The sequence below is a fragment of the Puma concolor genome, chromosome D1 (genome assembly GCF_028749965.1).
Source record: "Puma concolor isolate L17-30 chromosome D1, mPumCon1.1.hap2, whole genome shotgun sequence".
Classification (NCBI taxonomy): Eukaryota; Metazoa; Chordata; class Mammalia; order Carnivora; family Felidae; genus Puma; species Puma concolor.
In genome coordinates this window covers 110,576,249-110,693,744 of record NC_141676.1, presented here as the reverse complement: position 1 = coordinate 110,693,744, position 117,496 = coordinate 110,576,249, and the positions used below count along the sequence as shown (strand labels likewise).

The 117,496-nt window shown below is 42.1% G+C and overlaps 1 protein-coding gene and 1 long non-coding RNA gene across 15 annotated transcripts; both read right to left on the bottom strand.

Moving 5' to 3' along the window:
- Positions 1–10,457: 10,457 nt before the first annotated feature.
- On the bottom strand, positions 10,458–29,657 carry LOC147576991 (uncharacterized). The gene is made up of 3 exons (XR_015241377.1): positions 28,549–29,657; positions 15,793–15,917; positions 10,458–13,142 (listed from the first exon to the last, which is right to left on the bottom strand). It is a non-coding gene; the product is annotated as an uncharacterized LOC147576991 (long non-coding RNA).
- A 6,965-nt stretch (positions 29,658–36,622) lies between these two features.
- Positions 36,623–111,959, bottom strand: ALKBH8 (alkB homolog 8, tRNA methyltransferase). Of its 14 annotated transcripts, none has more exons than XM_086679228.1 (13): positions 111,912–111,959; positions 93,393–93,561; positions 91,450–91,585; positions 88,476–88,713; positions 85,528–85,659; positions 84,775–84,870; positions 83,349–83,453; positions 82,176–82,246; positions 60,076–60,182; positions 49,992–50,143; positions 47,440–47,696; positions 38,375–38,524; positions 36,623–37,254 (listed from the first exon to the last, which is right to left on the bottom strand). In XM_086679228.1, the coding sequence occupies exons 3-13, from the start codon at positions 91,576–91,578 to the stop codon at positions 36,697–36,699; spliced, it is 1,995 nt and encodes a 664-aa protein (XP_086535354.1). In that variant the 5' UTR covers positions 91,579–91,585; positions 93,393–93,561; positions 111,912–111,959; the 3' UTR covers positions 36,623–36,696. The 14 variants fall into 14 exon arrangements, with proteins under 14 accessions (XP_086535354.1, XP_086535350.1, XP_086535353.1 ...); XM_086679224.1 differs by lacking the exon at positions 111,912–111,959 and adding an exon at positions 98,375–98,436; XM_086679227.1 differs by lacking the exon at positions 111,912–111,959 and adding an exon at positions 98,297–98,400.
- Positions 111,960–117,496: the final 5,537 nt, after the last annotated feature.

The following is a 117,496-nucleotide window of genomic DNA, read 5'->3' as shown; positions in this document are numbered from 1 at the left end:
TGTTGGAACCTGAGTGGGATACCTAGCACAGGATGTCAGGGCTCGAGTGGGGTGAGGAAGGGAACCTTGATGGCATGCCAGGAAGGGAACCTTGATGGCAACAAATACTCATTATATCTTGGATACTTGCACAAAGATGTTAATATACTAGCTTTATCCCTGTTGTAGAATGGAGTTTCAAATATGGAAATGAAGGGGTGCCTGGGTGGCTCAGTCAGTTGAGCCACCAGTTCTTGATTTCAACTCAGGTCATGGCACCAGGATTGTGGGATTGAGCCCTGGGTGGGGCCCCGGGGTTGAGCACGAAACCTGCTTTGGGTTCTCTCTCTCTCTCTCCCTTTGCCCCTCTCCCCCACTCACACTCTCTCTGTCTCAAATTTTAAAAATACAATAAAACCTTGGATTTTGAGTAACGTGTTCTGCAAGATGAGCAAACACTGCTCATCAATTTTAACGTGACAAACTAGCAGTGTCTTGGAATACGAATAGTATGTGATGCCAAATGTCACATGATCACAACTGAGCCAATGGTTTTCTCTCTCTCTCTCTCTCTCTCTCTTGCTCTCTCGCTCTCTCGCTCTCTGCAGGAATGGGCAATCATCTCCCATGCTCAATTGCTCGGTCTCAGGCCACAGTGTTTGTCAGAAATCAGTGATTTTTTCCAGAACGTTGGAAGGTGTCCACATGGGCACTATTGTATTTTTTGTCACTTCAAAGCACCTATGGGGGTGCCTGGGTGGCTCAGTCAACTAAGCGTCCGACTTGGGCTCAGGTCATGTCATGATCTCACAGTTCGTGGGTTCCAGCCCCACGTTGAACTCTGTGCTGACAGCTCAGAGCCTGGAGCCTGCTTCAGATTCTGTGTCTCCCTCTCTCTGCCCCTCCCTCACTCATGCTCGCTCTCTCTCGCTCTCTCTCTCTCTCTCTCAAAAATAACCATTTTAAAGAAAAAATTTTTAAGTAAAAAGAAAAGCACCTATGGACAGTCCTTCGCTTTTCCATACAAGAGTAAGCTTAGGAATGCATTGCTTCATTCTAGGTTATTGGTTCCTTGTTAAAGTTTCACTGAAAGAAAAAGATTCCATTGAGCCAATAGATAGCAGTGATTCCGTCGGTGATAGTGAAAGTCATCCTACACTCTCTTGTCTCCCTCACACCAGCCACGAGATTTCCAAAGGCAAGTTCAGATTAATTTATTTGTTTTTCTTTATATTTTCCATTTTCTTTATTTTTTGTATTATATTACAATATTGTAATCATTTTTATATGGATATTTTTGGGTTGTGGAACAAATCATCTGAGTTTTCATTATTTCTTATGGGGAAATTCGCTTTAATATACAAGAGCTTTGGATTACAAGCATGTTTCGAGAACGAGTTAGGCTCACAAACCAAGGTTTTACTGTGTATGGAAATGAAGCAAACTCTAATGGACACTGTGGTGTTGAATTGGATTTGGAGGTATCTGTAAGCATTCGTGTTGTTAGTATTTATAGGTAGATATAGAAATACAAACATTTCTGTGTATCTATATCACCTGTCTTCCCAGCTCTGTCCATTAAGAGGACCTAGAAACAGCAATCCCCCAATGTTAATGATCGTATCTAATGCCCAGATCTTCACTTTGACCATTTTGAGGTTTACCTGAGCCCTGTGCTCCTGGACACAGCTGTTGTTTTAGAGGTCAGGAGTAGGAATCCACCTACCCATTTGTGTGCCAGGAAATGGCTTGCTGTAAAGAACCATCCTTCCCATGTGATTTAGATGAGACTTGCTCATGACATCCTTATTTACAAATAAGACTACAACTTCTCTCCAAATTCTCTTTTTAAAAAATAATAAATGATTAGCTGGACTGTTTGTTCCCACTCACCGATCTGCACAATCTACCCGCTAAGCTGACTTGACCAAACTTGAGTCAGGCTTCTCCCCTCTCCATAGGTCCTTGGACCCTTGTTTGTTTTGTGCCATTGCTTTGACTTTTCTCTTTGGATTCCTTTCGACTCTTCCTTGACTCTCATCTATAACTATCACTTCCAAAAACTTTTATTCCCTTCATTTCTGTTTGATTTTTTTTTCCACTTTTCTTCTTCCTCTGCTTTCCTTATACTTTCCAGGTACCTCTTTCTGAAATGTTTTCTTTGATTTCTGATTTTCTCCAAAGTTCTCTGAGCATTCTTTTTATAGCTTCTGTTTTTCTTTAATTTCCTACAGCTTTGTTTAAAACAACAAATTACTATTTTCTTCTGTCTTATAGCTCTATTTCTCCAATATATCATTCTCTGTGAATATGATAATCCCATCATTCTATTTTTTCCCCTTTACAATATCTTATCTGGGAGATGGGTTATCTAGGAATTTTAGAAGGAGGATGTGTGGGGCCAGGATTACTTATTTCACGGCCTTTTATTACTGTTTCCATCACATGAAAAATGTAGTTTCTACATCTTCACCAGCTTTCCCTCAGGTTTTTATATTTCCATTCTCTGACACCTCTTACAGTCTTATCCGACCCTTCTGTCTCCTTTACCAGAAGCGTTCTTGCCCTGATCAGTGTGTTCTATTATCAGAAGCTTCTCCTACATCTTGGCTCTATGTTTTCTGGGTGTTTCTGAGAGCCTTGAGCACCCAGGCCACCTCAGCTCAGCTCTTACTTCAGCCTCTGTCTGCTCACTTACAGATGGGAGTATGTAAAGCCCTTCCTAGGTTAAACTATTCCTTCATTCGGCGTTGGATGCCCTCATGTTGAAGTGAGCACTTGTTGCTGATCTCCGGGTCATGGTTCTTGGGACACTCAGAAGTGCCCTCTATCCCTCCTCCCTTTGCTCCCATACACCTGTGCTTCCTCGTAGCTCTTGAAGTTGTAGATGATTTGGCCTAACCCAAATTCTCCATTGTTGGGATATTTTCTTGCCTATTTGGGTTGAAGTGTTGCTTTCCTAGTTGTTGTCTATATTCGTGTTCGGAGATTTCAAGGGATTCAAAAACTATGACACCTCTGCTGAGATTCCACAATCTTTTTTTTTTTTTCAGTTTATGCTCTCTTGTTGGGTTGTACCTTTTATTAACACATAATGTCTCTTGTTGATAGTGCCTCAAGAGCCCACATGTCTATCAACTGATAAATGGATAAAGAAGATATGATATATATGCACAACGGAACATCAGCCATCAAAAGGAATGAAATCTTCCCATGTGCAATGATGTGGATGGAGCTAGAGTATATTATGCTAAGCAAAATAAGTCAGAGAAGGCAAATACCGTATGATTTCACTCATAAGTGGAACTTAAGAAACAAAACAAATGAACATAAGGGAAGGGAAGGGGAAATAATATAAAAACAGAGAGGGAAACAAACCACAAGAGACTCAATGATAGCGAACAAACTGACAGTTGATGGAGGGAGGAGGGTGGGGGATGGGCTGGATAGGGGATGGGCATTAAGGAGTGCACCTGTTGGGATGGGCACTGGGTGTTGTATGTAAGTGATGAATCACTAAATTCTACTCCTGAAACCGATACAACACTATACGTTAACTTGAATTTAAATAAAATCTTGAAAAAAAAACACATAATGTCTCTAATTACTCTATTTAATTGCTCTGTTTAAAGCATATTTAATGTTCCTCACCTTGAATGGATATTAGTATTACCACTGCTAGCTTTGTTTCTGTGTACTTTCCTGGTATAGCTTCCTTGCCTATATCTTTATTTTTTCAACACTTGGGGGGTGGGCAGGCCATGTCTTATAGACATATTTCTTGTATTCTATATGTAACTGGATGTTGATTTTTTTAAACCCTGTCTTTTGGGAGAAATGAGTTCACTCAAATTTGGTGTAATGACTGATAAACCAGATATTGGCCTTCCTTGTTTTATGCTTCTCTTAAATTTTATTTTGTTCTATTTATTTTATTGTTTCTTTTTTCACCTGTTAATTACTTTCACTGCGTTGGGCAAGGTTTCCCTCATTGATTTGATAATCCTTGGTATGTATTCTAGCTCTCTTAACAGTTATCTCACTGCTCTCACATGATATAATTAAACATTTATATCATTATTATGTAAAAATAATATCTATTTGTACATCCTCATCTGGATCATCTATTAGCCCAACCCTCTCATTTCCATTGAAATCAAAATGCCTTCTGGACATCCTTTCCCTGTCATCTCTAAACACACCTCCACACACATGCTTGAGTTTTCTAAATCTTAACAAGTTATTTGTAGGATGTTTTTGTGTTTCCCTTATATTATACCTCTTTGGCTTCAAAAACTTCTTTCTCAGCATTTATAAACTTCATTATCACCAATATGGATTAATTTAATACTGCAAGTTTCCTTGCTTACCAATGTTTCCTTCTCTTTCCAAATATGTTTTGTTATTATACAAAACTGCAATGATATATTTTCCACTGTAAGGAATATTGATATAAATTCTCCTGCTATGTCCCTCCCCGCTAGGAAGCACATTGCTGACAAGGCATTTTTGCCAACAAACAAACAAACAAACAAACCCGTGAATTCAATCCAACTTCTAGATCTAACTAGTTTATTGAAAACACAGGAGCTAGAGAAACAGGCTCAGTGACATTACACAGAAGTGATCCCACCCACCAAGTCCAGAATTTTACTAGACAAGTTATACATCCTAGAGGCCATATGGCAAGCTACATATCTCTTCCTGATTCTTTTTCACAGCAGCATAGTATCCAATTATAGGAATTTATTCATCCACTTACGGCCTGTTTTCCCCCATCAAAAATAAATTCTATTAGAGCAGAGATTTTAGTCTGCTCTTTTTTCAGTGCCCACAACAATGCCTACTGTAAATACACATTGTATTTTCTTATTGTTTCTGTCAGGAGAATTTCAAGGCATGTGGTTGCTCTGCTGGAGGAACCCCTAGGTGATAATGACTGTAGGTGGTGGGGAGGGGAGAGGGATGATCTGAGGTCAGCGTTGAGGTTTCTGAAAAGGCTTCCCATAGGCAACAATCCTAAACTGAATCTTGACACACCTTTAAGAACAGAGGACAGGGCATGGGGGGAGAGGGTGACTTCAGGGCAGAGAGCACAATGTAATGAAATGTACAGAAGCACAAGAGAAATGACACCTTGGCAGGGGGAGGGAGGTGAACTGCGGACTCAAAGGTAACAAAGTAGCTAGGGGCCAATTAGAATGATCCTTTTTTCTAATGTAGCCACTTTGGGAGAATGCTGCCTCTTTGAATAGCACACGGATGCTTGATTGTACTCCTGGGCTTCTTGAAAAATCTACAGAAGGTCTTCTCAAACCTGGATATGAAAGGAGTTTCCATCGCCTTGAGAAATATGCCTCAGTTATGAGATTAGCTCCCGCCTGGGGCCTCCTTCTTTGTCTTCTTTACATCTCCAAGAAATAGGTCTTTGCACGGGAGGTCCAGCAGTGTGCTTAGCTGGGCTGGTTCACCTAAAGGTGAGGCCTGCCACCTGCCCAATGCAGACATTATTGGGTCCCGATCCACACTAAACACAGCCAGTGCTCAAGGGACGACAGAGATGGAAATCTGGTCTCTGAGTGACAGACGGAGATGCGCAGGGCGTGGGAGCTGCGGTGCCCCTATCCCTTCTCTCCCTCTGCGCCTCCCACCCCCGCGCACGAGTTCAGGCTTTTGCACCTGCTGTTGCCTCTTCCGGGGACTCATGTAACTGGCAACTTTTTGTCATTGATGTCTCAGATCCAATGTCCCTTCCTCGAGGAAGCCTTCCCTGACCACACTCGGATTCCCCTGTCCTGACACTGCTCCCCGGTTACTCCATCACACCCTCTGTTTTATTTCCAACATAGCTCTTGTCTCCACCTGTAAATGTCTCCACTTATTTTGGGAGGTTTTGTTTGAGATTTTTTTTTTTTTCTTTTTGCCAATTTGTTTCCTGCTGTCTCTCCAGCATCTAGCAAAGTGTGACAGGGCAGCTCAGCAAATTCAGGGAAGGGATGAATTTATATTTTAAAAAAGTGTATTACTATTGCAGTTTAAGAAAAAAACTCTTTGCAAACCTCATTTATTTGGAATTTGTATTAATTCTTGCAGGAAAATCAAAAGCTATCAGTTCATACAGAGTCTCTCAAAAACATCTTTCTACAAGTTGGCTAACCTGCTAGATAAGAGAACTTGTTTGAAAAATCCTTCACCTAACTGTATGGGGTGGTTTCTTTGTAGGGGTGAAATTCTCCCACCCTTGGGTAAGGCAGGCACAGTCAAAATTATCCATCAAAACCTTCAAATTGCCCATGAAATACAGCCACCTCATCTCATGAAAACAACCGTAAACAATAATATACACGTATTTGTGTGTGTCAGATTCAGGTTTCTACAACTTCTCCAATACTCTGCAGGTCTTGAAAGTTGAAACTTACCTTGTGAGTAGTCTGACCATATGTCCCAGTTTTCCTGGTGAAGTTATTAATAGCTTCTGACTTTTGGAAGTGTCCCAGTTTGGATGATATATCATATGGCCACTCTACCGTGAAGATCTTACTCCTGCCTATCTTCAGAAGAAGGTAGAGTTGAAGGAAAGGGCAAGTCTTCTAACAATATGCTGCAGTCGATCACACAGATTTAAAAGTCCCTGTCCTCCAGCCATGACTGTAATAATTTAAAGGAATTAGTTGGGTGTTAAATGCTCAGGTTCCGAAGCCAGTGTTCTGGGTTAGATACGAACCCTGCCACTGACTAGCTGTGTCAGTTTATATCACCTGTGAAATGGGAATAACGGTCACGTATACCTCACAGAACTTCAGCGAGAATTAGACGGGTTGAAACGTACAATAAGTTAAACCTTAGAACAGTATGACAAGGGGCATCTGGGTGACTCAGTTGGCTGAGGTCCGACTTTGGCTCAGGTCATGATCCCACGGGTAGTGAGTTTGAGCCCTGCCTGTGTCAGGCTCTGTGCTGTCAGCACTGAGCCCGCTTCGGATCTTCTGTCTCCCTCTCTCTCTCTGCACCTCCCCCACTCAGGCTCTCTCAAAGTAAACAAAAAAGAAAAAAAAAAAGAAAAAAAGAACAATGTGTCAAAACTGCAGCTCAGAGCATGTCAGCAATAATCTTTTCAGACTTCATCCTATCCTTGTCTATTACCTGACGCCACACTAAACCATTCTTTTCTCTCTAATCTTTACCGCATGGGTGCCGGCTAGATTTATCGCATGCACATTTTCGAGTCATACAGGAAACGAAGAGAACCATTTCTCAGTGAGTCCACCCTGCCAGTACTTGTCCAGAACTGGCAGATCACTGTTCGCCTGGTTGGGCACCAGACAAAGCGCTAGCTTCTACTTAGAGACCATGTGGTCCAAAATCACTTCACCTCACCTGGCCCTCGTTAGTTAAATGCTGATGTGTTTCATTTTACTTCATTGATTCTCAATTAATAATTGATTTTTAAGGTGAGAGATGTCACCATGATGAACTCGTTCACTATTGTCTGATGTCTCAGTAGAATTGCTTTGAAAGTATTCAAACACATCTGTCTGATGCGTTCTGACTACCATGAACCCCAGAGGTCTGCGACCTGACAAGTTCATTTCCACCCAGTGGAAAACTAAAGTCTAAATCAGCAGGATACTGGGAGTGCTTCATGTACTAGGGAGTTAGGTAGTTACTTTTTGACCCAGCATTTGGTGTTCTTGGGGGTGAATCAGGGACAATGGGTGTTTTGCATTCATCTCCCCACTCGCTGTGGTCTATCTGCATGACTAGTCTGCAGTTTCTGGTTTTCCTCTACTGGGGTAAAACTGGAGCTGGATTATAGGACTGGAGCCTGGTTCTGCACCTCAGCACAGCCCGAGGGGGCTCTAGGATCTCCCTTACCTGCCAGCCTCTTTCCTGGGGCTTGACCCTGTTTTTGTTATCTCACACTATTTTGCAAGGATCCCCGACCTGTAGGATTCTGATCTCTCTACCAGATAACTAAGATTCCCCACAGTCTTCCTGTTGGCCCAGCCCTCTTGGATATTGACCCTTGCTCTAGACAGAGCAGAACTGGTTATAGTTCCTTATTCTTAGTGATTTAAGAATGTTGTTTCTCCATGGAGGTCACCATATCTTCTGCCCCTGTTACAGTTTCTCCTAATCCCTGCTACTATTCACTTGTGCCCCCCACTCGATGGAAACACTGGTGTACTGTGTGACTAGGGGTCAGGATACCGATCCCACCCATATCAGTGGGCTTTGGACTTTCACTGTTTTGTCACATGAGGTTTTCATGGGTTTGGGACCTGGGTTGGCTGAGCCTACAGTCAGCAGATTTTTAGTCCTGTAAGCAACAAAGGCGGGGAATAACAAAATATTAATTTCTATTTCCCATGCATAAAGTTCATTGTGTTTTAAATACCAATCAACACTTCATTATCCACAGTAATAGAAGGGAGGAATGACATATTTCTGTAGAGCACTGTCCTAAATAGCATATGCTTTGGAGCTTCATTATTCTCCCCAACGGCAGATGTACTTTGCTAGTTATCTTGCGTTTGTAATTTTATTGAAATGAGTCTGCTTTCCCTGAGCACTGAGCCTTAAAATCATAGGAGAAGACATCACAAAAGCTTTTTCCAGTGGCAGAGGCCAGACTTGGCTTAGATATTTAGATGAGATGCTTACTATAGGAAAATCCCATACATCTGTGAAGAGTCCGTTATGAGCACTTGAGACATCACGTAACAAGAGCATATGGTGGAATCAGGGGCGTAGGTGGGGTGTAATTTAGAATGAGGCATTGAATATGTGGACAGTTATGCCAATGGAATACTCATGGAATAACACAGGCAGAAAAAAGAGAGAGAACACATTTATCAGCAACGACCTGTTGCGATGTGGACATGTTCAAGCACTATGCTTGTTTACCTCACACTGAAAATAATTTTATAATAAAATAGGTAGTCAAGATGTTGAGAGAGGGCAGGGGAAAAAAAGAAAGAGAAAAAGAGGAGGGGGAAGGAGAGAGGAAAAGCTCCCACTTGCTAAGTGTATCACCAAGAATTGTGCTAAGCAATTTATGTGTATTAGCTCTGTGAGTCCTTGCCACGACCCTGTGAGGAAGGTACCATCACTGTCCTCATTTCACAGGTGGGCAATGCAGAGAGGTTATGTTGCATAAGAGCCCAAGACAATCTGATTTCGACAGCAGTATTATTCCCTACTTTCCACCACCTTTCACAGTAGAAAGGGCAGTGATGTTAAGTATAACTTGAACAGAACATCAAAGAAGAGGAAACATTTCTTGTAGTGATTGAGATTTTTTTAATCTTGGACAAAAGATGGCGATGGTTTGAGTGCTAAACGGAAACTAGGGGTAGGTCGTGGAGATATATTTATATTTTTGTTTTCTTGATATCCACATTTGTTTATCTGCTTTTATTTCCCATACACTACTTTTGAATTTTTTTTAATGTTTACTTATTTTTGAGACAGAGAGAGACAGAGAGTGAGAGAGAGAGAACATGAGTAGGGGAGGGGCAGAGAAAGGGGGAGACACAGAATCTGAAGCAAGTTCCAGGTTCTGGGCACAGCCCAGACCCCTACACAGGGCTCGAACTCACGAACCGTATGATCATGACCTGAGCCAAAGTCGGACGCTTAACCAGCTGAGCCATACAATACTTTTTAAAGCTAGGTGCTTTAATCTTTTTTTCTTCCAAGATTTTATTTAAATTGAAGTTAGGTAACATATAGTATAGTATTGGATTCAGAAGTAGAATTGAGTGATTCATCACTTACATATAACACCCAGTGCTCATCCCAACAAGTGCCCTCCTTAAGGCTGATCATTCATTTAGCCCATCCTCCACCCACCTCCCCTCCACCAACTCCCAGTTTGTTCTCTATAGTTAAGAGTCTCTTATGGTTTGCCTCCCTGTGTTTTTTTATCTTATTTTATTTTTCGTTCCCTTCTCCTATGTTAATCTGTTTTATTTTTAAATTCCACATGAGTGAAATCATATGGTATTGTCTTTCTCCGACTGACTTATTTCACTTAGCACTAATACATTCCATCTAGCACCATCCATGTCATTGGAAATGGCAAGATTTAATTCTTTTTGATGCCCAAGTAATATTCCATTGTGTGTGTGTGTGTGCGTGTGCGTGTGTGTGCATACCACATCTTCTTTATCCAGTTCTACCTCCATTTTAGTTCAATCTGCATTATGTACAACAGTAGGTCAATGCAGATTATGTTTTATATAAATGCCCTGCTTCAGCAGAGGTGAACTGAGGGCACCTGGGTGGCTCAGTTGGTTGAGCATCCAACTCTTGGTTTCAGCTCAGGTCATGATCTCATGGTTCACGGGTTCGAGCCCTGCGTTGGGCTCTGCACTGACAGTGAGAAACCTGCTCGGGATTCTCTCTCTCTACCCGCCCCCCCCCCCCGCCACTGCCCCACTCAAGCTATCACTGTCTCTCTCAAAATAAAATAAACTTAAAAAAAAAAAACAGAGGGGAACTACATCTGAGGAAAACCACACGATAGAAAGGGAAGAGTCTTTGGGAACCTAGAAGAAGAAAAAGCTAAGAACACATATCAGCTATTGTTCAAGAGGAAAAAGATAACACTTTGACATGCCAATCACCAGAGTGATGTGACCTGTCAACGTTTTGTCAATTCTTATCATGGCTGTAATATTATCTGTGCTGTGATTCCCAGGCCATCACGAGGCACACATCTAGGAGCCACCGTGTCCATGTTATTCTAGGGATTCCACAAGCCTCATTTTAAGACTAACTCTACCTCCTAGGAACGTCAATTCTGACAAGGGAGTGTCTGGAAATACAAGTAAGAACATCTAACAAATGTTTTTGGTTGAAGTTTAGGTTCTAGAAAGAAAAGTCTTCCATTAGACAGGAACAAGAGGGGACTTGATCAGCCTCTTATGACCTTGGGTACTGAGACTCAGTCTGCTCCTCCTGATCAACCCTGGCCTTCTGGTCAAAACTGAGTTTCAGGATCTGCAAGCCTGAGGCCAAAACCCAGACAGTGATGATCACCAGCCCATCTGCCACGTCACGCAGACGGCCCTGTCTGGAAGGCAGCAAGTCTCATTGCTTTGTAACTGCAGCAACTTTTATAATTCCCCATGTTGTACTGGTTTATATTAACTGAGCACCATTAGTGAACAGGTGCAAGGCATCTCGTAAAGTGAACACAGTCATTCCCCAGTGAGTTCATAATCTAAAGAGGCGACTGTCCAAGGACAGGACGCCAGGAGAAACACAAGAGTCACACGCTAGGAGGCCCTGGTGTAGGAGCTCGAGCTCCACTTCTCTATAGCTTCTCCTCCTTTCCTCCAGCTCTAGCTTCCTTTTCATCATGACTCACCTTCTTGAAGGGAAGTCCCAAGGTCTGCATTGTTTTCCTTTTACCTAATTTCTTACAGAACGATTTCCTATAGGCCCCCCCAAACCCGCCCAATTCATGGTGCCAGTGTATCTTCACAAAATAAATGCAACGCATTTAATAAGAATAACCGAACCCACTATTGAGGGATTCTGCATCCGATGTGCTAGGGTACCACACATGTTCCCTTCCAAATGCCCTCACTGCATGGGGTGGCTGTGCTGCAGACCAGCATTCAGATTGCAGTCAATACCCAAGCACTTTCATGAAGAAGCGTCTCTGCAGAAGATAGCATTTACCAAAGCAGGGGTGGGGCAGGGCAGGGGGATATACAACACGGCACGGGGTAGGGTAAGGATGCCTTTTAAAATATTTTCCTTCAAGACGGACTTCCAAAGAAGTACTCCTGGGATCGTGACATCCGGCTCTACTGTAGATTTTCACCGAAGGTTGAAATTTCCTTGACCAGTGCTGTCCAGCAGGACTTTCGGTGATGATATAAATGTTCTATATCTTCACTCTCGAATGTATAGTAGCCACCACTAGCCACATGTGGCTACTGAGCACTTGAAACGTGACCAGTCCAAGTGAGGAACTGAATTTTAAGTTTTATTTCGTTTTAATTAATGTTAATAACCATGTGTAGTTAGTGGCTACCATAATGGACAACGCGACTCCAGAAGAAAGAAATGGTTAAGCCATTGTCTGTGCCAGAGAACTATTGAAAAGTCCTCTCCCTGCTTCCACAGCACTCAGCATTGGAGAATTATGACAGTGTGACTCATGGTGATCGGGACCAGGGGATGACGATTTGTAATTTCTTTCTGTCATTCAGTAAACTGTAGGAGATCAACAGCCGCCAAAGGCCTACATATGTTTATGACTCATGGATGTTACCTCATAAGCAAAACTTGACCTACATAAAACAGGCATTTGTCTTTCTCTGATTGACCTATTTCACTTAGCATAATACTCTCCAGCTCCATCCCTGTGGTTGCACATGGCAAGATTGCATTCTTTTTTACGGCTGAGTAATATTCCATTATGTAGGTGTGTGTGTGTGTATATATATATATATATATATATATATATCCAACATCTTCCTTATCCATACATCAGTTGATGGACACTTGCATTGCTTCCATGATTTGCCTTTTGTAGATAATGTTGCTATAAACACCAGGGTGCATCTGTCCCTCTGAATTAGTGTTCCTGTGTTCTTTGGGTAAATACCCAGTATTGCGATTCTTGGATCATAGGGTGGTTCTATTTTTAACTCTTTTGAGACACCTCCACTGTTTTCCAGAGTGACTGCACACATTTGCATTCCCAGAAACAGGAGGGCAATGACATTGTAATCTTTGGGGTCATCTTCTCCACCTGTCCAAAGGAGGAGGAGGAGGTGGTGGGAGGGAGGGAGGCAGGCATCTCAGACTATCGAGTCAGTGACGCTGGATTTATCTTTCCCAAGAGCCGGCTTCTCTTTCAGGACGTCTCTCCAGGACTCCCACAAGGGCAATTTTCTTTTGCCCTTGTTCCCGCCCATCAAGGCAGTTGCTGTATCTTCTTTTAGGGGATTCCTCCCATTGCTACCCAACTGCTACATTTTCTTATCACGTGACTGTCAAAGACAATTAGGCAAACAAAACTCTTCTGCACTGTTTAAGATTCAGGAAAACTTTTCAAATCACCTTTGACAACCACTGTGGTAGTTGTACACTGAACACCAACAAGAGAGATGAAACTCATGAGCTATGAATGCCGGCCTCTTAAAGAAAAAGAGTACGTTTTTATATCTTTTAATAAATACATTTTTAAGTCACCTTTAATATTCACACCTACAACTGGTTCCTGAAGTAGAATTATCTGAATAGTGTGTAAGAAGCATTGGAAACATTTAAAAGGCCCGAGAGACGCAAGGTCTTTAATCTGTTGGAAGGGAGGGAGGAAAAACAAAAGCAGTGAATCACGAGGCTTCTAAGCGCTGGAAGCTTCTTTTCTTTCTGAGTTAGGCGGTTACAGATCAATTATTATAGTGAAAAAGGAACCAAAAATACACTGGCGTCGACACCTTTCCTTTAACCTCCCATCTAGCCAACAAGCACCACAGGGCCTTGAAGCTGCACATCTTCCTTAAAGAAGAAATTCGTTTTTCTGATCTCACCTTTTGTCAAGACAGGCTTATTTGTCTTTCTTTCACATCATTCAGGGACCAGTCTGCTGCGGCCAAACCCCTGCACCCTACTCTGGCCCCCTCCCACCCCAGCCTGATCCAAACACCACCAGAGGATACCTCTTCCTGAATTGCTGCTCAGAAAACTATTAGGACTCAGTTCCTATTATATATAAGCTCCACTTTCCTTAACGAGCATTTGAAGCCCACTGTATCCTTATCCCAACCTCTCTCTCCAGCCTCACCATCGGTGCCCCTCCCTCCACGCAGACAACACTGTGTAAAAGAGCACTTCTCCACCTACAAGCACCTGAGCATGCCTACGCCCAGTCCTCAGAGGTTCTTCTCTAGCTGGCCTGGGGTAGCTCAGACCTCTGTATTTAAAAAAAAAAAAAAAAAAAAAAAAAAATTAATGATTATTTATTTTTGAGAGAGAGGGAGAGAGACAGAGTGCAAGTGGGGGAAGGGCAGAGAGAGAGGGAGACACAGAATCCGAAGCAGGTTCCAGGCTCTGAGCTGTCAGCCCAGAACCCGTTGTGGGGCTTGAACTCAAAAGCAATGAGATCATGACCTGAGCGGAAGTGAGATGCTTAACCAGCTGAGCCACCCAAGCGCCCCATCAGACCTCTGTATTTTTAAAGGCTGCCCAAGTGATGCTAGTGTACAGGGAGGTAGAGAAGCCCTGGTCTAGTCAAACCAGACTCTGAAAATGACAGTGTGGACGTTTCTGCTTTCACCTCTTTGTGATTAATTAGCCCCTTTACGGCTGTGGAAATCCTACCCGTTCTTTATTGTGCCCCTAAAACACCACCCCTCCATGAATCTCTGTCAGGGTTCCCCTAGCCCAAGGTTATCTCAGACTTTCTCCAAATTCTTACACCAATCTGCTCCACCTACACAATCTCTCATCGTGATAACTAATCAATTATCACTGATTTCAGGTCTGGCAGTACACAAAGTTCTTCTGCAAATCTCTCCTAATCTTTTCAATTTACCATATAATGGAGGTTTTATCTCCCCCAAGTTATAGATGAAGAAACTCTGGTTCAGAGAGCACGTTTTTTTTTCCCCAAGCTCACACAGCTGGTAAATGACAAAGTAGCACGCTGAGCCTGGGTCTTCTGAGCATCATGATCTGGTCAGAAATATTTAAAACAGGAACGGAATCAAATCCCTTGCCGTGAACGAACATCACTCCAGGAGTCTGTTAAAACGCACACACCTGAGTCCCAGCCTCAGCGATTCTAGCTTGTCTACCTGCACACATCTCCTTGGGCACAACCAGGTAATTCTTAGGCACGTGTTAAGGAGCCACATTTTGAGGAAAACTGCTCTAGGTGAATACACACCATATGGAGATGGTAGAAAAACTTCCAAAGGGCCATGTTACCCATGTAAAATGATAATTCTACAATAATTAAGAATTAATTGAGGGAAAAACACTCTTTGGCCAGTTGAGATCACAGCCCTTTTGCCCAAGAGTGTTTTCTTTGTAATTGTGAAAGTTGTTTCTTTTTTTTTTTTTTAATTTTTTTTTTTTTAACGTTTATTTATTTTTGAGACAGAGACAGAGCATGAACGGGGGAGGGGCAGAGAGAGAGGGAGACACAGAATCGGAAGCAGGCTCCAGGCTCTGAGCCATCAGCCCAGAGCCCGACGCGGGGCTCGAACTCACGGACCGCGAGATCGTGACCCCGGCTGAAGTCGGACGCTCAACCGACTGAGCCACCCAGGCGCCCCGAAAGTTGTTTCTTAAAACCACAGCTGTCAGTCTTCCAGACCAGCAGACAGTGGGTTGACCAGATGACTGCTTGGCGGCCACTGCAAACCTCCTCCCCCTGAATTATGACAGGTGCACTGACTTTATATTTGTCCTTGGGGAAGCACAGAAGTCGCATGCAGCACTTCTCATTCCAGAAGGGCTTTGGAGGAGTTTATTTGGCTTGGAGCTTTCAAACCAAATTTCCCTCATGAGAGACTCTTCACTGACATTCTGCTCAGTTGACCAGGGTAATGTTTTATGGCTTCCTGGAAAAAAAAAACCAAAAAACAAAAAACTCTGCCTAGATTAGAAACAGAACAACCTGCTTCTGTGGAAAATGTTTCCAGTATTTTACATGAGACCATTTTACAACAACCTTGACATTCTGAAGAAAATGTATCACCAAGAATAAAAACTGACACTTGGCCTTTTGGCATGAAACTTCTTCTGCAGGTCAAATATGTCAACAATATCCTGACTTACCTGTGCGAACTTTGTGTCGTCCAAGATTACTTGGGTCTATTCATTTCTCCAGCAGGACTTTTATCAAGGTTATTCTCTAACTGGAGGCAATAGATCTTTCATTCCTTCAGGGAATCTTCCCTCACCTATGCAGTGTCATGTAGAGAAAGGAGAGAACACTGTATCTGATGAGCCCTTGTGTCTAGTTTAAACTGAATTTTAAAAGAAGGCTCTCTATTCTCTTGAGCACCACTTGATTTTAGAGCTCAAAGAACTTCTGTCTTTTGCCCTTCCCAGTCCTCTGGTTTCTGATGAAGGTCAGGAGTATCTGGCCAGTAATAACAATAATACCGAGGATAAGCCTACAGGGTATTGGCAAATTACCCAGGGCTGTGTCTTGCTCTCTGAAAAGAATTTTTCCCACTCTCAAAACAATATTGAGGCCTTCTAGTGCTTTGGAAAGGGGAGTGGGAAACTAATTAACTTTCCGATTTCAAGCCAAAAGGGAGTTAGTTGTAGGTCAGACGTGGCAAAATCCAATCCACATCTTTCTCCCCGTGCCCCAGGAAGCTGCCCTTCATGGACTGTATCACTGGGCTCCTTTGCTTTCTGGTTTCGTCTTCAGTTCAGCCAGTGAGGGACACAGGCAGAAGACTGCAGACAGGAAAAGAAAGAAGTACGGGTATTTATTCCCCTGACTCCCTACCTGCTTGGCTGTAGATTAAATAGTCTGTGTTCTTCTATCAAAGGCCACTGCTGCTGTCAAGCAGCCCTCTCCCACGACCACCCTCTCCTGGTTCCAGAAACCATCCCCTCCCTCTGGTCTTGCTACTTCATGCCTGGAGAGTGTTACGGCTCCCAGCTGTTGCCAGCTATGGGGTACTTCTCTCCGATGGTTTCCCTTAACCTTGCCCACACTTTTGTCACCAGCCCCTTCAGTAAACTTTCCCCCATTGCCTAATTAGAGTATGTCATCTGTGCTCTTTGCTGGACCCCAACTTATACAGAGAGTAACCCTTAAATAGGCCATAACAATACTGAACATCTTAGTAACCTTGGTGTAAAGACACTGGGGCTGCCTTGATTCAAATTTGGAAAGTAAAGAAAGAGAGCTCTCAAATAAGGTGATAAATAAGGCAGATCTGACTGGTACAGATCTAACCTTATATCCCTACAATAAATGCCTTCTTTTCAGATGCTGCGACATTCACGAAAACTAACCGTATGCTAGGCCACAAACCAAGCCTCAGTAAATTATTAAAAAGTAGAAACAGCATGGACAACATTCTATGATCATAAATGCAGTAAGAGGAGAAAAGTAAGGGAACTTTTGTAAAAATTTATTATAAAAGCAGAAAATAAATGTTTCCACTGTGCCTGGGAAATTTAAAGGTCTTTTTTTAATTAACGCTTTGACAAATGGAAGTTGCCAGATTTCTTAAAATCAACCAGGATGGAAACGTGACGTTATCAGAATCTAAAGAAGAGCTTAGAGGACAAGGGAAATCAATACAAAAGGAAAATGAAAATAAATGAATTAAGCACGTGTCTCAAAAAGGAAAGCAGAAAGATGTCAGTGAGTTAGAAAATAGAAAAACAGTATTAAGGAATAAATCCAATAGCTAATTCTTTAGAGAGAGAGAGAGTGTGAGCAGCAGAGGGGCAGAAAGAGGGAGATCCAGAATCCCAAGCAGGCTCCAGGCTCTGAGCTGTCAGCACAGGGCCTGACACATGGCTCAAACCCATGAACCGTGAGATCATGACCTGAGCCGAAGTCGGACGCTTAACCCACTGAGCCACCCAGCGCCCCCCAATAGTTAATTCTTTTAATTTTTTTAATGTTTAGTTTTGACACAGAGAGAGAGAGAGAGACAGAGCAAGAGCGGGGGAGGGGCAGATAGTGAGGGAGACAGAGAATCTGAAGCAGGCTCCAGGCTCTGAGCTGTCAGCACAGAGCCCGACGTGGGGCTCGAACTCACGGACTGCCAGATCATGACCCGAGCCGAAGTCAGACCCTCAACCAAATGAACCATCCAGGTGCCCCACCAATAGCTAATTCTTTAAAGAGAAAGTTGGACAAACTACTAACCGAATCAAGTGATAATGGGACAAAGTACAGAAACACAGAATAAGAAATGAGAAGAAAAAGTAACCACAGGAAAAGAAAGTTAAAAGAATCATAAAAGACCACTTTGTTCAACCTTGTGTAAACAATTATGAAAACCTGAGGAAGAGAGAGAATATTCTAAGATACAACATCTGACCTCAGAGGAAGCAGAAAAATCTAATTACATTTCCATAGAAGAAATAGAAAACTTGCTAAAGACTATCCCTACTCAACAAAACAAAACAAAACAAAACAAAACAAAACAAAACAAAACAAAACAGAAAGGCCCAGACCGCTTCATAAGAGTTGTACCCAGACTTCAAGGAGATCATCCCAATGCTATTCAACCATCTCACAGCTTGAGGAGGGAGGTGGAGGGAAATGGGCAGGTGGAGAGAAAACTTCCATACTAGTTCTATGAAAAGAATATGTCATTGACACTAAAACCTGACAAAGACTCCAAAGAAAGCTACAAACAATTTTTGTTCATGAATAGCAATGCAAAGATCTGGAATAAAGTATTAGCCTACTAAAATAAAACACACATAACCAAATGAGGTTCACCTGAACAGTTTTCAATGCTCCAACATTAAAACATCTATCAACACAACTTATCAGGTTATAGATATAAGGAAAAATAATTACATCCATGTCTTGGGGTGCTAAAGTAGCACTTTAAAAAGTTAACAACATTCTTGTTTAAATACAAGTCAATAAAATAGGAATAGACTTGATACTAGAATAAAATTTCAGCCATTTCAGCCTCAATACAAGTAACATGCTTAAAGGAAATCACAAGAATCATTTCCACTCATGTTAAGAATAAGACAAAGATAGGGCACCTGCGTGGCTCAGGTGGTTAAGCCTCCGACTTCAGCTCAGGTCATGATCTCACGGTTCATGGGTTCGAGCCCCGTGTCGGGCTCTGTGCTGAAAGCTCAGAACCTGGAGCCTGCTAAGGATTCTGTGTCTCCCTCTCTCTCTCTGCCCCTCCCCCACTCTTGCTCTGTCTCTCTCACTCTCAAAAATAAATAAACATTAAAAAATTTTTAAAAAGAATAAGACAAAGATAAGCACTATGTCCACTATTATTTAAAATTTTACTGGAGGGGTGCCTGGGTGGCTCAGTCGGTTAGGCGTCCGACTTCGGCTCAGGTCATGATCTCATGGTCTGTGAGTCCAACCCCTGCATCGGGCTCTGTGCGGACAGCTCAGAGCCTGGAGCCTGCTTCAGATTCTGTGTCTCCCTCCCTCTTTGCCCCTCCCCTGCTCATGCTATGTCTCTCTCTGTCTCAAAAATAAATAAAAACATTAAAAATAAATAAAAAATAAGTAAAATAAAATTTTACTGGAGATACTGAGTAACACAAATAGATGAGAAAAGAAACTAGAGTCATAACAATTATAAATGAGGGGTTAAAACTATTAAGCAAAAAGACCAACAAGTTTTTTAGTATTTTATTAAGAATTTTATTTGAGAGAGAGAGAGGGAGGGAGAGTGTATGAGTGGGGGAGGGGGAGAGGGAGAGAGAGAATCTTAAGCAGGCTCCATGCTGAGTAGGGGACCCCACTGGGGGGCTTGATCCCATGACCCTGGGATCATGACCTGAGCTGAAATCAAGAGTTGGATGCTCAGCTGACTGAGCCACCCAGGCACCTCCAAGTTTTTAAAATTAAGGTGATTCAAAAGTACACACACACACACACACACACACACACACCAGAAACTCTGACATACCAGAAACTTCTTCAGAAACTCTGAAGAAGCACAATTGGTGGGGAGGGAGAGGTGACTAGACTCGCCAGATACAATAAATCTTCAACAATGAAAACTTTATGGAACTAGTACATGAGTAGATTAAGAAATAATGAGGGGCGCCTGGGTGGCGCAGTCGGTTAAGCGTCCGACTTCAGCCAGGTCACGATCTCGCGCTCCGTGAGTTCGAGCCCCGCGTCGGGCTCTGGGCTGATGGCTCAGAGCCTGGAGCCTGCTTCCGATTCTGTGTTTCCCTCTCTCTCTGCCCCTCCCCCGTTCATGCTCTGTCTCTCTCTGTCCCAAAAATAAATAAACGTTGAAAAATTTAAAAAAAAAAAAAAAAGAAATAATGAAACAAATTAGAAAGCACATAAATACATCCAGCTACATACAGAAAATTAATATGTGGTAAATGTGACATCTCAAACCACTGAGCAAATACAGACTATTTAATAAATGGTACTGGGTCAACTGAGTAGCCATGTGGCAGAAATTAATCAATTTGACCCTTATGGTACAGTATGCAATAAGATAAACTCCAAATAGATCAAATATTTAAGCATAAAAAATAAAGCCAAGATTACTAAAATCTAAGTGTGGGGTGGGAATGGAAGACACAGACCATTCCTTAATATCTTCAGATAAGAAAGATCCTTCTAAGTTTGATTCAAAATCCAGAACCATGAGAGAAAAGATCGACACTAAAGCCCCATGATTGGCTACCAATACCATAAGAAAACTACAAAGACAAATAAAAACTTGGAAAGAAATATTTTCAACTCATCTCACAAAGGCCTAATCCTTAAAAATCAACAGAGAAAAACTTAAGAGAAAAATGGCCAAAAGACATGAAGAGACAATTCATGGAAAAAGAAATATAGATGACTTAATACAAGAAAACATACTGAACCTCACTCACAAGAGAAATGCAAATTAAACACCATGAGCTATGATTTTCCATCTATCCAACATTTTAATAACAAATTCAGATGGGGAGTCATCCTCAATTACTCCTGATGGGTTTATAAATCAGTATGGATTATGTGATGGGTAATTGGAAATTGCAAACAAATTTACACATGCACATCCTCTCTGAGCCAGTGATCCCGCACTTTGGAGCTGTTCCTATAGATATATTATTGAAAAATATACAAATGTATGAGGTAGACACGTGCTTTTACAATAGCTGATAATAAGTGTATTGGTTATATTGCTGCATAACAAATTATCCCCAAACGTAGAGGCTTACAATATACATTTACGATCTTGGTTTCTGTGTGTTGGGAATCTGGGCATAGCTCAGCTGGTCCTCGGCCCCACTGTCTCTCATGAGGCCGCCAGATCTGCAGACTCATCGGAAGCTGCAACTGGGGAAGAATGCACTTCCAACCTCATTTAGTGGCTGTTAGCAGCATCCGTTCCTCAAAGGCTGTTGGACCAAGTTCCTCACTGACTGATGGCCAAAGCTTGCCCTCAGTTCCTTGCCACAAGGCCTCTCCCCCACAGCACCTGCTATCATCCAAGCATGCTAGCCAAGAAGGAAATAGAGAGTCATCTAGCAGGACAGAGGTCACTTTCTGTAGCCTAATCATGGAAGTGACATCCATCACATTTGCTGTATTCAGAAGCAAGCCACAAGGTCTAGTCCACACAGAAAATGGAGGGATCATACAAGGGCATGAACACGAGAAGGCAGGCATCATGGGGAGCCATTTGCAACCACAATCTACAACAGGAAGATGTCAGAAACTGGGCATATAGATGACAAGGTGGTGAATAGGTAATACACTTACAGTGTTGAAATTTTTATTTATTTTTTCAATGTCTTTATTTTTGAGAGAGAGAGAGAGAGAGAGAGAGAGAGAGAGAGTGAGTGGGGAGGGGCAATGTAAGAGGGAGACACAGAATCTGAAGCAGTCTCCAGGCTCTGGGTTGTCAGCACAGAGCCCAATGTGGGGCTCAAACCTGTGAACCACAAGATCACGACCTGAGCTGAAGACAGTCGCTTAACTGACTGAGCCACCCAGGTGCCCCCCAAAATTTTAAAATAACAAAAAGGTTATCAGTGAAAAGGTACTTGGTAGTGAAGCAACCAAACACCTTTTTTGTATTTAAATTTTTCTGAACCATGTGACTATATTACTTAAGATTTCTTGTTTTTTCTTAAGTTTATTATTATTTTTTTTTAGTAATCTCTGCACCCAAAGTGCAGCTCGAACTCATGACCCCAAGATCAAGAGTCTCATGCCAGGTGTCCCTTATTTAAGTTTTCAAGTTAAAAATGCATTTACTTTTTTGGTAATCTCATCATTCTGCAGGAGCTCTCCTGCTTTTATTCTCTATCAGTAAATCCAATTTACTTCGTTTTTATTTTTTTTAAAGATGTTTTTAAATGTTTTTTATTTGTTTTGAGAGAGAGAGAGAGAGCATGCACGAAGACAAGTTGGGGAGGGGCACAGAGAGGGAGAGAGAATCCCAAGCAGGCTCTGCGCTGTCAGCATTGAGTCCGACTTGGGGCTCCATGTCACAAACTGGGAGATCATGACCTGAGCTGTAATCAAGAGTCAGATGCTTAACTGACTGAGCCACCCAGGCTCCCCAAATCAGATTTATTTCTTTAGAGCACTTACAGGATTTGTAATTTATGTAATGACTTGCATCTTAACTTGTTTGTTGTTTTTCTTTTCTCAATACTTTAAACTTTAGGAAGGCAAGGGCAGGTGTGTTTCATTCCCAGTGTAGTACCCAGGACCACCACAGGACCTGGCACACAGCAAGCGTTCAGTAATTATTCGTTGCATTACAAACAAACCAATGAATGATACAAGCATTAAGCATGACAGTGTACATAGGACAAGAAGAGAATAGATTTGATTACATATATCTTCATATCACAAGGAAGTGAAATAAAGTTGAGAATGAAGTAAAAAAAAAAGTAACAATTTATCAACCCAATGGCATGATATAGCTCTTATCCCATTACTATACTTCTAACCAGATTGTTTTTCCACACCTGTGAGCTTCTTGAGAGATAATTAAACTTTATACAAGTATAACAGGTTTCAGGGCACCTGGGTGGCTCAGTCAGTTAAATGTCCGACTCTTGACGTCGGCTCAGATCATGATCTCATGGTTCGTAAGCTCGAGCCCCACATCAGGCTCTGCACGAACAGCTCAGAGCCTGGAGCCTACTTCAGATGATGTGTCTCCCTCTCTCTCTGCCCCTCCCTGACTCATGCTCTGTCTCTGTCTCTCTCTCTCAAAAATAAACATTTAAAATTTTTAATAAAAAGCAAGTATAATAGGTATCAGATTTATTAACATTTCCTTCCAAAATTTAGCTTCAATATCTTTATTACTTAAAAAAAAATTTTTAATGTTTATTTTTAAGAGAGACAGAACACGAGTTGGGGAGGGGCAGAGAGAGAGGGAGACACAGAATCTGAAGCAGGTTCCAGGCTCTGAGCTGTCAGCACAGAGCCCAACGCAGGGCTCAAACAAACCCATGAACCACGAGATCATGACCTTAGCTGAAGTCTGATGCTTAACCGATTGGGCCGCCCAGACACCTCTAGCTCTAATACCTTTAATTATGACATTTCTTTCTACAAAGAATTACCGATTCCCTACTATGTTCTTATTCCCTACATTCTAAAATAAAGATGGTAATTCATATATACAAATGAATATAATAAGGTACAAAAGAATAAACAGGAGCATCTCAGGTAAAATGCTTTGGAGATTGGAAGAAAAAGATATTATTCCCAAATGGGGTAGGGGAATGGGAAAAAGCTTTACAGAGGAGACAGCACTCAAAGTAGGTCTTAAATAATGGATAAGATTTGAGCGTCTGAAAATAACAGAAAAGAACATCTCGGGAGCAGGAAGAGAAAGAATCAGTAAACAACACAGGGAAAGTGTGAAGCATGCATGGAAACGACCAAGTGGCTTGGTATGAATGGGGCCCTAGGTGGAGGTGGGGAGCAGAGAGAAGTGAGGGGCACACCTAGCAGAGCACTGTTCGATGAAGAGTCACGTCCGACATTCACAGTGGTTGAATTTCATCGCTGGCAAGTAAAAGTCACAATGGAGTTAAGGGCAAACATCTTCAGATGTTATAAAATTCACTTTGGCAGCAGTGTAGAAAATCAAAGAGAGGTGAGGCATGGGGCAGGGGAGAAATCAATGCATGAAATATTCGGGAGTAGGAATCAGTGGAACTTGGCGACCTAAAATGCAAGAAATGACTGAACAGCACGAGACAGAATCGCTCACAGTACTGAATCTGGAGGTTCAGGCAGTGTGTGGAATGGAGTCCAGGGTGGGGAGTAGTTTAAAAGGGCCGGAGAGGGACGCCTGGGTGGCTCAGTTGGTTGAGCATCGGACTTCAGCTCAGGCCATGGCTTCACAGCTCATGAGTTCGAGCCCCGCGTTGGACTCTGTGCTAACATCTCAGAGTCTGGAGCCTGCTTTGGATTCTGTGTCTCCCCCACTATCTGCCCGTCCCCTACTCGTGCTCTGTCTCTCTCTCTCAAAAATAAACATTAAAAAAAAATTAAAAATAACAAAATAAAAGGGCTGGAGTGGCCAGAGTAGATGTTTGAATACCTAGTTATGAGGTCATGCCTTCTGGGAGTCCTCGAGGAGCTGTGACTTTGCTGCTAAAGAAGTCACAAGTCCGTGTGGTGTTCTTGGTGTGAAAGAGCTATGCTTTTTATTTAAGGGCAGATTGAGAATCCAAAACATGGCTTGCTCCTCATTACTAAAAGAACTAAGTCACTAAGTATTTTTCATTATTCAAACAATGCAGTATTGAGCTAGAGTAATTGAAGAAAAACTAAAAACCGTTGGCAATGTGTTCTGGTGGTTGACCCAGCTGCACGCCAGCAACCAGGGGACAGGTTCAGTGGCCTGAGCACTTAGACCGTGTCTGAATTGGCAGCTGCCATTGCAGTCACGACCTGGGCACGTTTATAACCATCCCCCGTCATTTGTCAAGGTCCGCCTGTTTTCTGCACCAGCCAAAGAAAGGCCAGTGGAATGGGGATGTGGCTCGAGCCCTCGATGGTGACACTGATCTGCGCGGTGCCTTCAGGAATGTGCTGCTGCCTTGGGCTCATTATTTTCCTTAGGGAGGCAGTTCTAGTGGCTTCCACTTGGCCTTTCCTACAATCATAGCCCTCACTCCAGAGGGCAGGGAACCCACACAGGGATTGTGGCAGCTGAATATTCCACTTATTCATTCTGGAACCAGGGAAGTAACTGCAAGTTGGGTTCGGTGGCCCTCTGGGCTCACTGTGAGATGGACCTGAGCTAAAACTCCAATGATCACCTGACCTCCGTGAGCCCCTGCTCTTCCTGCTGGACCACGTGCCATCTTGGGTCTCCCAGAGCTATAGCATCGTGTCCAGTGATCCCCACAAGGTCTGATTATTTTCTTTTTCCCAGTGCTCAGTCGCCCAGTCAAGGCCAGCGTGTCCCTTTGAGGAAGGCTGAAAGAAAGGTTCACAATATAAATTTTTAGCAGGGGACCAGCATCCTTCCTCAAGGGGAGCTGGCTTCCTCTTAATTCAAGGAGTTCTGGTCTGTAAACTGGCTCATGCCTGGGAACTGACTGAACAGCTGTGACTCTTTGTTTTGGTGATTCAAGTTAGACTTCAACTGGAACTTTTCTGCTTCTACTGTTCAAGTAAAAATTTAGTAGATTCACATCCAATTGTCTTATAGGGACAGAATAGTCAACCAGCCAGCACCTGGTCTCCTGCAGCCAGACTCTACTGACTGCTGCTTCCACTCTGCTGTCCTTCATGGTAACTGTGCCCACCTTGCTTTGGCGGTCAAGGGCAGCCACTGAGCCCCTGCCTCCCAAGAATCCCCTTGCCCCCATTGGCAGCTCTCACTGTAATTTCAGAGAAGAGTGAGCACAGAGCTCTTCAAGGATCCTCGGGACTCCTCACAAACTTGAGATCTCCTCGGAGGTCCCAAGCCACCAACACTCTTCCTGACACCATCGTTGCTCCACATGGTTCTGAGGTCTCTCTGGCTGCTGCTTGGATAGTCCCTCTTGCTCTGCCTGTCATTGGGAGACATTGCTATCGTCCCACGGGTATGATGGTCCTGGCCAGAAGATGCTGCGATACCATTTCTGCCCCGCCAGAAAGCCTCATGGTGCCAAGGGTACAAAACCTTATATGATGTAGGTTCACCTGCGCCCTTTTCTGGAGGGGTAACAGTAAAATCCTTGTTATGTGCAGCCCAGCATCTATGGTCATTCAGGTTAGTACAGGCCAAATTCCCTTCGGGAAACCTTCTCCCCATTCCCAACCACATAGTTTGTGTAGTACTGGTGCTACCCAAAGATACACAGGAGGGTCCTGACTCCTTAAGCCAATCAAGGTACCCCATTCCTCTGGCTACAGTGATGGGTATAGAGAATTGCACACAACCCAGGCCTGAGCCAATCAGCACCTCATTCCCCTGGCCACAGCGATAGTGCAACAGATCAGAGACAATCCTACACCACCAGTCTTATGACTGTACAGCCCCGTAGCCACTGATAATCTGTAGGGGAATAGTTTTTGTTTTCTTTCTTTTAAAAAAAAATATTTATTTTGAGACATGGAGAGAATGCAAGTGGAGTAGGGGAGGGGCAGAGAGAGAGGGAGAGAGAGACAGAATCCCAATTAGATTCTCAACAGCACAGAGCCTGACGCAGGGCATGATCTTATGAACCCGTGAGATCAGGACCTGAGCCGAAATCAAGAGTCAGACGCTCAACCAACTTGAGCCACCCAGGTGCCCTAGTTTCGTCTTTTTCTATAATTGGCTAATGTTGCCACGGGTCTGTCTGAAAGTGGGAGGGTTCCATTACTATTGGTTCAATCGCTCTATTTAACAAGGAAATGTACTAGTCTGGCTTGTTTTATCGTCCAAGAGCAAAAATGGGAGTTTTCTGTAGGAAAATACCCACTATCCTGGCTAATACTTATCATGTCTCTCCTATTCCTGCCCCAAGGTCAATCACAAATTAAAGAACATACCATGTACTCTCTTCATTTTTGCTTACAGTCTTTTCTCCACATAGGACCTAAATATGTATTCAAAAGGGTTGGATCAAGGACTGATTCAAGTAATAAGTAATAATCTTATAGACATACTACCGCCTACACACACACACACACACACACACACACACACACACACACACACACACACCTTGGGGGCACCTTTATATCCGAATCTATCAGTGCCTCTGGTGCTTGGACTTTGGGCTGTCTTTAAAATCTCATGAGCATAAGCAAGGTGGAGGGAGGGAGTCACTGCCTAGAGTCTATAGCTTGTGAGTTTTAACTTTTTTTAGAAAAAAAAATGGACTCTCTCCTAAGAAGATGTGTACATGCACCTGCCCACAGTTATGTACACAACTGTGGGTCACTCACAAACACTCTGAAGCTTAGTCATGGACCACAGGTTAAGAATTCCTTCCTGGGGCGCCTGGGTGGCGCAGTCGGTTAAGCGTCCGACTTCACCCAGGTCACGATCTCGCGGTCCGGGAGTTCGAGCCCCGCGTCGGGCTCTGGGCTGATGGCTCGGAGCCTGGAGCCTGTTTCCGATTCTGTGTCTCCCTCTCTCTCTGCCCCTCCCCCGTTCATGCTCTGTCTCTCTCTGTCCCCAAAATAAATAAACGTTGAAAAAAAAAAATTTAAAAAAAAAAAAAGAATTCCTTCCTGAACTCTATATAGACCTCTCTTAGCCCTTTATGCTGAACCTTTAAAATGTGTTTTAAAAGCTTTTATTTCCTTAACTGCCCTCTTTTCCTTGCTGAAAACTACAAAAGCCAGAATGGACATTCTTTAAAATTGCATGATAGGCTTATTCGCCATTTCTCATTAATCAGTAACCAACTCCACTGGCTTCTTCTGCAAGAGGGAAGAAAATGAGACTTTGCACATGAGAGAGTATCTATCGTTGTTCTTCTTTCACATTTGCTTTTCAGGGTTTTGGGGAACCTGTTGACAGAGGTGCAACAGAAGCAAGGCAGCAACAAAGCTCTTAACTCCCTCTTTCCATCACTGTTTATTCCCCTTGCTTCTGCAAAGGGCATTGAAAGGTTATGGTCCTGCGTGCCTGGCTCTTCTTGGGGAAGCATTTTCTCCTTAGCAACTTACTAAAAATAAAGCGCCTTCCGTCACCTGCCTTTCTATTGCTTACACTACTTTGGGATCCCTGGGTGTGTGTGTTTACCTCGATCTAAGGGTCCCTAAAGGACTTTATGATCACAATCCTTGTGCTGCCTTCTATTTCTGTTTTCACACACTGACTGAACATCGAGCTTCTCGGGAGCCTAAAGTACCTGCTGGGTTTATCAGCAGATGTCACCAGGACGACATGCTGGGGGCAGTGCCACGATGGATCTGTGCCCACGACCGAGGAGGGGAAGAATAGGACAAGCAGAAACTGCCTCTGAACGACAGGGCCCACGGAACAGATCGGAATCGCTGTGCAGTGGCCGCCCTCTCACGGGGATGGGGGCATCGCTGACGCCTCCTACTCTCCACACCCCACATCGAACCCGTCAGAAACACTGATGCCTCTACCTCCAAATCACACAATCACCAGCCTGTTATTTTTGCCCCCACCTCCACTGCCACCACGCTGTGGCACGCCAGCTGTCATCTCCCATCTGGATTATGGCCACAGCCCTCCATCCTGTCTCCCCGCACCACCTGCATCCTCTTGTCTAATCTCCACTCAGCGGCCGGAGCATCTCTCTTAAAATGGAGCTGAGAACGTGTGGCTGGTCCACCCAAAGCCACTCCAAACAGCTCACCGTCTGAGAGCAAAATCCGGAGACGTTCTGGCACGTCCCGCTTGGTAAGCCTCACCTCTCCAGCAACTCTCGGACCTCACTCACCTCCACCAGCTCTCACGCAGTCCCCCAGCCACACCGGCCTCCCGGCGCTCCTTCGTCTCAGGCCTTTGCATGGGTCTCTCCTTCTCTCTGGAATGTTCTTTCCCAGATAAGTACACAGTTAATCCTCCCCCTTTGCAAGTCTTCACTCAGACGTCGTCTTCTCAGAGACAACTGTCCTGACCACCCTTTTAGAAGCTGGAACTCATGTGCCCTCCCACCATTAACCTCCTTCTCTGCTCTGCTTCTTTTCTCGATGGAGGAAAACAACATAATGCACGGTTGACTTACTATGTTTATCGCCCGTTCCACCACAGGCCGTGATACTAGTCCCTCCAACTAGACTGTAAGCTCCGTGGGCACAGGATCCTTTCATGTTCACTGATGTATCCATTACTTAAAATAGTGCCTGGCACATAGTAAGCGATCGTAAATGAGCCCTGAACTCATTAATGCCTGTGTCAAATTGACCACACACATACACATAAACACACAGGTTAGGGAAGGTAAAGACCAGATTATTTGCTGTCAGGGATGCGATGAAGCAGAAGAGGGGGAAGGAATGACCTGGCATTCACTGACTGTCTAGTATGTAGTAAGTGCCGTATTTTACGCGCAATCTCACATAATCCACCCAACAGCCTGCAGGTGGGTATTATTGTTCTCTCTTTGCGGACACATGTTTCCCCAGGGTCTTATGGCTGGTAACTAGTGGAGTTCAGTTTCAAATCCACGTCTGGCTTAAAAACATTTCATTCATTCTAGAACCACTAAACCAATTTGCCTCAGGTCAGAAGGACACTAGGGAAGAGTATTTAGCAAGGCAGATGCTGAAAAGTAAAGCAGCCATAGTCTTCACCATACTCTGCTATTCACAACTAATTTTCAAAGAGCCAGCTATGGAAACTCTGATTCCTATCACATGAGAGCCCTATTCTTATTTCTTATACTTGGGTCTTATCTTATCCAGTGCTGATTTAAACAGGTTATTATTTCTTCTTTTCTAACAGAGGCACTTAGGTTATCTTCCATACCATAAATAGGGTTTTGAAGCCACACGTGGGGAGCTAATATTTCTAACCCTACCTGCAGCCCCCAGACACTTTAATTCAAAAACTGGGGCGCCTGGGTGGCGCAGTCGGTTAAGCGTCCGACTTCAGCCAGGTCACGATCTCGCGGTCCGTGAGTTCGAGCCCCGCGTCAGGCTCTGGGCTGATGGCTCAGAGCCTGGAGCCTGTTTCCGATTCTGTGTCTCCCTCTCTCTCTGCCCCTCCCCCGTTCATGCTCTGTCTCTCTCTGTCCCAAAAATAAATAAACGTTGAAAAAAAAAATTAAAAAAAAAACTAATCAAACAGCAGAGGGAAGAATTATGAGTCGCAGTATATCCTGATCCCCCAACACCCTCTATTAAAACTTGAGATTCTTCCTCTCATTAACTAAAGAATGATAACTCTTCAAAACTATAGGGTCATAACCGCAAAAGCGAATTGCAGATCTTAGTGTATGCGCTCTCTTCCTATATGGGAATTCTTTTATGGCAAGATCAAGACTTTTACTAAAGAAGGTTCTTCAGGAGAATGCCAACAAGACTGTACCTTGAATGTTCCTCTTCCACTTCAAGTGAAGACAAAATAACCAGACGAAGCTAGGAACCGAGAAGAAGCCGGGAATGCGAGGCGTAGAGAGAAGTAATACATTCTCTGCCCACTGTGAGTGGAAAACATTCAGGAGGCTGACTTGAGGCTATTGGCAAGAACAAGGGACTCACTTAGTAAACTCCTAATGTGGCCAACAGCACACATTTGCTATTTGAAAGCAGAAAAGCAATGAAGGGAATATTACAATGAAAGAATTTCTCTTAATTTTTTTAAATGTCAAGGAATAGAGAAATACTCAAAGTGGCAAAAAGAATAAATAATATGTTTTAAGAATTTTTATCCTTGCGGCTCCTGGGTGGCTCAGTCGGTTAAGCGTCCACCTTCGGCTCAGGTCCTGATCTCAAGGTTCATGGCTTTGAGCCCCACATCTGGCTCTGTGCTGACAGCTCAGAGCCTGGAGCCTGCTTCGGATTCTGTGTGTCCCTCTCTCTCTGCCCCTCCCTCATTTGTGCTCTGTCTCTCTCTCACTCTCAAAAATAAACATTAAAAAAAATTTTTTTAATAAAAAAAAGAATTTTTATCCTTATAGTCAGTCAACATGGCTTTCTTGCTCTACCCGGAATCTCAAATTCTCAAACACAATTTCCAAACATATTTAGGAACTGGCTAAGATCATGCTTCTTTCATACACAAACAGTGTCTTATTTCTCTCAACAGATCATAGCAAAACTGCATAATTAAATTAATTGGAATTTGAAGTAATCCTACTGTAAATATTTTTTGAAAAATAAGCATTATGAATACAGTAATAAACCCTTTTCAACCATTAGGCTTAAAAAGTGAGTACATGAGAACTTTAATTTTTTTTATTAATTGAATTTTCCAATTATAAAATTCACAGAATTGTCTCCCTGGTCAACTCAGACGGGCTAGAGGTTTATCAATGTTATTAGTCTCCAAGAACATGCTTTTGGTTTCACTGCTTTTCTCTACTGTTGTTCTGTGTGTCTGATTCCTGCTCTGATCGTTATCACTTCATCTGCATACTGTGCACCGCATTCGCTCCTCTTTTTCTAGTTTCTTAAGAAGAAAGCTGAGGTGCTTGTACTTGAGACCTTTCTTCCTTTCTAACATAGGCAATTAGTGCAGTACGCTTCCCCCTCAGTACTACTCTGAGCAATGTGCTGGGAGTCCCCAAGTCGGTTCCCAGGTTTGGTGATTCTCTAGGAGGATTCACAGGACTGAGCATATGATTGTTCTCAGGGCTAAGATTTATCATAGCAAAACACAGCTCAGTCAGCAAAGGGAGAGGCACACGGGACGAAGTCCAGGGGAAACCAGGCATAAGCTTCCAAGAGTCTTCTCCCAGTACAGTCACGTAGGACATGCCTAAATCCTCCAGCGTGAAATGCTGCCAACCAGGGAAGCTACTGACTTAGCGCCCACGTTTATTGAGAGCTGGTCACGTAGGCACTCTCTGCTGGCACGCAGCCCAACTCCAGACTCCCAAAAGGGAAGCAGGCGTTCGGCATAAACCATAGCGTTTGTAGAAACATGTTAGGCACAGGGAGCTACTCTTATCAGTTAGGGCAGTGGGAATCCCACGCCCTGAAATCCAAATTCACGGACACCAGCTAAAGGCTAACCTTCTAAGCAGGTCTTTCTAAGGACAGCAATGTCAAGCCTGGTATACTTTTGTTTTTGTGCACAAATTTTGATAGGCTGTGCTTTTATTTTCATCCAGTTCAAAATACTGTTTTCCCTTTTAAATTCTTGCTGAATCTATGGGTTATTTCCACTGTGTCCAGACAGCATATTTTGTATGACTTTAATACTTTTAAATTCCTGAGGCTTGTTTTATGGCCTAGAAGATGGTCTTAGTAAATGTTCTTGTGTATTCTGCTGTTGTTGGCTGGGCTGTTCTAAAATGCCAATAAGGGCTGAGGTTAATACTACCCTTACTGACTTTCTAGGTATTTGTTCTATCAATTATTGAAATTTCCCTCTATAATTATACATTTGTCTATGTTTCTATACTTACATCAGTTTTTGCTTTGTGTATTTTGAAGCTGTTATTAAGTGCATAGAAGAACAAAGTTGGAAACCTTATTCCAAAACTTACTATTAAGCTACAGTAGCCAAAACAGTATTGGCATAAAATAGACACACAAATTAAAAAAAAAACTATGCAGAAATAGATCCACATATGTATGGCCAATTGGTTTTCCACAAAGGTGTCAAGCAATTCACTTGGGGAAAAGACTAATCTTTTCAAAATGATATTGGAACGACTGGATAGCAGCATGCAGAAAGGTAAGCCAACCCTCACAACATGTACACAAAACTTAATTTGAAATGGATCATGGACCTAAATGTAAGGGGTAAAGCTATAAAACTTCTAGATGACAACATAAAAGAAAATCTTAGTGATTTGGTTTAGGCAAAAATTTCTTAAACAGAACACAAGAAGCACAACCTTTAAAATTAAAAAATAATTGACAGGGGGTGCCTGGCTGGCTCAGTCAGTAGAGCATGCAACTCTTGGTCTCAGGGTAATGAGTTCAAACTCCATGGTGAGTGTAGAGATTATTTCATAAAAAAAAGTTTGGTTTGGGGCACCTGGGTGGCTCAGTCAGTTAAGCATCTGACTTCGGCTCAGGTCATGATCTCACAGTTCAGGTGTTCAAGCCTCACATTGGGCTCTGTGCTGACAGCTCAGAGCCTGGAGCCTGCTTTGGATTCCGTGTCTCCCTCTCTCTGCCCTTCCCCCACTTGTACTCTGTTTCTCTCCCTCAAAATTAAAAAAAAAAACAAAAAAAAAACCACTGAATTTTTTTTAATATTTAAAATATTTCACTGCATGTTTAGAACTTTCTTTTACAAACTGTTTTAAATTTTGAGGTTTATATTACATATAAAGGTAACAAATCCTAAGTGTTTTATCACACACTCCATGTTAGTGAATTAACACAAAGCAAGCGCCCATGTACATACCACCCCGAGAAATAAACTGTGAGCAACCCAGAAGGCCTTGAACTCGTTCCTTCCTTTCAAAAGTTCACCATTATCCAGTCTTGTAAAAGTATAATATTGCTTGTTTATAAACTCTCACTTAAAAAAAACTATGTAGTAGAGTTGACCTTATCCAAGAAGAGGTCTGGCCTTTGTCTTAGGCTCCTGGGAGGTAATCTCTAAGCCTTTGCAATATCCTGCCTGAAAAGGATCTGTTTACCTGGGGGGGCCTCCAGACGAGCTAGAGATGAAAGGTCAGCCATATGGGTGGTCAACCATGTGCGTGTAGTTAAGCCCTCAGTTAAAAATCTGAACCCAAGCCTCATGTGAGCCTCCATGGTTGGCAACACTCCATGTGTATCATCCTACCTGCTGCTGGGAGAAGTCAGCTCCATCCAGATTTCACCGGGAGGTGGCAACAGAAAGTTCCATGCGTGTAACTCTCCTGCACCTCTTCCCTTGGCTGATTTTAATCTGTAGCCTTTTGCTGTAATAAGCAATGGTCATGAGTATGACAGTTTCAGTGAGTCCTGTGAATCCTTCTAGCAAATGACCAAACCTGAGGATACTCTTGGGAGCCCCTGAACTTGCAGTCAGTGTCACAAGCGAAGGTAGTCTCAGAGACACCTGCACGCTGAAAGAATTGTATGGTCTTACTTTGTGGGGTTTGTTACTCAGCATTATGGTCCTGAGATCTATTCACAGTGTACCTTGTGAAGACAATTTATTCACTTCCACTGCTTAGGTAGTAACATTCGATTCACTTACTCTACTGCTGATGGACATTGGGATTTTCCTTCCAGGTCTGCCTTATAATTATTGATAGATCTGGAAGGAAAAATAGAGAAATCCACAATCATAGCACGAAATTGTGATGTATCTGTTGCAACTAATAAGAGCAAGCAAAAAGACAAAAAATCAGTAAAACCATAGGTTTTTAATACACAATTAACAAATTAGATTTGATGTCATTCAATTCCTGAAACTCTTGAGGGCTTTCTCTGGGACTAATGATAATAAACATGTTTCACACACACACACTCTATTCTTGCACTGCTCTGAGAGCTGTTATCCCAGCTAATTGCAGAACAACTCCTCCAGCACTACAGCTGAGAAAACTGGAACACAGACAAGGGAGGGAGATTGTCCAGAGTCTCCGGCTAAAACTAATGGCAGATCGAGAATTCAATTTCCAGTCTGAATCAAGAGCCAAGTTCTGAATTCCTATGCGGCTTTTTCAACACCTTCCATTTTCTGCCTCTTCTTGAGTTCATGTATTTGCATCCTCCTTGAAAATCGCCCATTTCATCTAGATTTTAAAAGTTATTCGCAGGAGCTGAGCTTCACATTGCAATGTGAAGTTCTAGAATTTCTGTCAGAATAAAACTGCTTTTTTGTAGCCCCATAATTTGTCTTTTCATATCATGAACCTTATACATTCATCTGGAGGGAACAGTTACAATCTTGCAGTGAAGATTCCACGACAAAAACAATCGTCGTCTCATCCGAGACCTATTCATCACGGCCGGTTTCGGAAAGCTTGACGCTGGAAAATAAACATCTCAACAATAACAACAGACACAATTGTCTGGGCGTCATCGTTCACAGGAAGCAATTTTTCTTGAAGTAGTCTTAAGCATAACTGCTATAAAAGCAACGAATGTTTTAAAAAGTACTTTCCTTTTGCGTGATCATCTGAGCTACGGTTGACTTTCTACCTTTGTTCTTCCTGGAAACTTGACCTGAGTGGTAAGTTGACTGAGTGTGAAGTATTTGGAGGTAAAAACTGCTGACTGCGCCCAGACTGGTACAAACCATGAAGGAACTGGAGACACCTGGTAGTGACACCACAGCTGTGGCTGTAAGGGCATAATTAAGTCTGACCGACCATTCTAACTTTTGCTACTTAAACAAAGGAGTTATAAGAGCCCACTGGGGTTGCCTTTAACACCTGGTCAATACATCAGGAATACCAACTAATTCTCGGTAACCAACTACAGTCAGGATTCGTGGTTACCGCAGCCCTTTGGAAATGATCCTTTGTTCCCGGGGAAAACCTCCAAGTCCTGTTTCACTTCTCACTACCTGGCACATAGGATCAATTTCATTTGCATACCGGCTGTCCTTCTTCCACAACGGAAGTTCCAGGAGGGCAGGAGCTTTCACTCTTGCTCACAGCTCCACTCACAGTACTTAAATACATAGTAGCGGTTCTGTAAGTATTTGTGGGATGAACGATCTGATGGGCTGAAATTCTACTGAGCACCTACTACGTGTCAAGCCTGCGTTAGGACGGTGAGGGGGGAGACGTTATCGTCTGTGACTTTACAGAGCTAAGAGTCAAAGTCTTCAGACAATTCTCTGCTGTCCAGAAATACTTCTTTATTAAAATGTTGTATGACTGCATCACTAAGATTCTACGTGATTTAGTTCGCTGAGTAACCTTAATACCAAAACTTTGTCTTCAGAATGCTGCCTTCTTACGCTGGGACCCCAAAAACTTCACAAACTACCTCAGTCACTTTTAAAATCCCTCCCTATGCCTCCCTATTTAAGAGAACCGTTCCCACATTTATGGATAAAATGGCCATACTAGTAGCCCAAATGTGTCCTAACTAATCTCTACTTCCAATTTTCTCTCAGGCGTTCCCCTTTCTTTGATTCTTTTCCACACATTTTCTCTTTAAAAAGACAGTAAATTTATGGGGCGCCTGGGTGGCGCAGTCGGTTAAGCGTCCGGCTTCAGCCAGGTCACGATCTCGCGGTCCGTGAGTTCGAGCCCCGCGTCGGGCTCTGGGCTGATGGCTCGGAGCCTGGAGCCTGCTTCCGATTCTGTGTCTCCCTCTCTCTCTGCCCCTCCCCCGTTCATGCTCTGTCTCTCTCTGTCCCAAAAATAAATAAACGTTGAAAAAAAAAAACCCGTTTACTAAGTATCTTCTCTGTAGATGACTGAGCCAAGTATGGAGATATAACCATAGATAAGACAGATGGTTCGTATGTTCGTGGAGCACGTGATCTACTGAGGGAGATGGGTGATTAAAGAAGCAAGTTAATGGTGGGATGAAGGCCCATCTAAGGGAAACACAGCTGCTCTGGGACTCAAACAGGAGCACCCAACCGAATCAGAAGAAAGGATGATGGAGGAGGTCTGAGAAGGCTCACTAGGGGAAGTGATGTGTCCAAAGCAGAGGCACTCAAATATTGGGGCGTCTCACAACTGCCAGGACCACTGTTCAAGAACACAGAGGCTGGGGACACCTGGGTGGCTCAGTCAGTTAAGTGTCCGACTTTGGCTCAGCTCATGATCTCACAGTTCATGGGTTCGAGCCCTGCGTTGGGCTCAGAGCCTAGAGCCTGCTTCGGATTCTGTGTCTCCCTCTCCCTCTGCCCCTCCCCCGTTCATGCTCTGTCTCTCTCTGTCCCCCCAAAAAAATAAATAAACGTTGAAAAAAAAAATTAAAAAAAAAAAAAAGACAGTAAATTTAGAGTCCTTTAAAAAATAAAGCTGAGCCTTTCTTTCCAGTGTGTATGTTCAGAGACGTCAGACCTTCTCAAGAATCACACACCAGTTCCCCTGATCGTAGTAGCTTCGCAGGACGCGGACGTCACTCAGAGTCTGGCAGGCGGCTTCCAGCTCCCCCTCACGGAACACGTGGTAGAAACGATGAAACACAGGACTTGGGTCATGGGATCCTCCCGGACCAAACGGCTCAGCAGGTTTTTCTTTCCCAGGGTTGCCCTTAAGGTGCCAGGGAACCAGTACGTCTTGAGAATGAAAAGAAGTCCTATTAGTGTGAACGGGGAGCTTGGAATGAGTAACTTCCCTTGAATTCCGCCCTCCCTCCTGGAAGTCACTGATGGAGGGCATTCGACATGCTGGCTCCTTATGGCCTGTGTCAGGCACTTGCTCCACAAGCAACTCTGGGCCTGGCGTATCGCTGCTGACCTCCTCCTCCTTCCCCTGGCTCATTCTGTTTTCTCTAAGATACTTGGATTTCTTCTTATTATATTCTTGTTCCATTGCCCAGACATAAACGAGTGCCTTCCCGCCAGGTCTCAGGAGTCGAACGAGTTCTTGGAGAGCGGCTACTCTGCGCTCCTATGGTAAAAACACACATTGCCGTTTATCAGCCAAGAGGAGATACAGAGGAAACAGGAAGTTGGACTGGCGATAGCACTGCTTTTCATTACGACGAACAGCTCAGAAAATCTACCAAAATATAAATATAAAATAAAATAAAAAACAAAAAAGAAAAACAAGAGACGGGAAATCTTCTGAGGGGAAAAAGTGTTGAAGAAATAAGGAAAAGGACATTTTTATTTGTGTTAATTAGAGGCATAGAGGGTTTGCCACTTGGTTTTGTCCTGCGTTCAGTTCAGTCACAAGGTGCGTGGGGACTGCTGGTAATGCCAACACAGGGCGATTTATAAAATTATCACTGAGATTAAGGGAGAAACCACCCACACACAGGAAAAATAAGATTCTGTTTTCTTATAAGAAAAATATAAAATATTAAATTCACTTATTTTTTTTAAGTTTATTTATTTATTTTGGGGGGGGGGGGACAGTGCAAGCGGGAGACGGGCAGAGAGACATGAAGATGTGGAGGTCGATCCCACGAAGCATGAGATCACGACCTGAGCCGAAATCAAGAGTCAGACACTGAACCAACTGACCCACCCCAGCGCCCCTAAATTCACTCATTTTAAAATTAGGGACCTGTGTGCCTAACTAAAAGCATGAGTAATATACCACCAGCAGCTAAATACCTGAATTTTGAGAAGAGAAGAAAAGCAGAATGGGAAGGAGAGGACACATGTCAGGGCTGCGGAGAAGGGCCGGGAAAGGCAGGTGGGGCACGGACAGAGAAGAGGCTCAGAGGCCGAGGAGAGACTGCTGGGGAGGCGCAGGGCCGATGAGCGCCTCCAGCCCCTGACAGCCAGAGCGCCGTGGCCCCGGATTCGAGGACACAACGATGAGGAAGGCTCAGGGCGGGTGGTGGGCGGTGGGCAGAGGGCAGAGGCCCACCGCAGCGGGGCACCTCACTTCCTTCCACGCGCTTTCTCAGCAAAGGGGGCAAACCACATAATGAGGAAAGAGAAGGGAAAGAAAAGAAAAGCTAAAATAGGGTCCACGTGGGTGAAATCCATGAGCATTTCCTGCCACCACAGCCACGAGGTCTTGGAGAGAGAGAGAGAGAGAGAGAGACAGCACTCACCGCTGTTGCAAAATGGTGAATAACAGCAACGGAGACGCAGGCATCACAGGCCCCGCTGCGGATGGGCACAGCCAGCGCGTCGCAGACGAAGGCCTGGAAGTGCCGCTCTCGACAGATGTCCACGAGGCTCTGGCTCCGATCACAACCGATCTGTAACAGGCAGAAGCGACAAATCTCACAACCCCTTGTTTAAACGTCATGGGAAATTAAGAGCACTGGGCTTCTTCATTACCATAAAGTGAGGGCGCAGCCCTCGTATGCACCGTGAAGCGGGTAAAGCCAGGGTTTACCAGTTCTTACAGCCGGCACAAAGTCAGATTGCGTCGTTTAGGGGGCAGCTTTTATTATCTTACCAGGTACCAGACTGAGCTCAAAGTAGCGAACGGAAAGAAAACGACTAGTATAAAGATGGCAGCAGTGGAAATGGAAAGGCCTAATTGCCCTCTAATCGATCACCAACCTAGATCCTTATGTGAGATCGCATGTATAAAAACGAAAACTATTCTGTAAACGCAGACATTCGGTCCTTTGTAGGGACCTACAGATGTCCCTCATCACTACACCAACGATACTGTGCTGGCCCAGATAGCAAGAGGGTGGCTGGGATTTGTGCCTGCTTCTTTTTACTTTTCAGTACATGTTACTGTACAATCAGAAAATAAAACCCCAAAACAACAAAAAAGTAAAATAACTTATTTCATTTTTTAAAGCTATTGAGTCTTGTTCTGCTAAACACCTAACCCATATAAATCAGGAATGAAGTGCTGAATTCAAAATCTGTCAAGTGCTATCTAATTACACCTTGCAGTCTAAGCGAACCGTCCCTAGGGAAAGGCAGCATGAAGGCAGCTCGCAGCCTCCCTTCATGTCCCTGAGCAGGGACCTCACGTGCCTTTCTGCCTGTGTCTGCTTCTGCGGGAAGCATCTGGGCACCGCGGCAGCCTCTCTCCTCTCTACTTTGGTTGTTACTGTTGTGTTCAGTTTTGCTGTTTGATTCTGAGGGCACCATGTGTGTGCACACATGTGTGTGCGTGTGTGCGTGTGGAGGGGAGGGAGAGAGCATGTACGCAGTGTGCACACGTGAAATGAGGGAGGACAGGGAAGGTGGGCAGGGCATCAGAAAGGTTAAACCACTAATTAATAATTATCCCCAGACAGTTCTTTACTCACTCTCTACAAAACAGAAAAAGAGATGTGAAAGCAGGTTTCATCAGATAGCAGTGGCCACCTCGACCTTGTGTTTACTCATCTGAATTTCTGATGCAGTGAGCACTGATTGTTAGGGTTCCCTTGGTCTATGTGAGAATAAGAAGCATGAGTCCTCATGTCAAAACAACTCTTTTTTTTAAGTTTTTTTTTTTTAATGTTTTTTCTTATTTATTTTTGAGACAGAGACAGACAGAGCATGAACGGGCGGAGGGCCAGAGAGAGAGGGAGACACAGAATCCAAAGCAGGCTCCAGACTCTGAGGTGTCAGCACAGAGCCAGATGTGGGGCTCAAACTCATGGACCGCAAGATCATGACCTGAGCTGAAGTTGCATGCTTAACCGACTGAGCCACCCAGGTGCCCCTCAAAACAACTCTTATTAAGTTAATGGACACTGCCAGGCTACTCATAATATGAATTTGCTCAATTTCTAATTGGTATTAAACAGCTTCTATATTCTATCCCAGAGCTGCATTTATTTTTGAAGCATAATAAAAGGTACCACACTAGAGGTAAAATATAGCAATTTCCCTTTGATATATTTTAAGACAAAAAAGTCCCAGGGTACCTGCGTGGCTCTGTAAGTAGAGCAACTGACTCTTAGTTTGGGCTCAGGTCACGATCACATGGTTCGTGGATTCGAGCCCCACATCAGGCTCTGTGCTGACAGTGTGGAGCCTGCATGGGATTCTCTCTCTCCCTCTCTCTCTCTGCCCCCCAACCTGTACTCACTTGCTCTCTTTCTCTCTCTCTGCCTATCTCTCTCTCAAAATGAATTAAAAAAAAAAATGAAAAAGTACCAAGGGCCCATTAATAACAGGGGCCCAATTCCCAAATGATTGCTGTCTTTAACTATGTAAGATACGTTAAGTGCTTTATTATTCCTTGTATTTATTTTCACCCATATTCTATACCACTGAGCTAGCAGTGACAACATCAAGATGACAACACCACTGAAGTAATATGCATAGTACATTCTAGAGTTTGCCACTGTTTTTATAATAAAATTCAGTTCACGGAATCAGAAGTTTCAAGTATGTCCAACCCTGACAGATTGCTATAAATCTAGCTGAGAGTCGACAGGAAAAAAGTACAACTTTACTACAGAACAAATACCAGGAGATAGAGCTCAACATGGAAAGAAAGTTATTACCCAAGAACCATAGATAAAGCAGAACACGGAGAAGAGCAGCCAAATAAAACAAGAGGAAATATCCCTCTTCCCGCTGCCAGGCTGCTACCGTTACCTGTACAAAGTGCCCCTGTGTGGCAGTGTGAGGGATGGGACAGTCTCAGTCACAAAGCATTAGGTGTAGCGTAAATGTGATTCGTGCCTGGCTCAGAACTTTCATCCTGCGCTTAACTGGCCTGAGTTTTTCATATACTACAGCCAAGTCATCACTATCTTTTTCTCTTTTCTCTTTTTAAATTTCCTTAAGTTTTTATACCAAGGATAGTACCCAGTACTTGAAATTCTCCTTAATGATGTTGCATAATGTCAACAATATGACAGAAAATGGCCTAATTATAAATACTAGCATTCATTAAAAGACTCACGTAAAGCTCTGTTAATTCTGTATGGCAGATGGAGATCAATGACATAAAAACACATACAGGTTGGACTTAAAATGTGTGCTTATACTCCTCTATACTTAAAAAAAAATTTTTTTTCCCTTATGTTTTTTTAAGTGGTCTCCACGCCCAGAGTGGCGCCCTAACACAAGGCTTGAACCCACGACCCTGAGATCAAGATGTGAGCTGAGATCCAGTCAGACACTTAACCAACCGAGCCACCTAGTGCCTGAACTTGTTTATAATTTTTAAAATCTCCAACAAAACGTTAAACATGCAATTCTGGAAGGGCTGGTAAAAAAAAAAAAGAAAAAGTATTCAAACTAGTAATCAAAGGGGCAAACTAGAAAACAAGATCTCGTTTTTCTCCCTCGAAGGTATCAAAAATATTTTAAAACCACAGTACACCATGGTGACGGCAGTCACAAAACTTGCTCTCAAAAGTGCTAGTGATGTTACAAATGGACTCCACCCATTTTCAAAAGCAGTTTGGCACACCGCTTTTCAAGGAAGATAAAAATGTTCACAACTTTTGACCCAATAATTGTTCTTCTAAAAATTCATCCTAAAAAAAGAAATAATCCAACATATGGAAAAAGCTAAACAGGATTTAAAAAAGGGGGGGGGGCCTTTTACTGGGGCACCCGCTAAATCTTACAGCAGATTCTCTGTGCTAATGTACCCACCGCGAAGATACACCCTGAGTCAGGTACTGTTACTACACTGCAGATGAGGAAACCTCCTCTCAAAGCATGTAGGTAGTTTGGCTCAAGTAAGATAGTTAAGCGGCAGAGGAGAGATTTAAACCTGGGCGTCTCTCACTCCAAAAAGCCGCGTTGTTCCTCCTTGTCACAGTATTTCTCAGGGTAGATTCTCATTACTGTGTTATTTATAACAACTTCACACTGAACATGAGGAACCATCAAGTAACACAAAGAGCATCATAAAGTCCGGGAACCATGTAAGGCCACACAGCAAAATGGAAATATGAAGCAATACAAATGAGTTATTGAGCTGTACTCATACTCATGACGATATAAACATTACAGGAAAACACTGGAACGATCTTTCTCACAACAAACTGGTTTATTAGGGTGTTAAGATTATAGGTAAACACCTTTCCTTCCATCTTCGGAACTGCAGCTACATTATTTTTATTGCTTAGAAAACACAACATTTTTAAAACTACTAAGAAAACAAGCAATTACAGGGAGATCAGACGGGCAGTACACAGTTGAGAGAGCCGGGGAAGAGTCAAAGTCAGTCCAGTACAGTGAAAACAGCACTCGGAACTCGCGAGCTGAAGTCTGGCTCCAGCAGTAACTAGGCGAACAACCTAGGAAAGCCATATGGTATCTCAGAGTTTCTGTTTCCTCATCATAAAAATGCCTACTTCTCAAGGTTCATATGAGAATCAAACAAAATGATGTAAACTAAATATTTCACTAACCACAGCAGGGCTATGCAAATGCTATCATTATTATTATATAGAACAAAGAGTGGACAAAAACTCGCATCCCAGAGTCTAGATACAAAGAGAGATCCTTGTATCCTCAAGGTACATTACTCTGGAGGAAGGCCCACCCACTTACATGTTGTCGCATTTCCTCCAAGATCACACAACATGGCATTGTGTATACTCTGCTTTCCATGTAAGAAATTGAGGGTGAATTCACAGGTTTGCTCCTCACCATTCAACAAACCATTAATAAGCTTCTATCACGTGCCAAGTAGGTGGACAACAAAACAGACACGATTTCAGGGCACCTGGGTAGCTCAGTCGTTAAATGACTGACTCTTTTGATTTGGGCTCAGGTCACGATCTCATGGTTCGTGGGACTGAGTCCCACGTTGGGCTCTGCACTGAAGGCACGGAGCCTGGTTGGGATTCCCTCTCTCCCTCTGTCTCTCCGCCCCCTCCCCCCTCCACATAAATATTTTTTTTTTTTTAATTTTCTAAATCTCTCTTAGCAGAATGCCACAGAGTACAGACTGTGCAGCTGGACATGAGGCTCCAACACTTGTCCTGACACCATGTAACCATGAGCCTGTCATAGCCTGACTGAGCATTCGGTTTCCCATTTGTAAAATGGAGGGAGTAATGCCAGTCTCCCACATTGTGTGAGAACACACAGCACAGCACTAAGCTCACGGGAGGAACCTGTCAATGTTAATATCCCTTCTGTTCTTTCCTTTATTGGCGTAGTCGACAGTTAAAACACAAAACCAAACCAAACCAGAAACATGCAGAAGAGGTTTATATAAACATATCTCCAATTCTTCTAATTATAAATAGGTTCCTGGAGTTATTATTTGCAATCCAGACTATTTAAAGCAACCAAGAAAGTCCCTACAATGGATGAGTCAGGCTGAGCTCTGGGTTCATACTGTCTCAACTCTTACTGGTACTATTATAAAGGCAATAAATCTCTTGAAGGTCTCAAGTTTTGCTTACAAAATTTAACTCTGAAAATAGAGACAACAGCTAGTGCTGATGACAGAAATGAACAGTAACCGATGATGTTATAAAAAATGAAAGCAGTTTATAAAAGTATCTACAAGAGAGCCTAAGCTACTATTTCAAATATGCACTTTAGGGGCCCTGGGTGGCTCAGTCGGTTAATCATCTGACTTTGGCTCAAGTCATGATCTCAAGGTCCATGAGTTCATGAACCTCGCATTGGGCTCTGTGCTGGCAGCTCAGAGCCTAGAGCCTGCTTCAGATTCCGTGTCTCCCCCTCTCTCTGCCCCTCCCCCACTCATGCAGTCTCTCTCTCTCTCTCACAAAGATTAATTTTAAAATAATAAATAAATAAATAAATAAATAAATAAATAAATAAAGTGCTTTATTAAGGAAGTATGTACTAATAATATTAATGACTTTTTAAATTCTGAGACTATCCTATGTTTTAATACCTAGAATGAATGTCTCGGGTCACATTTCCTCATGAATGTCAAGAAACATACATATTTTCAGGCTCAAAGTACATTCAAATACATAGGTTGGAGCCTCAGCAGCTTACAAGAACAGGCTCCCCTATATTGTATATAATTTCATTTCTGGTGTAATGAAAACTGTAAGTCCAACCAGACTTGTAGCTTTCATTCATTCACTGAACCAACACTTACTGAGCCTTCCCGAGAAGTCAGACAGTGCAGGAGGCTCTGGGAATAGCAGACAGGAAGCAATACACGCGGACAGCCACTGATAAAATGAATACGAACAATGGAAGGTAACAGTACTTGTGGCTTCCCCACTCGTCTAAATATATTCTTTCTCGAATAGCTTCAGATTTATGCCTCAGTTTACCAAGAAGTCATTTTTCTCAATTGTAACAGGATAATGTTATCATCATGACTAAGTCAGTGTGGTTGACTTCAACCTAGCTTCTTGGTCACAGATGCTGCCTGACTAGATAAAGTTAAGGGTTATCATCAAGAAAGTGCAAAAGCAGGGGCGCCTGGGTGGCTCAGTCAGTTGAGCATCTGACTTCAGCTCAAGTCATGATCTCGCGGTCTGTGAGTTCGAGCCCCGCATTGGACTCTGTGCTGACAGCTCGGAGCCTGGAGCCTGCTTCAGATTCTGTGTCTCCCTCTCTCTCTGTCTCTCCCCCACTCATGCTCTGTCACTCTCTCCGTCAAAAATAAATAAACATTAAAAAAAAAAAAAAGTGCAAAAGCAGAGCTCATTGAGAAACATTTTGGACAGTGCCTTAAGATTACAAAATCAGAAATATCACTTTGATTTTTAAGTGGCATATCAAAACCTACTTCTTCAACATGAAAAAACATAATTCATTCGATCTTTCTCTTTATAAACTAAAACTTCATCCAAACATAATGACAATATACAACTACTAACATTTTATCGTGATGAAAAGCTATGCTTTTATTTCTGAATGCACAAACCTTTCCTCAAGCACAGGAGTAACTTACTTTGTTGACAGAGGTGTGTGATGTCAAGGATGAGGTGCAAACACATTACGCACAATCTGATGTGCTACAGTAGCCCGTGCGCGTAGATGGCTCTCATTCTCCTCGCCTACTGTCCTCACTCTAGTCCTCCCTCCCTAGTTTGAGAAAGGGAAGCTTCAGTCCTCCCAGAGCAGCGCTGATGTATTTATAATAATGCACTAGTGCAGGGAGAACTTTCTACTTCCCAGCATAGGAGGAAAAAAAAGTCGACCTTAGAAAAAGGAAATTACAGCAACTGAAAACAGAAACGCTGGCATAAGAGACAGGTGAGTTCAGATTCTGGGCCTAGCACTGTAACCTCGGTCACATTTTTTAATCTACTTAAGCTTTAGTTTCCTCAACAGTAAGACACCAATAAATAGTAACCTTTATATTTTCCTACTATGAATAAAAGCACACTTAGATTTGGCGTCAGAGGCATGGGTTTAAATCCCAGTTATATTCCCTAATTCTACAACATTAGGGAAGAATACAGTCTGTGAGCCTCCGTTTCTTCATTAGTAAAAAACCAGATGAAAATATCTGCTTGACAACCGACAGAATCGGAGAAGATAACTGCAAATGACATATCAGGTAAAGGGTTAGTATCCAAAACCTATAAAGAACTTATCAAACTCAACACCCAAAAAACAAATAATCCAGTGAAGAAATGGGCAAAAGACATGAATAGACACTTTTCCAAAGAAGACATCAAGATGGCTAGCAGACACATGAAAAGATGGTCAACACCACCCATCATCAGGGAAATATAAATCAAAAACACACTGAGATACCACCTCACACCTGTCAGAATGGCTAAAATGAACAACTCAGGCAACAACAGAGGCTGGTGGGGATGTGTAGAAAGGGAACCCTTTTGCATTGCTGACGGGAATGCAAACTGGTGCAGCCACTCTGGAAAACAGTATTTTCCAGAGTTTTTTTCCTCAAAAAATTAAAAATAGAACTACCTGATGACCCAGCAATTGCACTACTAGGTATTTACCCAAAGGATACAGGAGTGCTGTTTCAACGGGGCACATGCACCCTAATGTTTCTAGCAGCACTATCGACAACAGCCAAAATATGGAAAGAGCCCAAATGTCCATCGACAGATAAATGGATAAAGATGTGTTGTGTGTGTGCATGTATGTGTATGCATATATGTATGTGTGTGTGTGTGTGTATATATACATATATATACATGTATATTGCTGAGTAATATTCCATTGTGTGTGTATATGTGTATATACATATATATACATATATACGTACATATATATACATATACACATACACACACACACGCAATGGAATATTACTCAGCAATCACAAAGAATGAAATCTTGCCATTTGCAACAACGTGGATGGAACTAGAGTATATTATGCTAACTGAAATTAGTCAGAAAAAGACAAATATCATAGGACTTCACTCATGTGGAATTTAAGATGCAAAACAGAGGAACATAAGGGAAGGGAAGCAAAAATAATATAAAAACAGGGCGGGGACAAAACATAAGAGAGTCTTAAATACAGAGAACAAACTGAGGTTAGCTGGAGGGATTGTGGGTGGAGGGATGGGCTAAATTGGCAAAGGGCATTGAGGAGGACACTTGTTGGGATGAGCACTGGGTGTTATATGTAGGGGATGAATCACTGGATTCTACTCCTGAAATCATTACTACACTATATGCTAACTAAATTGGATGTAAGTAAATAAACAAATAAATAAATAAATAACAGGATTAAAAAAAACAGAAAATATTTGCTTTAACTTTCTCATATTTAGGAGGATCAAAGCAAAGAAAATGGCTTCTATAAATATCCTTTCCAGGGGCACCTGGGGTAGCTCAGTTAGGTGTCCAACTCTTGATTTCCGCTCAGGTCATGATCTCATGGCTCATGGGATTGAGTCCCGTGTCAGGCTCTACGCCGACAGCACAGAGCCTGCTTGGGATTCTCTCTCTCCCGCTCTCTCTCTCTCTCTGCCCCTCCCCCACTTGCAAGCTCTTTCTCAGAATAAACATTAAAAAAAATGTAAATATCCTTTCTAACCTGTAAAGAGTTTTACAGATATAAGATAGTATTACTGATAACATAATCTCAGGAAGCAAAATCTAAGGAAAGGGAAGGGGGAAATTACAAATAATGGCATGCATGCCCACAAATTCTCGGGGAATAAATAAGAATGAGTGCTCATTAATTTTCCATCTGTTGGTTATAACTTTTCTGTAATGGCCTAATCAACAAACAACATTCTATCATAAGGCAGAAGGTGCTAACAACCCTTACAAATAAAGCAAAAGAGAGCCAGAGGCAACAATTACTTGCCATATATAACTCCTTATTGATGCCAAGATACTTTCCGTTTCCACAGCCAACATCAGCCACTAACGAACCACGGGGCAAAGCTTTCAAAAACTCCACCACATGTGGCCAAGGGGTATGTCTTGTGCTGCTGAAGTGCCCAGCAATCTCCTCATAGACTCGGTGGACATACTCTTGCTCCAGTTGTGAGGCTTCTCTTTCGCTCTCTGGAAATGATGGGGGGGTCGCCTTCATCTGGCTGTCACAGACCAAAGGGTAACCTAATGCAAAAATTAAGCAATAAAAACCTTTCATTTTTATCCAAGTGATTCATAAGGTATCATGTTTTCTTAAAAGAACAAGCAAATCAATCCAAATTTGGTGACGGGGGCTAAGCAGGCTCTGATTTATCAGTTTAAAAATAGGTGGTACCTAACAAGTCTAATTATATGTGCAAGGGTCTAACACACACAGAAGGGGAAAAATCCACGTGTGACAGAAATGACTGCAAGACTGCAGGCCATATAATGCAGGTGCCTATCACCACTCAGGATTAAGGGTCCTCTCATTCAGGAAAGCTTCCTGATGGGCCTGGCCCAAAAAGAAGAAATTTAGCTGAACTAACATGATGTAGGGTTTTTCTCTTGGTGGGCAGAGGAGATAGGACTTCTGGGGCCCTCAGACTCTCAGAAAAACAAGCCCTGGGAGCAAAGTGCATTATTTGGTAATGATCACAGGCATTTAAACGAGCACTCTTTGAAACAGTTTGTATGTGTGTTCTCAGTTCTCACAGGAACATCATGAGCTGGTACTATTGCATCCACTTTACAGATGAGGCAACTGAAGCAGAGAACATCAAATAACAATCCTCAAGCAACAAAGATGGCAAGTCATAGAGCCCGAACTGCACCCAGCCGGTGGGAACACCGGAGCCCACATTCTCAGTGACTACAGGTGTCGCCTCCTTCAGTTGAATCAGCAAACTCCAAGGAGAACACCATCAAGTCAAGATGACGAAGGAAATTTAGGATACACTGTTATTCTAATTAACTGAATTCTGAAGTTGTCCTTTGTTCTCTGCAATCATGTCTAATACTCATTTTAAATCCTTGTCTGTTCTCTGCTGTCCTATAATTTCCCTTTATCTTCGGCCAAAGTCCATGATACACATCGTTTTATTCTGGAAAATAAAGGAAAAAGGAGTGGTGTCCCTGGAGAAACCACAGTCAGGACAAAGGAAATAATCAGAAATCGTGAGGCAGCTAAGAATTGGGCTGCAGTGTTCGCGGCTTCAGGAATTCTCCCTGCCTATAGTTAGAGGGTGCTGAGCCTTGAGCAATGGGGCAGGAGATAGCTCTTCTATGCTAATGTGTGAGGTGGAGCTCTAAACAGTTTATGTGGACGTTTCAGAAAAGGGCAGCCACAGAAAGCCTGAGGGCTCTAAAACGTACATGTGAAAACAGACAGGTTACCTTATCTTGGTCACATCAGAATCCGGCACAATATACATTAGAATTATCCTAAACTGATCTTAGGAACATTTTTGTTCTCTTGGAAATTATAAACATCTAAGTTAGCTAAAGGGAGGAGCAACCCTTATCCTTAAAAACCCACACATTTTGACAAAGAGTGTCTAAAAGATGGCCTTGAACGTGAAAATCATCTGTAAACTGAATATACATTCAGAGCTTCTACAATACGCCTTACATTTAATTAATGTCCACAACAAAGAAACATTTGCATAAGAAAACCGGCTTGTCTTTCCAACTAGACTTCAGTTCCTGGAGAACAAGAGCCATGCTTTATTTGTCAGTATCTTATAAAACTACTGGCAGTTTAGACGCTCAACAAATACTAAATAAGCTTTTTTTTAATTGATAAAAATTTTGATGTTTTAAGGTAGCAATGACACTTTTAGCAAAAGAAACAAAAATCTGAAGTTTCACTAGATATCAAATATAGCAATTTCAAGTTTTCTAACAGATACTATTTACAAAATGAAAGGGCTTTTTATTCACTGGGTCTAAGAAATACAGGTCATGATGTACTTGTATAGATAAGTCGAAATAACATACTCCTGACATGTTCTTGAGCACTTCTTTTATTCCCTTCTAGATTTCCAAACTGACCAAAACACAAACCACTGTTTATCCCCCTAGAGTTACCTACTTACTAAGGAACAATCTGTCATCTCTAACTTCCTCACTGGGTTAATGAGAAGTAATTTAGAAACAAGACAAGCTGTTTCCAATAAAAACTATTTTTGTATAAGTGATATTTTAATGTCCTACAAGTGTGACTCCAATAAATAAAATATTTATTCGGCATCCAACTATGCTCAATTACTATATTTAGGAAAAATAAAGATGAATAAAACGCAGTCCCTGCCTTCAAGGAATATAAACTCTAATGGGGATGGGTTAAGAAAAGTCTACATTAAGTACAACACTAAGCAAAATATGGAAAATACCCTTAGTGAAGTTAAGACCGAGCTCTCCTTGGTTCTAATGGGACTTTAAAAGATTTTTACACTTGATTTACTCCATTGTACAGTGGAACCAAAATTATATACTTACTACAATTACAAGGTGTTTGCCTCACTTTCCTAAATGTAAATGATGTCCTTATTCCCCTCTTGCTTAAAGTTAAGTCTCCAACATCACTGGTGATAATTCCACTTTTGTGACCCTTGGATGCTTGAACAGTATCAAATTTTCTGGGTGTGATTCTAAAAACGACAGTCAAAATAATTTATTTAACACTGCATTCATAAAAGTATTTCAGGTCCTTTTAAAAACAGTAAGGGAACAGAGCAAATTTAGAAGAATTTATTGCAAATATCTACTGGATTTCCTGAATTGTTAAGCATTGTAGAGAAAACAAAAAATAGAAGTCTCTATCTTTTAAAAAGTTATCCTCAGGGTAATCATATTAAAAGAATGTACAACTAACAAATTATTCAAGAGATACAAACAGAGTAACTAATATTTAATTAATACCAATTATGAGAGAAAAAATAAGGAACAGATGGAGCAAAGAGGAAACAAACAGTAAAAAAAAAAAACCAAAAACAACAAAAAAACCCCATTTAAATCCAATCAACAATTACGTCAAATGTAAAAGGACTAACATATCCAACTAAACAAAGAATGTCAAACTGGATTAAAAAAATAAAGTCCAACTCTATGTCAATTATAAGAGATGCATACCTTAAAATAAGGACAGATAATGGTTGAAAAGAAAGACTGAAAAACAGGATAGAACAGCACTTTCAACAGTAGCCAAATTATGGAAAGAGCCTAAATATCCATCAACTGATGAATGGATAAAGAAATTGTGGTTTATATACACAATGGAATACTACGTGGCAATGAGAAAAAATGAAATCTGGCCATTTGCAGCAACGGGGATGGAACTGCAGGGTATTATGCTAAGGGAAGTAAGTCAGGCAGAGAAAGATACCATATGTTCTCACTCATATGTGGATCCTGAGAAACTTAACAGAAGACCATGGAGGGGAAGGGGGAAAAAAAAAAAGTTAGAGAGGGAGGGAGCCAAAACATAAGAGACTCCTAAAAACTGAGAACAATCTGAGGGTTGATGGCGGGGGGTGGGGGGTGGGAGGGAGGGGAGGCTGGGTGACGGGTATTGAAGAGGGCACCTGTTGGGATAAGCATTGGGTGTTGTATGGAAACCAATTTGACAATAAATTTCATATTAAAAAAAATTTTGTTTTAAATGTCTTTTCCACCCTGAATTATACTGGGGTCTTTGTCAAAAATCAACTGATCTTATATATGTGGATGTATTCTGCCCCAATGGTCTGTCTATACACCAACACTACACTCTTTTGATTATGTAGCTTCAGTAAATTTTAAAAACTGGGTAAAATAAATCCTCCAAAACTGTTCGTCTGTTTCAAGATTGTTTTGATTATTCTAGATCCTTCCTATTTCCTTATAAATTTTAGAATCTGCTCATCAGTTTATATAAAAAGAGTCTTAAGATTTTAACTGGAATTACACTGAAACATTAGATCAACTTGGGACAACCTCTGAACAATATTAAGTTTCTATCCATGATCATGGCATCTCTATCTCTTCGTTCTTTCTGGTCTTCTTTAATTTCTCTCAGCAGTGTTTCATAATTTTCAGTGTATACGTGTTGCATATCTTTTGTTAAGTTATTCCTAAGACTTAAAACTTTTTTTTAAAAAATGTTTATTTATTCATTTTGAGAGAAAGAGTGGAAGCAACCTGAGGGAGGGGCAGAGAGAGAGAATCCCAGGTAGGTTCAGCACTATCAGCACAGAGCCTGATGTGGGACTTGAACCCATGAACTGTGAGATCATGACCTGAGCCAAAATCAAGAGTCAGACACTTAACTGACTGAGCCACTCAGGTGCCCCAAGATTTAAATCTGAGGGCAAATTTTCTGCTTGATTTACCCTAGCAAGTTTATCTCCCTATAGAGGTGGGTTTTACATTCAGAGAGAATGTGCTAAGCCTCAAAGGTCTGAGCAAATTATACAAAAGCATAATTTTATACTTAATGTGTTGATTTCTCTTTACTAAGAGCCAGATACGTTTTTTTTCTACACACCTAAAAAAGAGAAAGTTCAACTATATCATTAAAATGGATTTGATCCTGAAGTGAAAATAATGTATTTCAGCTAGTTTTCGTTTTGTCACTGTTATACTGTTTCTTCAATTTGTTGTTAGAACCAGAATTCTCAAAAGGCAACAAAAGCAAAAATAAACAACTGGGACTACATCAAACTGAAAACCTTCTGCACAGTGAAGGAAACCATCAACAAAATGAAATGGCCAGCTACAGAATGAAAAAAAACATTTCAAATTATATTGGTAAGGGGCTAGTATCTAAAATATATAAACAACTCATACAACTCAATAGCAAAAAAACAGTCCATTTAAAAATGGGCATGGGGCGCCTGGGTGGCGCAGTCGGTTAAGCGTCCGACTTCAGCCAGGTCACGATCTCGCGGTCCGTGAGTTCGAGCCCCGCGTCAGGCTCTGGGCTGATGGCTCGGAGCCTGGAGCCTGTTTCCGATTCTGTGTCTCCCTCTCTCTCTGCCCCTCCCCCGTTCATGCTCTGTCTCTCTCTGTCCCAAAAATAAATAAACGTTGAAAAAAAAAAATTTAAAAATGGGCAGAGGATCTGATGAGACATTTTTCCTAAGACATACAGATGGTCAACAGGTACAAGACAATGTGTTCAGTATCACTCATCATCAGGGGAATACAAATCAAAACCACAATGAGATATCACCTCAAACCTGTTAGAATGGCTCTTACCAAAAAGATAAGAAATTACAAGTGTCGGCGAGCAGGCAGAGAAAAGAGAACCCATGTACACTGTTGGTTGGAATATAAACTGGTGCAGCCACTGCAGAAAACAGTATGAAGGTCCTCAAAAAATTAAAAGTAGAACTATCCTATGATCCAGCAACTTCACTTCTGGATTTTTTGTTTCCAAAGGAAACAACTTGAAAAGATATCTGCAGTCCATGGTCACTGCAGCATTACTTACAAAAGCCAAGACTTGGAAACAACCTAAGTGCTCATCAATGAATGAATGAAGAAAACGTGTGTGTGTGTGTGTGTGTGTGTGTGTGTGTGTGTGTGTGTGTGTGTGTGTGTGTGTAAGGGAGAGGGAAGGGTAATGAAATATTATTCAGCCATAAAAAAGAAAGAAATCTTCCCATTTGCAACAATGTAAATGGACCTTGAGGGTACTATGCTAAGTGAAATAAGTCTGGCAAAGAGAAACAAATCCCATATGATCTCACGTATACATGGAATGTAAAACAAAAACAAAGCAAACTTGGAACACGTGGGTAGCTCACTTGGTTAACCATCTGACTCTTGATTTTGGCTCAGGTCATGATCTCACTTGATTGTGAGATCAAGCCCTGCATAGAGGTCTGTGCTGACTGTGCGGAGCCTGCTCGGGATTCTCTCTTTCCCTCTATCTCTGCCCCTCCCCCACTCGTGTTCTTTCTCACAATAAATAAATAAACACTGTTAAAAAACCTTAAATGTGGGGCTGTGGGGCTGGTGGGGGCGGGCCAGGGTAGGCAGAGCTGTGCAAAATGGGTGAAAGTGGTCAAAGGTACAAATTTCCAGTTACATAAATAAATCCTGGGCATGCAGTGCATAACATGATGACTACAGTGAATAACACTGAACCGCATATTTGAAGGTTGCTAACAGTAAATCTTAAAAGTTCTCATCCCAACAAAAAAAGCCTGTAACTACATGTGGTGATGGATGTTAACCAGACTTACTGTGATGATCATTTCACAACACATACAGATAAAGAATCTTTATGTTGTACACTTGAAACTAACACAATTTATATGTGAATTATATCTCAATTTAAAAAAGAATCAGAATTCCCAGGCTAATATCTTTTTAAACCACATCATAATTAACTAATTTGGGTACTAAAACGAAGTATTTTACAGGTCTTGATGCTATTTCAAAAAGAATTTTATTTCAGGAGCACCTGGGTGGCTCAGTTGGTTAAGCGTCCCACTTCAGCTTAGGTCATGATCTCGTGGTTCTTGCATTCAAGCCCCACATCTGGCTCTGTGCTGACAGTTCAGAACCTGTAGCCTGCTTTGGATTCTGTGTCTCCCTCTCTCTCTGCCCCTCCCCAATTCTCTCTCTCTCTCTCTGTCTCAAAAGTAAATACATATTTTTTTTAAATTTTTAAGTATTCTTTTTTTTTTTTTTTTTAACAGCTTTCTTTTTTTTTTTTTTAATTTTATTTTTTTCAACGTTTATTTATTTTTTTGGGACAGAGAGAGACAGAGCATGAACGGGGGAGGGGCAGAGAGAGAGGGAGACACAGAATCGGAAACAGCCTCCAGGCTCTGAGCCATCAGCCCAGAGCCCGACGCGGGGCTCGAACTCACGGACCGCGAGATCGTGACCTGGCTGAAGTCAGTCGCCTAACCGACTGCGCCACCGAGGCGCCCCTAAATTTTTAAGTATTCTATTTCATTTTCCAAAAATTAATTTTTGAATCTTGACCTAGTATGCTACAACTTTACTATATTCACGGTTTAGTTCTAACATTTCTTTAGATTTCCTAGGATTTTCCTACATCCACAATCATAAAGAGTTTTACTTCTTCCTTTCAAATCTCAATGATCTTTACATCTTTTTCTCGACCTACTATACTATGTAAAACACCCACTATAATATTCAATAGAGGTAGTGAGAGCAGACATCCCTGCCTTGTTCAGAATCTTAGGAAAAAGCATTCCATATTTCACCATTCAATAAAATGTTAGCTGTGGGTTCCTCACAGATAGCCTTTATCCGACTGAAGATGTTTCCTTCTTGTCCTAGTTTGCCAAGTTTTTATCATGAATGGATGCTGAAATCTGTCAAATACAATTTCTGCATCAATCAAGATGATTAAATATTTTTTTTTCTCCTTTGTCCTTTTAATGTCATGAATTACATGTTTTGGTTTCCAAATGTTAAACCACTCTTGCAATCCAGGGATAAACTCTACTTGGTCATGATGTATTTATATATATATCTCATACAATCGGATTTTCTAATATTTTTTAAGAATGTTTCTCATCTCTGTTATGACAGATATTGGTCTGTAATTTTCTTTTGTTGTAATGTCCTTGACATGTTTTCGTGTCAGGGTAATGCTGGTCTCATAAAACAAGTTAGGAGAGTGGCTCTTGGAAAACAGCTTGCACTGAAGGCAATTTTTTAGAAGCAAAAGCAAGCAATCATTGCCTGATTTTATATGATTGTTACCCTGATAGCTGAAAATGATTAAAGCTATGGTATTAAATGCAGTCAAGATATTTTAGTACAATGAGTATCTTGAAACTCTTATTAGCAAGTAAATTTCTCTGCTGAGGACTAAGTACTTCTCTGTTATGGCTCTTTTCTTTTTTTTTTTTTTAAATATGAAATGTATTGTCAAATTGGTTTCCATACAACACCCAGTGCTCATCCCAAAAGGTGCCCTCCTCAATGACCATCACCCACTTTCCCCTCCCCTCTACCCCCATCAACCCTCAGTTTATTCTCAGTTTTAAAGAGTCTCTTATGATTTGCCTCTCTCCTTCTCTAACTTTTTTTTCCCCTTCCCCTCCCCCATGGTCTCCTGTTAAGTTTCTCAGGATCCACATAAGAGTGAAAACATATGGTATCTGTCTTTCTCTGTATGACTTATTTCACTTAGCATAACACTCTCCAGTTCTATCCAGTTATGGCTCTTTTAAGTCAATTACTTCACTTGCCTACAATTAAAGCTTAGACAAAGGCCAAGCAATACTTAACTGCTTTTCTGAGATTTTCCGCAATGGGTAATCCATAGGTTAAGAGTAATGAATTCTTGGGGCTTTTGGGTGGCTGTCAGTTAAGCATCTGACTTCGGCTCAGGTCATGATCTTGCGGTTCATAGGCTCAAGCCCCGCATAAGGCTCTGTGCTGACAGCTCAGAGCCTGAAGCCTGCTTCAGATTCTGTGTTTTCCTCCTCTCTGGCTCTCTCCTGCTTACATTCTGTCTGTCCCTCTCTCAAAAATAAATAAACATTTTGAAAAAATTTTTTTAAAGAATGAATTCTTTAAACAGTACTGAACATCCTTTTTTTCCTTCTGTACTCAAATTATAATCTAGTTGAAAAAAATCTTAAATAAAAAGATAAAAACATTTTTTAGATTTAAATAATAGTTCAATAGAAGAGACATCTCAAGGATCAAACAATCTTTAGGAGTTTAAGAGAGAAATTATTTCAGGCTAATGTACCCAGAAGTTTTTTTTTTTTTTTTTAATTTTTTTTTTAATTTTTTTTTTTCAACGTTTATTTATTTTTGGGACAGAGAGAGACAGAGCATGAACGGGGGAGGGTCAGAGAGAGAGGGAGACACAGAATCGGAAACAGGCTCCAGGCTCTGAGCCATCAGCCCAGAGCCCGACGCGGGGCTCGAACTCACGGACTGCGAGATCGTGACCTGGCTGAAGTCGGACGCTTAACCGACTGCGCCACCCAGGCGCCCCATACATTTATTTATTTTTGAGACAGAGACTGAGAGCTGGCGCAAGTGGAAAGGCTAGAGGGTACAGAGGGCACCATATAAATTCGGAGGAAAGAGAACAATCGAGTCCAGCTGGACCATCATGGTTAAGGGCACAGATCCTGAAGCCAGACTGCCTGGCTTCTCATCTTGGCTCTGACACTTAATGGTTCTATGACTCTGTACAAGTTCCATAACCTCTTTATGTTCCAATTTCCTTTAAAAATGGGACAAAGCATGGAACAAACTTTCCACTGTGACAGGATGAGTTAAGTCAGCAAACTGTGAAACTCTAAGCACAAGGGCCAGCACAAAGAAAACGCTCCAAAAGTAATTTAAAAGAAGAATCAAAGAAATGTATAAATAAGGGCCTCCCCAGGCAGTCAAATACCCTCATGGAGTGAAGCAGGTGGGCTTGTTTAGAAATGTGTCATTTGATGGGGCGCCTGGGTAGCTCAGTCGGTTGAGCGTCCGACTTCAGCTCAGGTCAGGATCTCACAGTCCGTGAGTTCGAGCCCCGCGTCGGGCTCTGTGCTGACAGCTCAGAGCCTGGAGCCTGCTTCAGATTCTGTGTCTCCCTCTCTCTCTGACCCTCTCCTGTTCATGCTCTCTCTCTGTCTCAAAAATAAATAAACATTAAAAACAATAATAGAAAGAAATGCGTCGTTTGCTGTTAAACACATTGGAATAGTTTCATTTCAAAACAACAAAGTGTTCTCTTCCACCCATTCTAGCTTTCCATTCTCTACTTGTAACACAGACGAGATCTATTTAGTTTTCAGGTGACTCTGTCACAAGATAAACACAACAGTGCAAGCACAGTGGTAAGTGACAGGTGATGCTCAGCCTCAGTGTGGGGAACCACAGAACCAGGCAGGAACTGCAGAGAACTTGAAAACGTCCGCCTCATCTAAAGAAGGCCACTGACTTAATAAAACCATGGCCAAGGGCTGCTAGGGCCCATTGTTGTCACATTTCCCAATTTTCTTTCTTTTTTTTTTTTTTTTTTAATGTTTATTCATTTTTGAGAGACAGAGAGAGACAAAGCATGTGTGGGGGCAGAGAGAGGGAGACACAGAAATCTGAAGCAGGCTCCAGGCTCCGAGCTGTCAGCACAGAGCCCGATGCTGGGCTCAAACCCATGAACTGTGAGATCATGACCTGAGCTGAAGTTGGATGCCCAACTGACTGAACCACCCAGGTGCCTCACATTTCCCAATTTTCAAAGGACGCTGAAGACTCAGATTTTTATGTGAAAGCACCTGATTTTCTTACGTACACTATTTTTTAACATGCTACCACACATAACCACCACTACCCCAGCCAAAGAGAACACGCCTGACCACTATATCTGACCCACATGCTGCCCATCTGCTGTAAAGAGCATGGTGACTAGAATAGGAAATCTGAACTAGATCAAATTAAGAATTTGTAAGTAATATTTTAGGGCAGACATAACTGCCCTCTGGTCAATCTTGCAGAGATAACTCCTCTTAACAATGAACAACAGCACAATATACTTTGGATGAGAAAATAATGTGATCAAAATGATGTTTAGGAGAATTAATCTGTACCATCACCCAGAATAGATTAAAATATGTTTATAACACAGGCTTATGAAAAGTCATTTTTCATTTTGTATTTGCTGAAATACCATTGCTCTTAAGTTTAAATGTTACCAACAGTAAAAATGCTTAAACCTAAAAAAAAGAAAATGTGAATATTCTCAAAATTCTAGGAATACTTGAAGCCATTGGATCACCTCACCTTTTTCATTTACTGTAAGTGAAAATATTTTAGATGGCCATGAAAAGAAAATCAGGTAAATTTAAGCCTCACTGCACAAAATCAGGCCATCCGTTTTTATGGTTCACATTCAAGACAGGTTACAAATTCATTTACATGTTCATTTCCTTGAATTCTTATAAAAATGAATCAGTTAAAATCTTCAAGCAGGACATTATTAGTAAGTGAAGAACTCAGCAGTATTTTAAGTAGAATATAAGTAAATTTTAATGGCATGATGTCTCCCTTTTCAAGACTAAAGATATATTCTTATCAAAAGTGCATAAACCCATTTCTTTGAGATTAGATTCAGTTAAACAAACTCAAAGTGAGGGACATTCTAGAAAACAACTGGCCCCTTAAATATGCCAAAATTATGAAACACAGAGAAGTTGAGGAACTGTTTCAAATTAAAGAAGACTAAAGAGAACTGACAAGTTAGCATGTCATAGACAGAGTCCCAGATCAGAGGGGAAGGACACTGTGAACTCACAGACGGATCCCAGATCAGAGGGGAAGTGTACTATAAACCACTAGGAAAGATCCTCTGCTTGACCAAACTTTAGTTGGCCTTCTCTGAGCCTGATTCAACCCCATCCTTGGGCAAGAGCCCAATTTTAGAAAGAATCCTGCTGAGTCAGTTTAACCAGAATCCCCCACTCTAGATATCTATCTGATTGTCCTCAATAACCAAACATATTCCTCACTCCCCAACTGGCACCCCCAGGTAACCTCTGATCTGCAAGCATCCTATGTGGATTTAGCCAGAAGTGCCCCCACCCCCAGCCCCCCGCTCTGGCCCCATCACTGATGTTTCCTCTTCGTAATTTTCCCTCTACTGACACTGCCCCACCCCCATCCCAGCTCCTTGCCTATCAATCCTGACTTTTCCTTGTTGTATTTGGAATCTGGGCAAGTTCTATACTGTGGTCCCTTTTCTCCTACTGCAACAGTTTGAGTAAAATCTGGTTTTGCTACTTTAACTACTGGCAGTCTTTGACAGGACTGAACTATGAAGTACAACCAGCAAAATCTGTAGATGGTTTGTGTAAGACTGTGCTAAGAGTATTTTTATCAATGTTGAGTTTTCTGAATTTGAGTTGCACAGCAGCCTTCTATCATAGGGTTTGGCAAACTTTTTCTGTAACAGGATCAAATAGCCAATATTTGAGGCATAGAGGGCCATGTACAGTTTCTGTGACATATTCTCTGTTGCTTTTGTTTCTTACAACCCTTTAAAAATGTAAAAACCAAAATAATAATCACAATCATAATAATCCTAAATTTAAAAAAAATAAAAATAAAAATGTAAAAACCATTCTTGGCTCAAGAGCTGCACAGAACAGGCTACGGGCTAAATTTGGCCAACAAGCCATAGGTTGCCAACCCCTGATGTAATAAATATACTTGCTCTTAGGAAAACTGCAATGAGGCATGGAAGAGTAAAGGATCATAATGTCTGCAACTTGTTCTCGAATGACTCAGCAATAACAATAATAATAATGATAATATGTACGAGAGAAATAAAACACACGGTAAAATGTTCACAAATGGTAAATCTAGGTGAAAGGTGAGGGGAGTTCATTATACCATGCTAGCAACTTTCCATTAAACTTGACTTTTATCAAAATAAAAGGGTAAGATTTACCAAAAAAGGGGCATAGATATCTCTGGGGATTTAAACCTGGACACCTCAATGTGCAGACATGGGGCCTGGTTCTGGCAGCTCAAGCAGGAGAGAATGAGAACTGTCACAAAGGAAGAGGTATTCTGTCATCAAGGTCACTTCAATACATACCCATGTGTCCAGAGGTATCTAGATTCTCCGGTCATCACCAGCAAACTCCGACGAGGCAACATAACAGGCACCGTGATGCCGTCTGGGTGCTTAAAGTCCATGACAACCTTGAAGGAAAGACAAAAGCATAAAGATGAATCAAAAATGTCATGTACTCCAAGGGTGAGAATGATTAATTGATTCTGGCTTTCCAGGTTAACAGGGATTCAGACATGATAATGCTTACAGAAGAGTACAGCACGGTGGTCTTCAAACTTCTGTGCACATAAAAATCAACTGGACAGCTAAAAAACACCCTTCATCCATAGGCTGAAACTTAGCAGGTCTAGGATGAGGCCCAGGAATCTGCATTTCTAACAATCACCCCAGGAAATTATGATGCAGGTGGTCTGAGGACCATACATACAATGCAAAACACGAAGGCAGTGGTCAAATGCTAGGACTGGGGGCTGAAACATTCATATCCTGACTCTTCCATTTACTTGCTATATGACCCAGGACAAGTCAGTTAACCCCTCCATGCCTCAGTTTCCTCAGTCCTTATAGGACTGTTACATGAATTAAATATATAATGGACATAAAAGACACTATCTGGCACATAATATAAAAATTCTATAATATAATTATACACAGGATATCAATAATTAATAACACCCCCCCCAACAACTATTAGATGCCTATTCTCATATAACCCATTTTGCCTTTAAAGTCATGCAACATTTTGGATACTGAAGGCTAATTTATAGGAGACAAGTGAAGAACACAGAACATTTTCAGTAACTCTAAGTTGTGCTCAAATATTATTATGAATAACAACCTATTAAGATACAACACCAGGAAACTATTTGTCCTCAGGAACCCAAATGCCAAAGAGTTCAGTCTAAACATAGCAGCAGCTAACAAAGGTGACTTTAAAAGGCACACCACGGGGCTAAAAAATATTTTTAAGTGAACAATTCAATCCACTTGAAAAATAAATATGACAACGAAGTATCAGCAGGATGAACGGAACTTAGCAAAGCATCTTTGTTAAAGGTGAACTTTTAGTACAGTACCTCGCATAACAACTGTTACCGACTATTATCGGTTCAAAGTAGACAACAGACATGAAAATTCCTCGTAAACTACAAAGAATTATAAAGACCCAAGGCGCTTTTCTCCCTTTTGCATCTGTCCTGTTAAATAGGGAAAATAAAGCGAACTGACAATTTCATTTTCTAACAATTATCTGTTCCAAATGATCACTTTTGAAATTTCAAAAAACCATGCTCTAAAAATATTCTATTTATAAACACTGCAGATGAATTCTTAAGTTGTAGGGTGAAGTATAATGATACCTGCAACTTTCCAAAATGTATACATAAGACGATGGACTGATAAAAGAATGGATAGATGGACAACTATTCGATAAAGCAAAAATGTTAAAAACTGGAGAATCTAGGTGGTACATATATAGGTATTTGCTATACAATTCATTCTATTTTCCTATATGAAAATTTTCATACTAAAAAGTTGAGGGAAAGGGAGAAAAACCCACTCTGACCCATTTTTAAACCAACACATGAAGGTTTCAATCTTCTGAAGAAAAACTAAGGTCCATGTAGAAGAGGACAGAATGACAAGCAGATTTATTAATTTTTTTTTATCAGAGAAAATCATTTGTGGCTTAAGGAAATGAAAACTGCTGACAAGAAACTATTCTGAGAGACGAGACTCCCATTTATTCCTTAGATGAATATTTATTTTTCACTGTGTGAGCTTTCAAAGGCCACAATGGTAAGTGAGAAACATGTCCTTGCCTGCCCAGAGGTTACAGTTCCTGGCTAATTAACACTCAACATTTGTTACAAATCTACAGTGCCTATTTACTTGTAAAATGCAAACACATTTCCTTCCATCAACAGAGAGTAATGATCTTAAAATTCGGAAATCTCAGTTTAGACAAATGATCAGAACTAACAAGTATGAACTTGATGCTAATTATTTGGGAAATATTTGTCCTGAATACAGAAGCCAAGTTTCAAGGAAGAAAAACACACTACCAAATAAGTCAAATTTTACGGGAATTAGGTTAGAATATACATAATACTTATTATTATTTTTGATGATAATCATTATTAGTTTGCTAGACAGGCTCACAGAACTCAGGAAAACAGTTCACTCACTGTTTACCAGTTGATTATAAAATGATATTATAAAGGATCCAGATGAACATCCAGATGGAAGAGACGTGCAGGGCCGTGTGTGTGTGGGAAGGGGCACACAGCTTCCATACCCTCTCTACTGTGCCCTTCTTCCAGCACCTCTGCATGTTCATCGGCCCGGAAGCTCTGTGACCCCCAGACTATTGGGATTTTTATGGAGGCCTCATCATGTAGGCATGACCAGTTACTAACTCTATGTCCAGCCCCTCTCGCCTCTGGAAAACAGGGAACGGGACTGAAAATTCCAAGCTTCTGACCTTGGCTTGGTCTTTCTGGTGAGCAGCCACCATCCAGGAGCCCACGAGGAGTCATCTCACTAGGACAAGACACTGCCATCCCCCAGGGAATTCCAAAGGCCTTAGGAAGTCTGTGTCAGGAACCCGGGTGAGTTGCCAAATATTAGAACAAAAAATGCTCCTAGTACTCTTCTTATTTAGGAAATTTAGAAGTGTTTTTGGAGTTCTGTGCCAGGAACCGGGGACACAGACTAATATACCTGTTTTCTATTACCTCACAGGTATACAATGTGAGAGTCTGTTTTTTTTTTTAATTTAAGAAAGTAATTTTTATTTATAAAATTAAAAGAAAATAAATTTTTCTTAAAACAGTCTATCATAAAAGACTGTCATTATCATCATATTTATTTAAAGTATCTGTATCTTTTTTTTTTTATAATAGTTTTTTTTTTTTTTCAACGTTTATTTATTTTTGGGACAGAGAGAGACAGAGCATGAACGGGGGAGGGGCAGAGAGAGAGGGGGAGACACAGAATCGGAAACAGGCTCCAGGCTCTGAGCCATCAGCCCAGAGCCCGACACGGGGCTCGAACTCATGGACCGCGAGATCGTGACCTGGCTGAAGCCGGACGCTTAACCGACTGCGCCACCCAGGCGCCCCTAAAGTATCTGTATCTTAACTAAACAAGGCTTGTTAAGACTAAAAAAAAAAAAAAAAACTTTTTAAAAAATTCACAAAGGATTCACAATCAATAACGCTCCCTGCAACTGCTAAATCATTCTGCCAATGTGACAGCTTTGCTCCACAGGAGCTTTTTCCAATTATTCTTTTTGGCTTTACCTATTTTCCTTATTTTCCGAGATGGCAGAGTCAATAAAGATCAAGGTCCCAGCAAGCTCGTGGGGCATGATGGAGAATAATGTTCAGTTCAAAGCAAGCAAACAAAAAATCCTAGACTTTCTGATCTTATAAAACCTTTATGCATTCAAAGTACAATAGAAGTGAAAACCCCAGACACAGCCATCACTCTATCCTCAAGGAAAGATGACTCATGACAGAAAAGTACATGAAATAAATAGATCTCCGTGTCGGCTAAACAGGAAAATGAAGAGTACATTGCTACTGGGAGCATTTCCAAGAAAGAAGACAAACTTAATGTGGATCCTTACTGGTTAGAAAATTGGGTTGAGATCATGAACATTCTGAAACCCTGAACGGCATATGCACGAGAGACAGTATGATGTAAAGCATGACATGTGAGTCACAGAGAACGATGAAGACTGATAGGGTGGAAGTCACTATGTTTGACTGAAGAAAATATCCCACAGCTGAGAATGTAGCAGGAGCTAGAGAAGTCCACCTGTTCCCCATTTCCTGCCAAATATAAATCTTCTGTAATTGCACTGATGTTTTCATTGGATTCAAATGAAGCAAGAATTTGCTTATTTTAAATGGCAAACAAGGGGGCTCCTGGGAGGCTCAGCTGGTTAAGCGTCCGACTCTTGGGTTCAGCTGAGGTCAAGATCTCATGGTTTGTGAGTTCAAGCCCCACATGGGGCTCTGAAATGACACCGTGAAGCCTGCTGAGGATTCTCTTTCCCTATGTGTCTGCCCACTCAATCTCACCCCCACCTCTATCTTTCTAAAAAATAAATAAATGAATATTTTTTAAAAATGGCAAACAAGTGACTCTACATGTTTCATCAGGGCCATGTCTACCACATTTGGACAAGTGGGAAAGGAGAAAAGGAAAAAGGGAGAGAGTAACGAATGCAAATATACAAGCTATAAAGTATTTACAAAGACTGAAGCTATAAAGTATTTACAAAGAAATACAGGTCATGTCAAAAATGTCTGCTTACATACTTTCCTTGGACCACAAATACAGAATCCCAGTGTATCATGAGATATATAGTCCATTGTGGGGGAGAAGAGGAACTTAGAACATTTTTAGTAAAACAAATAATAGTTTTTTGTCTCTCTACAAAAAATGACGCCCCTAAATGTGTACTTTGCTAAACTGAAAAGTAGCTGGAAGAAAAGCCTGCTGATACGCCATATTATTCCAGGGCAGAGGAACTAATAGGAATTTTGTCTGGGACACTTGGAGAACACTGGCTGATGTCAATGACCTTTCAATCTCTTACCCACGCCATATAAGTCTGCTTAGTTTTCATCCTTTAAGGCAAGTTAAAATCAAAGACCAAAACAAACCTATTTCCCTTCCTGGACTCCTATTGGCAAGATAAGTTTCCAAACGACAACAAAAGCAGGAGCCTTGAAATTTGCTAAATTTCTTGAAAGCTGAGAAGTCAAGATTACCAAGTCTGGTGAAACTCAAAGGAAAGAAACTGTGGCAGCCACACACCCTGAACATACTAGACCCACGGTCTCCCATTTGAAAATCGCTGACAGAAAACAAACTCTACTCCCTTGTTGCACAGTCAGAAGCAATTTTGTAATGTCCAGGCCTCAATATTCTTGTCGTGAGGGGCAAAGTTGCGCATTAGAACATATAGATCAGATGGTACTTTGTGGCACAGCAAAGTGGTCCTTCAAGAAGTACGTGCAGGAGAGAACTACCGCTGTGGCCCAAATGCCCTCGTTCCCCACTGCCTCTGAGAGAGGATGCGAGAAGCAGAGCATCATCTGAGCTTCTGGTGTGAAAACTTTCCCCGCTGGTCAGATACTACGTCTGCATTTAGGATCCATACCTGGGAACCTGCCTACAGTAGTGGATGTGTGAAACAAGCAAAATCAGGCAAAAATTTCAGAAGAAAACACCACAAACAACTCTAGAGTGTATGTCAGCAAATCCCACCTTTCGAATACAAGTCTGTCTTCCCAAACTAGGTCTCCACTGCTGAAAGAATAGAGGCTGGCATCTCTACATCTTCCCCAAATACACATGATTTTGAACCGTTTTGTCTGGCTGAGCTCAAGTAGAATATAAAACAAAAGTGGAAGCATTTTTTAGTTTAAATGGTCTAAATACATTTGCAAAAGGCACAAAAGAGAGCAAAGTAAACACTGCACAACGGAAGAATACACTGGAAAAAGAAAAGAGGCTGAATTGGACACACTATAGCCACCACTGAATATTATAAATGCTTAGCTTAAATGTCTGTAATATATTCATGCTCACCTGTTTGCACTGGGACCACTTGCTATCAGCTTTCATTTACCACACGGAGGCTTCATTCCTTTGCAGGAACTGTAAAGTGAAAATCCACATCCCCCAAAGTCGAAATCCAAAAACAAGAGACAATCACAAACCACTTCAGTAAAATTAAGTTTTGCTTTATATATGACAAAACTCCAAAGGTAATGAAACATTTTAGCTTAAAAAAACATTATTTGGGGGCACCTGGGTGGCTCAGTCGGTTAAGCATCGACGTCCGCTCAGGTCATGATCTCACGGTTCATGGGTTCAAGTCCCACGTCGGGCTCTGTGCTGACAGCTCACAGCCTGGAGCCTGCTTTGAGTTCTCTCCCTCTCTCTGTTTCTCCCTCTCTCTGCCCCTCCCCACTCATGCTCTGCCTCTCTCTCTCAAAAATAAACATTAAAAATTTTTTTAAAAATTATTTGATATTTTATGCTTATTTACTTGTTACATTCTGTCTAGTAGATTACACTCAACAAATATTTTTGAATGAATAAATGAATGAATAAATTCACCATCAACAATTTATTTGAAAAGAATAGGGTGATGTACCTTACATTTATGGACAGAAAGCTTCCAAAATTCCATTTAATTCTTTTCTGAGCTTTCCTCCTTAGGCAAAATGAGTCAACAGATTCACATACACAGATAACCACAATGAGACAGCTAAAGCAAAAAGAACAATAGTAGTCACGAGTATATCTACTCCTGAGGCCCTAGCTTACTTCTCATGAAGCAAAACCCACTTATTAGAATAGCTTCCATAGGTACCATCATGAGGTACTACTTCACATCTCTTAGAGGGAAGGAAAGGGAAGGGAAAGGAAGGGAAGGGAAGGGAAGGGAAGGGAAGGGAAGGGAAGGGAAGGGAAGGGAAGGGAAGGGAAGGGAAGGGAAGGGAAGGGAAAGGAAGGGAAGAAGGAAGGAAGGAAGGAAGGAAGGAAGGAAGGAAGGAAGGAAGGAAGGAAGGAAGGAAGAAAAAAATAAGGGGAGGGGAAGGGAGGGAAGGGAAAAGGGAAAGAAGGAAGGGAAAGAAAGGAAGGAAGAAAGAAAGGAAAAAAAATAAGGAAAGAGAAGGGAAGGGGAGGGGAGGAAGGAAGGAAGGAAAGCCAAACAAGTATTAAAGAGTTAAAGACGTGGAGAAAAGAGAACCCTTGTGCACTGCTGCTGGGAATGCAAACTGGTGCAGCCACTGTGAAAAACAGTGTGGAGGTTCCTCAAAAAGTTAAAACTAGAATTACTCTCTGATCCAGCAATTCCACTTCTGGGTATTTACCCAAAAGAAATGAAAGCACTAACTCAAAAAGATATCTGCACCCCCATGTCCACAGCAGTATTATATACAACAGTCAAGACATGGAAATAATCTAAGTGTCCATCAAAAGATGAATGGATAAAGAAGGTGTGATATTTATACACAATGGAATATTATTCAGCCATTAAAAAGAAAGAAATCCTGCCATGTGTGACAACACGAATGCACTTGGACCAGGAGGGCATTATGCTGAGTAAAATAAGTCAGACAAAGACATGCCATATGAGCTCACTTAATATGTAGAATATAAAAAAATTAAAACACCAAACTCACAGATAGAGAACAGATTGGTGGTTGCCAAAGGCAGGGAGTGCAGAGTGGGTGAAATGGGTAAACAAACTTCCAGTTATAGAACTAGTAAATCGTGGGGAGATAAGGTACAGTATGATGACTAATAGTAATACGGTGGTGTATATACGAAAGTTGCTGAGAGATTTTAAAAGCTCTCATCACAAGGGGAAAATACTGTAATCATATGCAGGGATAGATGCTCACTAGAGTTACTGGGACTCACTAGATTTACTGTGCTGATCATTCTGCAATATACACATATGCCAAGTCATTATGTTGTGCTCCCAAAACTAATACAATGTTATATGTCAATTACATCTCGATTACAAAACAAAAAACCCCAAAACTATGAAATATACACTAAAACAACAACAACTCACTGCTGGTGCGATGATTATGGTACGTCAGTGTCGGCAGTAGGGGTGGTAGCAACAGTAGCTGCCGTTATTGTTGAATTCTTCTCAATTCTGTACAATTAAAATTCAAAAATTATATGCCAACTTCAATCTGTGACAGAGAGCACAGAAAGGAGGTGCTCTAAGGCACAGAAAGGAGGTCCATTAAGAGTTACCAGTAGGGATGAGCTACAACCCAACTCTCCTGACTTGTCCAATGATGAACCCAATCCCTGTGTGAAAACGTAAGGATCTGGACACAAAACACACAGACTTTAACTTTTTCAGTTTCTAGCACTGCACTGGAACATTTGATTGAATGATGGTTACAACTGCCATTGGGTGCCTATCTTACCTCATTTCTATTTATTTTCTGTGAAAGATTAATATGAAATCCTACTGCCTTTGAAGTTGATATTGTACAGATTTAGCATTTTAACATTTTCTAACTCAACGACTCAGAATTCTAGCTAAATATCATAATTGTCTGTAAGCCTTCTATAAATATAGAGAACTGGCCTTCATCTCAGACATTCTGAATCAGAATAAACCACAGTACCTGCTCTGGAAAAAGATAGTCTAGATAGTCTAGAGAAACTCTCTAGATATCTCTAAAGAACAGAAATGAACCACAGGGACCTCAAATATATAAATATCAGAAACAGGCTATAAAACAAAAATTCTTACCAAGTTTACAGATATAAATGCTAAACCTGAAAATTTCAGCAGAGAACTGGAAATGATTTTTTTTAAAGACACTGTAAATTTGAAGAAAAACCAAGTAGATACTCTGAAACTGACAAATACCACGACTGAAACTAGGCCACTGATGAATGAGTTTAACAGCAATCAGACATGGTTGAAAAAAAGAATTAGTGACAGAAGAAAACTGTCTCTAACAAAATACACTAAACACAGAAGAGAGGGCAAGCAAAATAAAGTCTATAGAAAACAGGCAGATGGACAGAGAACAGAACAGAGGCAAAAATCTATAGGGATAATGGCTCAGAGTTTTCCAAAATTGATGGGGAGTAAAAAATCCACAGGTTCAAGAAACCCAGTAAGTCCCAAGAATAAATAAACCCATAAAAATAAAGAGAATAATCAGGCACATCAAAATAAAAGTACAGGAAACACAAGAGAAAGAAGAAAATCTGAAAAGAAGCCAGAGAAATAAACAAAGGTCATGGGAGTGATAATGTGAGCCACAAGGAAGTCAATGAAGTCTTGCACGCACTATAGGAACTGCCAACCTCAAATTCTATACCCAGTGAAAATAGCCTGAAGGATGAAGGTGAGGTGAAGACACCTGCAGACAGAATAACAGGGGCAGCCAGCAGTGCACCTGGACTCAAGAAAATTTAAAGGTTGTACATTGTGGAAAAGGAAAATGATCCCAGATGGGAGGTCTGAGATCAAGGAATGAAGAGAAAAGAAAATGGTAAGTATGTCTAAATGATCACTAATGGTATAAATCAGGGAAGTAGCTAAAAAAAAAAAAATGAAGAGAATTCAACTGCACAGTAATAACAGTATGTAAATTATAAGGGAGTCTCAGAGTTAAAGTGTTCTGAAGTTCTTATACTATTCAGCAAAAAAGTAAAGATTCCAATTAAGCTTCAACTCTGAATGAATCTCAAATAATTGTGATGAGTAAAAGAAACCATACAGGAAAGAGTACATACTGCATGACTGCTGTATAAAAACTCTGGAAAATACTATGTAATCTAAGATATTAAGGAACAGGAGAACACAAGGAAACTCTTGGGGATGATGGATATATTCATTATCTTGAGAGTGGTGAAGCTTTCATGAGTGTTTATTTTAACATGTGCAGCTATTGACAATTACACGTAGGAGCTGTTCTTGGAAGAAAATATTGTGGGGTGCAGTGAAAATAGTACTTGAAAGCAAAATTCACAATTTTAAAAATGTACGTCAAGAATGTTTCCCAGGTTCTACACTGATCGACTGGAGGAAATTAAACAGAGCAGGGAACTGAGGAAGAGACAAAGTCTGTTTTGTTTTGTATGGGAGAATAGCAGTGGGTGGAAAATGGCTAAAGACAAAGATAACAAGTTCATATTTAGAAAAAAGAAAACATCTTTTAGAGAGCTGGATATTCACATCGAAAATCTGAGGTGGGGACGGGGTAGTCAAGGCTGGAAATGTTTTTCTATCTCCCAAATTGCTTGTGAAAATGCTGTTCACATCAATAAAAGCTCTTTTAAGGAAGGAGCCAAGATGGCGTAACAGCATGGAAGCTTTTAGTGTGTCTTGTGTCCATGAAATGGACAGACCAACACTAAACCATCCTACACACCTAGAAAACTGATTGGAGAATTAACACAACAATGCACACAACCTGAACCACAGAATTCAGCAGGTACATGGCACAGAGAGCTGAACTTGGGCAGTGAGAAGCCGCAAAATGTAGGGAACTGCTTTTGTGGCAGAGAGAGGACAGAGACTGGGGAGGGGGGCAGAATACAGGAAAAGCACCCCTCCCCAAAAGCAGTTGGAGAGAAAGTAGAAAATTGGAAACACCCGCAGGAACTAAACTAAAAAGGGAGAAAGGAGAAAGGAGAGGGTTTAAATTCCATTAAGACTGTAAACAAGGGGAGCGCAAAGGCTGCAACTCCACAGCTCGATACCTGGCGGTGCTCTGGTGGGAAGGGTAAATCCCCAGGAACAGAGTGGGGTCTGGGAGGTTCTCAGGCCACACAGGGAAAAGCAGTTCCACTGCTGGAAGGACATTTGGTAGAGACTGTTGAAGCCACCTGGTCCCAGCAGACCCCGGAAGGTGGCCACATTTGCTGGTGCTGGGACAAGGTCGTTAAGGGTACAGCCTGGTGCCAGATTTCGGTTGCGATTTTCCATAATCCCTGAGACGCTGCTGCTACGCTATATCTCACGAACTTTTTCCGGGGCAGGCTGGCATCTGGCTGCAGTCTCGGGGCACCGGCAACAACAGGGTCCAGCGGGCGTACCTGGGTACAGCCTGTATTTGGCCATTGCTTGGTGAAACCCTCCTGCAGAGGGGAGGAATGGGTCAAAGCCGCAGACCTTGGAAGTAAGGGGCCGGGGAAAACAGCCGCATCTGAGACAAGGCTTGGGAGAGAGGTACTGCCTGGGGTCTGGTCAGAGAGAGTAAAGAAGCGGGGAGTGGACGAGAGCTGAAGGCAGACGACGGTGCGCAATTGCCTATCCAGGAGAACACGCTGGGTAGCTGGGTGGCGCCATTTTCACCGCTCCCGAGCATGTGAATACGCACCTATGAGCGCCGCAACAATCCATCCCAGTAGGCTAGCAGCACCATCTAGTGGAGAGTGGAGCTGTTACACCGAGCCCCGCCCAACTGGGACAGCTTCGCTCTTCAAGAACACAAACCTCACTGCTGGCTTAATTTACGGACTATAAAGAGCTACACAGACTGACTTCTAGGGGAAAACGAAGCAATTTCAGTCCTACTTCAATCTGTTAGCAGGTTCATCTATTCAATTTTCTTTCTTTTTCCTTTTTCTCTTTTTTAAAATTTTTTTTTCAACATTTATTTATTTTTGGGACAGAGAGAGACAGAGCATGAATGGGGGAGGGGCAGAGAGAGAGGGAGACACAGAATCGGAAACAGGCTCCAGGCTCTGAGCCATCAGCCATCAGCCCAGAGCCTGACGCGGGGCTCGAACTCACGGACCGCGAGATCGTGACCTGGCTGAAGTCGGACGCTTAACCGACTGCGCCACCCAGGCGCCCCTTCCTTTTTCTCTTTTACAAATCTTTTCTTTTTCTTGAATACAGAAAGAGAAAAAATTCGTTTTTATTTTAAATTTTCATTAAAAATATGTCTTTAATTTTTATTACTATATTTTTTCTTTTGTGTAAATTTTTTCAAATTCTACTTTACTTCCATCATTTTATTTTAGTCTACTTCAGTGTATTCACCTTTTCAAATTTTCAAACAATTTCCTTTTTTCCTTTCTTTGTCTTTATTGTTTCTTTTTTTCTTGAATGAAGAGAAAAACTTCATTTATACTTTCAATTTCTATTAAAAATATTCTTATTTAATTTTCATTACTATATTTTTTCTTTTGTGTAAATTTTTTCAAATTCTACTTTACTTCCATCATCTTATTTTAGTCTACTACACCGTATTCACTTTTTCAAATTTTCAAACAATTTCTTTTTTCTTTTTCTTTTTTTATCTTTTTTCTTTTGTGTTTCTTTTCTTTTTTCTTAAATGCAGAAAACAAAAAAATTCATATTTATATTTAATTTTTATTAAAAATATTTTTCTTTAATTTTTTTCTACTATATTCTTTACTTTTGTGTATGTTTTTTCAAATTCTATTTTACCCCCATCATCTTGTTTTAGTCTACTTCAGTGTATTCATCTTTTCAAATTCTCAAACGATATCCTTTTTTTTTCTCTCCCACCCCCCTTTTTTTTCTCTAATCTGTCAAACCACTTTCAACACCCAGACCAAAACACACCTAGGATCTAGCATCATCTATTCGATTTTTGTCTATGTGTGTTTTTAATTTTTAATCTAAGTATTTTTTTAATTTTAATTTGTTAATTTCAATTTTTCTTGCTCATTAATTCCTTTTCTCCATTCAAAATGACAAAACGAAAGAATTCACCCCAAAAGAAAGAGCACAAAGAAACGACAGCCAAGGATTTAACCAACACAGATATAAGCAAGATGTCTGAACCAGAATTTAGAATCACAATAATAAGAATACTAGCTGGAGTCAAAAATAGATTAGAATCCCTCTCTGCAGAGATAAAAGAAGAAAAAATACCCAGAATGAAGTTAAAAATGCTATAACTGAGCTGCAATCACGGTTGGATGCAGCGGCAGCACGGATGGACAAGGCAGAACAGAGAATCAGTGATATAGAGGACAAAATTTACAGAGAATAACAAAGCAGGAAAAAAGAGGGAGATTAAGGCAAAAGAGCACAATTTAAGAATTAGAGAAATCAGTGACTCCTTAAAAAGGAACATCAGAATCATAGGGGTCCCAGAAGAGGAAGAGAGAGAAATAGGGGTAGAAGGGTTATGTGAGCAAATCATAGCGGAAAACTTTCCTAACCTGGGGAAAGACACAGACATCAAAATCCAGGACTCCCATTAGATTCAACAAAAACTGACCATCAACAAGGCAGATCATAGTCAAACTCACAAAATACTCAGGCAAGGAGAGAATCCTGAAGGCAGCAACGGAAAAATGTCCCTAACATACAAGAGAAGACAGATCAGGTTTGCAGCAGACCTATCCACAGAAACGTGGCAGGCCAGAAGGGAGTGGAGGGATATATTCAGTGTGCTGAATCAGAAAAATATGCAGCCAAGAATTCTTTATCCAGCAAGGCTCTCATTCAAAACAGAAGGAGAGATAAAAAGTTTCCCAGACAAACAAAAATTAAAGGAGTTTGTGACCACTAAACCAGCCCTGCAAGAAATTTTAAGGGGGACTCTCTGAGAGAGAAAAGATGAAAAAAAAAAAAAAAAAAAAATATATATATATATATACATATATATATAAATAAATACCAAAAGCAACAAAAGATTAGAAAGGACCAGAGAACACCACCAGAAACTCCAACTCTACAAGCATCATAATGGCAATAAATTCATATCTTTCAGTATTCACTCTAAACGTCAATGGACTCAATGCTCCAATCAAAAGACATAGGGTAACAGAATGGTTAAAAGAACAAGATCCATCTATATGCTGTTCACAAGAGACCCACTTTAGACCTAAAGACACCTTCAGATTGAAAATAAGGGGATGGAGAACCATCTATCATGCTAATGGTCAACAAAAGAAAGCCGGAGTAGCCATACTTATATCAGACAAGCTAGACTTTAAAATAAAGACTGTATCAAGGGATGCAGAAGGGCATTATATCATAATCAAGGGGTCTATAGACCAAGAAGACCTGACAATTGTAAACATTTATGTGCCAAATGTGAGAGCACCCAAATATATAAATCAATGAATCACAAACATCAAGGAACTCATCGATAGTAATACCATCACAGTAGGAGACTTCAACACCCCACTCACTGCAATGGACAGATCATCTAATCAAAAAACCAACAAGGAAACAATGGCTTTAAATGACACACTGGACCAGATGGACTTAACAGATATATTCAGAACATTTCATCCTAAAGCAGCAGAATATACATTCTTCTCCAGTGCACATGAAACATTCTCCAGAATAGGCCATGTACTGGGACACAAATCAGCCCTAAGTAAGTACAAAAAGATCAAGATCATACTGTGCATATTTTCAGACCACAACGCTATGAAACAAGAAATCAACCACAAGAAAAAATTTGGAAAGGTAACAAATACTTGGAGACGGAAGAACATCCTACTAAAGAATGAATGGACTAACCAAGCAGTTAAAGAGGAAAGTAAAAAGTATATGGAAGTCAATGAAAATGATAACACCACAACCCAAAACCTCTGGGACTCAGCAAAGGCAGTCATAAGAGGAAAGTATATAGCAATCCAGGCCTTCCTAAAGAAGGAAGAAAGATCTCAGATATACAACCAAATCTTACGCCTTAAGGAGCTGGAAAAAGAACAGCAAATAAAACCCAAAACAGGCAGAATACAGGTAATAATAAAGATTAGAGCAGAAATTAATGCTATCGAAACCAAAAAAACAGTAGAACATATCAATGAAATGAGAAGCTGGTTCTTTGAAAGAATTAACAAAACTGATAAACCACTAGCCAGTTTGATCAAGAAGAAAAAGGAAAGGACCCAAATAAATAAAATCAAGAATGAAAGAGGAGAGATCACAACCAAAAAAACAGAAATAAAAACAATAATAAGAGAATATTATCGGGGCACCTGGGTGGCTCAGTCGGTTAAGTGTCCGACTGCCGTTCAGGTCATGATCTCACTGTTTGTGGGTTCAAGCCCCACATCAGGCTTTGTGCTGATAGCACAGAGCCTGGAGCCTGCTTCGGATTCTGTGTCTCCCTCTCTCTCTGCCCCTCCCCCGCTCATGCTGTGTGTCTCTCTCTGTGTCAAAAATAAATGAACATTAAAAAAATTTTTTTAAAAGAATATTATGAGCAATTGTATGCCAATAAAATGGGTAATCTGAAAGAAATGGACAAATTCCTAGAAACATATATACTACCAAAACTGAAGCAGGAAGAAAAAGAAAACTTGAACAGTCCCATAACCAGTAAGGAAATCGAATTAATAATCAAAAATCTGCCAAAAAACAAGAGTCCAGGGCTAGATGGCTTTCCAGGGGAATTCTACCAAACATTTAAGGAAGAGTTAACACCTATTCTCTTGAAGCTGTCCCAAAAAATAGAAATGGAAGGAAAACTTCCAAACTCTTTCTATGAAGCCAGCCTTACCTTGATTCCAAAACCAGACAGATACCCACTAAAAAGGAGAACTATAGACCAATTTCCCTGATGAACATGGATGCAAAAATCCTCAACAAGGTATTAGTCAACGGGATCCAACAATACATTAAAAAAAATATTCACCACGACCAAGTGGGATTTATACCTGGGATGCAGGGCTGGTTCAATATCTGCAAAACAATTAACATGATGCATCACATCAATAAAAGAAAGGACAAGAACCATATGATCCTCTCAATAGATGCACAGGAAGCATTTGACAAAATACAGTATCCTTTCTTGATAAAAACCCTCAAGAGGGGTGCCTGAGTGGCTCAGTCAGTTAAGCGTCCGACTTCAGCTCAGGTCATGATCTCACAGTTTGTGAGTTCAAGCCCCGCGTCGGGCTCTGTGCTGACAGCTCAAAGCCTGGAGCCTGCTTCGGATTCTGTGTCTCCCTCTCTCTGCCCCTCCCCTGCTCATGCTCTGTCTCTCTCTGTCTCAAAATAAATAAAAAGCATTAAAAAAAATGTTTTTTTAATAAATAAATAAAAATAAAAACCCTCAAGAAAGTAGGGATAGAAGGATCATACCTCGAGATCATAAAAGCCATATATGAATGACCCAACGCTAATATCATCCTCAATGGGGAAAAACCGAGAGCTTCCCCCTAAGGTCAGGAACAAGACAGGGATGTCCACTCTCGCCACTGTTATTCAACATAGTATTGGAAGTCTTAGCCTCTGCAATCAGACAACACAAAGAAATAAAAGGCATCCAAATCGACCAGGAGGAGGACAAACTTTCACTCTTCGCAGATGACGTGATACTCTATATGGAAAACCCAAAAGATTCCACCAAAAGACTGCTAGAACTGATTCATGAATTCAGCAAAGTTGCAGGGTATAAAATCAATGCACAGAAATCGGCTGCATTCCTATACACGAACAATGAAGCGACAGAAAGAGAAATTAAGGAATCGATTCCACTTACAGTTGCACAAAAAACCCATAAAATACCTAGGAATAAATCTAACCAGAGAGGTGAAAAATCTATACACTGAAAACTATAGAAAGCTTATGAAAGAAATTGAAGAAGACACCAAAAAATGGAAAAAGATTCCATGCTCCTGGATAGGAAGAACAAATATTGTTAAAATGGCGATACTACCCAAAGCAATCTACACATTTAATGCAATCCCTATCAAAATAACACCAGCATTCTTCACAGAGCTAGAACAAACAATCCTAAAATTTGTATGGAACCAGAAAAGACCCCAAAGAGCCAAAGCGATCTTGAAAAACAAAACCAAAGCAGGAAGCATCACAATCCCAGACTTCAAGCTATACTACAAAGCCGTAATCATCAAGACAGTATGGTACTGGCACAAGAACAGACACTCAGATCAACGGAACAGAATAGAGAGCCCAGAAAGGGACCCACAACTGTATGGCCAACTAATCTTTGACAAAGCAGGAAAGAATATTCAATGGAATAAAGACAGTCTCTTCAGCAAGTGGTGCTGGGAAAACTGGACAGCGACATGCAGAAGAATGAACCTGGACCACTTTCTTATACCATACACAAAAATAAACTCAAAATGGATGAAAGACCTAAATGTAAGACAGAAAGCCATCGGGCGCGCCTGGGTGGCTCAGTCAGTTGAGCCTCCGACTTCGGCTCAGGTCATGATCTCGCTGTCCGTGAGTTCGAGCCCTGCGTCGGGCTCTGTGCTGACAGCTCGGAACCTGGAACCTGTTTCAGATTCTGTGTCTCCCTCTCTCTCTGCCCCTGCCCCACTCATGCTCTGTCTCTCTCTGTCAATAATAAATAAACATTAAATATTAAAAAAAAAAAAAGACGGAAAGCCATCAAAATCCTCGAGGAAAAAGCAGGAAAAAACCTCTTAGATCTTGCCCACAGCAACTTCTTACTCAACACATCTCCGGAGGCAAGGGAAACAAAAGCAAAAATGAACTACTGGGACCTCATCAAAATAAAAAGCTTCTGCACAGCGAAGGAAACAATCAGAAAGACTAAAAGGCAACCGACAGAATGGGAGAAGATATTTGCAAATGACGTATCAGATAAAGGGTTAGTATCCAAAATCTATAAAGAACTTATCAAACTCAACACCCAAAAAACAAATAATCCCATAAATAAATGGGCAAAAGACATGAATAGACGCTTCTCCAAAGAAGACATCCAGATGGCCAATCGACACATGAAAAAATGCTCCACATCACTCATCACCAGGGAAATACAAATGAAAACCACAATGAGATACCATCTGACACCTGTCAGAATGGCTAACATTAACAACTCAGGCAACAACAGATGTTGGTGAGGATGCGGAGAAAGAGGATCTCTTTTGCATTGTTGGTGGCAGTGCAAGCTGGTGCAGACACTCTGGAAAACAGTATGGAGGTTCCTCAAAAAACTAAAAATAGAACTACCCTATGACCCAGCAACTGCACTACTAGGTATTTATCCACAGGATACAGGTGTGCTGTTTCGAAGGGACACATGCACCCCGATGTTTATAGCAGCACTATCGACAATAGCCAAAGTATGGAAAGAGCCCAGATGTCCATCATTGGAGGAGTGGATAAAGAAGACGTGGTATATATATATACAATGGAGTATTACTCGGCAATCAAAAAGAATGAAATCTTGCCATTTGCAACTACGTGGATGGAACTGGAGGGTATTTTGCTAAGTGAAATTAGTCCATCAGAAAAAGACAAATATCAGATGACTTCACTCATATGAGGCCTTTAAGAGACAAAACAGATGAACATAAAGGAAGGGAAACAAAAATAATATAAAAACAGGGAGGGGGACAAAAGAGAAGAGACTCATAAATATGGAGAACTGAGGGTTACTGGAAGGGGTGTGGAAGGGAGGATGGGCTGAATGGGTAAGGGGCACTAAGGAATCCACTCCTGAAATCAATGTTGCACTATATGCTAACTAATTTGGATGTAAAGTTTAAAAAATAAAAAACAAAATTTAAAAAAGTAAAAATAAAAACTCTTTTAAGAGGTTATCTATTTGACCAACCAACCGGCTCCATTACTTCTAGAAAGTACACTCACGCCCTGAGTGTCTGCTGATCCTCGGCCACTCTCCGACACACTCTCGGACCTCTACTCTCACCGGATGGGCTGTACGTGAGCAAGTGAAGCACTCTGTGCCATCCACAAATGTTCTGCGGTTACTCGATTTAATCATCTGTTATGCAAACCGATGAAACTGACTTAAGAGAAGATAGGTTTTTTTCTCTATAAATCAGGTTGAATGCTGTTGAAAGACTCAGTAGAAGTGGGCAAAATAATAAACATTGTAACAGATGTGACAGCTCAATAATAAAACCTTAGAAATAAAAACATCAAAACCTAAAACCTTAAAAAACCTTAAACCTATGGAAGGTTCCATAGATGTCTTTAAGCTTTTGCTTCACTTTAAAGGAATGAAAACTGTAAAGACAAGGCAGACCGTGGACTCTCACAGAAAGGACCTACATCAAAATACTGGTGAGTAAATTTATGTGTGAGGTAAAACAAAATGTTTACAATACACATGTATCTTTACTAATATTATCCCCAAATCAGTGACTTCTCAATAAGCAGCCAACCAGTGGATCCAACTACATCTCCTAAAATTGACTCTATTGTAGTTTTCTGCACTCAACTGATAAATTTTATTCTAGTTCTACATACCTGGAGTGACAATAATGCTGCTATCTTGCTACGAAGCAAATGTACGAATTCTACCTGAAAAGATCCAAGAATTGGTACTTAGAAGACCTCGAATACAACAAAATGTTCTATTTTATGATGTCGCACCACGAAACAGACTCTGTTAGCAGGTTACTGGCCAAAATAGACATATCTCTTTGCCATTATCCTTACTGTAAGGGCATGAATATTACTGCATATAAAGGAGATAAAGAGTACACTTTAAAAACTGTCGGCAGACCCTCATTTGCCCAACTGACACAAAAGGGAATTTTGGCTCCCAAGAGACCTTGTAAGATGAGAAAATTACACAAATATAGGAATCTTCCGAACACAAGTTTGAGAAAATACTTAAGTGAAAACAGAATTTGATTATAAAAATGAACATGACCAAGTAAGGGAAAGCATTTATTTCTGGCCCACAAACCAGCAGACCTACTCATCCACAGAAGTTCTGAATGTTAGGGACACACTGGATAAAAAGGAAAATGAAGATGTGGCCCAATGCCATGTTGACTGTACTATAACGAAAATAACTGTCCAGGGCGCCTGGGTGGCTCAGTCGGTTGAGCGTCCGACTTTGGCTCAGGTCATGCTCTCACAGTCCATGGGTTTGAGCCCTTCATCGGGCTGTGCTGACAGCTCAGAGCCTGAAGCCTGCTTTAGATTCTGTCTCTCTCCGTCTCTCTCTCTGCCCCTCCCCTGCTCACATGTGCTCTCTCTCCCTCTCTCTCCCCCTCTCTCAAAATAAATAAATAAACTTTGAAAAAAATGTTAAAATTTTTTAAAATAAGATAAAAATCTTAAAAGAAAAAAAGAAACCAATATGAAAAATATTTATGGATAAACCAACTTCTTATAAAATTAGTACTTCTCTAAATGTCTCTGTGTTTAATGCCAGCAGTGATCTGTGCCCACTGTGGTAACCGTCTGGACAGTCTTTCCATGAATCTTGATGTGATACATATGGACTTTGCAGGGTAACAGAAGGTAACCAGACTAGCTATGGCTGATCAGTTTGTAATATATGTAAATATCAAATCGTTACATCACACCTGAACTCAATATAATATTGTAAGTCAATTATACTCAAAAAAATTAGGAGTTCTCAGAAATTTTCTAGGAAAAGCAAGCAAGTCAAGAGCTAAATATAATCTCAAAGATTTTGGGCAAGGAGAAACAAACAAAACAAACACTAAAAAAAAAAAAAGGTTATGCTGACAAATTATTACTGGGATAGACACTGTAATACATTTCTTACAACAATTAAGGATGTCAAGGCTGAGAACATAGAGAAAAAAAGGACAGAAGTCTGGGAGCCAGTTCCAGGTCGGGGGTAAAGAACCAGCAATTGCACAGTAGGAAAAAGCAAACAGCACACGGCCCAGGTGTGACAGTGGGTAAATTCAAGAGGAAAAGCTGAGGTCACTTTTCTGGTGACCACTGGAAATCTTATTTTGAGGCCATGGGAATGTAACCTTCCTTTTGATACACCTTCCCGGAAGGAGCCCCAGAAGTAGCTCCCCCTTAGTAAGATGTCTCTACATGTACCCGGTGCTCAGAGTTAGAACGCAGTCCGCATACGCTAGCCCCCAATCCTTCAGCCAGGCAAGAGCTGATGTTAATGCCATTTTTCATATGAGACAAAGGGCTCCAAATACAGTCAACTTTTTAAATAGCATGACAAACTTACCTGTCGAGTGAATATTTTTCCCCAAGTTAGAAAGATTCTCTACCCCTCAAAAACTCATTTACAAGAAAATCTGCTGTTCTTGTCATAATGTATAACATGGATGCTTTCCTGCTCTTACCAGGCCAGCTGTAACCAAGATCCCCACCATGCAAACTGGCAGCTAACAGTTATGTGCCTTCAGAGACACCAAGTGGAGACAACAAATACAGCAGATTATCGGTGCAGGTAAGGGGCACATTGTCCCTTCTCTACAACTTTCGGCTGTGGGGGGACACTTAGTTCCCAGTCCTCCTATTTCCCCAGGAGGGGAGGGAATGTCCCCTGGAGTGAAAGTATAGAACATACCAGGCTTTCCTCCCCATCCCACTCCCACCCCTAACTTCCCAGGAGAGAAGGCCTGGCTTCCACTGAGTGGCTTGCCTGGGGCCACGCATCTGGCTGAGCTCTTTCCTCTCTCGTTCAGATCTAGCTGGCTTGCAGAACCTAATATATGCTCCTCCAAGTCCTGTTTTAGGGGAAGTCTCTGCCTCTATGAGGACGGTGTCCAGCCATCTGGCTGTGCCAGGGACAAGGACGACGTGTCTCTTAACTCAAAGGGGAAGTATTAACACGAACACGGCTACAGATCTACGGCAGTCTAATCTCCAGTTATGTCTCCTTTCTCAGTTCAGTACACAGTTGAGAGGAAAGGACAAAGATGTTCTTTACTGATCCCCTAGAGCCATAAGCCAGTATTAAGAAGATAAAAATAAGCTAGACAAAGAAGACCTTTTTCTTTTTCCTAACCATCCTCATTACTTTTTAAATATTTAACAAAAAATCCACACATGTAGCTGATACAATGGTTCCGTCTCATCAAATGACACTAGCTTGCTTGTCCCAGAATCAACATGATCACACGAGCTCAGCATGGGTTAACAAGCCAAAGCACTTGGGGCACCTGGGTGGCTCAGTCAGTTAAGTGTCCGACTCTTGGTTTTGGCCCAGGTCATGATCTCACAGTTCATGAGTTCCAGCCCCGCATCAGGCTCTGTGCTGACAGCCTGGAGCCTGCTTGGGATTCTCGCTCACTCTCTCTCTCTCTCTCAAAATAAATATCCTTTAAAAAAACAAACAAACAAACAAACCCCCTAGTCAACAGTATCGGCCCTCAGCAACAAGATTAGATTTTGAGGCAACCTCTAGTTAGATCAGATGACCTCATATGTTAAGGGTTCTTCTGGACTTAAAGTTCTGATTTTTAACTAAAACTCTATCTGCAGTTTGCAACCATCACTGGAAATCACACTTTTCACATCTTCTTTGGTAGTTCAAGTAAAGTGCAGCGATACGAACAAGTCAATGAATACACATGAGCCACTTATTCTTTATCTGTAAAAATGAGGATATTACCGTGTACTGCTCAGGTGTCGTGAAGAGACCAAATCACTTAATATATGTGAAAAAGCATCAAAATTCTGGACACGCACATTTCTGTTTTGTTTCCTTTCTGCGTGGCCGGCAGCTACCGCCTTCCGCCACTAGATGGCAGTGCTGCATGGGTAAGGCCAGTCTGGATTGTAGTCAAGGGCTTCAGGTGAAATGTGTGAAAAATCAAATTACAGGGGTTTTCCTGGCATCCGATAAGGTAATAGAGTTGTAGATAGCTAATAAAAATGTGTGAACGTTTACCTCTGACCCCAGACTGAGAGAAATAATCTCATCCTCAAAAGCAGAATGTGTGTCAATATGAGCAGGAATTCCTGGGACAGAAAATAAAATAACATGTCACTTCATTTTTCCTTTTAGCAGATTTAAGATGACTCTAAATACAGCCTCTCATTACTATGGTTGAGAACACTGTGTGATAATCGGGAGTGGAGGATAATTTTAGTTAAAAGGAAACATTTAGGGTGAACGTGACTAAACAAAATCAAACTAAATCTCAACTAAAAATATCTTAACTTCATGATGAAGTGCCACTGGCACTCAATTTTGAAACCAAAACGTGAGAGTCACTGATGACCTAGGACAATGACCCGGTCCCAGCCCGAGAGAAAGGTGTGAAAGATAAATACCAAAGTCACGTTCTCCTTGAACACTGGATCCCCAAGTACACGCAGGGCAAAAGCGACATCCAGGTGTGAGGACCAAGCCTATCAATAATTAACATGTGGCTTCCACTACCCATTTCTCATCTATGTTAATTGAGTATTTCCTAGAAAAAGGAACTTTGCCACATGGTATGAGTACATAAAACAAGATGTACCCCTGTCCTCAAGGAACACAGAGACCAAGAACACTGATAGGTAAACAGGCAATTATAACACATTGTGATAAAAGCAGAAAAAAAAACAAAACCCCACAATGTCTGACATTAGTCAGATCCTTAAGACCATTTCGTTACTACAAACATCAAATGAAGATGCTAATAAATGCAAAAAAAATCAGGACCCTAAAGATTTTTTCACTGACGTGCCATCCTAGAATTGTCTTCACCTTCTGAGGGGAAAGAAGAGAAAGACCAGGTATCTGTAAATTATCTGGAACCTCTATCACACTTGTCTCCTATGTCCTTAAAACAATCTCCCCCCTCTCTAAATGAAACGTAGAGAAGTGAACAAAAAAAGAAATCACAAAAAAAAAAAAAAAAAAATCACACAGCAACTATGTCAGCCTGCTTACCTACACTTTGAGAAGCAAGTTCCTCAAGAGATTAACGTTTGCCTTACATGTAACAAACACAAGCAAATTACTGTGAAGAGATAGTTCAAGATAAAAAATAATATCTTTGATTTTAGGGAGTTGCATACTCTACTTCGTTATGAAATATGTGGTTGGAGTATTAAAATAAGAAGCACTCACCATGTCCAGGTTCATACTGGTTTACAGTCAACTGATCGGGTTTGTGTTTAATGTAACCTTCTTTCAACCATTTCTCCAAAATGCCATCACAAATGTCAGGAAGACCTGATGTCGGTAATCATAAAGGTGAAACATATTAAAATATTTACTTTGCATGTTTTACTCAAGAATAAAGTCACTGTGAGAAAAATCACGCAGCTTTTAATTTCGCAGTCAGATCCAAATGCAGCAATAGACCCATAACGCAAAACAAAATAAAAATAAAAACAAAACCTTCTTGAGAAGCTTCTGAAGTTATTTTATTGATTTTAATCAATAAAGTATCCAAAAGAACACTTGTGCTGACAATTTTGGTATTTTGTAAAACAGCAATAAGATTATAAAACTTACTGTTATATACTAGAAATTAGCCTGACCGCTCTTTTTAAATTATTTTAATTATTTTAAATTAAATTTAAATTTAACTTAGTTATTCCAAGGCATTTCCCTTTAGAAAAACACAGTTTTCAGGGCACCTGGCTGGCTCAGCTGATAAGATCATGAGACTCTTGATCTCTGGGTTGTGAGTTCAAGCCCCATGTTAGGTACAGAGATTACTTTAAAAAATAAAATATTTAAAAAACAAAAACAAAACACAGCTTTCAAAGTAGAACCAACTTACTTTCACTGGAGTCAAAAATAACAGAAAGTTAAAAGTTTTACAGCATCAAATGTTGGCGTGGCGGGTGGGAGAGGAGGTACACGCTTGATAAGAATATGTCGACACAGCTGCTTTAGGGGGCAATTTTTCAGTGTCTACTAACATTTTTAAATGAACACAACCTTGATCTAACTATTCTACTTCTCCTGACTTACTGCATGACAGGCGGGCACAAAGACACTCACAGCAGCACTATTTATAACAGCTAACAACTAGAAACAACCTAAATGTCTACCAACAGGGAACTAACTGAATAAGCTACCACTAAACACTGAATAAAATTATAAAGCTGTATTAGATCTCCCAGACATTTAACGAAGGGAAAAGAACAAGCAGAAGGATACACGTAATATGTGAACATACCACATATAATCACAACATAGTGAGTATGACATACTAACAACTATCTACCTTTACAGGTGTCCCTGGTGGGACGTAAACTCATTTGTTACAGGACTGGAATAAAATGTACTAGCCGGTTAACAGTACTACTTCTGAGAAGCATGCGACTAAGGATGGTGTTCAAGAGGGACTTCAGCCTTGGCTATATGTATCCAGTTTTGATAACAAAACTGCACTACGTATGTAATTTAAATGTTTTAAATTTAACCAGTTATCTCACCAGTTTACCTAGAAATGACAAATGAAACATACTATGACATCCTTCCAATAGATTAAGTCTTTCTTTTCTGACTCAGCATTTGTCACCGATTCACAATTACTTACCCCCAGGTAATGGCTTGCCTCTATCCACATTGTTGTTTTCATAGTGGAATTCATAACCAAAGTGCTTTACTCTTCTGTGCTTTAAAGATTTTTGAACTATACGAAGAGAAGAAAATAAACTACTTGAGAGAAAAAGAATTGCATTTCTTTGTATATTCGAAGTCAAAATTGTGAGTAAAGATTCCCTTAGTGATAGTAATTTTTGCTAACTGCTAAATTATTGTCGTTAATAAAATTAACCACTCTACCTCATCTCTGCTACATTTTCAGTCTAAAATTGTGACAATCCCTTTTTTCACTCCAGTCAACTTTAAAGAGTTAAACACAAACACTGCCAATCACAAGACCATTAAAGATCCGGAAAGAGTCAGGGTAACTAATTTGCAAGACTCTCCAGGAGGCTCTTACTGCATTGTGAACCGGTGATTCCTCACAGGAAATGTGCCTTAGAGGGGAGAGGATCAACTAAGATAATACATGTGAAAGGGCTTATCTGTGTTAGCTCTACAAAAGTTAGCTAATAAATATTAATTAGTTTGGAGCTTAAAATTGATAGTTATATAAATGTCATTTATGATTAATGCTCCTAAGAATTATTGGTATGACTTGCCTAATATTAGATCTAGGCTACTTCCAATAATTTTGAGGAAATATTAGAAGTTTTAATAAAGCAAAGGAGGAGGAGGAAAGAAGGAGCGTAACGTGGTATTCTGCAGAGACACTTAAATAACACATTTTAAAAGTTTTACTTACCATTTTGATTGCCTGTTTCTTCTGTCCAGTTAATACTTTCCAAAAGCATTTTCTCATCCTCAGAAGAAATAATTTCTTCTACTACCATGAGGCCTGGAGGTAAGGCCTGAAGCCCCAACTCTTTCCATTGTGCTGTGGGAAACCAAATTAAAACAGTCACATACAAAACTTACAGTTTCTAAATACAAACAATTCTGTCCATACCCATTTATGAGATCCTAAAATTCCCAATCCTCATATTCATAAATAAGAACACTAGAGGCACATGACATAGGAAAATATAAAAATAAAGACCAAGATAAAAATCATGGTACATTTTATCCACTACAGTTACCAACAGCAAATAAAACAATATTTACTTCAATATTATTTGAACACAATTGAGTTTTTTTTTTTAATTTTTTTTTTAACATTTATTTATTTTTGAGAGACAGAGCATGAGCAGGGGAGGGACAGAGAGAGAGGGAGACACAGAAACGGAAGCAGGTTCCAGGCTCTGAGCTGTCAGCACAGAGCCCCACGCGGAGCTCTAACTCACAAACCGCAAATTCATGAGCGAAGTCAGATGCTTAACCAACTGAGCCACCCAGGCACCCCACGATTGAGCTTTTTAAATCTCACTAGGAAACAAGGTTTTTCCTAATATCTACAATATGCTCCTCTATTTAAAAGCTAGATTGTCTGTAAATATTGAAAACACAAATTTAAATGCTCATTTTGGCCCTTAGGTTCTTGATACTAACTATGGTCAAGTAACAGAAAAAGGTAAAACAACAAAAAACTTATTCTAAAGAAATAAAAATATCATTGTAGAATTGATACATTAAGGAATTATTTGGTATATATTAGAATAATTTAAGTCCTTGTGCCCTTAAAGTTTAAGATAGATGCAACCGTGAAAGAAAAAAAAGAATTTATGATTAAAGGGAACAGTGCAATTCACATTTATCATTAGGGATCTCACTGTTCATGTTAGACGTGATTTCTAAAGCTTTTCTGCTGAAGAGTTTTCATCTTTGAATCATGTAATATAAAAATTCTCAACAATAATAATATAAATGTCTACTAGATTTTATTACTATTTCAGAAATACAAATAGTGAATAACCTGATAAATATTTACCAAAGTGTTTACTGTGTGTCAGGCATTATATTATTTGTTTAAATTATGTAAGAAACACTTGGGGAAAATTCCTTAAAGATAGGCAATTTATAGTATAAGAAATTCATACTTAGTTTTCTAAAAATACATTTAAAAAAAGACTAAAAATACCCCTTGTATTTGTTACTCAGTGGCTCTCTGGTGGTGATTATCAGAACATCTGTGACACAACTCTATTGTCTATTCATTTCTACCAAGAATTATCTCAAGGTGGGGGCACCTGGGTGGCTCATTTGGTTAAGTGCCCAACTCTTCATTTGGGTTCAGGTCATGATCTCACGGCTCCCAAGTTCAAGCCCCACATCAGGCTCTCCGCTGACAGCATGCAGCCTGCTTGGCATTCTCTCTCTCCTGCCCCCCTTTGCCCCTCTCCTGCTCATACTCTCTCTCAAAATAAATAAACTTAAAAAAAAATGTTTTAAAAAGAATTTTTTCCAACGTTATAAACATGATAACAACAGTCTTGAAAGTACATCTGTATCTAACACGGGATTTCAAATAAAGAACACTCTAGAACTCACTTTGGGCAATTTCTTACAGGGTTTTCAACATACTGACTAGGAGAAAACCCAAAGACAGTATTTTCTAATTAAAACTTACTCCCAAACCATTCAGTTTTCAAAAGCCAATCATAAACACATACTAGATATGTTTTTTTTTTCAATCTGCAAAGCTTAAGCCAGATTTTAAATTAAACACATACAGATACTGAAAATTATAACACCTAAAATAGATCTTTAAAAAGTTTTAAAAAGTTTCCTTTGAGTCTTACTTTACCAACACATAAATTTGGTCAGATTATGCTCACCTACCAGTCCCCAGGATACCTGAACAAAACATGACATTGTCTGAAGAGGTGACAAGTTAGGGGCACGTGGGTGGCTCAATAACGTAAGTGTCCAATTCTTGGTTTCAGCTCAGGTCATGATCTCATGGTTCGTGAGATTGAGCCCCATGTCGGGCTCCTCGCTGCAGTGTGAAGCCTGCTTGGGATTCTCTCTCTCTCTGTCTCTCTCTGCCCCTCCCCTGCTTGTACTCTCTCCCTCTCTCAAAATAAATAAATAAACTTAAAAAAAAAAAAAAAAAGAGGTGGCAAGTGAATTTAATAGGAGATCAGATGTCTAAGTCAAAGTTCATCTCATTTCCATGGGACAAGGGTGAAGAGACATAATAATCTCCCTAGCAGCTTTGTAAATCAGCCTATAAAGCTTTTATTTAAATTAGTTACCTTAAATAAAATTAAATTAAAAAATCAGTTCCTCAATCCCACAATCATGTTGGACAGTGCCACTATGAACGTCTGAACATTTGCATCATCACAGCGAGTTCTACTGGACGCTGCCACTATAAAGCTGTAGGGGTCTGGCGGCTAACGGGTAGCCTCCGTAAATGGAAGTCTGGCACACAGTCATCTGGATCACAATTAATTCTAAAGTGCTAAACTGAAAGCATCTGGGTAGATTGCAAAACTGGTAATCTGAATCCTCACCATTAAATTTTGAAAAACACAGCAGGATTCCAAACTACGTGACATACATAATACACACACTGTTGGGCTGGTAGGCCCAGCTCCTTAAAGGGAGGCTATGTCTAATTCACGTCCCTTCAGCTACTTACCCCATGCCTGGAACAAACTAGGTGCGTAAAGAGGGTTTGAAAAGAAAGAGGGGGCACTTAACTGATGTCCTGTTCGGTTTCACAAAAACCACACCTCCTCACTTAGGTAAGAAAAGAAAACTCACCCAAAAGCAACAACTATGTTTTAAAAGATGCCCATATGTTAATACCTTTTTCCACAAAATTGAAGTACAGAATGATCTTTTGTCCTAAATCATCCACTATTTCTTTTCCGTTGAGGGTGACGTAGGCTTTCTTGGATTCTTCTGCAGTTTTGTAGCTCACAAATGAGTAGGGCTTGTTAGGAGGCATTAAGAGAGCATCTACTGGTCCACACGTCTCTAACACTGGGAGCAGCTGGTTCCTACTCACCCCATTACCCAATCCACCATTGGCCACAACCAGGCTCTTTGAAACACACACACACACACACAAACAAAAACAAAAACAAAAAAACAGGAGCAATTAGTATCAACCCATTTATTTTCAAATAAGATTTGAAATTTTATTTTCAAATAAAAATAAGGCTATTTTTAAATTAGATTTCTACAAAGGTGTAATTAAGATGGAAAAAAAAGTCTCCTTATGGCGGTTATTTGGTTTTCTAATTTCATACACAGTATGTAAAACAATTTATTAAACACTGAGGATTAAAAAGTACACTTATGTGTAAATAATAGATGATTTTTAAATAGCCCTTTCAGCAAAATATTCCTTTTTTAATGGCCACACAAATTAAAATAACATTTATTACTGTTTATAAGTTTAACACAATGAAAGAGAAAGGAGGTAGAGAAGGAATAAGTTACATAATACTTTTTGCCAGACCTTACACCATGGATGCTTTTACCCACTTAATCCTCGTTAACATAAGCTTCACAACAAGCCTACAAGGTGGTTAATGTTAACGCCGCTTCACAAAGGAAGAAATTGAAGAGATGAAAAGTAGGTTAAGATAGTGATTAGGGGGAGTTGTGTTTCCAACCTATACTTCTGTCATTTTCCAGAATCCACACTTTTGACATAACCATGCTACAATGTCTACTAAAAACTGAAGTAAAGGTACTGACTCAAGGAAAAATCAACCACAGCTTCTGCTGAACATAAACAGGAAAATTTTCCTCTGTGTCTGAGTAATTCAGCCATTTTACAATTAAAACTTTTTCCTTAGTAAGCTTCATGATTCCTGCCTGTTATTTGCAGTCCTGCGTTAAACTTTATTTCAGAGATTTGTTTGAGGGGTGGGAGTGGGGGGGAGGGGAGAAGCTTCCTGTTTTTATTCTGATGCTTATGGCCCAGCACCTCTTATAATCTCACAGCACCCCTTAAAAAACATTCTTCTGGGGCGCCTGGATGGCTCAGTCGGTTAAGCAACCAACTTTGGTTCAGGTCATGATCGCACAGTTCATGGGTTTGGGCCTCGTGTCGGTCTCTGTGCTGACAGCTCAGGGCCTGGAGCCTGCTTCAGATTCTGTGTCTCCCTCTCTCTCTGCCCCTCCCCTGCTTGCACTCTGTCTGTCTCCCAAAAATAAATAAATATTTAAAAAATAAAAATAAAAAATACTGTGGAGAAAAAATAAGCAAGCCCAAATAAGAACACATTTTGGAAGCCATAAATGTGGGATTAAAGCTTCTAGAAATCCTAAGAAAACAGATCTACGAGAAACAAGCCTCCAAGGCAGGAAAGAAACTTAAGCCATTTCTTTCCTTACCACTTCTCTTCACGACCCCGGAAGGAAAAGAAAGCAACTTGCACTTGGGAGCACGAGAGCAAGCCAGCTTCATCTTCTGAGCATCCCACAGCCTCGGTGGCTCTTGGCACAAACAGTAAAGGGTGTGCAGGCAAACCACTTGTAATGTTATGTATTTTATCCTCTTTACAGGATTTTAGTTTAATTCTCTGAAGTCATTGACATGGTGCTTAATGAAATCGAAGGATGGGCCTTTTCCTCGCTCATTTAAATCCCCCTCAACAGAGCACTCATTTGTCAACCTTAACTCGTCACAGGAGACAGCGTGATCATGACGTGAGGGAGAACTGGTCCGAGAGTCAAGAAACCCAAGTTTTAATCCCAGCTTCATCTTCTCAAAGACATGTCTCTCTCCTGCTTTCAGTTACATGATGGCTGAGCTTCCTTCCTACTCTTTACAACCAGAAAAGATACTTGATATTCACATGGAATTTTAATGACTAGTAAGTACCATCACATACATGTTCCCTTTAGCATCCAACAGAATAAAAAGGAGGCAGGAACAGGTCTTTACAAATGAAGAGATCTGAGATCAGAGGCACTGCCCATGTCCAAGTAAGAGGAGAAGCTAAGAGTTAAAGTAAGTTCTTCTTAACCCACAGTCCAAGACGTCTCATAGTCCCATATATACATGGATATGGATATGATTGAATTACAGTCATCGGAAAATGAAAAGCCTTTGTAAATAAGTTCTAATAAGTTAAAAATGTTTTATAGCATACGATCAAAATACTTTATAACAGGGGCGCCTGGGTGGCACAGTCGGTTAAGCGTCCGACTTCAGCCAGGTCACGATCTCGCGGTCCGTGAGTTTGAGCCCCGCGTCAGGCTCTGGGCTGATGGCTCAGAGCCTGGAGCCTGTTTCCGATTCTGTGTCTCCCTCTCTCTCTGCCCCTCCCCCGTTCATGCTCTGTCTCTCTCTGTCCCAAAAATAAATAAACGTTGGAAAAAAAATTAAAAAAAAAAAAATACTTTATAACAAAACTGAAGTCAGGCATAGAGGGGAGAAGACTGAATTAGGTTACAAAAGACCTAGCTCTAGTCTCCTGTTCAGCCACACTATATCAAAGGATGCATCACAACCTCTCAGAACCTTAGTTTTCTCAACTATCATGTAAGAATTCTTAAGGAATTAAATATAATAATGAATGTAATGACACTCTGTAAACCATAAACAGTTATACAGTGTATATATACAGTGTATCATTAACATGCACCCATAATTCAACCAACACAATCAACGGAAATTCAATGTCCCCAAATCCAAGGTTAGCAGGTACTACCGTATGCACATTTGGTAGAGATGTATCACATGACTGAACAATTACTAATGAATATTACTGTAACAATAACATGGTAATACGTTTACATTCAAATAATAGTTTTAGGTCACCTGGGTGGCATACGATACTGTCTCAATGCCTTCATGTCTCAGCAAAGTATGCCTGGCTTTAATCTGTTTCCTTAAGAACTTCTTCTCAGTTTTATTCAGTTTGTAATTACTTTGATGGTTGCTATCCATGGCAGTACTAAAAAAAAAAAAAAAAAAAAAAAAAAGATACAAAATGTCAACCTTAAGAATCCCAAAGGGAATTCTAATGATGCTATGCATATTCTATAGTTTATAGATACTTCTATGTGACAATTTTTAAAAATGTTTACTTTACTTTTCACCAACCAAGAGAAGTGAAAACAAACAGATGCCTGGACAACAAAGACATATTTAAGAAGGTAACAAAGAAGCAAGGACATCTAAGAGTATCTCTGGAGGTTCTACAAAACTTTCCAATGCTTTAGCTCTATTAAATGCACTCTATCACCCACAGGTATATATCCCCTTACTTATGACGGCCTAGGTAAAATGTGCCACAGACAAATTTCACAAACATAATGTTAGGAGAGAAGAAAAAAAAAAAAAGAAACAAACGAAACAAAAAAATTCACAGAATATATAGTACGATTCTAGTGACATACCTTCAAAACCCAAAATAAGCCATATATTGTTTAGAAATACATACAGAGCAAAATGCAAGGAAAAGCAAAGAAATAATAAACAGAAAATGCAGGAGAAAAGTTATTCCTGGGGGGGAGGAGAGGAAGGTGATATAAAAGGCACATACAAAGCATCAAGGTCTTTCTTAAGTTACATGGAGGTTCAGGTATATTTTATTTTTAAGCAGTACATGTTATACAATTCTATAGTTTTTAAATACAGACATAAGAACCCCTAGAACTGTGTTTGCCTTCTACTAAAATATGCCAGTCAGCAAGTCGTTACCGAGCACTTTCCCAAAAAGGCCTTCACACGACCCAAATCAGGACCCTACGTCATGCTTTATTACAGTAGCCTACTTATTTCAGTCACAGAATTTAACATAAGTTGTGATGATTCCTTTGTTGGCTTAATTCCCCCCTCAGGAGGTAAACCCCAAGAGAGCAGGTGCTCAAGAAAATGTGTGGAAGGGATAAACGGATGATGATGGGCAAATACACACGTGCCTACGGACGGTCTCAGCGCGTGCAGCCCGCAACTATAACAGGCAGCTTACACGTAGCTGAGGAAAACACACAGACGCTAAGCAATGAAAGAATGACACATCTTTCTACAATTGTTAGCTGTACAGTCTTCAGATGTGCCGTGAATTAGAAGAAAAATAAGATTGATGTTAACTGGAAAAATCTGGGGAAACTTCAAATCCGAAGCCGACTTGAGCTGAGCACTGAAGGACAGGAGGAACACAGAGCCATTCGGAAGGAGGGTATCGAGCGAGACAACAGAAGCTCAACACAGAATTGGATGCGTCTGGCAAAGGCAGTGAGAGGTAGGCAAAATTTTAGAGCAGGGAATGCTGGCTGATCCGCTGATCCCACTCGTCACCCACTTGAAAGCCTCCAAAGTTAGCAAACAACATAAATGTAGGAAGTTAAATAAAATCATACTCCAAAACAGCTCATAAACAGCCCAAACTCTAATTAGCCATCTTTATGTCTAGAGAGAAAATGCTGAGTCAGCTGAAACAACAGCCAGGAAGGAGCTTACCTGGCACACGGAGTGCGCGTGAGAGAGGGAAGGCCGCGACAACAGGCGGGCTGCACAGCGCAACAGGGGAGGGGGAGGCAAGAGGACCTTCGATAATCCAGCCCACCAGGTGGAAACCGACAGGAGGATCGGGGTGGAGGAAGAAGAAAGGAAAGAAGAAGAAGAAAGGAAAGGAGGGAAGAAAGAAGAAAGGAAACAGGGACAGGGGAGGACACGGGGAAAGTTCTAGTACGATCAGGAGGGCCTGGTGACTCCCCAGACGTGAGGGAAAGAGGAAACACAGGCCACTCGCTAACACGGCAGAGTCTCAGGCTAGTGATGGCACTCGGACACCGGGCTGACTCCAGACGTCAGAAGAAGGTCAGGACGAGACGGTAGTGGGTAGGATTTAGGACAGAACGTGTGTGAGGTCGTGGCGAGGTACGGAGTTGCGGTGCCTGGCTGGCGGGCGACAGTGTGAAGTGGCTAAAAGAAAAAACCAGGTGAGAGAGAAAGCTTTCGGTGTCCTCAACAGACAGGCAGAGGACAGCTGAATGGGTATTTTTAAAACTGCACGAATTACAATGATCTGTTTCCAGCATCTGGTCCCTTCTACTGGACTACACGCTCTTTGAGGACCAGGATTACATGGCCTCCCCGGAGCCTCTGTCACTGCTAAGGGACAGTGTAACACAGTGTTCAGGGGTCCCGGTTGTCCACTCAAATCTCCGCTCTACCACTTATTAGCAGTATGATCCTGGGTGAGTTATTCATTTCTGTGCTTAGGCTCCCCACCTGTAAAATGGGGGGATAACAGTGCCTGTTCCCGGCACGTAGCTCCACCTAAACCCTGCACTAAAAAATCTGACCAAACTCTTCTATGGCTTCCAGCAGCATAAAGCCAGGATGTCCCCAGCACCCCCATTAAAAGCCTGCCTGAGAAAACTAAAAATGCTGCCAGGAAAGTGTGCCATTTGTTCCAGCAACACCTGTCAACAGACCCCTGACCTCCCCTTCTTAAAGTATTTATTGAAAGGGAACTACAGTTGGAATATGTATCACTTGCTGCTCCGAAGTGTTGCTCTCAAGGAGCTAAGAGACATTCCTTTGGAATGCAGTCATCGGGAAGGATGGGGCCTCTGTCCCAGTCTCCACAGTAGGACAGAATCCTAACTGTGATAACTGCTAGCAGCAAACACGGCTGGCTGGTACTGCATTTGCACGGACCAATCCTTTGTAATTCTTCTCTGGCCCTACGGAGTCCCTGCTCTGCTCTCCCTTCCTAGTCTCCCTTTAAAACATCCGAATCATTTCTCACAAACTGGAACGGAGCTGAGCTCTTTCTCCTACTGTCAGTAGTTACTAATTAAAATCTGTTTTCACCACTTTAGTGTCTGGCTGTGTTAATCTCTGACACTACGTCACAAATTTCTTAAAAGGATTAAATACGCCTATTAATAATTATTTGGTGACTTCCAGAAGAGCCAGATCAGAATGGTTTAAGAAGACAAAGGAGGGGCGCCTGGGTGGCGCAGTCGGTTAAGCGTCCAACTTCAACCAGGTCACGATCTCACGGTCCGTGAGTTCGAGCCCCGCGTCGGGCTCTGGGCTGATGGCTCAGAGCCTGGAGCCTGTTTCCGATTGTGTCTCCCTCTCTCTCTGCCCCTCGCCCGTTCATGCTCTGTCTCTCTCTGTCCCAAAAATAAATAAACGTTGAAAAAAAAAAAATTTAAAAAAAAAAAAAAAAAAAGAAGACAAAGGAAAGCTGAGGGCCCTCAAAGAACTATCTCATTGCCATTCTATCCCAAGATCATGACCTTTGGAACGGCATTTTTGCAGTGTGAAATGGAAAACAAGGGATGAACGCATTAAGATTTTTTTTTTTTTCTTTACATGCCACATGAGCAAAGACTGCAAAGTGGAAGAAATGAGAAAGAAAAGATGCTGGATACATGTGCGTAAAAGTATGACACTAAGAGCCCAGTGCCAGCAGATGGAGCCTCATGACCACACTCTGTCATCCTCTTTCCCTTCCTCCCTCAAACAACATTATTACACGTGAAGAAAGACAAATCCGGGTAGCCACGGAGGCTTGTTTCTTCCCGTTACAGGGACGTGGCAATGCGCTGGCCCAGCAGGTCTGAGTCACCTCAACCAGGAGCAGGCTGCTAGCAGCTGCTGAGGTCTGGAGGTGCCCTCTTTCTAAAAAACCCACTTCCCTCACCAAGAAATTTCTACCACTGCACAAAGGTTTGGATGCTGCTTGCCATGTTGTGGGAGTGTGACGGGAGTGAGATCACGATTTACCAGACAGCCTACTAGCCATGGTGAGTCCAGTCTAATCAAAGTCTAAAGCACATTCTCTGTAGGACACAAGAGTTTGGAGATCACACAGACTCTGCTAGTAAGCTGAACCCCGACATATCCTACTGGACATCCCAAGTGGTAACAGTAGTATGTGTCCTCCTCCTTGAACAACGGGGTGCCTATAATTAACCAAAGAAGTATAGAAAAATGTTCCTGGTGGCATGTGGGTGGCTCAGTCAGTTAAGCATCGGACTTTGAATCAGGTCATGATCTCATGCTTTGTGAGTTCAAGCCCTATGTCGGGCTCTGTGCTTACAGTTCAGAGCCTGGAGCCTGCTTCAGATTCTGTGTGTGTGTGTGTGTGTGTGTGTGTGTGTGTGTGTGTGTGTGTGTGTGTGTCTGTCCATCTCTGGCTCGTGCTCTGGCTCTCTTTCAAAAATAAAAACATGAAAGAAAGAAAGAAAGAAAGAAAGAAAGAAAGAAAGAAAGAAAGAAAGAAAGAAAGAGAGAGAAAGAAAGAGAGAAAGAAAGAAAGAAAGAAAGAAAGAAAGAAAGAAAGAAAGAAAGAAAGAAAAGAAAGACAGACAGACAGACAGGGAGGGAGAGAGAAGGAAAGAAAAATGCTCCTGTGCTTGTAGGCAAATTCCTATCAAATGAGCCCTGTTTATAAACTACAGCACAGGTATATAGGCTGCACACACAAATCTCCAGAACATACAAGATTAGTGGTAAGGGTTGCCTCCAGGAAGGGGAAATGGGTAGATGGGTACCGGAATGAGAGGGAGCTTTCTTCTTTCATAACTTTTGAATTTAGCAGCTATTCAAATTGCATTCCTATTAAAAAAGAAAATTAAAGGGACACCCATGTGGCTCAGTCAGTTAAGTGTGGGACTTTGGCTCAGGTCATGATCTCACAACTCGTCGGTTCAAGCCCTGTGTCTGAGCTGACAGCTCAGAGCCTGGAGCCTGCTTCAGGCTCTGCGTTTCCCTCTCTCTCTGCCCCTCCCCTGCTTGCACTCTGTCTCTCTCTCAAAAATAAATAAACATTAGGGGCGCCTGGGTGGCGCAGTCGGTTAAGCGTCCGACTTCAGCTCAGGTCACGATCTCGCGGTCCGTGAGTTCGAGCCCCGCGTCGGGCTCTGGGCTGATGGCTCAGAGCCTGGAGCCTGTTTCCGATTCTGTGTCTCCCTCTCTCTCTGCCCCTCCCCCGTTCATGCTCTGTCTCTCTCTGTCCCAAAAATAAACATTGAAAAAAAAAATTTAAAAAAAAAATAAATAAATAAACATTAAAAAAAATTTTTTTTAATAAAAAAGAAAATTAAAAACCTTTTTTTGAAAGAGTGAATGGGTAAGGGTGAGGGGAGACAGGAGGAATAGAGGGAAAAAAAGAGAACCTTAAGTACGTTGCATGCCCAGCACAGAGTCCAACTCAGGGGTCAGTCTCACCACTGTGAGATCCTGACCTGAGCCAAAATCAAGAGTAGGAGGCTTCACTGAGCCACCCAGGTGCCCTGAAAATTAAATTTTTATAATGTTTATTTTTGAGAGAGAAACTGTGAGTGGTGGAGGGCAGAGAGAGACAGAGATCTCAAGCAGCCAGCCTGATAAGGGGCTCCAACTCACAAGATCATGACCTGAGACGAAACCAAGAGTCAGATGCTTAAATGACTGAGCCACCCAGGTGCCCCTGAAATTGTAAATGGTTGTCATTTCACTTGTCACTTGTCATTTCACTGTTTTAATTCTTTGAAGAACACCTACTCTGTATTTTCTTACTTTGAAGAACAACTACTCATTATTTTCCTCTCTTCTTCCTCTAACTTAAACAGAAAATAAAATAAATAAAACAAGAAAAGTCTGTATTTTGTCTGTATTTCGTCCCTAGGATCTAGGGACACCTGGCTGGCTCAGTCAGTTCAGCGTCCCATTCTTGATTTTGGCTCAGGTCATGATCTCGCTGTTCATGAGACCCGGCCCCACATGGCGCTCTGTGCTGACAGCGAGGAACCAGCTTGGGATTCTTTCTCTCCCTCCCTCTTTCTCTCTCTCTCTCTGTCCCTCCTCCACTCGTCCCTCTCTCTGTGTCTCAAAATAAACTTTAAAAAAAAAAAAAAGAAAAACAACAACAACAAAAAACAGGATCTGGCAACAAGTAACCACCCAATAAACGTTTACTGAGTAGGCCTATACTCACTAAATTTACCTAACCTTGCCTTCTACCCTCCCAAGCCACTCAGAATTCTGAGTCTGGCGGCCCTCTTCAATGTTTCACTAATGCGTAGTGTATCTCTATCTGTGCACTTTTCAGATTGTATCACAACTACCCGTCTGCGTGATGGGCTCGCCCAGAAAAATGCTGTCTACTTGAGGTCACAGAGAAAGTGCCCGGCAGACAGCGGGAATCGGTAAACGCCCGTAAAACGAAATCAACTAAAACCAGAGCCTGGCACCACCAACGGCCACAAGGCCTCCGGGATTGCTCAAACTGGAGCACAGGAAGAGCGAGCTGTGTGAGCCGCCCAACCCCACGAGCAACGCCCTTCTTTCAATGCACAGGTCGGACAAGCCCTAATCGCGCCAGACGAACACTCCCCAGGCCGCGACCGCCAGTCCCCAACCCCACAGCAAACCCAAGAGCGACACCGAAGTCACGTGAGCATCCGCACCGCGCGCACACACACACGTGCACCTCACACAGCGACACGACCAGACGACGCACAGACACCCCGCAGCCCACGGACCGTCCCAGGGGCCCGCTCCGGCCACCCCTCCCCTCCCTCTGTGCCGAGGCCCACGGGGTGCGGCGGTCAGAGGAGACCGGAAGAGGCCGACAGGACAACGCGGCGTTGCAGCCACCCCTCCCGCCTCTGACAAGTGCCTCACATCTCCGCCACGGCCCACGTTGGGCTCTCACCGCGCCGGCGCCCTCTCCTTCGCCAGCCTCACCGGTTTGTCCCCGAAAGCGGCGGCGGCTACAGGCGCATCCCCTCACCTGGGCGCAGCCATGTTGGAGGAAACTGCACTACATTTCCCGTGAGTCTGCGGGGCGGCGAGGAGCGCTCCCACAATCCCCTTCGCCGCCCCGAGGGCCTCGGCCACTCCCCCGGCCTAGATCCGCCGCCCGTAAATGGCTGTGTGGTAGCATCAAGGTGTGGTTGTCTTATTCTCGGGAATAGTGAGGGTTGGGAGTGCTCCTTACTTTGCATAGCTCCCCAGGTGGGCACTGCCAAGCCGGTTGTGTCCCTCGGTCCCTCAATGATGCTCCCCCTGTCCCCCCTACTCCTTGGGCCTTGAGCACCTTTCCTCCCGAATCTTCTAAGAGGGACGGGCGAGGACCCTGGGGTCTGGAAGGTGACATCGCGTGGGCCACAGAGAGGACAGGGAATATGCACGAACGTGCCCGGGGATGGTGAGTACCACACAGCGACAGGAAGACGTGTGGAAGAACGCCGAGGCGGGTGCAGGGCAGGGAAGAGGGGCCGCCCCGAGTCAGGGAAGACGCTCTGTGATCACAGAAACCATCCTGTCCTGCGGGTCTGGGACCAGAGCTTCCGCTGGGAGGCGGGACGAGGAACTAAAGAAGACTATTTAACAGGCTGTTGCACTGGTTTAAAAAAAAAAAAAAAAAAAAAGCACGGTAGCAAACGGTTAACCAGGACCCAGGCTTAGCGCACGGAAAAGAAAAAGGTGTTAACAGGAGAGGATGAGGGTTAGCCATTGTTGCGACTCCAGTGTTATCCGTGTGACACGACTGCACTGATCACCATTCAGCCCGCATTGTATTAGGAAGCGCGTGAGCGCAGGGAAGGAAGTGGAGCCAGGAGCCCGGAGGAGATCACTTTCCGCAGCGCTGATGTGCTGCCCCCATCCGCACCCCAGCACAGTGGAGGGGCAGCGAAAGCTGAGGTTGGACCGGCCCGGGAAACATGGCCCCAACGAGAGTGTTGCTGAGCGGAGGAAGGGTTTTCACGGAGAGGAGGTTAGAAGCAGGAAAGAACAGAAGTCGGGAGGCAGAAAGGCAGCCACTGCAACAGTCCAGGAAAGAGTGTGAGGGGAAGTCCCAATTGCAAAAGTGAAGAGGCCAGGTGCAAGCTGGAGAGGTCAAGTCACCCTCACCACGGCCACTACCAAAGAAGGCATAAGGGACAACCTCTTCATTCTCCCCCATTGCGTTCTTACTTCTGCACAACTGGATGCTTTCAAAAACACACTCCAACAGGGCTTTGTGATGATGGCAGTGTTGTAGGCGCCCGATATGTTAGCCACTAGCCATATGTGGCTTTTGAGCATTTCAAATGTGGCTACTAAGTACAACTGAAGAACTGAATTTTTAGTTTTAAAAATTTTTATCGAGGGGCACCTGGGTGACTCAGTCAGTTAAGCGTCCAATTCTCGGTTTCAGCCAAGGTCATGATCTCACAGTTCATGGGTTCCAGCCCCCCCACCCCCACCCCCCATTTCAGGCTCTGTGCTGACAGGGCAGAGGCTGCTTAGGATTTTCTCTCTCCCTCTTTCTCTGCCCCTCCCCTGCTCAAGTGCTCAATAAATAAATAAATAAATAAATAAATAAATAAATAAATAAAAATTTTTATTGAGTTTTGATTCAATTTTAACAGCTGTGGGGTGCCTGGGTGGCTCATTCGATTGAGCGTCCAGCTTCGGCTCAGGTCATGGTTTCAGGACTCATGAGTTCGAGCCCCACATAGGGCACTGTGCTGGCAGCTCAGAGCCTAGAGCCTGGAGCCTGCTTCAGATTCTGTGTCCCCCTCTCTCTCTGCCCCTCCCCCCATTCATGCTCTGTCTCTCAAAAATAAACATTTAAAAAATTTAAACAGCTGCATGTGGCTAGTGGCTCCCAAATTGAACAACATAAAATATCTCCTGTTAGCCAAGTTCAATTGTTTCATGTGCTTATCCACCCAGCTGGAATGTGCTGAAGCTTTTTTTTTTTTTTAACTTTTTTTTTTCAACGTTTATTTATTTTTGGGACAGAGAGAGACAGAGCATGAACGGGGGAGGGGCAGAGAGAGAGGGAGACACAGAATCGGAAACAGGCTCCAGGCTCTGAGCCACCAGCCCAGAGCCTGACGCGGGGCTCGAACTCATGGACCATGAGATCATGACCTGGCTGAAGTCGGACGCTTAACCGACTGCGCCACCCAGGCGCCACTGTGCTGAAGCTTTTAAAACTTTTGAGCTTCTTAGCCTCCATGAAACTTCTCTTTCTTAGGTCTCTACACATTCCGATCACTTGTTTTCAGGGTTTTTTGCTAGCTTGCCTTCATCTTTCCACAATTAAATGCAAGCAATCCTTCAGGTTGTGTATTTGACGCTTTTCTCTTATTCTATAGTCTTTCCCTACTTCCCCAGAGTTTGAAAGATTTGTGAATCATTCCTTCATCTTTTATCTTCACCCCTGACTTCCTTGTAGGAGGGAGTTTGGTTTAGTGAAAACAACACAGGCATTGGGGAATGACGTGAAGTAGAAACTACAAGATGGCATTCACCTTTTGGGATTGATGTAATCATTACTATAAAGTAGCCATTAAATGGTTGTTTGTTCCTTTTCTACCCTTCAGACCTTAAGTTACAGACACAAATTTCTAACTACCTGCTGTCCATCCGTGACAATATATCCTTAGAAAGAGGTGGATACGTATAAAATTATGCATGCAGTAGCTCTTGGGTGGCTCAGTCAGTCAGGTGTCCAACTCGATTTCGGTCATGATCAGGTCATGGGATGGTCAGGTCATGATCTCATGGCTCATGGGATGGAGCCCCACATTAAGCTCTGTGCCAACAGCAGGGAGCCTGCTTGGGATTCTCGCTCTCCCTCTCTCTTCTGCTCCTCCCCTGCTCACGCTCACTCTCTCTCTCTCTCTCAAATAAGTAAACATTTTTTTAAATTTTTCATGCAATCCTTTTTATACTGGCCCTTATCTCTTGCTTGGAATACTGCATGGATCGTGTCTCCCAGAGAAGAGGACTCCCTGGAGCGATTTTCAGCTGCACTAAGACCCTGTTGTATTGCATTATGTAACTCCAGGGTCTTCCATAGTCTTGTAATAATAGAAATCCAATCCATGTTGAGCTGAAAAGAACATTCATTTCTCTAAGGCCTTAAATGCTGACCTAATGACTCTTTCCTTAGTAAACCTCATCTCAGCATCATGATTATTATTGTCCTCTGAGTGACTGATGCACAGGTGGCAACATTTTTCTATAAAAGAACCAGAAAGTAAATATTTTCAGCTTTGTGGCCACCCATGGTCTCCGGTCACATATTCTTTTTTTGTCCTTTTTGTTTGTTTGCTTTTAAACAACCCTTTAAAAAATCTAAAAACCTTCCTTAACTCCCCTGGCTTATGCCAGCAGGATTTGGCTCATGAGTTATAGTTTTCTGACTCCTGGACCCTGTAATCCTGACCCCGGTCTCAAGGTGAAGCTAACATTGGCACCACCACTGAAGACATTTATAATGAATTAGTGTATAAATGAATTTTATCAGGCTAGTCACTACTACATTTTAAGCATGGAAAAGCAGAAGTCTGTCCCACAGTAGAGCTCTGGGAATTAAGGCTAGGAGCAACATATCACTCAGAATTGCTTTTAGTTGCCAGTGACAGAAACCTAGGCAGACTGCTTAAAAAGTATTTTTTCCCTCAACTGACAAGCCATCCAGACCAAAACAATCACTGGTTTTGGTCCTCCTGTTCCAAAATGTCATCAAGAACCCAGGTGCTTTCTACACTCCCACTCCACCATCCTTTGTATGTTCACTTTTTATCCTCATTCTTGATGTCTCCTGGTTACAAGGTGGCTGCTGCTGCTCCAGGTATCTTGTCATCATACTAGTGTCTCTAGCTGGAAAAGAGGAGCAGAGTCTATGTCTTTTTTATTCAGGAAATGGAGTCCATTCAGTCCCAATGGACTCCCTCTTATTTCTTTGAGCAGACATGAGTTGCATACTGCGGTAGGAAGAGTAATGGACCCCCAAAGATAACCACACTCTAAACATTGGAACCTGTGAATATGCAGGTATAATAAAGTTTGCAAACTTTAAAATAGAGTATCCAGGGGCCCAATATAACCACCCAAGTCGTTAAACAACAGAACATCTACTCCAGCCAGAGCAAGACAGTTCAAGTGGAAGAAATCAAAAAGATTTCAAGTGTGAAGGATTTGATATATTGTTGCTGTCTCCAAGAAGTAAGAGTCTGTGTGCAGCGTCTGGAGAGAGGCTTCTATAAGCTAGAACCAGCCCCCAGCTGGTAGCCAGCAAGGAAATGGGGACATTTCCACATTTCCAGCCACAAGGAACTGGATTCTGCCCACAATCTGTATAGGCTTGGAAGCAAATCCTTCCTAGAGCATTGTAGTCAGGGCCCAGCTAGCTGACCCCTTGATTCTGTGCTTATGAAACTCAGAGCAGAGAAACCAAGTGAGCCAGCGCAAACTTAGGGCCTACAAAACTGTGAAGTAATAGATGTGTGCCTATGTGTTACAGCAGCAATAGAAAAACATGTGTTTACCCTCTGACCGATCACTAGCGTGGGATTTCCATGGCTGCTTTAGGCTAATCATCATTAATTCCATGGGGCTGGGATGAGGCCCATCCTCCCCGAGATCAAGAGACCTTGATGGCATAAACTCTAAAATTAGGTTTCTGTTAGCAAGAAATAAACAGGAAGACAACTGTTGGGTAGACAAGTGACAGTATATTCCATAAAAGGACAGAACAGTTGACCTGGCTGGATTTATCTTAAAACCTAAGGGACAGCGTTGCTAGAAGGGTGAGTGCTGTGATAAACTAACACAGCGTTCAAAGGTAGGATTCTTTTTTTTTTATAATTTTTCACACTTATTTATTTTTGAGAGACAGAGAGACAGAGCACAAGTGGGGAGGAGACAGAATCCGAAGCAGGCTCCAGGCTCTGAGCTGTCAGCACAGAACCTGATGTGGGGCCCAAACTCACAAGCCGTGAGATCATGACCTGAGCCGAAGTTGGACGCTCAACACACTGAGCCACCCAGGCGCCCCCAAAGGTAGGTTTCTAATAGCATTACATCTCTACTTCAAGACTCCTCAATCAGAAAATATTTGAATATGTTCCCAACAGACCCTGAGACTTCTTACATTTTTACTATGGTTCCAAATTGTGATGCCATTTCACGACACTTTCAAACTCAATTCCTATGCTTAGGAGTTTTCTCATTTCCCTTGCTCCCACCCCAGACCATTTGTTCCTGGCTACCTTCTGGCTTTTTCCCCACTTGTCCCCACTGGCAAGTTTTATTATTTTTTTTTCCTCCTTATGGTTTTAAAAATACACTTTCATTTCTCAGCCTTTCCACTTACTCTTCTGCGACTTATTTTATCCCTCCTAGGTAAATGACAAGTTTGTATCAAATTTCCTTTCCAAACTTTTGTCTCTGCTGCTTCCCGGATCGCTGGCTTCTTGAAACTCCAGCAAGAATGCATAATGGGAAAGCATTTGATGTTCACAGTGACATTTCAAGACTGAATGCATTATTCATGCTCTGGTGATAAAAATTCAATGAAAAGTTTGCGGGTTGTCATATGGTGAAATTCCCATGCAGTAATTAGAGGCAAAAAAAAAAAAAAAAAAAGGAAAAGAAAAAAGGAAAGGGGCCAGCCTGCAATTTGTTATACAGAACATAAAACACTGCTTGGAGGATTGTTTCTGGGATTTTTTTGGTCAGTTACAAAACATAACATTTTAGCTGTAAAACAATGTTTTAATTGCCCCCCCCCACCCCCGCCAACAAACACACAAAATGATTTGTTCTTGAGGCTGAAGACCTGCTTACTTACCAGAATATTTTTCTTTTCCTGCAACATACTTTTCATAAATAGAATAAAGAGCAGACCACTCTGGGTACAGGAAAACCTTTGGGGTGGCCAGAGTACTGGGATTTATGGCTTTAAAAAGGTTAGGATCGAGGGACACCTGGGTGGCTCAGTGGGTTAAGCATCTGACTCTTGATCTCAGCTCAGGTCATGATCCCAAGTTTGCGGTTCATGGGTTTGAGCCTGGCATCAGGCTCTGTGCTGACAGCATGGAGCCTGCTTGGGATCCTCTCTCTCCCTCTCTCTCTCTCTCTCTCTGCCCCTCCCCTGCTCACTTGCTCTTTGTCTCTCAAAATAAATAAGTAAACATTGAAAAACATAATTAAATAAAACGTGTCCCTTTACAAGACAAAAATTCTCTTAAAAATTTAAAAAACAATCCTTTAAAAATGTCTACCTCGATGGCTTCCTGTTATCATTAATCTCTCAAAAACACACTGAAACAAAAAGACACTTGCCCAGAGACGGTAAGCTTCCTCATTAACTGTGCTAGATATAAATCCACATTTCATATTCTCATGACGATTGCTTCTTGTTACATGTGGTTAAATGGTCTCGGGTTTCACTTTGTGGCTAATGACGACCTCAGGCTAGCAGCAGCAATTCTGCCATTTTTCATTGGTGGGGCTGGACTTCTCTTTATTCCCCCTCACTGGAGGGAATTTAGAATTTTCTAGCCCACTTGTCCATTTTGCAAAAATAGTTTTTGGATTACGTAAGCACTTACCAGGCGCCCAAATCACACCGTGCTTAAGGCAAAGCAGGGAAGGCAGCCACGGCAGCCCCTGTGCCTGAGAACTCCCACACCGCTCCTCTTTTAGAGCATCTCTCCAAGTCCCGGACACGTGACAATCTGACGCGCAGGCCTGACGAAGCCTCCAGTAGATGAACCGTGAGTGGAGATTCACTTGCTTTATGTAACACGATTAGCAGAATTTCCAGCGTCTTCCAGATACTCTCAGCCGTGCAAACTGCACATTAGAGACCACAGCACGAGGGCATGTTTCTCCAGGCGTGGCCCTCAGACTGGCCGCCACCAGCATCACTGGAGTCCTTGTTAAAAATGAAGAGTTACAGACCCCGCGAGACAACAGGAGTCAACTGAAAGCAAAGCTAAGTTTAAATAGCTTCTCTGAGCCCCGGAGGACTATAGGGTGCATCTCAAAATCTCAGGGGGCTAGGGCCCAACAATCCGCACGTTTCACAAGCCATCCTGCTGCTTTTGCAAACGCTCGACCATTGAAGAAAAATTCTACCAAGAAAAATTCCCAGAGTAACAGAGTGCCAGGGTTCTAATACATTTGGGATTTATTTTAGGTGAAATGTTTTCAATGTATAAGGTACAATGAGGGACCAAGAAACCAGATGATACAGCATTCAGATCATCAAATTAGAGAACCCATCAAATGTCTGTCTCAGAACAATTTTAATTATTGCCATCTCCACAGCCCATTTTATAGATGTAGGAACTGAGCCTTAAAGACAAAGTGTAAGCTGGTTAAATAGGGGACATTTTTAAGAGACTGATTTACATTCACGTCTGTGTTCTCACATGAATAAAAGAGCTCAGTTTTTTATATGTTAAAACATATCTATCTACTATTTTTTGGCAAGTACTAACACTTAACGTACGTTATCATTTAATCCTAACAACAAAAACAACCCTAGGCATAAGTTTTATGTTCTCAATTTTACCAATGTGGAAACTAAGGCTCAGAGAGGCGAAGCAGTTTTCCCAAGATCACACAGTTAGTGACAGAGACACGAGTCAGCACAGTGTCCCTCCTTTTCCATTTGTATGCATTAAGTTCAAGGACACTACTGTGGGAAAATGCCCATTGATATTCTGACAACTACCCAAGTGTTATTGAGACAAATATAGACAGGACAAACATGAAAAAATGTCTTGTCTAAATGGTTGCATCTTTTAAGCAGCCCATGCAAGAATAATTTACAGAGTATAACTTTTATCCTTCCATAAAGAGGGTGAGTCCAGAATCTTGATTGCAAGTTTAGATGCTCTATTACCAATTTTTTTTTAATGTTTATTTTTGAGAGAGGGAGAGAGACAGCGTGAGTAGGGGAAGGGCCAAGAGACAAGGACAGAAAATCCAAAGCAGGCTCTGTGCTGACAGCAGACAGCCCGACACGGGGCTCAAACCCACACACTGTGAGATCATGACCTGAGCTTAAGTCAGATGCATGACCAACTGAGCCACCTAGGTGTCCCTCTATTCTCAATTTTTTTTAAAAGACAAGCAGTATTAACTGTCTTGTTTATTCAGCTCCTCCAGCTTCCAGTGTCAGAAACAAAACATTGGCTACTATCAGTTTCTCTCCCGTTGAAAATCCTGGCCTCAGAGACCATGTGGTTAATAGGAAGTTAACTAAACCTAGAATTTACTTTTCAACATCTCTAGGAAGCCTGTTGACAGTCTCAGGATGAGGAATTAATAATTAATTAGCACTGATTACGGAGTTCTTCGTGAAATTTAACACACCGTGATGGAAACAGATAGCTTTGAAAAATCATTTGAAACCAGAAACTTAGTGAAGTTGAATTATTAACGTGGTGATACAGGTGACATGATCTCAAATTTTTAAAAAATGGTTTCTGTGCCTGCCAAAATCACTGTTGGAGGTTTAGGGGTCTCCGACAGATTTCTTGGGTCATCCCTCCTACTACAAATTCATCCATAGTTTTAAATGCTCTCTCGGTCCAACCACTGTAAATGTTATTGTGGCAGTGGCCTCGTGTTCACTGGCTCTAATCTAACCCGAGGAGACTGCATGGGGTGAAGCGGTCAGACAAGCCTCTGCTGGGAATTCAGCAATTCCAAACAAAAGGAGTTAGGAATGAATTGTTTAATGAATGGGCATCCAGGACCTAAAGAAACACAGGAAGCATGGAGCCATATGTAGTAGGTACCTCCAACCAGGAGATGGCAGCAGCAGAAGCGGGAACTTGTAGGGGGGAAAAAATAAATGGAATCCTGAGCAAATCTCCACACTCTGAAATCAGGACCCTGCCTCAAGACCTCCGGAATCACTGGAGGCTCCTGGCAGGTACGGAAGCCTTTAGGAGGTGCCTTGTCACTGAAATGATCACAGGTTTCTCCATTCAGAGTCCCAGCAGAAAGGGTTGGGCATATTGAACAGATGCCACGAAGCCAGGGTAGCAAAGGGTCTCTCAGAAGTCAGCCCGGTTCCTACCAACAAAAATCAAGCAGAAGTAACAGAGATACCAAAGCATTTCAGTAAGAAGCAGAAATGATGAATAGGGATTTGAGTCCTAGAACAAAGCAGAAAAGCAAATCCTTTTTTTTATTTTTTTAGTGTTTATTTATTTTTTGAAAGAGAGACAGAAAAAGTGCAAGTGGGCAAGAGGCAGAGAGAGAGGTGAGAGAGAATCCCAAGCAGGCTCCATACTGTCAGCACAGAGCCCAACGTGGGGCTCAATCTCACAAACCATGAGGTCAGGACCTGAGTCCTGATCAGAGTCAAGAGTCAGATGCTTCACCGACTGAGCCACCCAGGTGTCCCAGAAAAGCAAATCTGACCGGGAACAGAAAATGTTGACAACACTGGCCAGAGCCAAAGATCTAGGCTGGGCATCTGGGTCCGTGAGTTCTTGAAGTAGTGGTGGGGAGCACCCCCAAGGGGGGAGTCTGGTCTGAGTTAGGTGGTATTTTGGCAACACACAGCCATCCTGTGTTTGGGGGTCCTTCAGTTTCTTGAGCCCTACTGAAGTGGTCTGTGAGAGCAGCTAAAATCAAATGGTGCAGATCACAAATGTCCCCTTACTTTTCCTTAACCGTTAAAGTAAATACAGGAATAAGGAACAAAGCCAAGGTGTCATTTAGATAGACAAAGGCCAATTAATGTTTTTTCCCAGGATCTTGAAGAGATTGTTGTTGAGGCTGGGTCAGACCTCATCACCACACGGAGAGACAGTATTACCATGAGGAATTATGTCTAGCGCAATGCCTTGCATCCTTGGCTGTGCTATCTTATAAAGCACGGCTCAGTCACAACATGATCTAGAATGGGCATTAGTTCTAATCAAGTCGATGGCAGAAGGTGATGGCTGGAGCTTTAAGTTCCTAGGGATGTGGACGGTAAGAAATAGGGTCAAACGCCTAACTGAAGAAGAGCCAAGAAGCTTTGTTTGACGTTCTAAACAAAAACACTCAGATTTCAGCCACCATTGTCATTTCCTGAGGGAAAATGTGCTTCAGGAATACTCCCTCCCTTAGCCACACTTTTTGATTAAAGCAGGGTTTTACCAGGTTGTCTGTCTGGTCCAGAGCCCAGGATTAAGCACCAAATCAGTCACCTATCCTTCTTTTAAGGAATAGGACCTTGTGCTGAGCCTCAGATACAGAGTTTGGCCTCAGCAGAGCTCCTGCTAGGTCCAACTCCCTGCTCCTTCACTTCAGATTCCAAGGTCCTATCTCCTGGTCAGTCAGGTTAGGAACAAGTGCTTGGCAGAGATGGTCCCCAGGTCAAGGATGGTAAGCAAGCAAAACCAGAGTCAGAAGACCCTGGGTTTGTTTCTTGCACAAATGGGGCCAGAGAGCCTCCAAGGAAGTCTGATATATAGAAATTCCTTAGGAATTTGACTTTCAGACTTTGATAACCATGATCTAGCCCCTGGGGCCATTAAAAAATAGTGAGAACCCCCTCCTTGCTCCCATATACACTGTGGGGGAGACTGAGGACGTCACCCATTAGCTATGGAATGCCTGTCTCCACACTAAGAGATCACAGACCATGGAAGAGGTAGATTTCATGGACGGCCCAATGCTCAGGTGTGTCAGGTTAGAATCAGGGTGTGCCACGCCAAATAAGAAGTGCTGGGACCACTCTCGCCACTGTTATTCAACATAGTATTGGAAGTCTTAGCCTCTGCAATCAGACAACACAAAGAAATAAAAGACATCCAAATCGGCCAGGAGGAGGACAAACTTTCACTCTTCGCAGATGACATGATACTCTATATGGAAAACCCAAAAGATTCCACCAAAAAACTGCTAGAACTGATTCATGAATTCAGCAAAGTTGCAGGGTATAAAATCAATGCACAGAAATCAGTTGCATTCCTATTCACCAACAATGAAGCGACAGAAAGAGAAATCAAGGAATCGATCCCACTTACAGTTGCAGAAAAACCATAACATACCTAGGAATAAATCTAACCAGAGAGGTGAAAAATCTATACACTGAAAACTATAGAAAGCTTATGAAAGAAATTGAAGAAGACACCAAAAAAATGGAAAACGATTCCATGCTCCTGGATAGGAAGAACAAATATTGTTAAAATGGCAATACTACCCAAAGCAATCTACATATTTAATGCAATCCCTGCCAAAACAACACGAGCATTCTTCACAGAGCTAGAACAAACAATCCTAAAATGTGTATGGAACCAGAAAAGACTCCGAATAGCCAAAGCAATCTTGAAAAAGAAAACCAAAGCAGGAAGCATCACAATCCCGGACTTCAAGCTGTATTGCAAAGCTGTAATCATCAAGACAGTATGGTACTGGCACAAAAACAGACACAAAGATCAATGGAACAGAATAGAGAACCCAGAAATGGACCCAAAGACATATGGCCAACTACTCTTTGACAAAGCAGGAAAAAATATCCAATGGAATACAGTCTCTTCAGCAAGTGGTGCTGGGAACACTGGACAGCGACATGCAGAAGAATGAACCTGGACCACTTTCTTACAACATACACAAAAATAAACTCAAAATGGATGAAAGACCTCAATGTAAGACAGGAAGCCATCAAAAAACCTCTTTGATCTTGGCCGCAGCAACTTCTTACTCAACACATCTCCAGAGGCAAGGGAAACGAAAGCAAAAATGAACTACCGGGACCTCATCAAAATAAAAAGCTTCTGCACAGCGAAGGAAACAATCAACAAAACTAAAAGGCAACTGAAAGAACGAGAGAAGACATTTGCAAACAACATATCAGACAAAGGGTTAGTCTTCAAAATCTATAAAGAACTTATCAAACTCAACACCCAAAAAACAAATAATCTGGTGAAGAAATGGGCAAAAGACATGAATAGACACTTCTCCAAAGAAGACATCCAGATGGCCAACCGACACGTGAAAAAATGCCCCACATCACTCATCATCGGAGAAATACAAATCAAAACCACAACGAGATACCACCTTACACCTGTCAGAATGGCTAACATGAAGAACTCAGGCAACAACAGTTGGCAAGGATGTGGAGAGAGAGGATCTCTTTTGCACTGCTGGTGGGAATGCAAGCTGGTGCAGCCACTTTGGAAAACAGTATGGAGGTTCCTCAAAAAACTAAAAGTAGAACTACCCTACAACCCAGCAATTGTACTACTAGGTATTTATCCAAGGGATACGGGTATGCTGTTTTGAAAAGGCTCATGCACCCCCAGGTTTATAGCAGCAATATCAACAATATCCAAAGTATGGAAAGAGTCCAAATGTCCATCGATGGATTAATGGATAAAGAAGATGTGATATATATATATACAATGGAGTATTACTTGGCAATCAAAAAGAATGAAATCTTGCCATTTGCAACTACGTGGATGGAACTAGAGGGTATTATGCTAAGTGAAATTAGAGAGACAAATATCACATGACTTCACTCATATGAGGACTTTAAGAGACAAAACAGATGAGCATAAGGGAAGGGAATCAAAACTAATATAAAAACAGGGAGGGGGACAAAACATAAGAGACTCTTAACTATGGAAAACAGAGGGCTACTGGAGGGGGTCAGGGGGATGGGCTAAATGGGTAAGAGACATTAAGGAATCTACGCCTGAAATCATTATTGCACTACATGTTAACTTGTATGTAAATTAAAAAAATAACAACAACAACAACAAAAAAGTGCTGGGAGAAGTACAAGAAGTAAGTGCCTGTAGGTGAGGTTTTGTATGGACCTGGGCACTGAGGCTCCAGCTCATAGTGTCACTAAAGAAGTAGTCAAGGTTGACAAAGGTCCAGTGTGATTAGAAGGGCAATTTCCATCCCAAGCACTGGCCAGGAAGCCAGAGTCCCAAGTGATATACAAATGCCACCAGTGGATAATACAAAGCAGCCCAGACAGGGGAGAGCCGTCAGCCCTTTGCTACGCAAATGAGCCACCGCCAGCTTGGGGCGCACTGGACACACGGCTGGGAAATCCCCAGACTCCTACGGTTGACCTAGGTCCACTGCAAACACTGGGGGCTTGAGCTCTTCTGTGCCGCGATGCACTTCAGTTTCACCTGGAGAAAGACTTCTAACCCTGGATTTAAAAGCTGGTTTTGGGGCGCCTGGGTGGCGCAGTCGGTTAAGCGTCCGACTTTAGCCAGGTCATGATCTCGCGGTCCGTGAGTTCGAGCCCCGCGTCAGGCTCTGGGCTGATGGCTCGGAGCCTGGAGCCTGTTTCCGATTCTGTGTCTCCCTCTCTCTCTGCCCCTCCCCCGTTCATGCTCTGTCTCTCTCTGTCCCAAAAATAAATAAACGTTGAAAAAAATAAATAAATAAAAGCTGGTTTACTGCTTCTCTGGCACACCGGCTTCGTTTTCCTCCCCCAAGATTTGTCGGGGCCTTTTCCACAAATGCCGTCCTGGGGGCTGTTATTCACCCAGCAGGCTGCTTACCTTGAGGTTCTTGACCTTCGGCCGGATTTTCATGTGATCAGACGAGACCGCGACTGGATTCTAGGACCTAGAAAAATCGGAAAAGGTTAGGTCAGCGGCAAACAGCTAGTCAGACTTCTCTAACTCCTCCACACGTGTTGAACTGTCAGAGCGGTGGGTCGCACCCTGATGAGACGGCCCAGATGCTGGGTCTTGAAGAGGTGATCCTTCTCGGTGAGGAAGGAGACGTAAGGCCTCAGAGCAGCATTCTCCCGCAGTGACCGCTGCTCTGGACCCCACAGAGCCAGTGTTCCCAGGGTGCAGTCGGGGCCAGGAAGGTCCAGGTGAGGCTGCTAGGACACTCCTGCTCTTCTTTGCAAATCAGGTCGCCGAAAACAACTCTCCGGGCCCACGGTGACACAAAGGCCTAAAAGATACACGTGCACGCAGGTGAGGACAGACCAGACTCAGTTAGTCTAATAGCAGCTAAGACCAGGAGAAGCCCGAAGGCAGAGACGGGACCTCTTCAGCCACTGTTGGCACGGGCTGCTTAAAGCCGAAGGGAAGAGGCAGAACCAGAACCGGCCCGGCAGGGTGGCCGGGAGACAGTGCACCCAGGAAGCCAGGCAGACCCATCGGTGACATGCAGGCAACGGGGTGGCAGAGTTGTCCCCAAACGGCGAGAAGGAGACAAAGATTCAACAGCAGGCAATTATGGGAAACCCAGCGAACATGTTCAGGGAAATGGACCAGCAGGTAAAAGCCCTCAGTCACCGGCCTTGAAGGACAAAGTCGACTCCGCAAGTTTCAGTTTCAGGAAAAGCCAGTTCCATGACGCGGGCTCAGAAGCAGCGGGCAGGAAACGCGTCTGGAGACGGGACGAGACGCGACGGAAACGGAGCGGCCGGGAGGAGCCCTGGTGGGGCCTTTCACTCCCTCCAGGGGGAAGCGTGGGGGGCAGGTTTGAGCCTACAGGTGAGAGGTCAAGGACGGAGGGCACGTTCAGGAGGCTCCCGCTGTGGGAACGTCTGAGCGCCCGCAGGAAACAGAGGTGGATAGGTCTGGCTGACACCACCCCTTCCCTCGGGGGGTCAGTTTTCCCCAGGGAAGCGACCAACTGTTGGAAGGCTTCCACTGTTCTGTCTTCCATTATAGCCCCCGGGGTCGAGCGCGGCACATGGAGAGTGCTGACACGTGTTTGTAGATGTACTCTGCTCGCTGGTGGAGAGGCAGCGAGGTACATCAGAGAACGCGGTACGGGGGTCACGAGCGAGGGGCATTTCATTCCAGCAGGTCTGGGGGTCTTTCCGCACCTCACCTACATCTCTGTAAAATGGGGCCGTGAGACCAAACTCCTGGTTTTTACGTTGCGTTTCTCGGAGCCTCAGGGTGTCCTAGTGATACCACAGGCGGTCACCAGGCACGGAGGGGAGGGACACTGGCCTGCGCCCGCTTCATCGACAGCACATCCGCCTTTGTCAGTTTTACGTTTGGGGGTTCACCGTAGAAGGCCGTTCATATGGCTTCGGTGGCTAAAAGTTTTAAAAATTACCTGACTCAAATATTTCCAAAGTCTCTTTCGCTGTAGCATGACATGATTTTGCAATGTCACCGACACGTACCTGGGACGAGGGCCTTACCAGCAGGTGGTGGTCCGGCCCAGCCTAAGGACTGGGCCTCCCTCTCCCTCCCTGGCCGCCGCTGCCCCTCCCATCTGCACACGAGGAATAAAGACAGGCCCTGTGTGCAGGGAGTCCTCCCCTGCTTCACACTCTGCAGCTCATTCATTTCAGACGTGTACCCACCTCCCTTTCCTGCAGCTTCTCATGAGCCTAATCGTGTCCAGACAGCAGGGAAAGGCACCAGGGACAGCCGTCCCTCCACTCCCTTGGATACATCCCCGCCCCTTCAGGCTTCTCCCCTCCACAGGGCTCTTACCCGTGCCTCCTTTGCCTGGTCTACGCTTGCCTTTCTTCTCGCACTCTGCCTGCTTAGACCCGAGGGTTCTGGAGAGCGCTAAGAATTTCTGCAGGTGAAGTCTCTAGACTAATAGCCTGAGCAGTGGAAAAGGAGGAGCGGTGGGGCAAGGAGGAAGGGGGAAGACAAAGGAGAGAAGGCGACTGAGGACAGCGGCTGGGGGAGGTGTGCATGGTCTCAGCAAATGGCGACAAACCCACGTCCTCCCGGCTTCCAAAATACGCCCCAGGCTGCCACTATGCATGGGGCTGCTTCTAACAATCAGTAAAAAAAAAAAAAAAAAACCCACAACAGAATAAAACTCGCATTCATCATCCCTTCTACCAAACTGCAGTCAACTACATGACTTTGAGAGACAGTATCCCCTGTTCATTCCAACATGCAGGCAGACTGCCTGGAATCTTGCCAGCTTTGTGACCTTGACCTCACCTTGCCTCCAGTTCCTCATTTGAAGGTGAGCATCACAGAAGAACTCACCTTTATGGTTGTTACAACGATGAAATGGCCCGATGCCAGCAAAAAGTTCTGAATGAGGCCTGGCACAAAGTAAGGCCCTATGAACAAGGGACATTCTTCTAGAGAAATATTTTGTTTTAAGACTCTTCCCCCAGACCCATCCTCTACATCGTGCTCCTCTGTAAACGAACTGGCCCAGTCTCTCGTGGCCTTACCAGGCCTACCACAGCCTAATCAGTGTTCCTGGTAAATGATGGCAAACATTGCTTCCCTCTCTGGAGTGCCCATTAAATGCCCTCGCTGTCGTGCTAGTTAATATAGTTCCACTTAGGCAGAAAGAAAAGGGGGGGGGGGATAACCACCTCCTATTCTATTCACAACAGGCTTGTTTCGAAGGATTTAAATTAGTGAACAGATTTTAAAAGTGTCACCAAAGCTTAAAACATACACATTTTGTTATTTTATTGCAAGAATATAATAAAATAGGAACCAAAGGAACTGCCGTTTATGCTTTTGCAGAACTTGGCTGATCTTCTAGGCACGTGGTTCTTAATCAGCTGTGTGTATTAGAGTCACCTGAGAGAGTTTTCCAACACGTACAGACCTGGGGCCCACACCCCAAGGATTCTGATTCCCTAGGCCTAGGTGATGTTCTAGCATGTTTATTTGGGAAGTGTTTACCCAAGCGATATTCTGACGCAAAACCCCTGCTCCAAGTATTCCCGGCCCCTTCCCTCCTATTCAACAAAACTCAGTTTCAACTAGAATGAAAACATTACCCACAGTTTTGATGGCACTCTCCATATAACGAGGCGTACTAGGAATCTCTTAGCCAATTCTCCAATCACAGAAGGAAATGCCTGCAGTTCAAGTCCATCACATAACCGTGGAATTATGTTCTGTTAGGACGGAGCAACTACTAACTCTTCTAGTGGGTTCCTCCTCCATTTTAATGAGAGCAACAACAGAAAAAAAGAGCCTTTGTGGGTAATTTTGTGCCTTACTTCCTTCACCTGAAGCCGATGTTGAAAACATAATGGCATGGCTGTTGCGATTTTTATTTTTCTCTTGGGTGCCTCTGCCCCTAGTTTCTTAATTTATGATACTTGTTTACATTTACTTATGAGGCACCCCAGTCACTTAGAACTTTGATGTAGAAACAAGAGCGCAACAGGGAATAGGAAAAATATAATGAATTCTACTTGATTTAAGTAAAGCATGTGTTTGACTTTCACGAAAGGAGAGATGTTATAAATAAAAAAGACATATTGGTTCACCTACTTGTAGCTCCTCAGCATCAAAAGTTCTCCTTATTACCATTGGCTGCTTCTCTGCCTCCGAAAATGGTTGATAATCTGGCCATCTGTAGCAGCTCCTTCCATACTGGCACTAAGCAAACACTGGCTAAAGTGATCCAGCAAACTAAACAGGGATTTTACAAGAGGACAGTATTTCCCAGCACATCCAAACACAAATTTCTCATCCCCTTTATCCCCAAATCCACAGAAATCAGTTAAATCCGGGGCATGAGAGCCCCCATGTCAATTGGGTTCATACAGAAAGTGCGTGCAGCGGCCCCTGCTACCTTGTGGGAGCGGTGTGGCGATGTCAGTTATTTTTATTATTTTTTTATTATGTTCAGGCATTACCATCATCCCAGGGCTACAACTACTTTCTAGGGCCTAACTACGCGGCATCTCCCTAGAAATGTGTCTCATTTATAGCAGACCCTCAAGAAACACTCTGTCATCTTAGCCACGGAAGTTAATTGTGAACGGACACATAATGTTTTTGAATTCCAGAGCTGCTTCACAGAAGAAACACCCTTCCTACGATCACAAAAGAGCAGGTACTCTCAGCCCGGCTGTTATGCGGAATTTCAAGGGCTGGAAAGTCAAACTTTGAGATGCACATCACCGCAGGTGGCTCCCTAGTGTGACTAACACACTTAAAAACCACCAGCTGCATACCCACACCGCACGAGTCACAGGGTGCTGTCCCGACATGCCCCTGAGCTCCAAGGAGACATGCTCTGTGATGGAAAAGCTTTGCTGTGTGTACGGAATTCCCGGACATACTAAAGACACACAGACTCAGGCACTCCCTCCAGTGGGCTCCCCACAGGCACCTGTCCATCTCTTCAGTCCACCCCTTAAATTTATCTGTTTCCATGACTCTTTTTGCTACTAGACTGCTACTGTTTTTGAGGCTGCTCTCCACATTATTTACCTTCACATCCCCACTATCCACCAGAACCTAGCTCATAGCACTCAATAAATCCAGCACGAAGACAGGATGTCATGGTAATCTTTTTTTTTTCTAGTTTGCATATTAAATTAGTAAGAGAAATATCTCCACGTATATGGTAACACATCTTCCGAACCAAAAATTGAGATTCATCATCTGAAACGGAATCTGACAATGAGAGAAAATATTTTTTTAATGTTTGTTTATTTTTGAGAGAGAGACAGAGCAGGAGCAGGAGCGGGGGAGGGGCAGAGTGAGAGGAAGACAGAATCTGAAGCAGGTTCCAGGCTCTGACCTATCAGTGCAGAGCCCAACATGGGGCTTAAACCCACGAACCTGTGGGTTCATGAGATCATGACCTGAGCCGAAGTCGGACGCTTAACTGACTGAGCCACCCAGGCGCCCCGAGAGAAAAATATTTGAAAATCTGGTGAGTCTCAGAAAATTCTGGACAGATAAATGCCTTGTCCATGTCCCATCCCTCCCTCCTCCCTCCATTTATCTGCCCATCCATCCACTTATCTATCCATCCATCCCTTATTTATTCAAAATACATTACCTACTCATACTTCCAAAATGGGGGGTGGGGAGGGGCTCTGTTGCTTTCGACAGGAAATAAATACATAGTCACAAAAATTACTTTTTTTTGCTTCTCAGTACAGAATTTTTTGCCAATAGGTCACATAATATAGGATTTAAATTAGTGAACAGATTTTAAAGGCATCCCCAATACTTAAAACTTAACTCAAATTCTTCTCTACCACATAAATAACTATTACAGAAAAAGCCACATTTTATTATATTTTTCCCTCTTTCAGCAACAAGCTGGTAGATTCTGAAGAAAAAATAAATTTAAAGCACCAACAACTATAACTTGATCTTCAGGGTTGTCTCACCTGAAGATGAATCAATTACATTGATTTTGA

Excerpts from the sequence above, each read along its gene's own strand:
- ALKBH8 (XM_086679221.1), bottom strand. Across the intron at positions 88,714-91,449 it reads CAGTATCGTATGCCACCCAG|AGCCTGGTTGTGGCCAATGG; the intron begins GTGACCTAAAAC and ends TGTGTTTCAAAG. Across the intron at positions 85,660-88,475 it reads CTTCAATTTTGTGGAAAAAG|CACAATGGAAAGAGTTGGGG; the intron begins GTATTAACATAT and ends GGTTTCCCACAG.